Here is a 114,200-nt window from a genome sequence, read left to right as displayed (position 1 = left end):
CGGCAGGGGCTCGGGAGGCGTTCGGTGGTCCGACCAGTTCCAGGGGTCATCCCCTTTCTCGCCGCGAGGTCTGCGTTTCCAGCCCCCCCCCCCCCAGCCCCGTCCTCCATCGGAGACAGCGGGGCCTTGATGTGCCCAACTCAAGGGCAGGATAGCCGATGACACCAAAGCACGGTCCCCACGACTCTTTCACCACCGTGTCTGCTCGCACGGGAAAGCCGCCGCCTCGGCTCCGTCACCTTGACACCCGGTGTGTCAGCGTGTTCCCTTTCATAAAGAGTTTTTCAGTGGAAGATGTTTTTTATTTTTATTTCTTTCTTTTCTGAGGCTTATGGGGTTCCTGGGCCAGGGGTCAGAGCTGAGCCGCAGTTGCGACCTCCGCCACGGCAGCAGCAACGCCCCATCCTTAACAGCCGGTGCCACGGCCAGGGATCCAGTGTGCACCCCGTGCTCCAGGGATGCCTGCCCACCCCCTTGTGCCACAGCAGCACCTCTGGAAGATGCTGTATTATTTTTGTCTTTTTAGGGTGACAACCATGGCATATGGAGGTTCCCAGGCTGGGGGTCCAATCAGAGCTGTAGCCTCTGGCCTCCACCACAGCTCACAGCAACGCAGGATCCTTAACCCACTGAGCAAGGCCAGGGATCAAACCTGCGTCCTCATGGATGCAGGTCGGATTTGTTTCCGCTGCTCCACCAGGGGAACTCCCAGCAGATGCTTTTAAAGGGTAACTCTCCATCGCCCTTGGGTTTGGCCCCTTGTGGAAAGTGGTGGCCTGGTCGTTGGCCCCCAGAGTGTGACTCTGGTTCTGACTAGGGCCTGGTGCTTTTTAGAGCAGTCCTGTCGCTCAGAACCTCCTTGTGGGCTGGACGGTAGAGTACACACTTCATCATCCTTTGATTCTGGGGCCCCTGAAGCTCGGAGTCAGTTACACGCCCGTGGACTCGGCACCATTTCCCCAGAGCCATGAGGAGCCGGGCGGAAAACACCTCAGGGCACGTTTCGTGGAAAACGAAGATGTTATTGCCCGCTGGCGCCAGCCAGGCTTTACAGGCTACCTGGTGCCGATGGCCGGGTCTGGGCCACTGAAGCCCAGGTCTGTCCCGGGCGGGGTGCCGCTCTCCCAGGCGGGGTCAGGGGTCGGGCCTCAGCAGCCCTGGCAGTCTCCTCGCTTGTCATGACACGCAGCGGAGAAGCAGGCCCTGCCGCACGGGGTCCCCGTGTCTGCCCTCCGGGCTGCGGCAAAACCAGCTAGCCTTCGAGGCTGGCTGTGACCGTGTGTTGCCACAGCCTCCACGATGAACCGGGAGCCGGAGCAGCGCTGATGGTTGTGCGGCCACCACGTCCCTTTCCGACTCTGTCTCCAGGACGCTGCTGTGCTCAGGATCTTCCCGACACACGGGAGGCATCCGGCGAGGTGGCCCCGCGTCAACAAGGGGCCAGCCATCCCCTGGCCCTCTGCTTGCTGGGGCCTCGTCAGGACACAAGGCCAGGAAATCCGAGCTGGACGACAGGAAGGCCGGGGTCCTCCCTGCGGACCAGCCGGACGTCTGGCTCGCCCAGCAGAAGCGTCCTCCCAGTGCACCTGCTCCCCGCGGAGGTGGGGTTTACAAGTTTCCCAGGTCGCACCTGTTCATGCGGAGCAATGAAGTGAAGACAGAGCGGAAAATGCTAATAAGCTTCCGAGACTCAGAAGCGAGAAGAGCCCTCCGCCGGTCGACCCTTGGCCCTCGCGTTGGGGGGGAAGGGGCGGCTCGGTGAAGAGCTCTCGGCTCCGTGGGAGAGTTCCATCAGTGGAAAGCATCTCCTGGGGTTCCCTGGTGGTGCAGTGGGTTAAAGATCCGGAATTGTCACTGCTGTGATGGGGGTTTGGCTCCTAGGCACCGGAACTTCCTCAGCCAAAAACAAACAAACAAACAAAAAAACCCAAAGCGGTGCGAAGACTGGGGTCCCCGCTGTGCGAAGAGCCTGGAAGCAAACCCAGCACGTCAGGTGGTAGTTTCCTCGGCCCCCGTCTTCGCCGAGCCTCGCTGTCTCCGACCGTCTGGGCCTGAGGGTTTTGCAGCGTGCGAGTGCCATTTGGGTCCCTGGGTTTCCTGCTGGACGCACTGCCCTTTGCGTCTTTGGGGACCAGCCGTCCTGGGCTGACTGGAGACGCACAGCCTGGCCCCTGCAGAGGAAGACAACACAGGGACGGGTCCCTCCTCCGTCCCGCCTGGGAGCTTGGCCGGTCTCCCTCAGCACCGTGCGTCCTGGCCACGTGATGCCAGAACACGCCCTCGTGCAACGGATTTATTCTGTGATTTCGTAAAACATGCAGTGACTGTCCACACTCATCTGTGTGAACAGAGTCTCCTGTCCTCGGATTTCTTCGCAGGACCAGGCAGATGTGTGGAGAGAAATGCTCAACCCCAGCTCCCGAATAAAGATGCTTTGAAACTGGGGGGTGGATGACGTTTGTTTTGCACGGGACAATTTTTCACTGTGTCCACTGCGCTGGCCTCTCTGGGAGGGACTGCGAACCGGCCGCGGCGCTGTCCTCCCAGACCAGGCACCGGGCGCTTGGATGGCATGTGCTGCAAGACTGGCCCAAAGATGGATTGTTCCAGGAAACTGCTTGTTGCTTGTTTCGGCGAAGCAAGGACCCGGGGCCCTTGTGACACCAGCAGGCGGGCCCGTGTGACGGATGGAGGAGTCTGGGCCCGTGGGAGCTCTGACGGCCTCTCTTCCCGCGGAATCGGAGCCATTGCTGGGCGCTCCGAGATGCCCAGAACACAGTGTCGCCCGACTCGGGTCCCTGTGTCTGACCAGCAGCTCTGTCCCTGGCAGGAGGGTGAGCTGAGTGGAGGCGGTGATTCCCAATAGCTACTGGTGGCTCTGGGCAGAGGGACAAACTGTCCACACGATTTTCAGGTGCCTAGATGTGGGCTCCGCCAAGGGCCACATGTCTGACGGGGGGACCCCAGGGCCCTCAGCCCTGCCAGAGCCCGGACCTGGTGTCCTGGGTGCTTAATCCTCAGGCTTACCATCCAGACCAACGCACAGAGGTGGGGGGAGGTGCTGAGGTTTCACACAGGCGAGTGGGAACGTGGAATTCAAGCCTCGATGTACAGTGACACTTGCCCGCGTGTGCAGGTGACAAATTCGTAGCATCCGTGACCATCGCCGCAGCCAGCATAGGCCGTTGAATGGCAAGGGTGTCCAGCCCCTTCAAGGGGGACGGGGCTGTCTTTTCAAGAAATAGTGCTGGGAAAACAAACCCGGCTAGTATCCATGAGGACGCAGGTTCGATCCCTGGCCTTGCTCAGTGTGTTGAGGATCCAGCATTGCCATGAGCTGTGGTGCGGGTGGCAGATGCGGCTCAGATCCCACGTTGCTGTGGCTGTGGTGTAGGCCGGCAGCTGCTGCTCTAATTCGACCCTGAGCCTGGAAACGTCCATATGCCACAGGGGCAGCCCCCCCCCCCCAAAAAAAAATAAAAGGGAAAGGAAGGAAGGAAAGAAAGAAAAAAAGGTGCCAGGAAAACCAGATGCCCGCACGTAAGAGAATGGAGTTGACCCTTACCTCACACCATGTACCAAATTAACTCAAAATGGGCCCAGGGCCTAAATGTGAAACCCAGACAATAAAGCTCTTAGAAGAAAATATGAAGCACAAACCATAGCTTTGGACTTGGCAATGATTTCTTGGACATGACGCCAAAGGCGTAGGCAAAAGAAAAAAAAAAAAACCAGACCAGACTGTACTTCATGGAAATCTAAGCATTTTGTGTGTGTGCGTCAGACACTATCACCAGCGTGAAAACTGCAACCAGCAGGACAGGAGAAACACTTGCCAGTCACACATCTGAAAACAGGTGAGCATCTGGAATACATAGAGAACTCCTAAAACTCAACAGCAGCAACAACAAAAAACCCAACCTGATTTAAAAAAAAAATAGGCAAAAGCCTTGGGGTTCCCATCGTGGCGCAATAGAAATGAATCCGACTAGGAACCATGAGGTTGTGGGTTCAGTCCCTGGCCTTGCTCCGTGGGTTAAGGATCCAGTGTGGCCATGAGCTGTGGTGTAGGTCGCAGATGCAGCTAGGATCTGGTGTTGGTGTGGCTGTGGTGTAAGCCGGCCGCTGTAGCTCTGATTCAACCCCTAGGCTGGGAACCTCCATAGTCCCTGGGTGTGGCCCTAAAAAGAAAAAGAAAAGAAATGGCAAAAGACTTGAATGAATGTTCTTCCGAAGAAGACGTACGAATGGCTAACAAGTACCTGAAAACATGCTCAACACCACTCATCGTCAGAGGAGTGGCAGTCGAAGCCACAACAAGGTAGCCCCTCACATGCATTAGGATGGTTGCGGTTTTATAAATCTAAATAAAATCGGTTTTGGCAAAGGTGTGCAGAAGCGGGAACCCTTGTGCGCTGTTGGTAGGAATATGATGATACGTCCACAGTGGCAAACAGTGTGGTGGTTCCTCAAAAATTGAAAACAGAAGTACCATATGATCCGGCAATTCCGTTTCTGAGTATTTACCCCAAAGAACTGAAAGCAGGTCTTGAAGAAATATCTGTTTGGTCCCGCTCACAGCAGCGTTATTCACCGCGGCTGAGTCGTGGAAACGAACCAAGCATCCTCGCACTGATGAATAAATGGATAAGCAAGATGTGGTCCGTCCACGCAACAGAAGATCCCTGAGCCTTAAAAAGGAGAATTCTGACACAGGCCACAGCATGGAGGAAACCTGAGGACGTTGTGCCGAGTGGAAAAGCCAGCGCGAAAGAGACACATAGGAGCTACCGAGCGAAGTCAGACTCACAGAGGCGGAAGGTAAAGGGTGCTGGGGCTGGGGGAGGAGGGGAGCGGGGAGTCGGGGTCTAACGGAGACGGAAACGAAGCGTCTGAAGATGGATGCTGGTGGCGCTGGCATAAGCCCGTGAAGGTATTTGTACCGCCAGTGAACTCGGCCCGTACAGATGATTAAGAAGGCAAAATTTCTGTTCTGCGTTGTGTCACCACACCTAAAAACAGACGAAGAAAAGCATCGGTGGTTGCCAGGGCTTAAGGAAGAGGAAGGGATGGCTAGACAGAGTACGGAGGATTTTCGGGGGAGTGCGATGACTCTGGATGATGCTACGAAGCTAGGAGCATGTGCTGGTGAGCATCTCTGAAGCTGTGTGTGCACAAGACGAAGCGGGAACCCTGATCGAATCTCTGGACACCTGATGACATTATGTGTCCATGTATGAGCCTGGCTTGTAGAAAATGCACTGCTCTGGTGGGGGGTGTGGATGGTGGGGTGTGGGTGGTGGGGGTGGATTGGGGGGGGGGATGGGGGGGGTGGTGGGTGGAGGGGGTGGGGTGGGGGGGGGGGGGAGGGGGGGGGGGTGGGGGGGGGGGTGGATTGGGGGTGTGGGGGTGGGGGGGGGGGGGGGGGGTGGGAGGGGGGGGGGATGTGGGGGGGGGGTGGGGGGTGGAGGTGGGGGGTGGGGTGGGGGTGGGGTGGGGGGGGTGGGTGGGGGGTGGGGTGGATGGGGGGGGTGGGAGGGGTGGGTGGTGGGGGGGGGGGTGGGGGGGGGGGGGTGGGGGGGGGGGGGGATGGGGGGGGTGGGGGTGGGGGTGATTGGGGGGGGGTGGGGTGGGGGGGGATGGTGGGGGGGTGGGGGGGTGGGGGGGGTGGGGGTGGGGTGGGGGGGTGGGTGGGGGGGGGTGGGGGGGGGGGGGGTGTGGAGGGCGGGGGGTGGAGGGGGGGTGTGGGGGTGGGGGTGGATGGGGGGGTGGGGGGGTGGGGGGTGGAGGGGGGGGGGGTGGTGGGGGTGGATGGGGGTGTGGATGGTGGGGGTGGGGGTGGTGGGGGGTGTGGATGGGTGGGGGCGGGGGATGGTGGGGGGTGGGATGGTGGGGGGGTGGTGGATGGTGGGGGTGTGGTGGTGGGGTTGCCATGTGGATGGTGGGGTGGGATGGTGGGGTTGGGTGTGGATGGTGGGGGGTGGATGGATGGGGTGTGGGTGGGGGGTGGGTGGTGGGGGGTGTGGATGGTGGGGTGTGGGTGGTGGGGGGGGTGGATGGTGGGGGTGGATGGTGGGGGGTGTGGATGGTGGGGGGTGGCTGGTGGGGGAAGCTGTTGGAGACGGTGTGTAAAAAGTCTGTACCTTCTGCTCAGTTTAAAATTCCTCTAAAAAAGAAAGTCTGTGATTAAAAAGGAAAAAGAAAACAAAACAAAAGCCACCTGCCAAGCTGTTCTCTCACGCGGGTGTGCAGTGTCGCATTCCCGACGCCAGACACTCCTCAGCACTTGGTTTCCTCGATTTTCTTTCTTTTTTTAAGCCCTTGCGGGCGGCGGGGTTTAACTGGCTTTTCCCTTAGGAGTCCTGGCGACCATCTCTCCTCTGGCGTCAGCCTGGTTCAGCCTCCTTGGGCAACGTTTGGGCACGTCTTTGGCCCAGGTCCCTGTCGGCCCCTCCTGTGCCCTCCGCCACCGCGCACCCTGCCTTTGGTCTGGGCGATGTGGTGAAGTTCAGGGGGCCGTGCTGGGTTTGCTTTTTTGGCCGAGGCTGCCAGGTGCTCGGATGCGTGCAGCCGGGTTCCCAGAGCCCAAGGCTGGGGTGGGCACATGGAGGTTCCCAGGCTAGGGGTCTAATTGGAGCTACAGCTGCCGGCCTGCACCACAGCCACAGCAACATTGGATCTGAGCCACTTCTGTGACCACAGCCCATGGCAACGCTGGGTCCTTAGCCCACTGAGTGAGGCCAGGGATCGACTCTGCAACGTCATGGTTCCTAGTCGGATTCGTTTCTGCTGTGCCGCGACAGGTGCTCCTTCACTGATTTCTTGCCTAGTTTCACAGGCCATGGGATGGCATTGTCTGCGGGGTTGTGACCGTGTCAGAGGCCACAAAATTGCATCACGTTGTACTAGAATTTTCTTTTCAGGCTGCGTCTGTGACATGTGGAAGTTCCCAGGTCAGGGACTGAACAGACACCACAGCAGTGACAATGACGGATCCTTAACCCATTGAGCCGCCAGGGAACTCCCATAAGCATTGCCTCAAGTTGGCTGTTCCCCCCGCCCACCTCTGGAACCCTTGAGATTCTCAAAAATTATCCAGGACCCCACGGAGCTTTTGTCTATATGGGTTTTTAATCTATGGACATTTACCATTATTACAAATTTAAAAATAAATATTAACTAATTTAAAAATAACGAAGGCATTTATTATCACAAATAAAATTTTAAAATGAAAAACAGTCATATTTTCCAAAACAAAGAAAAAAATTAGTGACTCTTTAGATCACAAAGCAAGGGGTATGGAACTCACCAGAAGAGGGTACAGGAGTTAAAATGAATGGGTTAGAGCCGCAGGTGTCAAGGTGGATAAATCTTAAAAACATTGAGTGAAAGAATACTTTTCACCTTTATACCTTTTATGAAAAGCTTAAAAACAAGTTTCCCATACACATAGAGAGAAAATCACCCAGCACACAGGAAAGTGGGCACACAGTTCAGGACGGCCCTGCCTTTGGCGCCGGGAGGCAGGCGGCGCTGGTGGGGTGGGGCTGGGGGCACCTAGCACGTGGGCCGCTTTTCCATTTCTCTGCAGGACCGGGTGTAAATGAAGCGGAAATAAAAGTAGTGGGAGGGCAGCGCCTTCCATTTATCTAGTCTGGCCTTCCTTCCATCCTGACTGCCCATCAGCCTCTGGAAACACTGCACCCGCAGACGAGGGGGAGGGGGCAGCCGTGCCAACGCTGCTGTCTGGGGTGCTGGGGGAGATGGGGGGGACTGTGCCATCACTGCTGTCGGGGTACGGGGGCGATGGGGGGCAGCCGGGTCGTCACTGTAATCGAGGAGGATGGGTGGAGGCCATGGAACGGGGTTCGGGGCTGTAGTTTGTCACCTTGCCCCCGGAATGTGAAACCCTCGCGCCCGGCCCCCGCGTCCTAGGCCATCCTCTCCCTTGAGCTAGCGACTTCTTCTCCTTCGTCTCGGGACCTGGTGTCTCGCACTGACTGCGAAACTGAGAGAGCCTCCAGCGTCCCGCAGGGGCTCGGCCCGGCGCGGCCCGGCGGTCCCGGGGCCAGCGCCCACCGCCCGGCCCGCGCCCGCCTCGCCGTTCCAGGCGCCGCCGCCAGGGGCCGCCGCCGCGCCCCTATGACACAGCAACAATAGGGGCCGCTCTGGCCCGCGCGCCGCCGGCCCGCGCTTCCGCCGGAAGGAGCCGCAGGCGGGGGGGCGGGCCTGGCCGGGCAATGGGCGGCCGCTCTGGCCAATCGCCCGCGGGCCAGTGCCCGCCCCTCTCCTGACGGAGCCCAATCGGCGGCGAGAGCGGCGGGGGGGCGGGGCGAGCGGGACTTCCGGCGGGGCCCGGCAGGCGCCGAGGAGGAAGAGCGATCCCGGACAGCGCCTCTCGGCCGACTCTCGGCGCGGACCAGGTACAGGGGGCGCCGGGGGCGGGGACGGTTACGGGGGCGGCAGGGGGCGGGGTCTGCGCCGTCGGCGGCTGCGGGCGGGCGCCCGGGGGGCGGAGGCCTGAGGGGCAAGGGGCCGGCGCGGGCTGGGGTTCTGGGGCCCGGCTCCCGGGCCAGCCCAGCCGCCGCCCCGCCCGCCGCGCAGCGCAGCCGAGGGCGTCGGGCGGCGGGGTCTGCGGGCGGGGATGGCCAGGTCACCCCGCAGAGGATGCAGCGCCGCCGCGGGGCTTGCTGCGCTTCTCCCGGGTGCTCGGGTTTTTTCTAAGGCAGCGAGCCTGCCCGTATCGGGCAGAAACTCGGTTTTAGGCCACAGTCTTGTCTCCTATCCAGTGTGTTAGCGGTTGTCTGCCCAGCTCACGGTTTTAAACCCTTCGGAGCTGCAGATTTAAAAAGTACGGAGAGTGGTGGTGACGAGGGTCCGCAGCGGTGATGCAGTTCAGGTGCGGGGGTAAATTTCCTTCTCTTAGAAACACGAGAAGCAGCAGGGAACCTGGCTCCCTGGGCTCAGGTACTGCGGGCCCAGGTCCACCCGGGAGGAGTTTGGCAGCAGGTGCTGGGGCGGCTTGGGCCTGCCCCCTGCTCCCAGCACGGTGGCAGCCCGCGGTTCAGAGAGAGGGGCTTTCACTCCGCCGCCAGCGAACATTTGAGGAGGAAGTTAGGGTTTCCGTGGCAGTGACTGGGTCTGCTTGATGGTCCGGTTTCAGGATGACGACTTCAGGCGCTCTGTTTCCAAGCCTGGTGCCAGGCTCCCGCGGGTCCTCCAACAAGTATTTGGTGGAGTTTCGGGCAGGAAAGATGTCATTAAAAGGAACTACTGTCACCCCAGATAAACGGAAAGGCCTCGTGTACATTCAGCAGACAGATGACTCCCTCATTCACTTTTGTTGGAAGGACAGGACATCTGGGAACGTGGAAGACGTAAGTGTCTGGTGGCCTCCATCTCATCTCGACCCCCGCCTGGTTGTCAGCGCAGGGCGATTTTCACAGAAGGACCGGTGCCCCGGGGGCACAGCGGCCGTTTCCGTTTTGGAAGGTCTTGGGAGGCCCGGAGCCCCTGGCCTGGTGCCCTTATCAGATATTTTCTTTTGCTTGTGGGTCGTTCTAGCCTCGGGGGTTCTATAGATTCTCCCGTTGCCTGTGTGTCCTTTAAACTTGAAGATTAATTAGGTGCTTTGAATTGGAGAAACTGTATAAAAGTCCTGAACTTATCGCATCCTCGACAGCGTTCTCGAGCGGTCATTTTATTTGGTGTTCTTTGTTCTTCAGACCAAGTCATTTCTCGTTAGGTTCGAGAGCCGGTCAGAGTCGCCTTTTGACTCATCTTGGAACGTTGCTTCCCCAAGTGTCTTTATTGAAAATCCGTCGAGAGTCAGAAGCCCCCCTTCTCTGTTCAGTACCAAGCCCCTCCTGGCCCTCGTGCCCCCCGTGTGGTGCCTCTGCCCCCCCCAGAGACCCCCGCTGGTCTCCGTGTCCTCTCCCCACGCCCCCACACCTAACACGGGACCCAGCGTGTTCTCCCGGAGGTTCCGGGGCTCAGCGGTGCTGTGCCCGTGGAGCCGACTGTCCTCCCTGCTGCTCTCTGTAGGACCTGATCATCTTTCCTGATGACTGCGAGTTCAAGCGTGTGCCGCAGTGCCCCAGCGGCAGGGTCTACGTCCTCAAGTTTAAGGCCGGCTCCAAGCGGCTCTTCTTTTGGATGCAGGTACATGGGCTTTGTCAGCATTTATCTTTTCTTCTCCTGTCAGGAAATTAGGTTAGAAAGTTGCTCCCTGGGTGGTAGAATTCGCTGACGGAAGCTGCTTGCCCTGGAACCTAAGGAGTCCAGGGTATGACCTGGGCGCAGGGGCCTGGGGGCGGGCTTTCCCAGGGTCTGGACCTGTAGCTGAGTCTCGGGTGCCCGCTGCGTGCGGCATTCCCTGGCTGACCAGCCAGAGTCTGCCTGTGGTCTGCTCCTCCTCCAGCGCTCCCGCCCCCGGGGCCCCTAGGGGTCCTCTTGCCCAGGGGACGTGGCCGTGCTCCTGCAGTAGGTGAGCCTGTGTGCTTGCAGTTTGGACAGATCCCCCCCCCCCCGCCCCCGCCATGCCCCCGGCACTCTGTGCAACAGGGCAGGACGGTCGTGTCACAGCAGCTCATCTCTGCTGAGTAGTGTGACAGTGGCCGTGGACAGGTCAGCAAACAGGTGTAGCCACATTCCAGTAAAACTTTATTTGTAAACAGGCTTGTGGTGTGTCAGCCACTGGTGTAGAGCTTGTTTCTCCATAGTTTTGACACCACGTGGTGCCTTTTCTGTTCCCTCCGCCCCGAGCTTGGGGACTGTGTCTTGTCCCCCCTCCCCGCGTCACCCTGCAGGCCCACAGCACATGCTCAGTGACTCCTGGACAAGAGGCGAAGGTGTTTGGTCCTGCATTTCTGGGGGTGCCCGCAGGGCAGCGCTGCCTCACCCCCAACACCTGGTGCTCATGTCAGCGCCCTGCTGACGGGGGGGGGGGCGCTGGTCCGTGGGCGGTGCTCCGATGAAAGGGTCAGTGGGGGTGTCACACGTGTGGCCTTGGCCTGCCGTGTGAAGGGCTTGTCCCGGAGGGTCACGAGGCGGTGCCTTTGCGCCCCCAGTGCTCCTGGCACGTCAGGGTCCCCGTCTGTGAAACGGGTGGCGGTGGACAGGTGACTCCGCCTGTCCGGGCCTCGGGTGCCTCGCCTCTAAGGCGGCCCATGGTGGGCGGGCGGGCCGCTCAGCCGCGCGGGTGCCGCGTCCTCCCCGCAGGAGCCCAAGACGGACCAGGACGAGGAGCACTGCCGGAAGGTCAACGAGTACCTCAACAACCCGCCCATGCCCGGCGCCCTGGGGGCCAGCGGCAGCGGAGGCCACGAGCTGTCGGCGCTGGGCGGTAACCGTCCCCTTCCCGGGTGTGCCGGGAGGTCGCAGTGGGTTTCAGGTGACGTGGCCGCTGAGTGGGGGCCCGCTTGTTGCTAAGCGGATGCAGAGGGTTGCTCGTTAGAAGCCCCCTCCCCCATTCCGGGGTCACCCCCACCGGCGCCCGATGAGACGGTGCCGCCCCGCCTGGCGGGGACACTGGGGGAGGCCGGCCGCGCGGTTCCGGGCAGCGGGAGGCCCGGCCGTGGCCGTCCCGGGCTGACCGCCTTGTCTTGCAGGCGAGGGCGGCCTGCAGAGCCTGCTGGGGAACATGAGCCACAGCCAGCTCATGCAGCTCATCGGACCCGCCGGCCTCGGAGGACTGGGTAACGAGCCCCGGCCCCGGGCCCTCCCCCGTGTCCCTGCGCTCCGAGGGGCTCCGAGCCCTCTGTTCTGCGGGCCGGCTTCCCCGGGGAAGGGCCTGCTTCGCCTGAGGCGGGAGCTGGGAGCCCTGGGCTGGGGGGGGGGGGGGGGAAGGCGAGGCCCCGGGGGGGGGGATCCTGGTCCCTGGGTGGCCCTGGCGCTGCCGCCCCGTCAGGCTGGCGTGGCGCTCAGGAAACGCTTGTCACTTTGTCCTGGGCCTGGGCTCCACGTCACGAGGACCCAGTGCCCTGGTAGCAGGGGGGTGGAGAAGCGTCCGGCTTGGCGGGACGAGCTCCCCCTTGCCCCGCCGGGGTCACCACCTCCCCCGCCTGTCCCTGGGCTTTGGTGCGGGCGTTCCTGCTCCTTTGGCAGGGAGGGTGGGCTGTCTGGCCGGGTGACAGCTGAGCCCTGTCTCCTTGCTCCTCGCAGGGGGGCTGGGGGCCCTGACTGGGCCGGGCCTGGCCAGCTTACTGGGCAGCGGCGGGCCTCCGGCAAGCAGCTCCTCATCCAGGTGAGCTTTCCCCCCGGGAGGACGGAACAGGTCCCGGGGAGGGGCCTTCTGCGCTTCAGACACCCGGGTCCCCGCAGCACGAGGACGCCTGTGGTGGGAGCCCCGTGTCGGGGCGCTTCGGCCCCGCGGGCCGTCGCTCCAGCGCCAGCCTCGCTCTTCGCAGCTCTCGGAGCCAGTCGGCGGCGGTCACCCCATCCTCCACCACCTCGTCCACCCGCGCCACCCCAGCCCCTGCTGCCCCCGCAGCTGCCTCAGCGACCAGCCCGAGCCCCGCGCCCAGTTCAGGGAATGGAACCAGCACGGCCGCCAGCCCGACGCAGCCCATCCAGCTGAGCGACCTGCAGAGCATCCTCGCCACGATGAACGTGCCGGCCGGGCCCGGAGGCGGCCAGCAAGGTAACCGCGCTCCCGGCCCAGGCTGGGCGGCGGGTGCCCGCCGCTGGCTCTCTCGGGCGGAGGGGGGGGCCGAGCGTGTCCCCGGGCCCAGCTGCCTCCCCTGTCGCCGCGCCCGGCAGCTCCCTGGCCTGGAGCCCGCGGCTGGCCTCGCGCCGCCGACGGCCCCGTGCTCGCCGTGCCCTAGTTGACCTGGCCAGCGTGCTGACGCCCGAGATCATGGCCCCCATCCTCGCCAACGCGGACGTCCAGGAACGCCTGCTGCCCTACCTGCCCTCCGGGGAGTCGCTGCCGCAGACGGCGGAGGAGATTCAGAACACGCTGACCTCGCCCCAGTTCCAGCAGGTATGGCGCCCCCCGCCCCCCCCCCCCAGATCCGTGCTCAGCGGGAACTCAGGCACCTGGCTCTCCCTTGCAGGCCCTGGGCATGTTCAGCGCGGCTTTGGCCTCGGGGCAGCTGGGCCCCCTCATGTGCCAGTTCGGGCTGCCCGCAGAGGCCGTGGAGGCCGCCAACAAGGGCGGTGAGTAACCCACCCCTCCGCCTGGCGCCGCTGTCGTTGGGAGGCCTCCCCCGCGTGCAGCCTGGGGCTCTGTCCCCTCTGGGCAGCAGTGCCAGACTGGGGTCCAGAAAGGTCACCTCGTGCTTTTCACTGCGTTCTAGACGTGGAAGCCTTCGCCAAAGCCATGCAGAGCAGCGCCAGCCCCGAGCAGCAGGAGGGGGACGGCAAGGACAAGAAGGACGAGGAGGAAGACATGAGCCTCGACTGAGGCGCCCGCGTCGGGGGAAGGGGGTGTCACCCCGCTCGTGCGGCCCCGGGAGCGGCGTTTGCCCTCCTCGCCCCCCACACCTCTGTCCCCACTTGCTAAGCAGTAAAGGTCTTTTCTTTTATCTGCCAACTCTGGTTTCTGTGCGTGCCCGGCTGCAGGGGGGGGGCCCGTCGTCGTAGGGCGGCACCCGGCTCTGCCCGCGCTGCCAGCCCCGACCGCTCGTCTCACACTCGAGGTCGACACTCAGTCCCCACGGAAGTGCCTTTAATTAATTTCTAAGACGCGGGGGCCAGTGACTGGCAGACCCCCGGCACGGTTCCAGCCCACAGCAGGGAAAGGCGGGACGACGAAGGCAGAAATCCCGCTCACAGTATTGGACCCTTTCATTGAGAAAGTCGGGAGGTGGCTTGAGTTCTGTCTGAAATGAGATGCCCCCCCCCACCCATGGAACCCGGGGCCAAGAGACACATCTCGTCTAAGAGAACAGGCTGAGGGGGTGCTGTCGGCAGGGTGTGTGGAGGGGCTGGGACCCCAGGGGCAGAACCCCGCAATTCTGGGTGTCCTAAAGATCCCTGCCCCGCGTGGTGGCTGGGGCTGGGGACCCAGAGGGGCAGCTGTGTTACGTGGCTGGACAGCCACCAGCCCCCACCGCCCCCTGCACGCCCGCAGTGGGAGGCAGGGCGACCGGGGCCTGGTTCACCCGCAGGTTGCGCATGCAGCCGCCGTAGGCTGGGGGCCGGGCCCGTGCATCCGTGGGTTCTGCGGTGTGGGGGAGATGGGTTGGAGCAGAGGCTGGCGTCCTGTCACAGCAGCCTGCTCCCAGGGGGCAGCTCCCCCCGCCCCCCAGGCCGAGGCCCCACTCACCAGGCAGGCCGCCCAGATGCAGAGGCACCAGGGTGTTGGCCGAGGCTGCCGGCGCGGGGCCCAGGGTGTGGTTGCTCTGCAGGTCCACCTCCAGCCGGAGCAGGCTCCCGCCTTTGGTCACTGGGGACACAGCTTCCTTGTGGCCAGCCGGGAGGCACCTTGCCAGCCACGAGTGGGGCTCTGTGCCCTGTTGAGTCCCCTGCCTGGGGGTCTGCAGCTGCGCCCAGCCCAGTGCCACCCAGGCCCTGCTCTACAGTGGGGAGGGGGGCTCAGGTGTGTCCTGGCTGGGGAGGGGAGAGGGCCCAGCTCACCTGCCAGTCGGTGCCACCGCCCGTCACACAGCGCCTTGGGGCGTGTCACCAGCACAGAGAACTCGCCTGCGCCGTCGTCCGCCCGCAGCAGGACCTGGGAGGGGGCGGGGGGGTCAGGAGGGCCCTGCCAGCCCAAGTCCCACCCTGAGGCTGCAGCCCACGCAGCCTACTCACCTGCTTCTTCGACACCTGCAGCTGCAGGTAGGGGGGCACCTGGCCCCGGCCCAGGTGGAAGACGAGGCCGGTGGCTGTCTGGGGCCGCACCTCCAGCTCCAGGCCCACATCAGGCAGCGTGGCCCCCAGAGTGTCTGCAGGGAGGGGCCGTGAAGGCGCAGGGCCTCGGCCCCAGGGCCCTCCCTCGCTCGGTTCACTCCCACCCCACCCCGGCCCGGCCCGGGCAGGACTGGGGGGCACCAGCGCTGGACACACCTAGAGTGATGACGCCGCCGCTGCCTGCAAAGAAGAGGCCCTTCTGCAGAGGGCCCGGGAAGCAGGGCGTGACCCCCACCATCTGCGTGGGGGCCCCCAGGAGCTGCCCATCCAACCTGAGTCTCTTCACACAACCGTTGAACCCTGAGCTGCCGGCGGCCTGTGGGGGCAGAGGGGTGGGTGGGGGTCAGGTCCCCGGGGACTGGGAGGCTGGGCGGCGTCCAGCTGGGCAGGGGCGGCAGGCCGGGAGGTGGTTCTCACTGGGAGCTTGGGGCTGCGGCCGCGGGCAGGGAGGCCCCCCACAAAGAGAGTGAAGGGCTGGGGGCCCCCCGTCCCCTGGAGCAGCGGGCCCGGCCCCTCCTGGCTCTGGGCCCAAACTCTGTCCGTCACCAGCTGGATGCGCGTCTTCTCCCAGCGCACAGACACCTGGCGGAGGGAAGGGGCCGGTCAGCAGCGGAGCTCCCGGGCGCCCCCCCCCCCCACGTCCCCTCTCCTCACCCCTCACCGTGTGCCACCGGCCAGCCCGTGCACGCTGGCGGCTCTGGACGCGGAGCTGGGGCCCAGGGCCTTCCGTCTGAGCGACGAAGCGTCCGTGGCTCAGGAAGAGGGCTAGGGAGGGGCTGCTGGCCGTCAGGGGGATGGCGAGGAGCAGGAGGCCGCGGGGGGCGAGCGGGCGGACGAGCATGGACAGCTGGGACCTGGAAGCCAGGCAGGGTGCTCAGCCTGGGGCGGCCCCTCGCCACCCGCCTTCCCACCCAGCCAGCCTTACCAGTCCCCAGGGGGCGCCGGGACGCCTGCAAACTCCAGGTGGCTGGACAGGGGGCCCCCAAACCGGTAGGCGTCTCGGCTGGTCCTGAGGGACTGGAGCGGTGAGCAGGCAGGGTCCTGGGCGGGGTGCCGGCTGCTGCGGCGGGAGGCCTGCGGGATCGGATGGGCACGCGGGGATGCCTGGGGGCCGCTCCCCACCCGCCCCCAGCTCTGCCACACACTGCGCTCGCGGCCCACCTTCCGCGAGACCATGGCCCGCAGCCCTTGCGGGGCCGGCTCCGCAGTCTGGGGCCAAGGGGCCGGGGCGCAGCCTGAGCTCACGTTGATGCCACCCAGGTTCTGCTGCAGGTCAAACACGCGCTGCGGCCCCAGGAGCCTGTGAGGGCAGGGGGCGGAGGTCAGCGGCTGGAGGCGGCTCAGCGGTGGTCTGCAGCCTCCCCTGACACCCGCCCAGCTCACCGCAGCATGAAAACATTGCTGATGCAGCCACTGAAGTTACCGATGGAGTCGGAGCTGGAATCGGGCAAGCCTCCCAGGAGGAGCCGAGAGGGGCCCTGGGGCTGGGGCTGCGGCCAGGGCCCCCCATGTGGCTCCATCTGCTGCAGCTGGTCGTCCACATAGAGCCAGACCCTGGGGGAGACAGCGTTCCCTGCCCTGTCCCCCACCTGCAGCACGTGCTCCCTGAGGCCCCCAGCTCTGCTGCCGCCCCCTCCCTGGAGAGGGACCCAGCCGGGCTTACCCTGTGGAGTTGCTGTAGAAAGTGACATAATGGGGGGAGCCGTCGGCAAAGCCCCCGCGTGTTTTCACCTCAGTCTTCAAGAGCCGGAGTGTCACGTGGCCCTCCTGCAGGGCCACCTCGCACGTCCCATCCTGGGGGTAGTGGCCGGGTCAGTGGCCCGGCCTGGGGCCCAGGCACCTCCCCAGAACCCCAAGGCCCGGCCTGGGGCCCAGACACCTCCCCAGAACCCCAAGGCCCGCGCCGCGGGCCACACACCGGAGACTTGCGGTGGTACAGCAGCCCGCTGTCCCGGCTGCTGCGGAAGCCCAAGCCCAAGTAGATGTCGCCTGTGAGAGGCACGGCGTCGCTGGGGAGCGCCAGCGGCAGGAAGCCGTGGCCGTGGAAGGTCATGGCCCGTCCCACCTGCGGGCAGGGAGGGAGACAGTGAGGGCGGCTGGGAGGCCGGGGAGGGCGTGGGGCCGGAGGGCGGCGGGGCTCACCAGCAGGTCCGCTGTGCAGCCGGCGCTGACGCCGGTCGTGTTCAGCCTCTTGAGGTCCACGTACTTGCCCAGAGCTTTGATGCCCTTGACGCAGCCGCGGATCGAGCCTCCGGAGGGGAAGAGCTGCCGCAGGCTGGGGACGGCGCCGGTGGCTGAGCATCAGGGGCGCCCCCTCCCAGCCCGCACCCCCCTGCCCCCCGGGCGGGTGCTCACCTCGGAGGTAGCTGGTCGGGGGGGACACCGCCCAGGTAGTAGGCATCGGCCAGCTCGAGCGCGTTCTCCTGCTCCACGCTGAACACCGTGGCCCTTTCCACGCGCACCAGCACGCGCTTCCGGTTGCCCCCCAGCAGGAACACCTGGATCTGGGAGGCCCCCGCATGCGGGGCTTCAGGAGGAGCGTGCTCCCTCCCGGCAGCCCTCCCCGCCCCGGCGCCTCCGCCCCGGCCTTACCGCCTTGCTGCTGGCGGTCAGAGGCTGGGAGGGCTGCAGCGGGTCAGCCTCCCTCAGGCCGGCGCCGAAGTCGTAGAGAAGCACGAGGACGCCTTCCCGCACGGCCAGGCACAGGTACTGGTCCTGGGGGGAGTGGGGCAGGGTCAACGTGGGGCGGGCGGGCCGGCGGGCGGGCGGCGGGGTCGGTGGGCGGGCAGTGCCCGTGCCTGGTGCCGCAGGAAGAAGATGATTCCGCTGTAGGACACCAGCCGCAGCTCCTGGTCGAAGCGCTTGGTGTGCAGCATCTGAGCCTCCACGCTGATGCGGGCGAAGCCAGAGCCGTCCAGGTAGGAGCCATCGGTGAGCCATGGGTCCCCGGTGGACTTGGAGCTACGGGTCAGAGGGTGCGGGTCAGCCGAGGGCAGGCGAGGCGGGAGGAGGTCGGCTCCGGGCGCACGTACCGCGCGCAAGGTTTGTCCACGGCCGTGTCCAGCTGGAAGGTCTTCTCGAAGTTGTACACACTGACCACCTCCTCGTTGAGCGTGTCCAGCTCGACGCAGCCGCGGTAGCCGGGGAAGCGCAGGGGCTCGGGCGGCTGTGGGCGCAGCGCACGGTCAGGGGGCCTCCCCGCCCAAGGACAGGCCCGAGGGGGACCTGGCACGGCCGCGGGACGGGCCGAAGCCAGACCCGGGCAGGGCCAGCGGGAGGGGCTGCCGCGCCAGGCTCACCGTGAAGCCGCGCGGGTAGCCCCCCACGTAGAAGACGAAGTCGTCAGGCTGCAGGCTGAGCAGCCCTTCGGCCCCAGGGGCCACCGTGTCCCCCTTGGTCTCCTGGACCATCTGATTCTCCACTGTGACAGACATGTGGCCAAACTGGAGGACCCTGAGGACAGAGGGGACAGGGTGAGGCGCGGCTGGATGGCCCCGCCAGCGGGGGGGTGGGGGGCCGGGCAGCCTCCGCGGGGGCGGGCCGGGTCTCCCACCGGTCGATTCTGACAGCGGCAAACTGCTCCCCGATGTCCTCGTCGATGCTGAGAGTGGCGGGGCCCGCGCCCCCGAGGCGGTACACCCAGTGCACTTTCTGGTCACGCAGAGCCACGCCCATGTAGTCGCCGGCAGCCTGTGCGGCGGGAGAGCCAGTGAGGCGGCGACCCAGCGCGGCCCACCCACTCCATCCCGGCGCACGGCTCCACCCCGGCCGCCAGGCCCGCCTGGTACCTGACGGCTGCCCATGTAGAGCACAAACTGGTCCCCTGCGACCTGGCCGGGCGCCGGCTCCGGGCGCTGCAGGTAGAACTTGAGGGAGGTGTAGGCGGCGAGGTCGGCGAGGTCCTGCGGGGCGCGCAGCTGCACCCCCGAGCGCCCATTGAACTTCATGGCTACCTTGACCTGCGGGGAGGGTTCGGCCCATCAGCATCCCATCAGCATCCCACCCGCCAGGCTCCCAGATGCGCGCCTTGCCTGACACACGTGCCCACCTTACTGGCGGCGCCTCGGGCTTGAGCAATGAGCTCCCGCACGCGGCCAATGCTGGCGGACAGGGCCAGGCTGGCATTGTGCGCCCCACGGTCCTGCAGGAGGCTCAGCTTGGCCAGCAGCTGCGGCAGCGTCTTCTCCAGGGTGGACACTGTGGGAAAGGGAGTGGGGGGGTGCTGAGAGCCTGGCACCCCCCCCGCCACCTGCCCACCAGCAGAGCCACCGCGCCCCAGGGCCCACCTGAGCGGCCTGCGTCCAGCACCGCCTGGCCCAGGTCCTGGCCCTGCAGGCCCGCGTACTGGCCCTGCCACTGCTCCACGTTCTTCTGCATGTCTTGGAGCCGGGACTGCACTCGGGCGGCCGTGTCCTGGGCTTCGGCGACCACGGCTTTGGCGTGCGCGATCTTCTTGCTTGTCTCGTCTGCAGTGGGCAGGGTGCAGGCTCCGTGCAGGCAAGCGAGAACCACCCTGGCCTCCCCCCACCTGAGGAGACCCCCCCAGACCTGCAACAGGGACAGCGACCCCCCCCCCCCCGCCTCCAGCTGCCGTGAGAACCCGCCTCTGCAGTGCACGGGGCTGGCTGCGGGGAAGCCTGGGGGAGCAGTGCCCCTTCAGCTCTGGGGACGAGCAGTGACGGGAGGGCAGGGAGGAGGCCCTACCTGTGTCCAGAGCCAGCATGGCCTGCACCTCCTGGACTCGGGCCGCCAGCTGTTCTTTCCTGGCCCGCGCGTCACGCAGTGGGGCTCCGGTGCCCTGGAGGGTGGCCTGCGCTGTGGGGGGGGGGGGGGCAGCCTCAGCCGCAGGGAGCCCCGCCCCAGGGCACAGGTGCGGCCACTTCAGCCCTCCTAACTGGGGTACTTGGATGCCCCCCATAGATGGGTCCTGGCTCAGGGCCTCCTGCTCCCAGCATGGTTGTCACCGCTTTATGGGGGAAACCACGGAGGCTCAGAAGGGCCAAGCCGCTGCTCACAACCACCAGCACCTGAGGTGCCAGCCACAGAGGGAACGTCCCGCCCCGACCCCCACCGGCGCCCCCCCCTGCACAGCCCGTCCCCACGGCCTGGGGGCCTATCACAAAACCACGGTGGAGGTGGGCCAGGCAGGACTCCTAGGGCGAAAAAACTCCCAGGGGCCGCCGCCACCCTCACGCAGACCCCTATACAGAGTGGCCCAAGGGCGAAGGTCCCCGGAGACCCGGACTCCCAGGCGGGCCTGCACCCACCGAGGCCCAGCCTCCGCTGCTCCCCAAGGACGGCCTCTTCCAGGGCACTGCTGTTGGCCAAGAGCTGCCGGGCTTGGGGCGCCAGGCCCCGCTGCACCACCATCTGTGGACACGGGGACATGGCACAGTTGACACCTGTCCGGCAGGGAGTGGGTTTCCTTTGGAGGCTGCGGGGAGGGGCAGGGCCTCACCGCCCACGTGTGGCTCGCCTGCTGCCGCGCCTGCCTGGCGGCGCCCTCGGCAGCCTGCACGGCTTGCAGGATGCTGCTGTAGGCGTTGGCGGCCTCGATGGCCCGCTGGATGAAGCGATCTTGGTTGACGCCGCGGATGATGCTGTGAGAGGGGGTGGGGGGACCCAAGGGTGTGACGGGGGCTCGGCTGCTGGGCGGGCCCCCCGCCGGCCCCAGGGCCCCGCTCTGGTGCAGGCCCTCCTGCTGCCTGCTGTGCTTCTCCTGCCGACTTGGGCCCCAGCTCCGCCAGCCCCTGCAGGACAACGGCCTCTCCTCCTAGGAGGCCTCCGGAGCATCGGGGTCTCCTCCAAGTCCTGGCTGCCCCCCGGGTACCCTCTCCGGGCCCCACACCTGGAGAGGTTGAGCGCCAGCTGGTCCAGCTGCCACGCGTGGGCCTCGGCGGCCTCCACCAGGTCCACTTCGCTGCTCGCCGGGGAGAAGGCCCGCATCTTCTCCAGCAGCGGCGTCCGGGCCCCATCTAGGCTGGCGGCGAGGTGCTCGTACTCCTGGGGGTGTGGACTGAGGTGGGACCCTCGTCCCCACCCTCTACCTGCCCCCCACCTGGGACCCGCACCAGGTTCTGCATGCAAATGGCTCCAGCCCTGGGGGGCGTGGCGCTCACCTCCTTGGCCCGGTCCATGCCCAGCAGAAGCTCCGAGAGCAGGGCCAGGGTGTCTCTGGCGGCCTGCAGAGTAGCCCCTAGAGTGGCGTTGTCTCTGGAGAGCTCCTGCTTCCGTTGCTGGAGTCGATGGGGAGTGGGAGGAGGTGACAGGACAAAGGGTGAGGTGGGGGCGACAGGATGGTGGACAGCATGAGAGTCAAAGGAAAGATGGTAGTGGGAAGAGGGGGGGAGAGGGGAAAGGGGGGTAGAGGTAAGAAGAGGGGAGGGGGGGGAGGGGGAGGGGGACGAGAGGGGAGGGGGGAAGAGAGGGGAGGGGAGGAGAGGGGGGGAGAGGAGGAGGGGGGGGAGAGGAGAAGGGAGAGGGAGGGAGAAGGGGAGGGGAGGGGAGAGGGGGAGGAGGGGAAGAGGGGAGAGGGGGAGGGGAGGGGAGAGAAGGGGGAGGGGGGAAGAGGGGGGAGGGGAGAAGGGGGAGGGGGGAAAGAGGAGGGGAGAGGAGGGGGGAAGAGGGAGGGAGAGGAGGGGGGAAGAGGGAGGGAGGAGGGACGGGGAGGGGGAGGGAGGAGGAGGGGAGGGGGAGGGGGGGGAAAGAGGGGAGGAGAGGGGGAGGGGAGATAGGGGGAGGGGGGAAAGAGGATGGGGAGCGGAGGGGGGGAAAGGGGAGATGGGGAGGGGGGGAGGGGAGAAGGAGGAGAGGGAGGGGGGAGGGGAAGGGGGGAGAGGAGGAGGGGGGCGAGAAGGGGGAGGGGGAGGAGGGGCAGAGGAGAAGGGGGAGGGGGGGAGGAGGGAAAGGGAGAGGGGGAGGGGGGAGAGGGGGGAGGGGAGGGGAGAGAAGGGGAGGGGGGAAATGGGAAGAGGGGAGAGGGGGGAGGGGAGAAGGAGGAGGGGGGAAAGAGGAGGGGAGAGGAGGGGGGAATGAGGGAGGGAGGCGGACGGGGGAGGGGAGGGAGGAGGAGGGAAGGGGGAGGGGAGAAGGGGGAGGGGGGAAAGAGGAGGGGAGAGGAGGGGGGAAGAGGGGGGAGAGGGGGAGGGGAGAGGAGGGGGGGAGAGGGGGAGGGGAGAGGAGGAGGGGAGAGGGGGAGGGGAGGGGGAGGGGAAGGGAGAGGGGGAGGAGAGAAGGGGAGGGAGGGGGAGACGGGGGTGGGGAGGGGAGGAGGGGGCAGGGCCAAGCTCTCTACCAGGGCCTCCTCCAGGCGCTCCTGGTTGCGGCTGTTGAGCTCCTCGGCCTCCCGCGTGGTGCCCACCGCCCGGTTCAGAGCCTCCCGCAGGTCCATGAGGCCAGCCTCGTGCCGTGCCAGCTCGTCTCGGGTACGAGCTACCAGCCCCTGGTTCCTCTCCCAGCGGCTGGTGAGCTGCTCCTGCACACGGGCCAGCACTGGCCAAGACCCAGTAGAGGAATGGTCATTTGGGCAGTGACCCCGGTGCCTGCTCAGCCCCCGCCTGCCCTCCCAAGGTGACACGAGGCTGTCTGAGTGGACGGCAGCTCCGCAGCCCCAGCCGAGTCCTCACCCGCCCCCTGCTCGGGCGACACCACTCACGTCTCTGGGCCTCCCCCAGTTCGGCCTCGGCGGCTGCCCGTGGGAGCCCCAGGTCACGGGCCCGCATCTCCTGGAGCAGCCGTTCCACCTCGGCCAGTGTCCGGCGCAGCTGCTCGCCTGACGGGACTGAGGCATTGGTCGGGGACAGGCGGCCCGTCTGGGACTCCAGCTCTGTGGGGTCCGGGGAGGGGGCGGTCAGGGCCCAGGGCTGGCCTGGGGCGTGGCCAGATCTCGGCTCACTAGCGTCCAAGCCAGGAAACCCCAGCCAGGCATCTGCAGACAACCCGCACAGAACCCCGCAGCTCAAGGGCCTCTCGCCCCCCACCCCCACCTCCCACAGCCCCGCCCCGACGCCCCGACGCCCATCTGCTCAGCCAGCTTCGCAGCCTCCTCGCCCCACCGCCCCCTCCCCCCAGCCTAGGCTCAGCTGAAGGGTCACCTCTTTTGGACCGTGAGCTCCCGCTGACTTTTTGGGGACACGGTTCAGGCTGTAACTAAGCCTTCACCCACAGGCCTTCCCGGGGAGGCGGGGTGCCTGCGGGCGGAGGGGACTGGCCCATCTCGCGGGGTCCACCTGCCCTCTCCTCTCGCTCTGGCCACAAGAACCCTCTTGCACCTCCCGGCTCAGACCTGCTGCTCGCACGGCCGAGGTAGCACCTCCGTCTAAACACCCACACCCTGCCCCGCGCTTCAAGGCTGAGCCCCACAGGCCTGGCCCCTGCTCGACCACAAACAGTATCCTGCTCAACCCGGCCACCCCAGCCCAGAGGGCCAGCCCCTACCGCTCAAGGTGCGGTCCACCGCCTGGATGGCTGCCAGCAGCGTCCGCGCCCTGCCCAGAGCAGCCTCGGTGCTGTCCAGCAGCTGGCTGGCCTGGGTTCGGGCCCTTGTGGCCTGCGGAAGAAGGACCCGTCAGGCCTCAGTGCCCAGCGGCTGGGGGGAGGCTGGGGCCCTGGGGAGGGTCCTCTCGGGGAGGAATCTGTTGAGAGGGAGGGGTTCCGGGGCAGGGGCAGGGGGTCCCCAGGGGCCTGCCTGGCCATCTAGCCGCTGTGTGTCCTGCCCGAGGCTCTGGGTTTGCTGTTCCAGTGCATCCACCTGCTGCGCCGTCTCGTGGCGGGGGCCCGGGGGGCTCTGGAGCTGTCTCTGGGGGGAGAGGAAGGGAGGTAAGAGCCCGTGACCCAGGAGGGGGGAGGCAGGGGGACTGGGCCGGGCCGGCGGCACCTGCAGGTGGGCGATGGAGGCGTCCAGGCTGTGCAGCCGGGCCCAGGCGGCGGAGCTGGCGTTGACCCCACGCAGCTGCTCCCGGATGGCGGGCAGGAGGGCTCCGGCCCGCTCCAGGTCGTCCAGGAGAAGGACCACACAGTGGTCACACACTGCGGGCAGGGCCAGGTCAGCACAGGGTGAAGGCTGGTGTGGGGCCAGGGGCGGGGGTGCGGGGCAGAGGGGTGGTGTGGGGATGGGGCACCGGGGGTCAGAGGGCTGGAACGGGGGCATGGAGCTGGACTGAAGGCGACAAGGTACTCGGTGCCCAGAGGTCAGCCTGGGGGCGCGGGGTCAACACAAGGGCAGGTGTGGGGTCTCTCGGGAACCTGAGAGGGAGAGCTGGGCCTCCAGGATCCCCTGGAAATGAGATTAGGGTGGGGGCACCCGGTGGGCAAAAGCCGAGACCGCCGCCCGCCAGTGGAACCGGGTGTGCTGGAGGCAGGGGCAGACACACCTTCGCAGTGCACGCCGCCGTGGCCCCCAGGCCCTCCGGGCACAGGCACCTGGTGCTGGTGGCTGCAGGTGTCACAGCGCTCCCCACTGAGCCCAGGGGGGCAGGTGCAGCGGCCCGTGTGCAGGTCACAGTGGCCCCCCCGGCACTGGCAGCCTGGCGTGGGAGAGGTGGGGTGAGTGGCTGGCCCGGAGCCCTGGGGTACTCGCCGCCCCACCACCCACACTCACGCCTGCAGCCCTGCTCGGGGAGACCCCAATGGCCAGGGGCACACTCGCGGCACTGGAGCCCCCCAGCGCCTGGCCGGCAGGGGCACTGCCCACTCTGGGGGTGGCACTCGGAGTCCTCGGAGGCTGGTCCACAGGCACAAGGGCGGCAGCCCTCACAGCCCTCGAAGCCAAAGTGTCCTTCCTGCGGCAAAGAGTGGGGTCACGGCTCTGCCCAGCCCCGAAGCCCCGCCCCCAGCAAGGGCCCGCCCCTCCTTCCCTGGGCCCCGCCCCCTCCTAGGCCGCGCTACCTGACAGCGGTCACAGCGCGGTCCGGTCACACCCGCCTTGCATAGGCAATGCCCACTGTGGGGGTCACAGGCCTCCGTCCCGCACGGGGAACAGTCACACCCTGCAAGGGGGGGACCGTGACGCTACCCTAACCCCTTGGAAGCCCTCCCTGAACTCCACAGGGGTCTCCACGCCCCAAATGAAGCTCCCAGACCTGCCCTTGCCCCTGCCTCCCCCGCTCCACCCGGGTCCAGACCAGAGCCCTGGGGGCCTGGCTGGGGCCACCCTGTCCCTGCTTGAGCCAGCAGGGGACACGGCCTGCTCTGGGGAACACCCAGCCCCCCAGCCCCGCCCTGCCCGCCTACGGGTGCAGTTGCCAGGCAGCAGGGCGTTGCCGTAGAAGCCGGGGGCGCAACTCTCGCAGCGGGGCCCGGTGGTGTGGCGCAGGCAGCCCCGGCAGGCGCCCGTCAGGGGGTCGCAGTCGCTGAAGAGCATGTTGGGGTCGCCGTTGCCGCTGCAGTCACAGGGTTGGCACGAGCTGCCCAGCACCAGGGGGTTCCCAAAGAAGCCCGGCGCACACCTGGAGGAGGGCAGGGTCAGTGGCCCGGGCTGCACGCGGACCTGCCGCTCAGGCCCCCTCCCGCCCCGCTCACCGCTCGCAGGAGGTCCCCGCATAGCCAGGCTTGCAGAGGCACTGAGTGCGGCCACCTCGCAGGACGCAGCCCACGGCGAAACTGCAAAGACGGAGGTGGCTGTCACACACCTGTGCTCCAGGGGAGCACGTGTGTCCTCGGGTGGGGCCAGGCGTCAGGGCTCAGGGACCTTCACTTCCTGAGCCCACCCCACCACCCCAGCCTCCACAGAGGGCAGTGCTGATACAGCCAGGGAGGGCACGGTGGCATTTCACTGGGGTCCCTAAGGACCTCTGGCCACCAGCCAAAGGTGGGAACCTGGGAGCGGGGGCTGGCCCAGCTTACTTGTTGGAAGGCACTGCCAGGGGGCAGGGGCAGCTGACGCAGGGGGCTGCGGGGTCCTCGGTGCCACTGCGCACGGAGCCGGCCTGGCAGCGCTCGCAGTGGTCACCCTCAGTGTTGTGCTGGCAGCCCTGGGGCAGAGGAGAAGGTCAGCACCACGGAGGACACTCGCTTCCCACCAGCAGCACTGCGTCGGCTCCCCCCCAGCCCTGCCCAGGGCACCTCCCCTCCTGGGACCTCAGCGAGGTCATTCACTACCAACCCAGAGGCTGTGCCCCCCCCCCCCCGACCCCCGGCAGGGCCCCACTCACCACGCAGACGCCTGAGCCAGGGAGGCAGCGGTCGGAGTGGCCGTGGCACTGACAGGGGACGCAGCGGCCCAGGAAGAGACCTTTGATGTCACGGTAACGGCCAGGGGCACATTCCTGGGCGGGAACCAGTCATGAGGCCCAGAGGCAGAGCCAGCCCACAGGTCCCCAGGCCCAGAGGTCAGCCCCTTGAGGGTCCTGACCCTGACCAGCCCAAGGCACCGGGTCCGCACCCAATGCCACACGGATGGCCTGGCTCAGGTGACCGCGCCCTTCCCACAGGGCCAGCCAGCTTCTCTTCTCCTCCAAACACCTCTTCCCAACGGGCGGAGGGGCGCCCGGCGGGTGGGGGGAGGTGGCTGGGGGATGCTCTCGGGTGAACAGCAGGCGGGGGACAGATGAAGAGCAGCCGAGGGCACAGAGGATGGGGCGGGGGGGCTACAGGCCAGCGGACAGCCAGCCGAGCTGCCACCGGAGATCGGGCTGAGGGAGGGTGATGCCCAGCAGGTAGGAGGGTGGGCGGGATGCGATGGGCGTGGGGGGCCGGCGGGGATGCTCCGGGTGGGACAGACGTGGGTGTGTGGGGCAGACGTGCGTGCATGGGGCAGACTGACCCCTGGGGGCCCCTGGCAGCCGGGCGCCCACCCCCGCGCCTCACCTGGCACGAGTCCCCACGGTAACTGGCAGGACACATGCACAGCTCCACGTTGCTGGCCGGAGGCCCCCCGCCCACCTCGCTGGCCACCTCCAGTGCCACCCTGCGCAGGGAGACGGCCGAGGAGGTCTGCGAGAAGAGGGCGCGGACGTGCAGCTGCTCCAGGCCCGCCAAGACCATCATGAGCTCCTCGCGGGACACGGGGTTGTGCGTCTCCACATGCCTGAAGTTCCCCTGTGCGGCCAGGACAGAGCCTCAGGGGGGGCCACCCACCACGTGTGCAGCAGGAGCCCAGAGCAGACCCTCCCGTGGCGGCTGGGGCGCGCAGATCACACGCGGGGAAGGGGCTTCTGGGCAGCGTGGGGAGCGGTTTCCCATCTGAGAGAGAAACAGCTCAGACACAAATGGACTAACTAGAAATGAAAAACCCGGTGATCCGTCAACTCGAGGATTTTGTTGTGGGTTTTTTTTTTTCTGGTTTTCTTTTTTTTGGTCTTTCTAGGGCTGCAGGTGTGGCACGTGGAAGTTCCCAGACTAGGAGTCAAATCAGAGCTTCAGCCACCGGCCTCCACCAGAGCCACAGCCACGCGGGATCCGCGCTGCGCCTGCGACCTACACCACAGCTCAGGGCAGCGCCCGATCCTTGACCCCCTTGAGCGAGGCCAGAGGTCAAACCCACATCCTCGTGGTTACTAGTTGGATTCCTTATTGTGCAGCCACAACGAGAACTCAATTCGAGTATTTTAAATGCACAACGTGCCGTGTGTCAGAATACAGCTTGAGAGAGAAACAGCTGCTACCCCGCAGTCAGGACGCGGGCAAGTGTCACGTACAACACGGAACTCAGAAAAGAGGCAGGCAGAAGCCGCCAGCAGGCAGTTGCAGAGGGACCCACAGGGCGGAGTGTCAGCGGAGCTCAACCATCAGGGCTCGGGGCTCACGAGCCAGCTCGAGGCCCAGGAGCGTCACCCCGACACGGAACCAGAAAAGAGGTGCGGCGACGAGTGTCCCCGCCTCGTGCCCCTGGTCCTCGGCCTCCATCCCCGGAGCCGGCACGCGGCCTCGGGGGCCAGGAGGGACCACTCACCTCCACCAGCTGCAGCGCCCCTCGGTGAACGTGCCCGGGTGCTGGGTACGCGGGCTCCAGGAACGTGATGCTCATCTGGTTGCCCTGGGGAAGCAGGTGGGCGGATGAGGGCCAGGAGCCTGGCTGCCCGCTGCCCCCGCTGCCCCCCCCCCCCCCCGCCAAGCCCGCCCCGTCGGCCACCTTCAGCACCACGTCCGGCCTGCTCTCCACGGGGATGAACACGTCCCCCCGCTGCGTCTCTGAGTGCAGTTCGTAGCGGAGGGTCCCCCCGTAGGACGACACCTAGAGGCCAGTCAGAGGAATGAGGCCTGGCCAGACCCGTCGAGGGGCCGGAGCAGACGCCGGGTGGGTCCAGGCACCCCTGGGGCTGGGGGCTGGACACCCACACGGAGCCCACCCCTCCCCGGACACCAGCCTCCTCCCTGCCGCCCCCAGGCCTCCTGGGGGGGCCTAGTCAACCTCGAGGTGCCTGCCCAGGGGCCGCTCGGCCTGCTGCTCACCCTGTCCCCCAGGTAGGAGGGCGGGGCCTGCCAGTACAGCTCGGGGAAGGCCTCGGGCACGGGCCGCAGGTCCGCGCGAAGCAGCGCCGCCTCTGCCTGCAGCTCGTGGGGCACCACCTGGCGGTCACTGCTCAGCAGCGTCCAGCCCTCCATGTCCACAAACTGCAGGGCACACAGGTGGGTCACACAGGGGGACACCCTCACGGGTCACAAGCCCCCACTGGCTGGGGGCTGATGTGCCCCCCCCCATCCCAGCCTGTCCTGCCCACACACCTCCCGGCGGGTATAGGTGGAGCTCTGGCAGCGATCCGTGGCCCCGAAGCAGAAGCAGCGGGTGCAGCCTTTGGGGTTGGCGGCGTCCAGGGAGAAGGTCCCAAGGCGGCACTGGTCACATCTTGGGCCTTGCACGTTCTCCTGGGGGCAGGAGGGCAAGGCAGTCAGCGTGTGCCGGGGGGCCTGGTCTGTGTTGGCCGTCACCCCACAAATGGCCTGACCGTCCCCAAAGGCTCTCAGAAGCCCCACGCTCCCCAAAAGGATGAACCACCTCTGCAAAGGTGAGTCGAGACGGGGGTAGGGGAGGCAGGCCTGGCCCACTGACCGCCCTCACCTTGCAGTAGCACTGGCCCGTGAGGGGGTCACATATCCCAGGCGCAGAGCCAGCCTCGTGGCAGTCACAGGAGCGGCAGCTGGGGTAGCCATGGAACCCGGGGGCACAGGTGTCGCAGCGGCGTCCGGCCACATTGGGTCTGCACCTGTCGCAGGGTTCAGAAGCTGGCTGGGCTCTCAGCCAAGTGAGAGACCCAATGTGCCCCCCACCCAGGTGGCGCCAGCCCCTCTCCGCCCAGAACTGCAGGAGAGGGCATTGCTGAGCCCAGGGAGTGCCAACGGGCATGTGGGCTCCGCACGTGCTGGCAGGTGGAAACGCATCCTGACCAGGACCCCGAGGCCAAAGGGGCTCCCAGCCCTGTTCTCACCTGCACTGGCCACTGTCCACGTCACAGGTGGGGTCCGTGAGCTCCTGGACACCGGGTCCCGAGCAGTTACACTCCTCACAGCCGACTAAGGGGTGGCAGCCGAAGGTCTGGGGCTGGCAGACGATGCAGTCGGGCGGGATGGTGCGTGGGGGGCAGACGCACTGGCCCGTGAGCTCGTCACAGAGACGGCCGCTGCACTCACAGGCTTAGGGAGGAGGAACAGGCCCCAGTCAGGGGACCTCACGGAGCCACCGGGATACTGCCCTTGGGGGTGAGGGCTGCGACACCCACCCCACCCCCGGCTTGACCACCCAGTTCTAGGCCCTCAGCTCCGGGCAGGGCCTCTGTGTGGGGTCAGTGGGCCAGAACTGCTGTGCTGAAGCGTCTCCAAAACCTTCTGGACAAGCCTGCAAGGCCTGAGGTCTCAGAGACAGAGGTGGCAAGGCTGGGCCTCCAGGCCCCCAGACACGCTGACCACTCCTTCCTGGGGAGCCATGCGGGATCAGGCCCCCATGGGTGCTTCTGTGGACTGGGGTACTCACGCCTGCAGCTGGGGAAGCCCCAGTAGCCAGTGGCGCAGCGGGAGCAGTCACGGCCGATGACATGGGCACGGCAGGGACACTGACCCCCAAAGGGCTGACACGTGGGGCCCGTGGAGCCCACTTCATGGCAGCCACATGGCCGAGCCCCATTGTTGTAGAAGAGAGACAGGGAGGTGGCGGCGTTGCGGCAGAACAAGGACGAGCTGGTGGGGCTGGGGTGAGGGGCAGGTGTGAGTTGACCCGCCCCGCCCAGCCCCCCCCCCCAACCCCGCCAGCCCCAAGCCCGGCCTGCCCCCAGCCCCCCAGCCCGCCAGCCCCGAGCCTGGCCCACCTGATGTGGTAACCGTGGCTGGCGCACTGGCTGATGAAGTCGTAGGATTTGTCCAGAGGCTCCTCCTGGAGGAAGCTGGCGCTGAAGGCATCCTCGGGAACCACCAGCACGTAGTCCTAGAGTGTCAGGGCCCGGTCACCTTCCCTCGGGCCCAGCCAAGAGCCCGGGGTGAAGGTGCCAGGACCTGCTGACAGGGGCCTGTCCCCAGGGCCTTCCTGCGACTGGCCAGGGGCCAGCCGAGCAGCTAAGACGGCGGGGCAGCACCACAGCCTGGTCTGGGCCCCAGCAGGTACAGCGTCAGGGACCCAGAGGGAAGGCTGGCCCCTGCGACCCAGTGGAACCTGGGGAGCATGAGGGGGTGGCCTGGCCCCCTGGGGCCCTCCCTTTCCGCCGATGCCTCTCTCCATCCTTCTGGACCCCGCCTCCTCCAGGAAGGCCACTCTGACCAGCAGGGCCCCAAGAGCTGATGGGCAACATCTTGGCTCCTGGTGCCCGTCAGAAGCCTCATGTGATGGGCCTGGGGGGGGGGACCCCAGAGGCTGCTGCTCCCGGTCCCGGCACAGGGCTGGGCCACAGCAAGCTGGGCACACGCTCTGGCGGTGACTGGGGGTGGGGTGCAGGCAACTGGGCCCCGAGCAGGTGCAGGACGCCCCCACACAGGGACACCAGTCTCGGGACTCACCAGCCAGAGCCAGCGGCCCTCAGGCACACGCACGGTCACGGTGAGCTCGCTGTCCGTCACGTCCAGGACCGTCCGGCCCTCACACACCACCAGGGTGCGGCAGCCATAGCCGTGTGGGCAGAAGCTGGCGTTGGCGTGGCCTGGAGACGGGGAGAGGCAGGTCAGTACCCCCCCACAGGCCCCACTGTCCCACGGCCTCCAGGGACGAGGCTGGGAGGCCGAGGCCAGGGAGCAGGGGGTGCCTGCGGGCAGCACCGGCCCCCGAGGAGCCCGCCCCCATGAAGACGACGACGTGGGCTGTGTGACCGGCCCGTGGCCCCTCCCGCTACATCCACCAGCCGTGGTCACACATGACGGCCCACAGGGCATGGCTCCCTGGGCTCGGCGGAGCAGAGTGAGACAGACAAGTGGGGACACGGGTGCCGCAGTGAGCCCTCGATCACCGAGCGGGGGACGGGGCGTCTGGGTCTCGACACACGCGAGGAGCGGGGTCTGCGGACCCGAGGCGCCTCCTGAACCGCGGGCAGGACGGGGCACGGCCGGCACTCGCAGCCAGCCAACGGGCACAGGGCTGCGGCCGGGAGTCGTGCAGCCACGTCGCGCGTGGTCTCACACGGGGGGGGGGCCGCGTGGATGAGACCCCCAGGGCTGCGGCCCGGGGCCTGGCCCTCCCGCGCCGCTGCAGCTGCTCACCCTGCCAGACGCGGCCCCCGCTGATGAGCACGTCCACGGTGAAGGCGGGGTGCGCCGGCTGGTAGCCGTGCAGCAGGAAGGCGTAGCGGCCCAGCGCGGGCACGTGGGTGGCGAAGACCACGGCGCCCTGCGGGAGGGGCTGCGGTGAGCGGGCGGGGCTGCGGGGACGCTGGGGGCCGGGGGCAGAGCCAGCCCCGCCCCGTGCCCCTGGGCCCTCACCTGGGGCTGGCGCAGCAGGGTGGGCTCGGCCTCGGGGTCCACGGCGGTGGGGGGCCGAGGCTGGGGCCCGGAGGGGGGTGCGCCGGGGGTGACCTCCTGTGCCTGGGTCAGCGGGACGCCCGGCGGCAGCGGCAGCACCTGGCAGTCCCTGAGCACGACGGGCTGGGGCGGCTTCGGGAAGCGGGAGGGCAGGCAGGCGGTGCTGGGGGGTGGGGGGGCGCAGGGGTGAGTCCCCGGGTTCCCGGTGGGGCCTTGGCAGCCGCTCTGGGCCCTCCCAGCCTCGCTACCTGCTGGGGCCGAAGGTGCCGTGGGTGCTGATGCAGTGGACGCGGGGCTCCAGGAACTCCGTGCTGAACGTCTCCACGGGCACGAGGGTGACGCTGTGCTGCAGGCAGGGGACAGGTGTGCATGCAGAGGGCAGGCCGAGCCCGTCCACACCCGCACCCAGCCTGGTCCTGCGCTTCGCACCACACCCCCAACTCCCACTCCACCCGCCTCCTCCGGCTGCACACACCTGGCCCGTGCCTGTGGTTTTGAGGTCCTAGAGCACCTGCCGGCTCCCCCAGGCTCCTCCTCCCACCGTGCACCCACCACCCTCTGTGGTTACAGGGGTGGGACCGGCCCAGGCAGGAGCTCAGCAGGCATCTCCGCCCTGAGCCGGCTGACACTGTGCAGGAACACGTGTGACAAACTTGGTCACACGCCACCACGGCACGTCCTAAAAACCCTACAGTGAACACAGTACCACGTGGCCACGGGGACAGCACCATCCACCCCCGAAATGGCATCGGCAAAAGCAGCAGAAAGAACACCTGTGTGACCCTGGCTACAGAAAGTTCCAGAACAGGCAAACTAGGCGGAGCTGCCCACATCCGGAGAGGGCTGCCCTGGGGGCCCGAGGGGCGTCTGGGGTGGAGCCATGTCACTGCCTGACCCGGCTCCAGGCAGGTGGGAGGAACGCGCCGGGCTGTGCACTGTGGGTACAGCTCCGTGGAAAGTTAAAAAAAACCCAACACGACCTAGTCCCCAACTTCAGTGCTGCGTGCACCTGAGGGGGTCTGACACCGAGAAACCAGGGGAAAGCAACGTAATTCGCGTTACGGTGTCACTCAGCGACCTGGAGGAAACGGGCTGGAAAGTGGAACGAGGAGACGTGACAGATGGGACAGAGGATCACGTTTTTTGTCGCAATTCAGTATTTTTTTTTTTTTTTTTGGCTTCACTCATGGCATGTGGAAATTCCCAGCCCAGGGATTGAACCTGTGCCCCAGAAAGCAGCAACCGAGCTGCTACGATGACAACGCCTGATCCTTAACTGGCTGTGCCATTCAATGTTTGATGCTTTTTATAAAAACGCAGGCACGGGAGTTCCCGTCATGGCAGCAGAAACCAATCTGACCAGCACGTGAGGACACAGGTTCGATCCCTGGCCTCGCTCAGTGGGTTAAGGATCCTGTGTTGCCATGAGCTGTGGAATAGTTTGCAGATGCGGCTCCGACCCAGTGTTGCTGTGGCTGTGGCATAAGCCAGAAGCTACGGCTCCGATTTGACCCCTAGCCTGGGAACATCCATACGCTGCAGGCGTGGCCCTAAGAAGCCAAAAAAAAAAAAAAAATGCAGGCATACGTTACTCTGATGGAAGTTTTAAAGGCCTAGGAGACACAACGTGGAGAGGCTGTATAATCCTCTGATGAGAACAAACATCACCTGTCACACCCCTTTACCACCTATGCCGGGTTCTGGGCATCGGAACCAGGTTAACACTGCAAAGGGTTCAGTGATTACAAAACAGGTCTGCATGCGTTTAGTCTTGGGATTTAATCTTCAACCCTGTGAGGCTGACACAGAAGCGAGTTCATGACGCCAGTGAATTCCAAGCTACAGGACCCACAGGAGGGGCCCTGCTCGCACGGTGTTGTTTTTGTAAATTATACCAACAAGCGGCCTTTCACTAAGATGGCTATTTCTTTGTACTTTGACTTCAACGCGTCAGAGTTCCCCTGACGTGGCGTGGGCATTACTTATACGTGTGCATTTTACACCCCCAGGGCAAAGCCCCTGCAGGTGAGGGGGTGCTGGAAGAGCCCCATCCCGGCCGCCCTAACCTCCCACCCGGGAGCGCATCACATGCTCTGTGACTGTCTAAAGACGCTGCAAAGACCTGAGCCCCGGGGCGAGTCCTGCCCAGCCGGCCCCCTCCTGTGCAGGTGAGGGGCGGGGCCTCACCAGGAAGAAGCGGGCCTGCTCAGCCATGAGCCGGACGCTGGCCTCTGTGTCCAGGAGGAAGACCGCCAGGTGGCGCTGGTCGTCCATGGCAGCGCCCCGGCACAGGGTGCTGGGGACGGGACGGGTGGTCAGCAGGCAGCCCTGGGACCCGGAGCCCTCCCACCCCGCCTCCAGACTTGAAGCCTCCGCCCACACACACCTGTACGGGCAGGGGTGGAGGGTGAGGGACCCCCGCTGGAGGGCCTGCTGGGGGCCGTGCACGGCCACGTCCACCTCCTGGCGGCCGTCCTCGTTGATGTACTCCACCACCAGGGCGTAGCGGCCTGGCTGCGGCACCGCCACCTGAAGCTGGACATCCACCTGGGGGGACAGGGCGATGTGAGGCCCGGCCCCGGCCCCCACCTGGAGAACCGGGTGCTCCTGGACACGGTCCTTGCACCCTCTGCCCGCACAGCCTCTCCCCCGGGCTCAGGGCCTGTGCACCTCGCCAGCCTGCTGCTCAGGGTGCTTTTCTTGCAGCCACGCAGCCTCCCCTGCCCACCTGTGGCCTCATCACCACAGAGCGCCCGGTACCCAAAGTGAACCAGGGACCCGATACCTCCTCCCAGCCAGCTGGAGGGCTGGGCCACTGGGACCCCATTTACAGACGAGGCCCTCGAGCTGGCCTTGAGCACTCGCTCCAGTGACCATGTTCTGCCCATGTCACACCTCCCCAGGTCCCGACCCTGCCCGCCCCCACGGGGTCCCTGGGACACGCACGTCTGTGCCCTGGCAAGCGACCAGCGGCGGATGCGAGGGCCCGAGCTGCTCCGTGGGGCAGGGCCGGGGGAGGCTGTTATCATGGCGACACAGGGCCTCGGGCCCAGCGGCTGAGGGGAAGCCGTCCAAGGGCAGGTGGGTGTAGAGGAGGCAGCTGGGTGGGGGCGCACAGACCGTGGTTGGCAGGCGGCCGGAGCACCATGAGGGTCAGACCGGCCCCCACCCCTGCCCCCAGCCCTCACTTCTCCCCGGAGCGCTGGGCAGTGGGCCGGAACGTGCAGGGCTCGGTCACCCGCAGCTGCAGGAGGGCCGCCTCGTAGTAGGCGCTGGGCAGCAGGACCACGTAGTCCTGGTGGGTGGGGTGGGGCGGAGTGGGGGTTAGGCGTCCCAGCCCCAGCCCCAGCCCCGGCTCCAGCCCCGGGCCTGCCCCATCCCGCTCAACCCCATCTCACCAGGAGCACCCCTTCGGCTTCCACCAGCAGGGCCCAGCTGCCAGGGTTCAGCACAAAAGGCTCCCCGAAGCCCCTCTGGGGCACGGTGACGAAGGCGGGCTCCGTGCTGGGTGGGAAGGCCACAGGCTGGCTCTGCTCTGTGCCTGGGGGCAGGGACAGTGACCTCCTGGACATGGGCACGCCACCCCAGGCTACGCCTCCCCCAGGGCCCCCCCCTCCATGCATGGGGGCGAGGCAGGGGCTGAGTGATGGAGGTGGGGTGGGAAAGGGCATGAGGGGGATGGGGAGCCGTGGGCAGGGGGCTGTGGAGAGGGGTGGAGAGGGGTAGCCCCCCCCCCCCGCCAAAACCCGCACTCACAGTTGGTGCAGGTGGCAAACTTGCCCTGGTCTCGCACGGAGACCCGCCCGCTTACGCTCGTGGGCCCGCGGTTCACGTATCGGAAGACAAGTCGGAAGAGGTCAGGGGAGGTCACATTCAGCCGTGCCACGATCCTGGGCTGGGGTGGGGGTGGGCGTGGAAGGTCGGGGTTGCCCCTCCCTGGCCGTCTCCAGTCTAGCCCCGTGACCTGGGGGCCTGCCTGCCACCCACCCTGCCTGCCACGCCGGGAACTCTGAGCCGGGCCCGGGGTCGGGGAGCACCGCACCCACCTGGATGGGTGCCATCTGCGCATAGCCCCTCCAGCTGAAGCCCTCGAACTCCAGGGGATTGAAGCCGAAGCGCACGGCGTGGCCCTCGGGCGTTGCCGCCTCCTCCAGCTCCAGGCGCAGGTGGTGCAGGTCGGGGAGGTAGTGGCCCCGAGCCGGCCTGGCCACGGCAAGGGCAGTCAGAGTGGCCGTGACACGGTCTGGGCAGGGCAGTCCCCAGGGAGAAGTCCAGGGACAACTGCCGCCCCCCCCCGCCGCCCAGCCAGGGTGGGGGCACGCACTCGCTGCAGGTGGGGCCCTGGGTGTTGGGGCGGCACAGGCAGGCGCCAGTCCTCAGCTCACAGCCCTGGCCCAGGGCACCACCCACGTCGCACCGGCAGCCTGGCACAGGACAGAGCAGGGTCAGTGCAGCCCAGCCCCTGCCCCACCCGGCCTGGGTGCTCCTCCCACCGCCCCCGGCTCAGGGCTCTGCTCCATGCACCCTCCATCCAGAGCAGCACAGACTGAGAAGCCAACTTCACCTGCGGCTGGGGGTGCCTGGGGCTCTGGGGCAAGGGCACTGGGATTGATTAGTGATGCCTGCCAGGGACACGGATGGGGGAAGGAGCACAAACTGGCTCCTCTCTCCTATGGCTCCCCTGTGCCGGGTCCTTGCCCCATCCGACTCTCTCTGGGCCTTGGCCTCCCCCAGGACATGGTCCAAGGGCCAAGTGGGCACTGACCACGACAGCCAAAGTAGTCAGCCTGGTCCAGCCCGAAGAAACCCTCCTTGCAAGCAGAGCAGGTCTGGCCGCACACATGGGGCTTGCAGAAGCACTGGCCGTTGCCCTGGGGGCCGAGAAAGAAGGTGGGACCAGATAGGGGAGGGTCCCTGCACGCTGCTCCCATGCCCCCCCCACCTTTGCCCTCAGACTCACCGGCTGGCACTCAGCAGCTCCGCCCAGGGTGCCCCTGGGGTCACAGCTGCAGCCTGGGGGAGGGGCAGAGCAGGCCTGAGAGCCAGGGAGGGGCAGGACGGCCCGGACTCCCCCTGACTACAGACTCTATGGGGCCAACCTTCACCTGCCCACCACCCGGGATCTCCCCCAGCACCCCAATACCAACGCAGAGAAGACTCACGGGTGCAGCCCTCGGGGTTGCTGGGACTCAGCCCCCAGAAGCCGGCTTTGCAGCGATCGCAGCTCGGCCCTTCCACGTGAGCCCGGCACAAACAGGGGGCCTGTGCCCAGGAGGGGATGACAGGGAGGGTCAGAGTGGGTCCTTTTTTTTTTTTGCTATTTCTTGGGCCGCTCTCGCGGCATATGGAGGTTCCCAGGCTAGGGGTTGAATCGGAGCTGTAGCCACCGGCCTACGCCAGAGCCACAGCAACGCGGGATCCGAGCCGTGTCTGCGACCTACACCACAGCTCACGGCAACGCCGGATCATTAACCCACTGAGCAAGGGCAGGGACCGAACCCGCAACCTCATGGTTCCCAGTCGGATTCGTTAACCACTGCGCCACGACGGGAACTCCCCAGAGTGGGTCCTTGTTCTCCTACCCACAAGTCCTCAGCCCTGGAGCCCTGTCCCTTCTCTGGCATGACCCTGCAGTGGGGACAGAGGACCAGCCGGGGGAACGAGTGGGCCCTGAGATTGCTGTGGCAACCGAGCAGTAGGAGACGTGGTGGCCTCGGACCCAGAGGGCTGCCCTGGGCTCACCTCAGGAAGGACGCGATCGGCCGGGATCAGGCCGGCGGGGTGGCAGGAGCCAGCTGCAGAGAGATGACCAGGCCCCAGTCACTAGGTGGTCACTGACCCGGACGGCCAAGGGCTTCCCTAGGCCCTGCCAGGAGCCGAGGCTCCCTGGGAGGCAGCACACACACGTCCCACACATGCGAACAGGCGTGAAACTACGTGTGCCTCCCTGCCCTGGTCCCCGGGGCCGAGGGCGTGTGCCGCCGCACCATCCAGTACAAGGCTATGAACGTGCCACGAGCACACACAACGCAGACACGCGTGTGAACAGTCATGTGTGCACACGCGTGCACAAGGCCCACGAACACAAGAGCCACGGGTAGAGGCGCACGGACACTCACGGGAACGTAGGGTGTGATCCCCGTGCACACACGCGCGTGAGCACACAGCACAGGGACGATCACAGGGCCATGCAGCACAGGGCACACGCACGGCGCCGGCCTCACCTTCGCAGTGGGGGAAGTTGTAGGCGCCGGGCTCACACGAGTCACACCGCAGCCCCGTCACTCGGGGGCGGCAGCTGCACTGACCGCTCCGGGGGTCGCAGGCTGAGTGCAGGGAGCCTTCGGCGGAGCAGTGGCAGGCTGGGGGCGGGGACAGGGTATGGGCACGAGCACGTGGTGGGGTCGCCGCCCTCCTGCCCCCACAAGGCACTCACGGGCACAGTCGGGGAAGCCGTGGAAACCGGGGCTGCACTCCTGGCAGGTGGCACCTGCATAGCCGGGGCGGCAGCGGCACAGCCCACCAGCGCCACAGAGCTGGTCCAGGGCGCCCCGGGGGTCACAGGTGCAGGCTGCAAAGGACTCGGGGTCAGGCACCTGAGGGTGTGGCCCCCCGCCCGGCGCGGACCCCACCCCAGCCCACTGCTCACCATGGCAGTCAGGGTAGCCGTGATGGCCCTGGCGGCAGCGGTCACATCGGGGCCCGTCAAACTCAGGCCGGCAGGGGCAGCGGCCAGCCTCGTCACAGCCCTCAGGCAGCGTCCCTGCGGGGCTGCAGCCACACACTGCGGGGGCCAAGAAGCACACGGGGTCCCTGAGCCGGGCAGGCCACGGCCGGGGTCCCACGCCCACCCTGCCCACCGGGGAGGCCTCGCTCACGCTGGCAGAGGGGGAAGTGGAAGTAGCCAGGAGCGCAGCGGTCACACGCGGTCCCCTCGAAGCCCTCTCGGCACGTGCACTGGCCCGAGTCTCGGTCACAGGTTCCGTCCACCACTCCGGGGCTGGAACACTGGCACGCTGCGGGGAGGGGCTGCGGTCAGAGCGGCCGGGACCCTCGCGGGGACGGGCGGGGGTGGGACCAGGCGGGACTCACGCTGGCAGCCGGGGCCGTAGAAGCCGGGGGCGCAGAGCTCGCAGTGGGTGCCCTGGAAGTTGGGTTTGCACACGCAGCGTCCCGCCCGCGGGTCCTTCCGGCAGGCGTTGCCCTGGGTCCCGGCTGCGCTGCAGTCACAGTCTGGGGGGTGGGGGTGGGGGTCTCAGAGGCCCTGCGGACCCCAGCCTTCCCCACGGAGACCTGCCCTCCCCCAGCTCCCGTCCGTACACTCATGAAGAATGAAAAAGAATCTAAAAATCCCAACAGGAGTTCCCATCGCGGCTGAGCGGTTCATGAACCCGACTAGCATTCATGAGGACGCGGGTTCGATCCCTGGTCTCGCTCAGTGGGTTACGGATCCGGTGTTGCCGTGAGCTGTGGCATAGGTTGCAGATGCGGCTTGGGTCCGGCGTGGCTGTGGCTGTGCCTGTGGCGTAGGCCGGCAGCTACAGCTCCGATTCAACCCCTAGCCTGGGAACCTCCATGTGCTGCGGATGTGGCCCTGAAAAGCCAAAAAAAAAAAAAGAAAAAAAAAAATCCCAAGACAGGAAAGCCGGTGTTGAGGACAACGGTGGCTCACGAGAGGCCAGGACCACGGGGAGCCGTCTGCAGTGGGGCTCCGCGTCAGTGGCCGGTGCTGACTCGACCAGAGAAAATGCAGAAACACGTGCCAAGGGGAAGAGAAGACCGCACTCGGTCTAAGCAGCTCTGGGCTGGCGAGGGAGACAGCGCGAAGCGTCTGGGCGGATGCGCGGAGGATACCTCGCTGCAGTTTCCGCGGCTGAGCGGCAGGAAGCGCTGGGCACGCTGCACAGCGTTAGGGGGACCCCGGGCCAGAGCGGGCGCCAGGACGAGAGCCTGCAGGCGCTCCGAGAAGGCCGCGCACACACCAGCACGCTCTGCTGGGCCACCCGGCACCGTGAGCACAGGAAAAACTTGAGCAGAAGGAAGAGCTGATGCCATCAGGGCAGGGGCGACCCCAAACCGCCAACAGCCCGGCCCTCGGCCAGGCCACGGCTCCGCTCGAGGGACAGACCCAAAGGGGGCGGCTTGACCCTCGAAGGAGAACCCAGTCACATCCTCCTGAGAGAATATGCACCTTGAACCAACCACTCGGGCAGAAAGGAAGGGACGGACGAGGGAGCGTGGCTGAGGACCCGGGCTCGGTGGAGACGAGGCGGCGGCTGCGTGCTGAGAAGACGAGCCGGCCGTCAAGAGACGCAGCGAGTTCAAAGCCCTGAGAGCAGGATAAGTACGGCCTCGACGGCCAAAAGCTAAAACCAAGAAGCGGCGAGGAGGACCCGGCAAAAGCATGGTCAGAAAGACTGAACACACTGTTCCCGGAAGGCGCCCCAAATCAAGAACAGAGCGGATGCAAACGGCGTCATCAGCACGTGTCATCTCGCGGCTGTTCACGTATAAAAAGCCACGCCCGACAGAGCGCACACGCTCCCGTCAAACATTCTTGGGGCAAAAGCCAAAACGGGGACCTCTTCTAGGTGAGAAAGAAAAATCTCAAGCCCCAAAGACAAAAAACAGACGTCATCAGGCTGCCGAATCTGACCACAAGGCAGCAACACCAGGACTGAACCACCACAAAGAGACAGAGAGGCAGTCTAGTCGCCTGGCACGACAAACGCTGTCCTCAGCCACCTGGGCCGAAAGGAAAGGGAGACCTGACACGAGAGACTCAGAAAGGACGAGCAGGGACAACGTGGCCCGCCGCCCCGTGGGACACGCCTGGGCAAAGCCACAACCTGAAGCCACTTCATCGCTTCAACCCGGCGCTTCTCAACCTTGGCCCCAGGGACATTCTGGGTGGCAGGACTCTTCCCTGTGGGGGGGTGGGGGCTGTCCTGGGCGCTGTAGGCCCCGACCCCACCCCCACCCCAGCTATAGCCACCAAAGATGTTTCCAGACATTTTCCTGTGGATTAAAATCACCCCAGGTTGAGAAACCACGCTTTAAACCTCTTATTGGAGTTCCTGTCGTGGCATGGAGATGAATCCGACGAGGAACCATGAGGTTGTGGGTTCGATCCCTGGGCTCGCTCGGCAGGTTAAGGATCTGGCGTTGCTGCGAGCTGTGGTGTAGGTCGCAGAGGTGGCTTGGATCCTGGATTGCTGTGGCTGTGGTGTAGGCCGGCGGCTGTAGCTCTGATTAGACCCCTGGCCTGGGAACCTCCATACGCCACGGGCGCAGCCCTAAAAAAGCAAAACCAAAAAAACAAACAAACAAGAAAACCTTTTCATTGATAATCAAGAGAGACTAAAATTAATTCAAAAAGTTATAGAAATGGTAATAAATGAAAAGGAAACTGAAAAAGACAAACTATACAATTTACTTATATACAGAATCTTAAAAAAAATACCTATCCACAACTGAGCTCCTGGATATAAAAAACAGATCAGCAGCGGCCAGCAGCAGGGATTAGGGGCTGGGCAAGATATGCAGAGGGTATCAAAAGGTACCAACTTCCAAGCATAAAATAAATAAGTCATGGGGTTGTAAGGAGCAGCGCGGTGACAACAGTTCATAATAACATATGCGACATGACTGCAAGGTGCCAAGGGAGCAGACCCCGAAAGGTCTCGTCGTGAGAAAAAATTACAACTTTGGGGCAGACGTTAACTAGACTTGCTGTGGTGATCATTTCACGATATACAGAAATCCCGAAATCACTGTGTCACACACCTGAAACTAACACAACGGTGCGTGACAACTGCAGCTTGATGGAAGAACAAGGGAAAGGAGGAAAGATTTTTTTGTTCCAAATTTTCTATATTAGGAAGTAAAATCTCTCTCCCAAACTAAGCAGAGAAAAACTCCAGCAGATCTTATCAACATAACCTTAAGCTGCACTTTAAAACCCCCCCAAAACTCAACAAGATTCTGTTAGCTCTAATGAAGGTAGGAAAGGAAAGAAAGAAGAGAAAAACAGACACGAAGAATAAAAGGGAATTTAAAAATCAAGCACAGAACGCTGCGCCTGTTTCTTTTTCTTTGGCTGTACCCATGGTATGTGGAAGTTCTGGGGCCAGGGATCGAACCTGTGCCACAGCAGAGACCCAAGGCACGGCAGTGACAACACGGGATCCTCAACCCACTGAGCCACCAGGGAATTTCTGTGCGTGGCTTTTCGCCGATACACTTGAAAACTCAAATGGCATACACAATTTGCTAAGAAGATATAAAGAACCAAGACTAACTTAAGGTGCGAGAGAAAATTAACACAAAAAAATAAATGAAAGAAAGGACTTCCCGTTGTGGCTCAGCGGTTCATGAACCTGACTGGTTTCCATAAGGACTTGGGTTCAACCCCTGGCCTCGCTCAGTGGGTTAAGGATCTGGCGTTGCCGTGAGCTGTGGTGTGGCTCGCAGGAGTAGCCTGGATCTGGCATTGCTGTGATCGTGGCGTAGGCCGGCAGCCGCAGCTCCGATTCGACTCCTGGCCTGGGAACTTTCATGTGCTTCGGGTGCAGCCCTGAAAAAGACCCCCCCCCACAACGTGACATGCTGCAGTTACCAAGGCCAGTGAGGACACCAGGGGCTGGCAAGCTTCTTTCCAAGGCTCCTTGGCCTGGTTTGTAAGTGAGGTTTTATTGGTCCACAGCTGTGCCCATCCACCTGCACGAGGTCCACAGCCACTTTCAAGCTGCCACGTACAAAAGCAGAGCTGAAGCTTTGCAACAGGGACCGCGAGGCCCTCTGTGTCTAAAAAGTTACCCTTCGGCCCTTCTCTCAAAAGGGCTGCCGACTCCCGCTTTACCCCATCGATGAAAAACTAAACATATCCGTGTGAAAAAGAAAACTGCCAAACGACCAAAAGATACGAGAATGGTCGGAAAGATGCCCCCGTCAGAGACCAGGAAAAATAAGGCCCAGAGAGTCACAAGAAAAAAAGTGGAGTTCCCACTGTGGCGCGATGGGATGGGCAGCATCTCCGCAGCGCCAGGACGCAGTTCCATCCCCGGCCCAGCTCAGTGGGTTAAAGGATCCGGCGTTGCCGCAGCTGCGGCGTAGGTGGCAGCTGCGGCTCCGGTCTGATCCCTGGCCTGGCAACCTCATGTGCTGCGAGGCGGCCAAAAAAGACAAAAAGCAGAGACAAAAACTAACAGTGGGGGCAATCACCCCTTGGAAGGAAAACATGACTCCTGAGGAACAAACAGGGAAAGAGCTCGAACCAGCAAACAAGTGGTCCACAAGCTCCGGGACTGGCAACTGACACGGGAAGGCAACAGTCAAGAAACACCACAGGCCCAGGTCCTGCTGCCCGGCACAGGAACTCGGCCCAGGGTCGATACACCATCGTGGAAAAGAATATTTTAAGAAGAATGTACGGGAGTTCTCGTGTGGCGCAGTGGATCAAGGACCCGGCATGGTCGCTGCAGCAGCGCCGGTCCCCGCGGCAGTGCGGTTGCATCCCTGGCCGGGGTACCGCCACATGCTGCTGCGGGGGTGGCCAAAAAAAAGGGTATGTGTATGTACAACGGAATCCACTTTGCTGTACAGCAGAAATGAATAGAACACTGTAAAGCAAGGATATTCCACTTTTTAAAAAAGACAGAAACACAAGAAAGAGGCAACCTTGCAAACCAGGCAAAGCGACACAGCTAAAGACAACGAAAAACCAAAGGGCATCTAATCAAAGACACCACCAGCTGCAGGACACACTGGATCTGGTGCCGCCAGGAAAGGAAAACCAGGACCAGGCCGCGGTCGCCAAGCTGCCGGCCGAGAGGCACATCCCGTTCCCAGGAAGACGGCAAAGGGGACGCAGAGTGACGAGAATGTTTCTGGGGCAGAGCCGACCACAAGGTGCAGTGACAGAAACGACACGACTGACACACGTGACGCTGCCAACTCCGCGCCACCCCAGCAGACGGCCTGACGCTCGGAGATGGGTCTGGCAACCTGCCGCCCCAAATGTCCCCAAACACGCGTGTCTGGTGCCCCAGAGCCTTCTTCTAGGAAAGCGTCCCACACAAACAGTTAAGAATCCATGGAAAGCTTGAGCTTCAAGGATGTTTACTAGAACGTTCTTTAAAAACATCTGGAAAGAACCTAACTCGCCAAGAACTGGGGGTTTTGGTCACATAAAAGCTGCACGTGCCCGCGGAACGCAGAGCGCGGGACGAGGTGTTTACAGGCCGGTGTGGGCGGGAGGCGCGCGGGCGGTGGGCTTTACAGACACGGCCCGCACAGGGAGGGGGCGATTCTGGATCACTCTCTCCCCAGCATTCTGCCTCCCTGTCCGTTTGAAGGCTTTCTAGCAGGAATAGGTATTATTTGCACAGAAACAACAGAACCCCAGACGAAGGTGAGCAAAACGGCCCTCTCCCCTCTGGGCCTGGGTGTGGCCGCCCCTGCCCGACGGCTCCAGTGCGACCGGGAGCAGGACGGGGCCCTCAGAGACACTTACTCACAATCTGTCCGGCTGGCAGCACCTGCTCCCCAGTGTCGTTGGAAAAGGAGGACACCGCTGAGGAGGAGACAGCACCCGTCAGCCCGGTGGGCTTGGCACCCAGCCGGGGGGGGTCTCTCTGCACCACCGGAGGGCAGGCAGGACGAAAGGGTGTCCCCTGCCCCCCCCCCCCACCACCACACCCCGGGTCCGAGCCAGCAGCGGAGATGCTCGGGGGCTCAGGGCCCGGCCCCCTCCCCGCCCCAACTCCCGCCTCGCGCTCACGGTGGCAGTGCGGGAAGCCCGTGAAGCCATCGGCGCAGGCGTCGCATCGCGCCCCGGTGAAGTTGGGGCGGCAGTAGCAGCGGCCTGTCAGATCCTCGCACGTCCCATCTGTGAAGTCTGACTCACAGTTGCAGCCTGCGGGCGTCGGGGGTGGGAAGTCAGGTGACCCTGGGGCTCTGGGGCCTGGGGGGGGGGGCAGTGTCTGCCTCCCCAGCCTGGGAGATGGGGTGAGAGCCGGGGCCGGGCCTCCCAGAGAGCTGCCCGGGCCCCAGGCCGCCCCGACCCGCAGACCCTGCTCCCGGACACCCAGGATGTCTTTCCCAGGCTGCCCCAGACACAGCCTGACCCCACTCACGGAGGCAGGCGTGGGGCGAGTCCAGGGGGTGGTCCGGGGAGCGGTAGAAGCCGGGCAGACACTGCTCACAGTTGATGCCAGTGGTGTGATGCTGGGGGGACGCAGGGCTGTGAGTTCAGGCGCAGCCCCACCCCCAGCCCGGGCCCCATCCCCCCAGGCCCCCATCCCTGGTGCGGGCGCCGCGGCCCCAGCCCCACCCACCTGGCAGTCGATGCACACGCCCCCACCCTGGTAGACGTGGTCCTGGTTCTGGCTGGCATTGCGCCGGTCCACCTCGGGGTCGTAGTAGCAGTCGCGGGCATGGCCGTGGCAGTTGCAGGCTGGAGGGTGGGGGCGGGGGTGGGGGGCTCAGCCGACAGGGAGCCTCGGTGACCCCACCTGACCGGGCCCCCTGGGGACATCCCACAAACCCAGATAATGGAATGTGCCAGGTTGCCAGAGTGTGCCAACGGCAGGTGTGCGAGCCTGTGTAAGGGTGTGTGTACGTATGTGTGTGAACGTACCTGAGTGTGGTATGGGCTGACAGACTCCACCTGCAGGAGCGTGGGCACGTCCTGAGGAAGCAGGGGTGCTGTGCAAACGTGTCTGAGTCTGTTGAGTGTGTGCATGTTTGTGAGCATGGAGGGCACGTGGGAGCCCTGAGCCAGGGTACGTGCACACGGGGGCACTCACACTGGCACTCGTTGGCACTGTCCATGGTTGCTGGCCTCCATGGCTGCTGGTTGAAGCCGGGACAGCAGTGGTCACAGGAGCCCCCGCATGTGTTGTGCTGGCAGGCGCACTGCAGCCTGTGGGGACACATGGGCATAGGAAGGGCTCAGACCCCCTGAGGGTCCAGAGGCATGTGAGAAAGGCAGGGACCATGTAGGGCCCTCAAGGAGGGTGGGAACGGCAGGGAAGTTTTAGTGGGTGGGGGCTGAGCGGTCAGGCAGGTGGACCTGCCTGCGGGTCAGGCTGGAGCCCTGGGCCCTCTCGAATCAAGCCATGCCCTCCCCCACCATGGCCTGGACCCAAGGCCAAGTCTATGGTTTTCCGGGGCCAGCTCTGAGTCCAGACTCACACGGCAGGCAGCCCTGAGCTCAGCCAGACCCCCCCATGTAGCCAGGGCACCTCCCCAGGGGCAAGTGGCCAAAAACTGCTTCCTCTTCCAGCCGGGGGGTGGACGAGTCAGAGGCTGGGATCCTGCCTGCGTCCTGGAGAGCAGCTCCTGCTGGCTCAGCGGGCAGGGGGACAGCTGGCCCCAGCTGAGGACTGACGCTGAGCCACCTCCACACAGAGCCCCGCTCCCCGCACACAGCTCCACACTCAGCCAAGGGGGCAGGCGTCATAGCTGCACCCTGGGCAGGGGCACAGCTGCGGTGCCAGGCATCCCCATGCAGACCCCCCAGGAGCCAGGCCACAAAGAGACCCAGAGACTCGAATCACGCTCTAGCTACTTCCCCACGAGGGGGCTGCAGGGCCTGGGAGCCAGTGTCCAGGCAGGAAGCACGAATGCCCTCGGCAGCGAGGTCGTCGAGAGAAGCCCCAGGGATCCGTACCCAGGGCCCTGCGGCTGTTTGATTTTCCAAGAATCCACAGTCAGGGCACCACTAAACCAAGTTAACACAGAAAGCAGGGTGTTTGGCAAAAGCCCTCGAGAAACCACGCTGGATTCTTCCCAATTTAGGGTGCACAGCCTCTCACTCACAGAGGAAGCCCGGCTGGAGACCCGACAGAGAAGCAAACCAGCAGGATGGCTGACGCGACCAGCAGCAGCTCTCCACCCAGGAACGTCATGAGAGGGAGCAGTCGCGTGCAAACCATAAAAAGAGGAGCTCCCGCCGTGGCGCAGGGGTTAACGAATCCGACGAGGAACCAAGAGGTTGTGGGCCTCACTCCGTGGGTTAAGGATCCAGCACTGCCGTGAGGTGTGGTGTAGGTCGCAGACACGGCTCGGATCTGGCATTGCTGTGGCTATGGTGTAGGCTGGCGGCTACAGCTCCGATTAGACCCCTGGCCTGGGAACCTCCATATGCCACAGGTGTGGCCCTAGAAAACATTAAAAAAAAAAAAAGACAAAAAAGATAGATATAAAGGAAACTTAAAAAAGTGCAAACCATAAAAAGAGAGTGTTTAAAGATTACAACCAAAAGAGGAAGATGGGATGAAAACTGTGGTGCTATGAAAACGTGACCAAAGATGTGACCAAAGAACCAATCACAGCCTCTCTACGTAAACGATAAAACTCTTGACGTTAAAGACTCGGAAGTTCCTGCTGCGGCGCAGTGGAAGCAAACCCAACTAGCATCCATGAGGATGTGGGTTTGATCCCTGGCCTCACTCAGTGGGTCAGTGCTCTGGCGTTGCTGTGGCTGTAGCTCCGATTCAACCCCTAGCCTGGGAACGTCCATATGCTGCAGGTGCGGCTCTAAGAAGCAAAAAAAGACAAAAGAAAAAAAAACCCCAAAAAACACCAATCTGACTGCAGCAGCATGGGTGGCTGAGGAGGCACAGGTTCAATTTCCAACCCAGGGCAGTGGGTTAAGGGATCCAGGGTTGCTGCAGCTGCAGCCTGAATTCAATCTCTGGCCAGGGAACTTCCACATGCTAGGGGTGTAGCCTTAATTAAAAAAAAAAAAAAAAAAAAAGATTCAGAGGAAGAGTTCCCCACTGGCCTAGCAGTTAAAGGACCCAGTGTTGTCACTACTGTGGCTCGGGTTCGATCCCTGGCCCAGGAACTTCCGTGTGGAGAGAAAAAAAAAAATTAAGATTCAAAGTGTGGATGAGATGGCAGGTCAGACCCGGCTGAAGAGAGGCTCAGGGAACTGAAGAGGCCGTGCAGAGGGCAGCGAGGCGGGAGTACAAGGAGCCAACACGTCCCTGCCGACGTCACAGGCGTTTGAGGAAAGAGACGGAGGCGGCAGAGCTGACAGTCCCAGAGGGCCAGGGGCCAGGACAGTCTTGAATGAACAAAGACACATACTTTCAAAAAGCTCGACTCCCGCGCCACAGAAAATACATTCATCCTCAACACAGCAAGGTGAATCCACGCGGGGGGCACTGCACAGCCCCCGGGAGGACACTGGGGGCTGAGGGAGGGCAGAGCGCGATGCCTCTGCTGGGGGCGGGGACGGGGCCTGGGGTGAGTGCTCTGGGGCCCCGGGTCCCCAGGGAGGCCGCTGGTGAGGTCCGGACTTGGTGCAGTCGGCCCACCTGCTGAAGAGCGAGGGCTCCCGCCGCCATCCACAGACCCAGAAGAGAAACGCGAGGGCGGCCAACTGGCAGCTCAGTGTCTGTGTCGGCCCCAAACCCACGTGTGAACCGCCCCCCCATGCGACAGTGCCTGCGAGCGAGGTGATTAGGTCGTAAGGGTGAAGCCCTGTTCACGGGACGAGCGTCCTCATAAGACCCCCGAGAGCTCCCTCCCCTTCCCCACTGACACAGTGAGAAGACCTACCCACTAGGCCCTCAGCAGCCTCCAGAACTCACTTCTGGGGTTTAGAAGCCACCCGACCTGTGGCAGCGCGAGCGGCCCAAGACACCAACAGAAACAAAGCAGGTGACTTCCAAATCAAGGGACGGGGCAAAGGGAGCGAGGGGCTGAGCACAGACCGGGCGGGCAGCCAGCCTGCAGAATGACGGCGCCGGGATGGAGGTGGGAGAGGGGATGCAGCTGCAGGCAATGGTGACGGAGGCCGAGGGGCAAGGACACGCCAGCTGGCAGGAATGGGGTGGGTGCGGGGAGAAAACACAGGCTGACATCCCAGGACACTGGGGTGTGAGGCTCTGGGGACACACCCCCGCCCCGGGCACCCTGCTTGGAGAGCTGAGCAGCAGCGTCCTCGCCCAGGTGCCTGAGTCACGGTGGATGCCAAAGCGCGGCTGGCAGGCAAGGGCAGGCCCTCCTCTCCTCGAGGCCAATTTGGCCGCCCGGCAGGCGCCTTCCCAACCATCACCTGTTCCCACTTGGCATGTAACTTCCCAGAGCAATTCGCTGCGCCCAAGCTCAGCGCCTGCAGCTGCAGGCAGGAACCCACGCCCCGGGCTGCGCTCTGGCTGGATGGGCCGAGGGTGTTCCCAGGGCCTCCCTGAGCTCTCCAGCAAGTAGGACCCCACCCCTCCCACCTTCACACCTCTCAGCCACACCTAAAGAAGCCCGGGGTTCACCCCTTGGCAGGGTTCGGACTGTGAGAACCGGGGTGAGCTTCTGCACCGCCTGGGCCTCAGGGCCTCTCCCATCAATTGCGGTTGGGCACAGCAAGGAAACTCCAGAAGGAGGGGCTGCATGATCTCCCCGGCAGGGAAGCAGCAGGAGAAGCCCGCCAGCTCCCTGTTGGGGCCGCGCAGGGTGGGGGCTCCAGGAGCCAGGTCGCCTGAGCCCCACTCAGGGAGCTCCTGCGAGGCTGCACAGGGCACCGCACCTCCACCTTAGTGTGCACGCGGGGGAATGAGACTGCGGGTGAGGCGCCAGTGCAGGTCACGAGGGCCGGTGGCATGGTGGGCAACGGAACCAGGCCTCCTCCTCCTCAGGGTGGGCGGGGGCCCTCAGGTCTCACCTGAAGGGGTCTGTGGGGTCCTTGGCGTCACAGACATCCGCGTGCCCATGGCAGACGCAGCGGCCGCCGACGCTGATGTCCTTGATGCTGTAATAGTACTGCACGCCGCGCGTGCGCGCTAAGCCCGAGGCGCCCACACCGGCCCCACGTGGCCCCGCCCCACGCGGCCCCGCCCCGACGCGGCCCCGCCCACGTGGTCCCTGCAGCCCCGCCCCCACCCGCCCCTGCAGCTCCCTCCCCACGGACCCCTCCCGCTCACCCGGCGGGTGACCGTGGGGTCCCGCAGCGCCTTGCCCATGAGATGGCCCAGGAGCGTGTTGGTGCGCAGGAAGCGCAGGCGGATGTTGGTGGCTTTGGTGAAGTCACGCAGCAGCGGCGAGTAGGAGAAGTTCATGGCCCCTGGGCGCCCATTCACCAGGGACACCACGATCTGCGGAGGACGCCGAGGGTCAGGCGGGGGTGGGGCCGCCGGCTGCGACCCTGCCCGCGCCGCCCCCCGCCGCCGCCCCACCTCGCCGTTCTCCAGGGGCACAATCCGCGAGTACTCGGTGCTGCAGATGACATCGTCGTCCCGGGAGATGCGCTCCAGCGTCCGCGGTCCGAACCGCTCCAGGCAGTCCCTCTTGGAGGCTGGGGGATGCGGCCGAGGGGTGAGGTCGAGGGCCCAGGGCTCGGGAGAGTCCCCAGAGCGGCCCTACGGCCGCCGCCCCCTGCCTGCCCAGAGCCTCACGGCCTCAGCTCTTTCTGAGCCGCCAGGATCGACCTGGAGGCAGGGTTCGGCTGAGCGTGGCGCTCTGGAGGACACCAGGGCCTCCTGCAGGACACGGGTGCCGAGGGCACCTGCGCGGCCTGGGCTGCCCTGCCCATGCCTCCTGATTCTGCACTTCCCCAGGCTTCCTGAACTGACACCTCGGGGTCTCTGCTGTGCCTGTCCCCTCTCTGCAGCCCTCCCCTCCTGACTGTCCTTCATAGCACTGCCCACCCTCGCGCTGGGCCCCGGAGTTTGTGTCCCAGGCCCGCCTGATCCAAGCTTCCCCATCGACATGATGGGTCAGGGCTGCCCCGGGAGCAGGGGTGCAGAGCTCCTGTGCTCTTCTGACCGGGTAGCTGAGCCACCTTTGCCGGCTCAGGAGCTGCCAGGGCATCAGGCCAGTCCACAGCCAGCCGGGAGACGGCACCAGAGACTCGGGGCACAGCCAGCCCCTCCAGCCTGACCCACAAAGAAGCCAGGCGTGAGGGCGGGGCTGGTGTCCACAGATCCTGAGAGACCACGGCAATGGCAGCCCACCCCAGGGGCACCCTGGCCAGCCCCCCGCTCCGGGAGACTCACAGGCGAAGTACTGCCATGGCTGGTAGGTGAGGCCGAAGTCCGTGGAGCGCTCCAGCACCCAGAGGTCCGGCCGAGGGGAGTTGGCAAACTTGATGAGCACATAGGCCACGTGGAAAACCTGGGGGCAGGGAGTGTGTGGTCACCCCGAGACCCCTTCCCTGCCGCTCGGGGCCCCGTGCCCGCCCACCCCCGTGAGGCGGGGCTTGAGGCGGACACATCTGTGGGTGTGGCCCCAAAGGCCAGCAGCAGCCAGAGCACACACCGAGCAGCACCCCCCTGCTTGCGGGCCGGCCCGCGGCCCCGGAGCCTGCACCGGGGGGCAGAGATGACCCTAGAACCCAGCATTTCTAGAGGGCTTCCCTCTTGGGCCTGGGGTGGTTTAGGGCCCAGCCCAGCCCCAGGAGCTCAGAGAGCCACGCTGTCCTTCAAGCCGGGGCTGCACGCAGGCCTGACGGGGACTGGAGTCAGACAGAGCCCACTCGGACACCCTGACCACCGGGCCCAGGCGGTGACGCTGGGCCAGGCAAAGACAGGAACTCACCCCACCGTCCCCGGAGCTCTGGTGGCTGGCCTGGGAAGAGCCAGCGCCCCAAGGCCCCCCGAGCCTGGCCTCCTGGCACAGCCGGCCAATAAGCCCCTGTCCCAGCCCCACCCTGGTCACCCTCCGTCGTCATCTGAGCCAACTCAGCCCTGCCCTTTCACCCACTGACCGGCCTGTACCCAAAAGCCCCCGGAGCAGGCAGCACGGAGCACCCAGGGCCCGGCCCCAACCTGCCACTGTCAGGAGGCCCCAAGAGGGGAGACAGACTGGAAAACGTGGCCTTTGCAAAGCTGGGCTGGGGAGACCCTGCCCACTCGGGAGTCAGAGGCTGGAGCTTTGCTGGGCACCAGGCACCCAAGGGCAGCACCTGGCCAAGGGCGGGGGAGGCTGCTCTTCCAGAGGCACCCAGAACCCCCCAGGTGGCCCAGGCCCACCTCTGTTGCTCCCTCCCTGGTCTCTGCCTGACCTCACCCCCGAGAGGGGTCCCTCCCCCACTGCTCTGGTCCTCCTGGTCGGGGGTCAGCATTCCTGGGCGTCCCAGGTCCTGAGGGCACCATGGGGCCCCTCCTTGGCTGACTGCCCCCGGTCTTGGGCTCCCAGCGCCTGACTCTCCAGCACAGCCCCCACAGGGCACTTCAGACACCTCCTCGGAGAAGCCCTCCCAACTGCAGCCCATCCACACTGACCCGAGGGCCCCAGCACCCGAGGCCTGGGGGGTGGCTAATTGAGAGGCCGCTGCCCCCTGGAGGCTGAAGGGCCCCTCCAGGTTGGGGAGCTGGGCTCTCACTGCCAAGGGCACCCCCTCATAGACACAGAGACATAGCATGAGGTGGAGGGTCCCCATGTCAGCACCTGGAGCAGGTGGCCCTGGGTCCCAGCCTCCAGGAAAGGGTTCTGGGGCCACTGAGAACAGCCCGTGGACTCAGGCAGTGCCTGGCCTGTGGCCTCAATGATCAGGCCACCAAGACCCCCGACAGGGCGGGCACCCAAGCACAGTGCATGTCGGCTGTTCCCCCGCAGACATACCTTTGGGGGTGGCACCCGGTGCCCACCCCCGCCTCAGCCTGCCCTGCATGGTGGCACGGGGGAGGACTGTGGCTTCAGACCTCGCCACTCTCAGGGCCAGTCAACCCCCCACCCCGCCTTGGCCCCAAAGCAGAACAGGGCCGCTGTCCAGGCTGGTCTCTGCGCCAGGCCTGGGCTCCAGGGAGACCCGGGCAGGGCTGGCAGGGGCCCCGAGCACCCAGTCTGCACACGGGGAGAGTGGAGGCCTCAGATGGGGACAGACACAGCCAGTGAGCATGCATCGTGTGGAGGGCGCCTGCCCCCAGGGGGCCCCCAGCCCACCCCGCCCCCCCAGGGACCTGCTGGCCAGGGCCCCGAGCCTAGGCCCACATGGGGCAGAGATGGGGTCCCCTCCAAGGAGTCACCCCTCTACCCCTTGTCAGCCTGCAGCCACAGCATGTCCCCCAGAACAGCAGAGGGACTGTGGACCCCTCCTGGCCCAAGCACTGGGGAGGCCAGGCTGCTGTGAATCCAGCCGTGGGGGCAGGGGCGTAAGGTCCCAGGACCCTGAGAGGCAGCCAGTCTGAGTCCTGCTTTCCTGGAAGGCCTGGCATTGGCAGGAAGGGGCCCAAATCAAGCCAAGAGTGGCCTTTTCCCGGGTGGGGCGGCGCAGGCCTATTCATCCCCAGACAGGCTTTGAGGTCATCTTTCACTCGGCCCTGCCCGGTCAGGGGAGGGAGCCCTCAGGCCTCGGGGGGGATGGACCCTACACCCGGCAGGCACCCTGGCCGACCCTCAGGCATTCCAGGAAGCCCTGGGGACCTCGGCTGGCCCCTGTGCCAGGAGGGGTCTTGGTGCAGGAGGGGGCGTGGCGGGTAGGGGGCACTGGACAGCGACATGGACTGCTCTGGGGGCAGCAGCACGGCCCCCACGGAGATTAGACACTCTGGCCAGGCCCCCCAGGGCCCACCCCCGCCTTTCCCTGAGTGAGGCCACCAGGCTGCACCCTCTGCTGGCCAGCCTGTCCCTCCCCCAGGTCGGCAGGCCGGTCGCATTTTTCCCAGCTGAGCGCACTTGCACAAATATTGACTTGAAGACACCAATCAGGCAGAACAGGGGCAGCGTGGAAACTTCCGCCCCCAGGCCCGGCACGCTGGCTGTGCTTCCAGAAAGACCCCTGCCTTCTGCCCGTGTGTCCACCCGGTCATCTGGCTGTCACACAGGGGCCCCGGCCTGGGCTGCAGAGATGGGAAGCATGCGATCGGCTCTCCCCACCTGTCCCCAGCCTGGGCCCGGCTCCCAGGGCCACACAGCCACGCTGGGCATGGCCTGGGAGCCTGTGCCGACCCCCGGCCTCCCTGGACATGGCTCTGCCCACACCATCCCCAGGCCCCCACCCGCTCAGCTCTGCTCTGCTCAGCTGCCAACTCTGGCCGCCCTTCCCTGCTGCTAGAGTTCTCTGCAAAAGGAAAAAAAAAAAAAAAAGAGTCATTTAAAGCAAAAGCCAAACAAAAGCCTCCTGAGTTATTTTTAAAAATCTGGCTATTTTGGGGCAGGCACGTCTCCAGGACAGCAGCCGGACCCGCCTCTCGGCCATGGCCACACCCAAAGGCCCCCACACCCAGCCTGAACTCCGAAGGCCTGCCCTGGTGACCGTTGCCTGGTGGTGGTGGGGGCAATGAGGCCTGGCGAACATGAGACCGGGGCTGGGGACCCAGGCTTTGGTGGCTATATGGCCCTGGGTGGGTACAGGGCAGTGGGACAAACACAGCTGAGGTCAAAGGCCAGGGGTCAGGGCACAGGGCTTTTCACCATGGTGTGAAGGCTCTGAAAGCCCTGAAAGGGAAGATGCCACCTGTCCCCGGAGGTGGACCGGCCAGAGCACACGCTCCGTGTCCAGAGGGGAGGGTGGGGAGAGGAGGGAGCAGGGGCTGTAGCCGGAACCAGGAAACACAGGGAGGGCAGGAGAGGAGCCCGGGGCTCAGACCCCACCAGGGTCTCTGGAGCCCCAGGGATGGAGGTGCAGAGGTGACAGCGGGCCAGCAGCCTCCTGGGCTCAGACACCCGCGTCCCAAGAAAGGGCTAAGGCTGGAACTCCTGTGAGCCCAAGGCTGCCCCTCTGCCCCGGCCCATCTCGGGGTGGGGGCACCCAGGCCTTGCGCCCTGTCCGGGGAAGGAGGGGGCCCCCCGCCCCCCTGCTGGGCCCGGCAGCATGACTCACCAGGCAGCCTGTGACTCAGCCATGGCCCCCGCAGGAAACAGGGCCCCGGGCCAGGCCAGGGTCCCAGGCCATGGCTGGGGGGGGGGGGCGGAAGCCCCTCCCAGGCCAGGCATCTGGCCAGCTCTCTGATCGGCACCCCAGGGTGAGCCCCGGGGCACCCTGACCGCTGGGCCAGCATTCGAGGCCCCTTGCACTGAATCCACCTGCGTCTTCCCCTCAATCCCCCGGCCAGGACCCCCCCAGTTTGCTGTCTCCCCAGTGCTCCTGCCCAGGACAGAGACCCCATCTGGAAACCTCGGTAAAGATAAGCCACAGCAGGGGCAAAGGCCCGGCGGGCGTGTCTCCTCAGGCCCCCAGCTGGGTAAATAAGAATGGCCATCCCCATGCCTGGAGCCCAAAACAGGCCACATGTGGACACAGCTCCAGGAATGGAAAAGCCCCTGCTGGGAAGAAAAATAGAACATGGAAACACAGAGAGGGCAGGCAGAGGCCCCGGGAACCCTGACTGTGCACGGCAGGGTGGGCAGCACTCGCGGGTGCGGCGCAGAGCCAGGTGGGCACTTTCAGGGAATGGGTAGGGGGGGAAGGGCTCTGACGGCTGTGCAGGAGCTCGCCAGCTGGAGTGAAGAGCAAATGCCCCGTGTGGCCCGGCACTTCAACGGAGCTGCGCCTGAGGGGGTTCAGAGACCCCCCCCCAGCACCCAAGGTCTGTCTTGGAGGCCCCTTCAGGCCCCCAGCTGGGTAAACAAGAATGGCTCCCAGCTGAGGCCCAGAGCCCCCTGCCCGCAGCCCAGGCCCCGCTCAGGCCAGATGGTCAACCCCGGCCCCAGGAAGCGGAGTTTATCCCAAGGGGATCCCGACACCCAAACAGTTTAGTCTCCTGTGAGCGGTATCACTAGAGGCCAACGCCACTGCACTTGTTTAAAAACAGCCCGCAGACAGGAGCCCTGGGGCCCCCAGAGCCTGGGGGAGGCCAGTGCGAGGTGGCGGGGCACCCGTGTGTGCCCAGAGCGAGCAGAGCCGAGTGTGCCAGAACGGCCAGGTGGGCGAGGCGGCAGCGGCACGTGCAGGGCCGTGGGTGAGCAGACCCCACCCTGCCGCGGGCGGCCTCAGGACCCCGTGTCCTCTGAGCAAAGGGACCAGCAAAGGCAGGAGCTCGAGGTTCTCAGGCAGGGAGGCGGGCTGTGCAGGGCTGCCACCCTGCCTCACGCTGTCCTCCCCAGGGAACCAGCCCCCGCACCTGTCCAGGCCGCTGGGCTCTGTGACCGGAGCCTGGCCAGCCTCAGCCGTACTTCCTGTCCCTTCCCTCCAACAAGCCCGCTGACCCTCCTGGGGCCCTGGCCACCTGCCCAGCTGGGCCTGGACAGCCAGGCCAGTGGCCATGACCTCATAACCCGGCAGGCCAGCGGGCATGCCGGGACCAGGAGGCCTGTCCAGGGAGCCCCGAGCTGGCCCGTCTGGGGCGGGGGGGCACTGGGGTGGGCAGCTGCGCGGGGAGCCCAGCTACGAAGCAGCCCGGGTGTCCAGGGCCCTGGCCCAAGTGCAGAGGGGGACCAAGGCCCAGGCCCTCCTCCCCAGCGGCGCTACAGGGGTCTCGCCCTCGGATGGTGGGGTCTGCTTCAGAGCTTTGCTGCTTGACCCACCAGCTGGTGGGGGCCCAGCGGGCGCCCTCCCCGCCTCCCTGCTGTCCCCTGGGGGCCGGGGCAGAGTCCCCTGGCCCTGCCATTTCTAGTCCCCCAACCGACACTTTTGGCCTCACATGCAACCCCCGCAGCCTACACCCCACCTTTACCTCCGCTGCGCACCCCCCACCCTCCCCCGCCCCTCCCCCTCTCCAGGCTACTCCCCCGAGAGCCAGGGCTGGGCCGCCGGCCCCACCCAGGGCCCAGGAGGGAATCGCAGCTGCATCTGGGGAACGAGGGCACAGCCTGCAGGTTGGGGCGGGGGCTGCGGGGAGAGCCCATCCCCAAGGCCAGGCCACCGGGGGTGCCTGGAGAGGGTGGGGGACTCGCCCTGCCCAGCTCCTTGAGACCACCTGGGCACAGGGCTGGGTGAGGCTCCTCCGGCAGGGAGCAGGAAAGAGCGTGCAGGTGGGGGTGGGGGGAACCCTGCTGGGGACCCAGAAACTGTCCCCTTAGTCCCCAGCTATGGGGGGGGGCTGCCCACTCTAGAGGACCCCAGCTGAGGCGAGCACCCCACAGGGGTCAGTCCTACACCTTGTTCTCGCGGGTCTGAGGGCTCCTGGCCGAGGCCCACGTGGCGTGTGGGACAGGGAGCAAAGGGCGGGGCGTCTCCATATCCCCCCCGTTCCCCGCCGGCCAGGACTCAGCTCCTGGGTCTCAGTTTCTCTATCTGCAAAACGGGAGGAAGAGGGTGCGACGGTGCCCACTCCACCCTGGGCAAGGGAGGTCAGAGGGGATGAGGGTGAGCCGAGGACAGCGGGACAGGCGGGCTCCACCCCTGGGCAGGAGAAGGGCTGCAGGCCAGGAAGTCCTGATGCCCACGGCCGGCTGCACCCCCCTTTCCTGGGGCATCCGCTCCAGGTCCCAGAACAAAGGCCACTGGCAGCCACCGCAGGGGGAATGCCCAGCCCCACTGCCCTCTCGGCCCCAGGACCTGCGCCTCAAAGGACCCCCGCCCCCAGGGCCGGGCTAGCTGCGCCAGGCCCCTCCCACCCGCACCAGGGAGTGTGCCCAGAGGGCCCCGCCCTGGGGACACCCTCCGCCTGACTGGGACCCCAGCCGTTCCCATCCCCTGACCTGGGGGAACTTGAGGTCTGCACAGAGCCCAGAGTCACTGTGAAGGTCGGCGGGACGCATCTCAGGCCCACTCCTCCACGAGGCCCCCCCAGCACTCTAGCCGTGTCACCTCCATCCTCCAGAGTCCCCACTTCCGACCCCATGTGGGGCTCCCTTGGCAATGCAGGTCCAGGCCTCTGTCCCCTACCCCCTCAAGCAGGGCACCCCAAAAGGACCCAGTCACTGTGCAGCGGCCGGGGGAGGACGGGGCGCTGAGCCGCTCTCGGAAGGGGCCCGCGGTGAAGGCGGGCACTTCCTGTGGAATTCCACAGGGGCTCAGAAACAGGCAGGGAAGCGGGTGCCCTCGCGCAAGGAGCTGGGACCCGTGTTCTTCTGCCCGAGCCAGCTCCACGGCGCTCAGGTGGGCTGCCCCCTCGCCCCCCTCCCGTGGGCGGCTGGGAACTGGGTGGGTGGGTGGCTGGCCGGGTAGGGTGGGGAGCCGGAGCCTGGGTAGCTGGGTAGCGGTGGGCAGGCCACAAAGGAAGGAAGGGTGGGGAAGGGAGAAAGAGAATGGCCAGCTTACGGGCTGGTCCATCTCCCCACAAACAGCGCTGGGGATGGCCCCGTCCCCTTTTGTGTCACATCTCAGTTGGGGAAACTGAGGCTTGGAGCGGCAGGATGCACACACAGCCCAGGCCCAGCCGCCGGCCCACTTCACACGTGTGGACGCCGAGGCTGGGAGGTGGGGCCACAGCCCAGGGCCGCCGAGTTCCCCCGCCGCCAGCCCCACCCAGCCCAGGCCACCCCGGGGCTGTCATGGAGACCTGGCCATCATGCACCCAGCGAGGGCCCTTGCCCCACCCTCGTCTGGCCAGGCTTGTCCCCAGAGGTGGCGCGAGAAGAGCCCAGCAGCTCGGCAGCCCCGTGGCCACACCCGGGCAGAGGGCACACAGGGTTGTCCCTGAGGTGGCGCCCAGGCTCCAGGGACAGGAGAGCACAGACGTGGGACAAGCCCTGTGAGCCGAAGGGAAGGAGACCCAGGCCCACCCGGATGTGGGCCAGGCGGCCCCGCCAGCCCCGGGCCCTAACAGCTAACCCATGCCCCCCCGGAAGTCCCAGGTCTCTCACTGGGACTTGAACCCACTCCCCACCCCCCCGCCCAGCTGCCCTCCAGGGTCAGGAAGCACCCAAGACTGTCCCTGCACCTCCCCGCGGGGCCTGCCCCTCCGGCCACCTCTCCTCAGACAGCAGGACAGAGGCTCAGCGAGGGGGAGAGACCCCACCAGGTCGCACGCCAGCATAGTGGCAAGGCCTGCCTGGACCTGCCGTCCAGCGCCCCCGCCGGGCCCCCGGGAACAGGGATGGGGTGGGCAGGATGGACCTCGCAGCCGACTCCCAGGCCCCCCGCCCCGCCCCACCCAGGGAGGCGATGGGCCTGCGGGCCCATTTCACAGGCCGGGAGACCAAGGCCTGGGACATCACCTCACCTGGGGCGTGAGACAGCCCGTGGGCGTCCAGCCCGCTCCTGCCTGCGCACACCCAACCCCTCGGTGGCCTCCCCGGTGCAGCACAGGTATCCCAGGAATGTCCACTTCCGCGGCCTCCCCCGCATTCCCGGGCCCCTCCCCTCCCGCCCGCAGAGGATTCCTGAGCAAACACCAGGGCGCCTGGCCAGGGGCCCCAGGGGCTCGCGGCATGTGGTCCCCCCTCGTGCGGTGTCCTCCTGGCTCGGCGCCCTCGCCCTCGCTCTCCCTGTGACCTCTCCTGGCCCCCCATGCAGCCCCCCGTCCCCGCGCACACCAAGGACGTTGAGAAACAAACACGAGGCGCTCATTGCCGCGCCTTCCGCCCCAGCCTCTGCTCCCAGCCTCCGGGCCGCCGGCTGGAGACCTCAGCTTCCAGTCCGGGCCCCGGGGGGAGGGGGGGGCCTTCTTCCAGGCACAGGGGGGTCGGGCTGCGGCAGGCACAAAAGGGACTCTACCTGGCCCAAGTCCAGCGTGACGTTGACCTCATTGTATTCCAGGCCACGGGACAGCGGTGGGCTCTGCCACCAGCGCTCCGTGCCGTCGATGGCGTTGCTCGCAGGGTGTGCCCTGTTGCTGTTTGCTGCAGTGCAGATGTCGCAGTACTGGCCCTGTGGGGGGAGGGAGAGGCAGTCAGATGGCGGGGAAGGGCTGGGAACCCTACCCCTGCCCCGTCACCTCCCGCCCCCGCTGGCCCCACCTCCCATCCAGGACCCTGGCCCACCATTCACTCATTCTCAGGGCGGGTGAGTGCCTACAGCAGCCTCAACCCGGCCGCACCCGTTAAGGAGGAAAGGAGGCGGGGAGGCAGAGGGGCACCCACTTTGGGCGGGAGAAGCACGAGGGGCCTCTCTGAGGAGTGGCATCTGAGGCCTCCCCAGTAAGGCGTGGGCTGGTTCCCCAGGCAGAGGGGCTGCCTGTGCAAAGGCCCTGGGGCAGGAGGAGCCGAGGGGTAAACAGCGAGAAGGCCAGGAGCTGAGGGGGCAGGGCACACGTTACTCCCCCACCCCCACGGCCGCTGCAGGGGCTTCAGAGGGCTCGGGGAAGGATGGAGCCAGGCAGGACCCGAGGAGTGAGGTGGGGCTATAGACAGAAGACTCCTCCCGCCTCCACCAGCCTATCCCCCACACCTCCCTGCCAGGCTCGCCCAGAGCCAGCTGGATTAAGATCTCCTGAGAGATGGAATTAAGCCATTCCGGCAGCCTGTGGGGACAGGCCCCAGAGTAAGCACGTGTGGGCAGCCGGCAGACGAGGCCTGGATCTCCTGGCTCTGCCGCTTCTGAGTCTGGGACATGGCCAAGTCACGGCAGCCGCTGAGTCTCAGTGTCCCCATCTGCAGAGTGGGGGCAATGCTGCCACCTGCTTTGTGGGGCTTGGCCGCTGCTTCTGTCACGGTCCAGCCACCTGCCAGGGGCCTCTCCTCTGAGGAGACAGAGGAGGCTCCCAGCATCTCCTAGCCTGCTGTCCTCCTGAGGAAGGAGCAGGTGCTGGAAGCGGGGGGCGGCGGGGGGACAGAGCTGGGCCCTGGCTGCTGGCTCGGTGGAGGTCCAACCCCCCACCCAGAGGAAACCAGACCTGCCCTCCCTTGGCACACAGAGGCGCACAAAGGCCCTCGGAGACCTGGCATTGACTGAGGCCAAGAGAGGCCGTGTCTGGGACATGGGGCTCCAGCCTCCCAGGGGGCCAGACCTCTCCTAGGAGCTGGAGGTGGGAGCGTGGGAACTGCCCTGCCCCCCACCCCCAGGAGGGCAGCTCAGAGCCCCAGGCTTCCCCACACCAGGATGTGCCCCCCTCCCTGGCTCCTCTGCGCAGGTTTCCGCAGGGCACCTGGATGGCGAGGCCAGGAGGCGGCTGCCCAGGCACCACGCTGCCCATCCAGCTGCCAGGACCCCTGGTGCTGGCGGCTCTGGGTGACCCCAGTGCGGACCCTGCTCCTGCCTGGGGCCCTGGCACCCTGGCCTCTTGCCTTCCATCTCAGTTCAGATGTCACTTTCCCAGCAAGCACCCCCCAGCTCTAGACCACCCAAGAAGCTGACCTGACAACCCCCCTGTGTTTATTCCACAAGCCGGGGAATCGGCTCCATTTACCGCCTCCCTGGGGGGGGTGCACCTGCCTAATTCTTAACTGTGTCTTTGAGGCCACCCTCCAGAGCCATCATACTGAGGGGCTACCGCAAGGACACCCAGAAAAGGACACCATCTGTACAGGCCATGCCACCAAGGTCAAATGGCGACCCCCAAACTGGAACCGGGGTTCTGGCACGCAGACCTGTGGGAGCTCCCAGGGAGGGCAGAGGTGGGGTCCGAGAGGCGCACGGGAAGCATGGCCACATGGGGGTGGGCCACCTGGGGCTGGAGGCTTCTCGGAGGAGGTGGGGAGGGCCACCTGGTTGGGGTGGGGGCCTTCCAAAGGCCGCCTGGGTCAAGGGTCAAAGGCGCCAAAGGTCAACGCCCCGCGTGGCCTCAGCAGGGCCCCTCGGTGACGTGGGCCCTGCCGCCCTCTCTGCCTGGCTTGGGCTCCGCTCTCGCAGTGGACAGGGCGGGAAACCCGACTCCTTCCGCCCTGGGCTGCAGAGGGTCCTGCTGGGAACAGAGCCAGGAAACAAGGAGGGGTGATAAGGACTTCCCCTCCCAGTGAGTCACCACGCTGGCAGCCGAGCCCCCGATTGCCCCGAGGGCTGCAGCCTGCTCAGAATTCCCCTGATGCCCACCTGAAGTCGCAGGGCCAGATTCCCAAGCAGCCCTCTGCCCACCCCAGCTGCCCACAGGACCACCTGGCCCAGAGGCCCAGCAGGGCTCACTCCAGACCCCGGCTGGCACACCCCCCAGCCAAACCCCAAGGGACCCCTGGGAGCTGCTGGCCTGCAGCCTTGGGCCTCCGCCCCATCCTCCCTGGCCTACTCATCCTGCTGTCACAAGACTGGGTCTTGGGACGGGAAGCTGTGCCCGGCCACTCGGCCCCAGACAGAGCCCTATCACCAACCCCGGGGGCGGCCAGGGCGGTGTGCAGACTGGCTGCCCCCAGAGGAGACGGCAGAGGCTCCAGTGGGTACAGCAACTCGCCCGAGGTCACCGGACTGTTCAGGTCATGTCTGTTGGCCATCAGTCTTTCTGGCTGGTCCTTCTGCCACATGGGCAGCCCCAGCACAGGGTGCTAAGGGCCGAGGGTGCAGACTTTCAAAGGGACGTTTTGCCTCTGACTTGCTAGTCTGTGCGCTGGGGGGTCGGGGCAGGGCTGACGTTCTCACTCAGGGCTCCCGCAACGCCATGGCCACAGCCACTTGCCAAGAGGTCCCTGTGTGGCAGAGGGCTCCCCAGGCTCCTCAGGTCAAGAGCTCGGAACTTCAGGGGAGGCGGGCATGGCGTTGTGCCCATGTTACAGATGAGGAGCCCAAGGCTCAGGAAGGGAAGCCACACAGCGAAGGAGAGGGGCTCTGATCCCGGGCCACCAGCTCCTGCACTGCTCCTTTAAGCACCACGAGGGGGCAAGGACCGGCCCCTCCCTCCGGGATCCACGCAGCTGCCCCTACTCAAGAGCCTGGGCGGGCAGCACAGGGGGGGCAATGAGGCAGTGACCTGGAGCCGGAGCCTGGAGCCTGGGCTGCTGAGCAGCAGAATCCCAGCTGAGCATCCTGGGCTGGGAAGTGGGGGTTGGGGGGCTCAGCCAGAACCCCCCCCCAGCCCCTCCCCCTGGCCTGGCCCAGGTGCACTGAGGGCTGCTGCTGGGGGACCCAGGTCCCCCTCTGACCCCAGCCAGATCCTGGCCTGGCTTTAGGGCTTCCCAGGCTTCTGTTTCTCCATCTGAAGGGTGGGCTTGAGACCTGCTGCTCAGCTGTGCAGGGCTTTGAGGAGAGTCCAGGTGTGTCCAGGAGCCCAAGGGAGGGAACACTGCTGTCCCAGATGGCTCTGCAGCACCAGCCTCTCCGCCTCCCCCCAGGGCCCAGGGAAGGAGGCAGGCCAGGCAGAGGCCGAGGGCAGGGAAGGGGCCCCAGCTGAGGCGGCCCCATTCATCACCCAGCCCATCACTCCACTCACCAACTCCCTCCTCCCTCCCCCAGCCTCTCCCACCAGGAAGGTGGCGGCAGGGCAGGTCCCTGGAGGCTGAGGCTCAGGTTACAACAGCCCTGGGGCCCCCAGACTCTCCCTAAGCTTTGGCAGGAGTGGGAAGAAGGGCCTAGCATGGGCTAAGCAGAGCTCCTGGATACCCTGGATGTCCCCACGGCTGAGCTGCGGGGCAGCGGAGAGGCTGCCCGTGATTCCCCAGGTCAAAATCCGTTTGTCCCCCTCCCACCTTGAGGGTCCCACCCACTGGCTAAACCTCCACCAAGCACAGCTTCCAGCCTCCACTTCGGGAGGGAGTCTCCTAAATCAGCGCCCTGGCCCCTCCCGCCCCCATCCCCGTCCCAGCCGGTCGCCAGCAGGTTCCAGCCTGTCCCGGGGGAAGGCGGAGCGGGTCCGCCCCCTCCCCACAGGCAGCCGGCCGCGGAGGCCAAGTCCCGCCCTCGCCGGGATCCCGGGACTTGGGGCCGCCAGGGACCAGGCACCCTCCCCGCCCCGCCCCCCCACCGGCCCGCCGCCGCCGCCGCCGCCGCCGAACTCGCCCGGGGCCGCCGCGTTGCGCCCGCCGGGAGCGACGCGCACTTCCTTGGTTGAGCCAGAACGGCTGAGCTGGGGTCCCTTCGGTCCCACGAAATGCGGAACCCGCGGCGGGGCGCGACGCGGGCGCTGCGGTCGGCGTCCGGGCTCTCCGCGGCGCGTGGGGCCCCCCGACGAGTCGGGCTGGAGTTCGCAGCGCGAGCCCGACGCGTCCCCCGCGCCGGCGTCCCCGCCCGCCCGCCCGCGCCCCTGCCCCCGGCCCGCGCTCACCTGGATGGTCTGGTTGGGGTCCCCGCCGGCCACGGGGCCGCCCACCAACTTGCAGTAGAGGTCCTCGGTGGGGCGCGGGGCGCCGCGCGCCGGGGCCTCCTCGCCGCAGGTGGCCGAGGCGGCGATGCGGGCGCCCTCGGCCAGGTTGAAGTAGGGCGGGTGCAGGCTGAAGCCGCCGCCCTGCGCCGCCCGCGCCCGCGCCGCGCCCAGCAGCGCCAGCCCTGCCAGCAGCAGCAGCGGCGGCGGCGGCGCGGGGCTCCGGGGGCCGCGGGGCCGCGCGCCCAGCTTCGCCATCTTCCAACTCCAGGGACGGCGGGCGCGGCGGGAGCCCGGCGGGTCTGCGCGCGGCGGCCGGCCCGGCTCGGCTCGCTCCGCCCGCGGACGTCAGGCCCCGCCCCGGGCCGCCCGGGCGCCCGAGCCCCGCGCCCCGGGGAGGGGGCGGGGGAGGCCAGGGGGGAGGGGCGGCCGGCGGCCTTAACCCTTGGGACCCCGGCGCGGCCGGCCGCCCGGAAGGGACACCTGCTGGCCTCGGGCCAGGCCGTGGGAACGGGACCCGGCGGCGGCCCCCAGGGCGTGGTCCTGGCTGCGGGCGGCTCCTCGCGCCCTCTGGTCCCGGGCCCCCGGCGCGACCGCCCGCTCTCCGCGGTCTCGAGGCTCCGCTCTTTGTTTTCCGAACTTCGGGCACCTCGGCGGCCGAGCGCCCCCGGCGGCCCCGGCCCAGGCGCCGCGGGCAGGAGTCGGAGACGCTCGCCCAGAGTCCAGCGCGGGGTCCAGCCCTGGCGTCGGCCGCATCTACGGCCCAGCCGTCCCCACCCGCAACCCCAGAACCGGGCCAGAGTCCCGAGCGATCTCAGATCCTGGAGACCTGGGTCCCCGGGACGAAGGGGGTGAACTCCGAGCGCAGCCTCGCTGCCCCCTCTCCCCTCGCAGATTTCGCGTTTTCTCTCCTCAGACTGGCCCCCGCTTCCGCCCCATCCGGCAGGTGTGCGCGAAGATGCGCTCTGCCAGTGCTGGAGGGTGGGAGCCCTGCAGGAGATCCCATCTGCGGAGGGACAGGGATTGGGGTCTCCACGCTTCCCTGAGGAGGCCAGGTCAGATTCAACCCCACCTGGCTCCCCCCTACCCAGGGTTCGGCGTATAAGTACTCTGAAATAGGGAAATGGGTCAGGAGGGATCAGACCTGTGGGGGCCCCCTGCAGCGGAAGGGAGGATGCTCAGAGCCCCATGGGTGCGAAGGAGGACAATTATTAAGTACCTATGGTTTGCAGGGCGGTTGGGGGGTGGCAGATGCGAGCCCACCCTGGTGCCTGGGGTGCCCTGCTTTGGGGCACTGGACTCCACCATCTCTGTTTGCCAGTCAAACCCTCCCACTCAGGACAGGAGCTCAAGGACACTGGGGAGATGGGACTGGACCTAGAGGCCTGAGGCCCAGCTGTTTCTGCGTCTGGGTGACTTCGGCCACTGGGTCTCCTCCCCTCCGGCTCCTGGCCCACGCTGTCTTCAAGGGAAGCCCTGATGGGGTGGGGCGGGTGCAGCTGCTGGGCTGGCGGCTGCCCCCATTCTGTGAGCCAGGCCAGCCGGGTGTCTGTCCCACGTGGGACCCCCTGGACAGTCCTGGAGCCGAGTAAGTGCCTGGAGTGGCAGCCAGCTGGTCCCGGCAGTGGGGGTCCTGCTCCAGCAGCTGTTCCCAGAAGGTTGCAGCACAGGCCACAGCTTCCTGTCTGTCCCTGGCCTCCTGCAGATCCTGAATCTCAAGGGGCTGGAGGGCCGCTTCTCTCGGGAGCTGAGAAATAAGCAATGGGTGCCCCTCCCTCCCCTCTCCCTCCACCTGGAGGCGGGCAAGAAGAGGTGGCTCCCCAAGACAGGGAAGCTCCTGAGTGGGGGAGGGACTGGCAGGGGGGACAGGCGGGGGATGGGGGTGGGGGGGGGACAGGGGGACACCAGCAGGAATGTGCAGACAGGTCAGCTCTCCAGCTAATTTATGATCCCTTGGGAGGGACAGACCAGACACAGAGCTGCTGGGTCCCCAGACGGGGGATTTGACCTGCGGGCCCTCGGCCCTTCGTACTGCCCGGAGGTCCCCTGCAAACACACCATGGCAGGGCCCTCTGGCCCTGGCACCCCCTTGATAGCTGGGAACCCTCCCACCCTCCACCCCCAGGTCAAGGGAGGGGCCAGCGGGCTGAGGTGAGAGTGGGAACCCTCTGGGCCTCCACCGTCCAGGACACAGAGCAGGCGGGAGGGAAGGCGGCGGCCGAGAATGCGCTGAGTCAACCCAGCAGGAGGGTTAATCCCGGGCTAGCTTCTCCCCGGCTGACAGCTGCCCCAGAGCAACTGGTGGCCCAGGCCTGGGGTGGGGGGGGCGTGGGAGGAGTGGGCAGAGGAGGAGAATGTGGCGAAAGGGGCTGGGTGAAGTCCCCGCTCTCTGCCCCCGCCCTGTGCCAGCTGCTGTGCCCCAGCTGGGCAGGAGGGAGGAGGGCTACCCAGTGGCCTCATGGGAGGGAGCCCATCTCTGCCCACCTTCACCCCTGCTGCCCATGTCCCATGTCCAGCCACTCCTTTCCAAACGGCCCAGGGCGTGTTTGCTCCGACTCCTGGGCACCCAGCCGCCCATTCTGCTTATGAACCGGGACACTGGGAACAAACGTCCAGGGTCAGTCAAGAGCACAGGGGGAGGGAGTCGGTCTGTCCTTCACTCCCCCCCCCACGTGTATTGGGCACCTTTGGGGGACATTCGGGTCCCTGATGTAGTGCCCGCTTCCCAGCGCTGCCCCACAGGAGAGAGGTGCCCGGCCCTGGGAGCCGGGAGGTGGTTAGAGGGCCGTAGAGGTGGCCTGTTCTCTGTCCTATTAGGCTCTGGCCATCCCCCACGGCCTGACCCCAGGCTCAGAGCCCTTCCCCACACAGCCCCAGGGCAGCAGGAGCCCCAGGACCTGAGGGAAGTCAGCAGGTGGCAGCCTCAGTGGGGAGCAGATGCTCCAGGCCCCTGGTGGGCATCCAGCCAATTCCCTCTCAGCCCCCAGGATGTGGCCTCTGCCGTGGGGTCTGGACCAGGGAGCCTGCCCTCAGGACAGCAACCCTCACCTGAGCTGCCCCCTGCCGGCTCCGACGGTATCCCCAGGGGTGCCCCATCTGCGGGACAGCTGTGGAGACCAGCAGGCCAGGCCATGAGGGACACACCTGCCCCAGCGGCCCCAGGAGCAGCCGCGTGGGGCGCCCCTTACTCTGTGCTCTCTCTGTAGCATCCGTGCGTCAGAATGGGTCATGGATACTGGACTGCCTGTCCCGGAGCCCAGCTCTCAGGCCGGCTGGGTGCTGCACCCTTGGGAGAAGCCCACAGTTGAAGTGGGTGTGAGCAGTGCTGCATGAGGCGGAGGAGGCCCGCGCCTCGGCCTGCGTGCAAGGGAGGCCGCACACTTTCAGCTGCTCTTTGCTGGGAGTGTTTGAGCAGGATGAGGTTTCAGAGAAGCCAGGCTGTGGTTTGGAATATGTGGGGTGGCTTTCCCTCCCCCAGGGCTGCTCCCATGGCCTTCCAGGCCCGACGGGCGAGAACGTGGGCCGTCCATCGGACAGAGGGGCGGGGCGCAGGCGCAGGGCTGATGCTGGTGGCCGCTGCGTCAGCCTTGGTCCAGCCCAGTGCGTGGGGCAGGATGCAGACCAGCTGGGTGCTCTGAGCTCTCACAGCTGAGAGGAGGCCTCCTGAGGTGGTAGACCCAGCAGGTCTGGCCCCGGAGCTCCCAGGCTCTCAGCCCTTGCTCAGCCCGGAGCCCTCCCCTGGCCTTGGGCTCGCATGGTCCACTGTGCGGCCGGCCCAGCGCTGGGAGCCGAGGGGCTGGAGGCCAGCGGGCACCAGAAGGGTAGGGCCAGGCTGGAGTCCCAGCATTTCCAGCACAGGGAGCATCTGGGTCAGGCTGCTGGACCACCTCTGGGCACTTCCTGGCCTCCAGGGTATGTGGCCCTGGGAACCCTCGGGGATGCCAGGCGTTGGGTTAGTCCCAACCAGCAACAGATGGTTTTGAGCCACATCCTGCCAGCCAAGTCCCCTCCTCGGGGAGCCCTCTGACCCGGAGCTCCGGAGGGTCTGCCTCTGTCTGCTCTGTGCCCGGCTATTAGGGCACAGGCCCCAGGGTGCCCATCGCAGGCCTGCCCCTCACAGGCATCCTATGGGGACACTGCATATTGGGGGCATGGACCTGAGCTGCCAGGCCCCCAGGTCCTGGGCTCTCCGCAGAGGTTCCCCTTCAAAGCTCTTTCCTCCTGCTCAGCTTGCCTCCCTCCCAACTGGTGTTGACCGGCAGGCCTATAAGAAGCACACGAAGCTAGGATGCTCGGAAACGGGGGCTCAGCGACTCTCCTACGGGGCGGGCGGCATGCTTTCAACGAACACGGAACGCAGAGCCTGGACTGGGCAGGAGTCCAGAGTCTGGGGTCCAGCTTGAATGCCCCCTCCAGCAGCCTCCTCATCGCCAGCTGAGTGTTGGGGATCCCCTCCCCCGCTGATATGGGGGTGCCAGACCAGGTCAGCTTGAGGGCTGGGACCCTTGCAATGACAGCTATGGGTGCTGTACCTGCTGGGCCCTGGGCCCCGGGCCCCGGGCTGGCACACACGCCTCAGCCCGTCTCCTCCCAGGCCAAACAGGGCTTCTGCCTGTCTGAGGATAAAATCCAGACCCCTGACTGCAGCGCCAAGCCCCGGGGTGGTGTGGGGGGGGGCCCTCTCTGGTCAGTTGGCACACCCTCCAGGCGCTGCCTCCTCCTCTGTCGCGTGGAGACCTCCTTTGGCCTTGTCACCTTCCCTCAGGAGGGGACAGAGCCCCTCTGTCCCCTGGCCTGACCATCTGGGCCTCTAGGCACCACCCCAGAGAGCCAGCGGTGGTGCACCTGCCCTGATTTCTTCCATGGGTTCGTGTTGTGAATGAAAGCCCGCCTGCGTCCCTCTTGTCCACCCTGCCGAACCCTCACCCCCAGGCCTGGCGAGGAGGCGCCCAGAGTGCTCCCTGCATGAAGGAACAGACACCCTCTGTGGACCGGCCGCAGGGGCAGGTCCGTCCAGGTTGTGGAGCAGTTTAGAGGAAGCCTCCAGCTCCCAGGAGAAGCCTGGCTGCTGGGCCCCGGGGCCCCCTCCCAGCCCAGGGTCTGTGAGCAGGAAGAAGGGGCAGCGCGGGCTGGGGAGGGGGCTGCAGAGAGAGGCCGTGGCCTGTGCGGGGCCCAGGCATCAGCTTCCTGGCAGAGAGTCACCTTCCTCCCTGGCTCATTAGACACCTGCCCTGCACCCCGCCCTTAGCTTGGGGACAAATCTCAGACCCCATCCTTGAGGTACAAGGCAGGGGGCCTTGGGAGCCCCTGGGGAGGGGTCTGGAACCTCGGGGGCAATCCAGCCATCTCCAGAGAGCAAGGGGGGGGGGTGGTTCAGTAACGGGGCTGCTCTTAGGACCCCAGATCCAGGCACCGCCTGGCACCTTGCGGGGTGGGAGGGGCGGGGGGGTCCAGGCCTCGGATCCCAGGTCTGTGGGGAGCACGTGGGGTGACCCAACAGCCAAATTTACACCAGTCTCTGCCTTCCCTGCACAGGATTGGAGGCCGGGGCGGGGTGGGGGGGCTGACGTCTCCGTGGCGTCATTTTTTATCCTATTGGCCTTCGGCCTCCATGGTCACCACCTCCCCGCTCTGCACTCCAGACGAGCGAGCTGCCCTGGGGAATACACGCCAGCACAGAGAGAGGGGTGGCACCCTGGGGCCTGGGTAGCCCCTGCCATCGCTCCCAGGTCAGGCCCCAGCAGGCCCCTCCCCCGCCCCCCCTCCCTGGGGGCCTGGCCAAGCTCTGGTTCCCATGGGGGGGCGGGGCGGGGTGAGGGCTCTGCAGCTTCTCCAGGAGGTGCCCACAGACGGCCTTATATGGCCAGGAGGCCTCGCTGCCCAGGAGGAATCTGATCCCCCGCAGGAAGGCCAGGGACCCAGAGCTGCGCCTGGGGCAGGGCCGGAGCCTCTGGAAGCCAGAGGAGCCCGAGCCCCTCGCCAACTCTGGGACAGCTGGTTGGGGGCCCGGTGGTGAACCCTGGGTGTCAGCCACCCTGGCAAGAGCAGCCAGACTGGGGGTCAGGCTGCCCCTTCCAACCCCACGCAGACCACACCAGGTATGCCCACTCCCGGCCTGCCATGGCCTGGGTCCAGCAGCCCCTGCTCTGGCCTTGACCAGCCAGGTCACGGGCCCTCAGCAGGTTGCCTCCCCCAACCCCCCGGGGCTGGCCCAGCCTGGCATCGGCCCCTCCCTCGGAGCTGCGCTAGGGGCCCTGAGCCACGCCTGGGCACCGCCTGGGCCTCACCCTCGCAGCCTCCATCTCTCCCTCCATCACCTGGCCTCTGTGTGCCCACTCTCCCTCTCTGGGCTTCTCACTCTCTCACTCCCCCAGCCCCGCCCCGCCACGTCTCTGTGTCTCCTGCTGTCTCTGGCTCTCCCCACACACCTGCTGCCCTAGTTTGCCTGGGACGCGCTCTCCCCACCTCTGCCCCCCTTGCCCCTCCAGGCCTTTGCACAAGCCACACCTTTGACCAGGAATGTCCCCCCACCCTCCGGACCCGGCCCACCCTACAGACCAGCTCCACGGCCCCCGAGGCCCCCCGTCTGGTGTGCATTCTCCCCTCATTCGACAGCTCTGTGACATTCACCACATTTATTTCACTTCTTCTTATGACCTGATTATTTATTTTGCGTCCTGAGCCCGGCTGAGCAGGTGCTGGGCCATTGTGGCTGGAGGCCGGGACCCCTGTGCCCGTGGCCTTTGCAGTGGCCTGGAGCCCCAGGTGGGGGCAGGCAGGCCCATGGAAGGGGGCCAAGCACCCAGACCCTCGTGGGTATTGCTCCCTCGTGGGTCTGAGGGCCACAGCACAGAGTAAATAATACCTGCAGTGAAGGTGTGGGAGTCGGGGCCCTTTGCTGCCGGTGGGGACACAGCCAGTGTCCCATGGGTCCCACACTCTCACTCCCAAATCCCACCCGTGAACGTTCGTGGCAGCCCTTTCCCTGCCAGCCTGGAAAAGCCCAGGTGCCCATCAGCAGCTGAGCGGGCGAGCGGGTATGAGGTGGTCCAGGCACGCGGCCAAGTGTTTGCTGAAGAAAGGCTCGACGCCCACACGGCCGCTGCACGCGAGCTGGGAGGCAGGCTCCTGGGAGAGGCTGCCTGGTCTGGAGCTGGGGGTGCACCTGGGTCACCGGCCTCTCCCAGGGGTGGAGGGGGCAGCTCGGCTGGGCTGGTTCGGGCACCGCTTACCTGGGAGTGGGTGCCTGTCAGGTGGAGGGGGAGGAGGCAGAGTCACCTCTGGGTGCCAAGGACCCCCCAGCCACATACACACACATGTAAACACACACACACATACACACATGCACACCTACACAATTACACATATACCTATGCACACAAACACACCTTCACACACACACTATACACATGCATACATATGTACACACATTCACACACACACACACACACACACACGCGCGCGCGCATGCACACACACGCACATACACATATCCACAGGTGCATGCACACGTGTAGGGCGGGCCTGTGTTTAGGGCCGTGGCGAGGACACGCAACCCTCGACAGGGAACTGACCCAGCCTGGAACGCGGACCCCCGTGGGCCTCCCACCCCGTCCTCACTGAGCGCCCACGGGGCCCCCAGTCACACGCAGGCTCGTGCCTCGGAGGCCTGATGGGGAAAGTCACCCTAGGACCAGGCCTCCCCCGTCCCCTTGACAGGTGACCTGACAGGGGCTCCCCCAGGGCCCCCCGGGCTTCCAATGCCAATGCCACCTCTCGTAGCCCCAGTGTCATAAAAGGAGGGCTTGCGAGTTCAGAAGGCAGGCAGGGGCATGGAGGTGGCGCCCGGCTGGGCCACTGCCCCCCGCCCCCGCGCCCCTCCCCAGTCCCTCTGTCACAGAGGTGGGGGTGGGGGTGGGCTCAGCTCCAGGCCTCCGTTTGCCTCAAGTTTCAACATTTACAAAACTTTTGTCCCGAGGCTGCTCTGGGGAGAGATTTCCTAGAGGAATGTAAACACAAGATGGGGAGGCTCCTGCCAGACCCTGGGCTGGGGGGCTCGCGGGAGCCTGGCCTCCCTCTCCCAGGGGACCTGGGGGTCCGAGCCCGGCCCTCCCAGGAGCAGCGGTGAGGGTGGAGGCGGGCAGCGGAGCCCCTCCCTGGGGGCCAGGTCTTTGTGGCCCCCGTGCTCCCGGTCCGCTGGGGACTTGCCGTGTGGCCTCAGGTCAGAAGTGCTACCTCCCTGGCCCGGGAGCAACGGGGCTGACCGTGCCTCCTGCCTCGACTTTGGCCCCAACGCCCCAGCGCCCAGTGTTCTTAGGGAGTGGCTGTTTCCGGGGCCCTGGCTCCTGCTTGGACGCTCACAGAAGCCCACCTGTCAGAGGGGAGATGGAGGGTCAGAGCGGCCCTGTGGCCTCTGCCTGTCCCCAGCACTGCGACTCCGAGGCACGGCGATGGGCCGCTGCTCAGGGCTCGGGGCTCTGACCTGATCTGCCAGGTGCCCACTCCCCGCCACGAAGGCTTGTCCTGGCTGGACAAGTGCCCACGGCCTGGCTATTGAGGGCTGACCCTGGGTGCCCTCGGCAAGGCCCTGTGGCACCAGCCCCAGAGCCGAGCAGGACAAGGCCCATCAGGAGGTTATCTGGGTCCCGCAGGAAGCTGGCTCAGGCTGCCCTCAGGGCCTCCTGGAATCGCCACCAGGAATTCCCTGAGACCCCAGCCCCTGCCCACCCAGGGGGAGGAACATGCCAAAGCCAGGAGCCGGGAGGAGGGTGTGAGGGGGCCTCGGCCTTCTGGAATCCTCCAGGCCTGGCAGTGGATCCTGCTGCCCCTCCCTGCCCCCACACAGAGAGGGCGCCTGGTCTGTCTCTCAGGCTGCAGGCGCACTGCGGTGACCAGTGTGAAAGGGCTGGTCCCTGCAGGCCACATCCCCTCCCCGGAGAGGCCTTCCCTGACCCCCCCAGCCTCTTCAGGGGCCACTGCCCTTTGAAGCCTCCCTGCAGGGCCGTCCTGGGTGCTGCGGGACAGGGCGGTATCCCAGCCTCCATCCACTAGTGGCCAGTGGCGCCTGTCCACCCCTGCTGTGACAGCCAGCACTGCCTGCCGTGTGTCGTGGGGGGGTCTGGGAGGAGACTCCCGCCCCGGGCCTTCCCTAGACGACCTGCTTTGTCCTCTTCCCCAGCCATGAGCTCCCCTGGGGACAGGGGCCTCGTCCTGCACCCTGCAGGGCCCGGGACAGCCACCACGTGGGGTCACAGCAGGTGGGGGCGATGGCACATCCTGGGGTCTCAGGGTCCCAGCACAGCTGCAGAGCTGGGCAGGGAGGGGGAAGCTGCCCAGGGCTCTGAGGAGCCGGCCGGCCAGGCTGAGCAGGACAAGCCCGGGCCAGACCAGCTCACCTGGGGCAGGAATGTGGATCCCGGCACCTTCCTCCCCCGCTTTCCAGGGCACACAAACCTCCGCCTGCGGGCACGTTCCCGCAGCTGCCGACAGCTCTGCTGGCTGGTGCTCAGGGGCCGGGCAAGCCTGAGAGCGGCCTGTGCTGCCCATGGGCCTGGGCACCTTCCTCTCTGATCCACCCCTGGCCCCCAGCTGGGCGTCCCCAGGGCACAGACAGAAGAGAGGGGTGGGACCTCCCAACCCGCCCGGCTTCTGACTGCATCGCTGCCTGACTCGTTGCCTGAACTCCCATCCTAGCCTTTCTAGGGCTCCGCCTGGGGCTTTGGCGGCGACCTCTCCTCCAGCACAAGGCCCCACCCCGCTGCACTGCACCTTAGCCCTCCCTGCCGCAGACCCCGGCTCCCTGGCTCTGGGGGAGCCACTTCCTCCCCCAGGGCCTCGGTTTCCTGTTCTGTGAAGTGGACTCACAACTGCCCTTCCTCACGGGGTTGCCCTGGGGCCACACCGTGGGGGCCCGACCAAAGGCTCGGTTCACAGGCAAGAGGAGTGAGGCTGCGAAGGACACGGGGTGGGAATGCATGGCTCCCTGACCTTGGCCGCGTGCAGCTGCCCCTGGATGCGCGGTCCTGCGTGGGGCAGCTGGGCTAACCCACACGTGTCCCGAGGCAGGAAGAGCCGGTCCGAGTTTACCTCCCAGACAGACAGACAGACCATTGGACCACTTCCCCTGGAGACACTGGTGACAAAGGGGCAGGCGGATGACTCGTCGTTCCCTCCAGGTGCACAGGCCCAGGGTGCCCTGTCCGGTTGAACCCTCGCCTCCACCCACGGAAGAAGGGAGAACAGCTTCACCCCTCTTTGTGTTTCGGCCCTCGAGGCATTTGGCCATTCCTTGGCCAGGGATCAAACCTGCGTCACAGCAGTGATGCTGGATCCCTAGCCCTCTGTGCCACAAGGGAACTCCCAGCTTCAGCCTTCTGATAGGGAACCTGAGACTCAGAAAGAGAGAGGGATAGGGCTGGGGTCCGAGGTCAGCTTGGACACCAACCGTGGCGTCTGCCCCTGGCAGGCCCAGCCCCAGGGGAAAGGTGGGCCTGGCAGCCTCCTTCCTTTGAACCTGAAACTCCACCCAGTTTGACTGGGACTTCCTGGCCGCTGGCCAGCCGGGTGAGCCCACTGGGTGGCCACGGGGATGAGCCAGCTGTGTGCCTGGGACGCTGTGTGCCTGGGACGGAAGGGCCTCCTTTCCTGTCCCTTGGCTCTGTCCTCACAGCCAGGCCCCGAGGGAGGGGTGGGGCCAGAAGACGGGCCGTGCCTGGCTATGTGACCTCATCGTCCTCTCCCGGGCGTCAGCTGGCGTCCAGGGGCCCGGCTCGGCCCCCAGCCCCGCCTCCAGAGTGCCTTCACCTGCATCTGGGCACTGGGCCTGCGAGAGCCTCCGAGGGGGCGGGTGGGGAGGGGCACGGGCCCACCCAGTCCCCGGCCCTGACCCTGACCCAAGGCGGCGTGGTCAGCACTACACCCCGGCTGCCTGGGTGAACATGGGATGCTTAGGGTTTGTGTTCCTTGCCACGTGTAGGTTAGATCACAAGAAAAAATCGAATGCAGAAAGATAAGTAACCAGACAAAGTGAAACAAAGTAAGACGGAACAGAGCTGACGCTGGCCGCCACGCTCAGGCTGCCTCCGGCTGCCCGCCGGTGGGGACCCACATGTGCCGCATCTGCTGTGACCTCCCTGGAGCCTCGCTGAGACTGGAGGGCTGGTGACTGCCCGTGTCCCTCCGAGACTGGAGGACCGTCTGGAATCACCAGGGAGGTGGGGGCACCAGGCCGTGCCGGTGGCTCACTGAGGCCTGCATGCTCCATGCCCCTGGGGCCCCTCCGAGGCTGGGCCTTCTCCCGAGAGCAGAGGGCAGCCAGGAGGGGCCCGTGGCCAGAGCTCCTGGCCAGCTCTGCACGGGGACAAGCCTGTCCCTTGGCCCTGACCTGCAGCTCACCCTGGGCCTGCACTCAGGCCAGGAAGGAGGGTTTCCTGGTTTCAGGGCTGGTCCCCTTCCACACACAATGGGTTTGGGGCTGACCTGGCCTGGCCCAGCCAGAAACGGCTGCTGGGGGTGGGGGGAGGTTCCCGGGTGGCCGTTGTCACCACACATCCGGGGGCCCCAGGCACCTGACTGCAAGGTGGGCCTGCAGCCTCCACCTGCACCTGGGCCCCCGGCCTCCAGCCCCCCGCCTGGGCAGCCTGAACAAGGACCAGGGAGAGACTCAGCTTCCAGAGTCTTCTGCAGCTGTGTGACCTGTGTCATGACCTCATACTGAGCACATGGTGGTGGTGACAGTGATGGGATGACGGTGGTGGCGGTGCGTGCTGGCACACCGAGGGCCTCCCAAATTCCATGTGGGTTCTGAGCCCCGTGCACACATGCGCCATTACCACCTCCCCGCTTTATCAGCCGGGAGGGGGCAATGACGCAGCGTGTCACACGGCTAAGAGGCACAGGGCGTGCAAACCCAGCCTGCAGCCCTGGTGCGATGCTGGGAGTCACGTGGTCCAGGGCCCCCGGGGGCAGGAACAGCCGTGTCCTGCGAATACAGGGGCCCTCGCGGGTCCTCATGGGACCACCCTGCGGAACTGCGGCTGCCCCGGACCCTGGCGGCTGGCCAGGATCAGCAAGGGTGCCTCGGAGTGCCAGGCTCGCTCAGCGCCCCCAGCTTCGGCCCTGTCCCCACCTGGAGACCCCACAGGAAGCTCGGGCAACAATGCACTCCTTGGGTGCATGTGGGCCGGGCCTGAGGGAGGCAGCCTGCAGGACAGTGGGCAGGGCTGTGCGGGGCCGGGAGCAGCACGGGAGCAGCTCTGGACGCCCCGCAGTGGCTGCCGGGGAGAGTACATGGGCCCGGGACGTCCGGCTCGGCTCCACCCGCGCAGCTGCCCCACTTCAGGGGGCCCCTCCCTCCTGTTGGCGGGCCTGGGACTTTGGACAACAGGGCTTCTTAGAGAGGGGCTCATCCAGATGTCATGGTCTGGAGAGAGGGGTCACAGAGCTTCCTTTTGAAGACCTGGCCTCTGGGACCCTGTCCCAGGGAACCGGGGACTGTGATGTCTTCTATGTGCGCGCGAGTGGTTTTTTGTTTCCTGGTGGCCTAGCAGGTTAAGGACCTGGCATTGCCACTGTTGTGGCGCGGGCTGATCCCTGGCCTGGGAACTCTGGCACACTGGCGGCTTGGCCAGAAATTTTTTTCCTTTTTTTTTTGAGAGTCAAGTTTTATTTGGGGTGAAATTAGGACTTAAGCCCAGGCAACAGCACCTCAGGTAGCCCCGAGAAACTGCTCTCCCAATTTTTTTTTTTTTTATGTGATAAAATATATCTAAAACTTTCGCCTTTGACCACTCTCAGGCGTGTGGCTCACGGGTATTAAACACACGCATGCTGCTGTGCAGCCACTGCCACCACCATCTCTAGAAACGTCTCGTCTTGCGAAGACGGAGCTCCAGGCCATGAAACACTAACTCCCTCCCCGCCCCTGCCCCCCGCAGCCCCCGTCCTACTCTCTGCCTGAACCTGAACCGGGCTGCTTTAGGTCCCTCCTCGTGGTGGAATTACACGGCCCGTTTCACTCACAACGTCCTCAAGCTTCACCCCATGCAGGTGTTCCAGCCTCCTTCCTCCCGCAGCTTCCTGCTGTGCCCAGAGCACGCGTCTGGCTCACCCGCTCACCCACCCAGAGACGCCTGGGTTGCTCCTACGTCTTGGTGATTGTAAGGCTGTGATCACGGGTGTGCCAGGATCTCTTCATGACACTGCTTTCACTTCTTCTGGGAAAATGGTCCAGAAGCGGAACTGCGGGACCATATGCAAGTTCTATCTTTATATTTATTTACTTTTTTCTCTTTTTAGGGCCACACTCACGGCATGTGAAGGTTCCCAGGCTAGCGGTCAAATTGGAGCTGCAGCTGCCGGCCTACACCAGAGCCACGGCCATGTGGGGTCCGAGCCCTGTCTGCGAACTCTACCACAGCTCACGGCAACGCCGGATCCTTCACCCACTGAGCGAGGCCAGGGATCGAACCTGCATCCTCATGGATGCTAGTTGGGTTCGTTTCCTTCGAACCACGACTGGAACTCCAGGGGGGGTTCTGTTTAATTTTTTGAGGATCCATGCTGTTTCCCACAGCGGCTGTTCTGGCTCACATTCCAACCCACAAGGGTTCCAGTACCTCCACACCCTCGCCCACACCTACTCTTTCTAAATCACGCGGAGGCCTTCCTGAAGGGCGGGAGCCGCGTCCTGCAGCTGCGTCTGCAGCGCCCCGACCCTCGGGTGTTGAGCATCTTCCCCGTGCAAGTTGGCCGCTGGCACATCTCCTCTGGGGAAATGTCTCTTGGGGTCCTTTGCCCATTTTTAATTCAGGTCTTCGTTCCCTCTATACTCTGAACATTAACCCCTTATCGGATGTAAGTACCTTCTCCCATTCTTTGGGTTGCCTTTTTTTTGGGCTGTCCTGCGGCACATGCAACCCAGGCCAGGGATCAGTTCTGAGCTGCAGTTGCTGCCCAAGCCTAACCTGCTGTGGCAGGCTGGGGATGGAACCTGCGCCCCAGCGCTCCCAGCGCTCCCAGGACGCCATCAATCCTGCTGTGCCAGTGGGACTTTGCCTCTTCACTCTGTTCATGGTGTCTTTGATGCACACATTTTTCAAACTTTGTCTTTTTTGTTGTTGCTGATTCTGTCTTTCATCTCATGTGCAAGAAAGCATCGCCAAGGCAAAAGCTGTGCCCTAAATTTTCCTCTAAGAGTTTCATTTTTACATTTGTGTCCTTGATTCATTTTGTGTTGATTTTTGCACGTGGCGCAAAGGAAGGGGCCTGTTTCATCCTTTTGCATGTGGTAGCCAGTCTTTCCAGCACACTTGCTGAGAACACCACCCTCTTTTTTTTTTGGCTTTTTGTCTTTTCAGGGCCACACTCGCAGCATATGGAGGTTCCCAGGCTAGGGGTCTACTTGGAGCTGGAGCTGCTGCCCTGAGCCACAGCCACACAGGATGCCAGCCTCATCTGCAACCTACACCACAGCTCACGGCAACGCTGGATCCTTAACCCACTGAGCGAGGCCAGGGATAGAACCGGCCACCTCCCGGTTCCTAGTCGGATTCATTTCCGCTGTGCCACGACAGGAACTCCCCTTTCTCTCTTAAATGGTCCTGGCACTCTCATCAGAAATCACTTGACTGTATACATGAGGATTTATTTCTGGGCTAAGACTCTGGCAGGCCTCTCTCTGCCACTCTCCTGCTACTCTGTCTCCTGCCTTCCAGTTAGAGATAAATCTTTTTTAAAATTTATTTTTAGAAAATGGTATGGCTGCACGCTGCAGCATGTGGAAGTTCCTGGGCTAGGGATTGAAATCTATGCCACAGCTGCGGCAAGGCCGGATCCTTTAACCCACTGCAATAGACTGGGGATCGACCTGAGCCACTGCAGTCGACTCCTAACCCACTGTGCCAAAGCAGGAACTCCTACAGAATCTCTTGAAGACCAGGCCTAGCTGGGCTGAGCCACACACTGATATGGACAGGTAGGCCATCTGTGCAGACCCCTGCCACAAACATAAACATGTAATACCTGTGCACGTGCTGGGGGGCCTGGACAAAGCACACCCCTCTCTCTCTCTCTCTCTCTCTCGGGGCTGGCACAGACACTGAGTGACCCTTCTACAAGGTGCTGGCCTCAGTGACCTCACGCCTGATACCCAGCCGCTGGAGTCCCATGGAAGCAACAGCAGACACGCTGCCCACCCAAACACAGGTATGAAGGAACTTGTGGCCTCAGTCCCCGCCAGGCCCAGAGCTCCATGGAAGTTGGCCGTGATTCAGACAAGGCCCCGTGGGGCCAGGCTGATAGGGATCGTGTGCACATTCACTGGCTTCGTACACCTACTATGTGCAGTCCCGCTCGGTGAGCAGAGCCCGCCCTGGGAGAGCCCCCACCTGGGCGAGCCGAGACTCAGGTGCGGAAGTGATGGGGGAGACCAGACTTGGAGGATGGGAGGGTGGCAGCAGCGGGAGACAAGGCGTATGTGGCCTGGGGTCCACCCGGGAGGGGCCTTCCGTTTCATCGGAGATGAAGTCCCAAAGGGACAGACTGCCCCGCACACTCCCAGGAATGTGGGCAGGGGGCTCTGGGACATTAATTCTGAACTCTAGGAGTTTCCTGTTTTCTTCACTAACAAATTCCTGGCAGCAGGAATGGGCCTCTCCGTCAGTACCGCTCCATGGAGGTGTAGCGGGGGTGATGCGGTGGGGGAAAGAGTCCTGGGGAGGGGCCCGATGGTGCAGGGCAAGGGCTGTGGGGGTTCTGCCACTGGGCTTGGCCAAGCGCCTTCGCAGCTTGGTCTCGGTTTCCCGAGGGGTTGGCTTCTAATCCGAGGGTGTCCCCCGCCGCAGCCCCGCCGCTCCTCCCGGCCTCCCTCAGGACCGCAGGGGCTCGCCCCACCCTTTGCTCTTATAACCCACGACGCCCCTCCTGCGTCCATCTCCACGCTGCCTGGCTAGTTTCCCGGGGTGAATCCCCCGGCGCGGTCTACACCTCTCACGTTCAGATGAGCGCGGTCCGTCCCAGCACTCCCGCGCCGGCCGCCAGCCCCGCACGCCAACCAGCCGGGCGGCGCAGCCGAGACGGCCAGGAGCCGCAGGGGGCCGAGACCGCAGCACAGACGCCCGGAGGCTCCCGCCCACCGGAAGCGGAAGTGCGTCGGCCCGGTCCGCACCGCTCTCCGCGCAGACTCGAGGCAGCGCGGGGGACCCGGAAGTACTCGCGAGGCCCCGCCCCCGCCCGCCAGTAGTGCTGCCGGGGGAGCCGGCCCTTCCTTTCTGAGCTCGCGCTCATCGTGGTGACACAAGGTGGGCCGCGCGGCTGGGCTCGGGGCCTGGGCAGGGGGACCGCGCGGGGATCGGGGTTCGAGTCGGGCCGGGGGCACGGCGGGGGGGGGGGTCGGGGCCTGGCCCGGGGGACCGCGCGGCGACCGGAGTCGGGCCTGGGAAGGGGCATGGCGCGGGGATCGGGTGGGTGGGAAGGGGCGCGCGGCCCTTTCCTTACGGCACCGCTTGGGGTCCCGCAGGCGTGCCTTCAACATGCAGAACGACGCGGGCGAGTTCGTGGACCTGTACGTGCCTCGAAAATGGTGAGCGCTCCCCACCGCCCCGTAATCCCCCCAACCGCTCCCAGCGAGCCGCTCCCCGCTCACTGCCCTCCCGCCCCCCGCCCTCCCGCCCCCCGCAGCTCCGCCAGCAACCGCATCATCGGCGCCAAGGACCACGCGTCCATCCAGATGAACGTGGCCGAGGTGAGTCGGGTGGGAGGATCTCTGCGCCGGGGAGGGCGCAAGGTCTACCGGACGGGTCTGCGTGTTGACGTCTGAACCCCGGGCTTGGACCTAAAGGCGTTCGGGTGCACCTCTTCGTGACCCCCCTTCCTGACTTATAGGTTGACAAGGTGACAGGCAGGTTCAACGGCCAGTTTAAAACCTACGCCATCTGTGGTGCCATTCGCAGGATGGTGAGTGTCCCCTGGTCTCTTTCACTGGCCTTTTGAGCAGGAAAATGGTCTCTCCCTGCGTTTCCTCAGGTCTGAGCAGATGTGTTGGCAGAACAGGCCAGAGCCTGTTGGACTGGACTGTGCTGCTGCCAGCCCCTTCCCGGGGGGAGGTGGAAGAGGGGTGCTTGGGGTCCCAAGAAAGGGCCATCCTGATAAGAGACACAGATGGGCCTTGACCTTGGAGCTTCCCAGGTGCCTCAGATCCCCAGGGCCTCTCCTGCACTGCCAGGTGTCTGCCCACTGCTGCTGTGCCTCCTGTGGTCCGGCTGGGCCGGGGTGTGGCTGGACCTCTGGGCAGTGGTCTCAGGGTGCTTTTCTTGCCAGGGAGAGTCAGACGACTCCATTCTCCGGCTGGCCAAGGCCGACGGCATCGTCTCAAAGTAAGAGGGTCAGAGTGTGGGCAGAGGGCTGGGGGGGGGTGCGCTTCTTCAGAAGCCAGATTTTCATATATCTTTCTTCCTTTTCTAGGAATTTCTGACTGGCGAGGCTCACACATGTGGAATGTTTGTCATAAATAAATAGTTCAAATCCGTCTGTTGTTTCACTGTCTGCTTGGGAGGGATGGTGGTCTCTCCTCTGGGCTCTGAGGGTCGGGGCTGGGGTATCTGCTGTGAGTCGAAGGGGCCTGTCACCTGAAAGGCGGCCTGTGAGGCATACTGCAAAACCAGATTTTACTTAAAAGCACAAATACATGACTTTGCTAACAGATCCATGACACATGACATTTAGGTCAGATGACCACTAAGCACACATTTAAATCCACGACACCTGCCCAGTGCTGAGGGGGTGGCACAAGGCCCTTGGACTCATGTCTGGGCAGGTTCTGGGGGGGGGGGGGAACGACAGTTTAGGCTGAAGTTAAATGCCTTAAATACTGGCTTCACTGGAGTACCACACAGTGGCAGCTCCTGACATCATTAAAAAGGGTGCAGCACACAAAGGGGAAGGTTACAGATGGGTTTGGTGAACGAGAAAACCTCCACTACGTGGACACGCAAACTTAAATTACTCCAGCCATCCTAATGTCTGTATAGAAACCCCCAAGACGTGTCCCTTGAGGCTAATTGTAAACCAGCAACGTACAGTTTTGGAAGTCGGTCCCTTGCAGCACGGGTTCGTGTCCTTGAGACCTGTGATGGCAGGACAGGTCACCAGAAGAGTTGCCTGGGGCCTAGCAGCTTCATCCTTCAAACCCCCCTGGTGCACATCGGGTCCGGGGCGGTCTTGGGCAGGAGGACGGGGAAGAGGCACTCGGTAAACCCACGTGGGCTCTGTCTCTGGCCTGCTGTCCCCCTCAGCCCAACTGAGTGACTGGACACAGCAGGCAGGTGGGAGCAGGCCTGCAGGTGGCCGTCCCACACCTCTGCTGGGGTCTCAGCAGCTGCTGGTGGTTGAGTGCTGGCAACTCCTTTCTGCAAAAGCACCAGTCCACATGGGCAGAATGCAGGGTGGGGCTGTCCCAGAGCCCCTCCAGTGACAGCTTTCTAGGACAGCAGTAGGACAGCAGCTTCATGGCCCAGCCAACACAGTCATTTTTTGTGAGCAGCTGACTCTCAAGGGAGAAACTCCTCCTTGGTCTTCAGTGTTTGGGGGGGCAGCAAAGCGCACGCAAGAGCTGGCGACCGTGGTGTGGAGAAGCCACTTCGTGCCCGTGGGGAAGAGGCCCGGGCAGAAGCCCTTTCAGGGAGGCAGGGCCGGGAAGTGACCCTCCTGCTTGAGGGTCAAGTGTGATTCAAGTCACAACTTCAGGTCTCTTTAACACGCTTTTGTTCCCTCAGGAAAAAAAGACCTACAGAAGCAAGTCCTACGTGACAATAAATAATGGGTTTTCTCTGCAGTATTGCTCAGGAAGACCAAGAGCCAGCAACTCAGCCCTCCTGCAGGTCCCAAGTGTCATGGGCCAGTGGGGAGTTCCTGGTGAGACGCGTCCCTGCGTGTGGGGTGGGCTAGTGCCCGTGCCAGAGGCCTGCTGGGGTGTGTGACAGTCGGGGCATCAGGGCTTCACAGTGACACGATCCTCGCAAGAACAGAGGCCCGAGAGTAAAAGCGAGATCAAGACCAGCCAGGAGTCCACTCGCCGGGGCCCAGGCGGATGCCAGAGCCCTGCCGGCGGAGGCGGGCGGTCAGGGTGGGGTGGAGGTGGGGCCGGCAACCCCCGAGGGGCTGCTGGGGCCAGTACAGTTCCCACTTCTGAAAACCTGAGAGAGCCAAGATGAATGCTTTGTCAGGGTCACTCCAGCAATTCAGGGCATCCAGTGAGCTCTGGAAACCCAGGTCTCCGCAGATGCTCGTGCAGTGACTGCGGTGGTTTGCAGAGGGCTGGCTCCCGCAAAGGAGAAAGGCGCTGAAGAGGCAGGATTCACCCCCGCGCAGCGCACATCCACGTGCTGGTGCCAGACCCGTCTCAGGCACAGGGAAAGAAGAAGCAGTAACAAACCCCGCACTGGTTCACGGAAGAACGCCAGGGGGCTCAGGAATACCGTGGCGGTGGGGAGTGTGCTTTGGCGTGGAAGCAGGCCCGCTCCGAGGAAGCCAAGGTGGAGGAGGCGGCACCGCCTGCGGGGTGCGCCCGGCAGCGCCCGCAAACGCCCGCGGCGGCCGGCTAGAACTGCTGCGTGAGGCGCCTGTAATGAGGTAAGACCTGGCTCTCGGGAAGGTAGAGAGCAAGTTCCAAGGCGACGAGCACCGTGAACTCAAACCCAATCAGATCCCGTCTGTTGAATCTAAACCTTTCTTCTAACTTCTGCGCAGAGGAAGAGAGAGGGGTTGAGTGGGCGGGGCCGGGGCGGAGCCAGCGCGGGGCGGGGCCGGGGCGGGGCGGAGCCAGCGCGGGGCGGGGCCGGCGGGCTGGGCGGGGCCGGGCGGACTCACGTCAATGAGCTGCTTCACGTCGCTCTTGCGCAGGTCGCTGCTGATCTTGGCGGCCAGCAGCACGCAGGCGCCTGCGCACAGCTTGCGGTTCTGCTTGTTGAGCTTGCCCTGCAGGACGAGCTTCTCGAAGTATACGTAGGCCATGGACACGGTCACGGGCTCCAGCCCACACTCCTCAGACAGGTTCCGCATCTCCCGTTTTAAACTGTGGGTTTACATGGGAGCCAAGGGCTGTGGGGCCAGGAAGTGGCGCTCCCTGATGTGCCTTTGGGCCCCTGGAAAAGTGACATTTCCTGCCGGAGGGCACGACCCCGTGTTCAGGCCCAGAGCTTGGCAGGCAGGCAGCAGCCTGGTCTTGGCCTCTGAGGCACTCCTCCACCTGTTCTCAAGAGGACCCCACCGAGGACTGAGTCCCTGTGCTCCTGGGGCAGCAGGGGTGGGGCTGGTGTGGGGAGGGAGCAGCAGTGCAAAGGCCCAGAGGTGTGGCGCTGATGGTGGTCTGGAGCACTTGCTGTGGGGCTGGTCACGGTGCCCGCCTCGCGGGTGAGGGGGAACTCCTGGGGAGGGCTGGCAGAAGCACCAAGGGGGCCTGACCTCCGGGAGGCAGGACGGAGCTGCTGCTACTGGCCTGGCTGGCTGGCAAGGGTGGGCTTAGGAGGGGTGCACTGAGCTTATGAAGCTCAGGAATCTACCGGAAACGGGAGAGCAGAGCCAACCAGGCCTGGCACAGGTTATGCATCAGAAGTGTTTTTTTGGGGGGGGGGTGTCTTTTTGTCTTTTCTGGGGCCACACCCACGGCATATGGAGGTTCCCAGGCTAGGGGTCGAATCAGAGCTGCAGCTGCTGGCCACGGCCACAGCCACACCAGATCCGAGCTGCATCTGCGACCTACACCACAGCTCATGGCAACACTGGATCCTTAACCCACTGAGTGAGACCAGGGATCGAACCCTCAACCTCCTGATTTCTAGTCGAATTCCCTAGTCACTGCACTGAGCCATGATGGGAACTCCCAGACGTGGGTGCGAGGAAGGCCTCGTCTCAGCAGCGGGCTCGGGGACGCCCGCCTCGGCCCCCCTTACCTCCTGATTTTGCTCAGCGTCAGCTTGACGTGTGGGAACTTCTCCCGGAAGGTCTCGTTCATATCCTTCTTGAGGTCGGAGGGCTTCACGTACTCGATCACCGTGGTCTGCAACAGGGGAGGCCGTCCCCACGCAGCCCCGGGGCGCCTGCACGCCGCGCCCTGACGCCGCGGTGAGGCTGACCCCCGGGCAGGGCGCGTGGCCCACCGCAGCTGCCCGCCCGACCCCGAGGGCGGCCCCATGTACCATGTAGGACGCGAAGATGAGGACACGCTTGTGCTTGCCGCAGGGCCACTGAGGGTCGTCCAGGAGGTTCGGGTTGTACTCCAGGGGATCCCCCATGTCGGCCCCTGCAAGCAGAGCATGGCTCTGAGCCACCGTGAGCCTAGAGCGCCGCTCAACGGCTTGTGCCGACCCAGGCCTCAGCCAGAGCCCGTCCAGCGCCAGGGCGTCACTGTGGACAAGGGGAGTGAAGTGCCAGGGTCCTGGGGGCTCCTGGTGAGGTCCCCTCCCCGAGACCCGGGTGGGAGGCAGGACGTTGGCAGATGCACAGGTGTGTGCTGTGTGGGGAGCCCCCTCCTGAGAGGCTGCGGCTGACCCCACTCCCCAAGCCTGGGCTGAGGCCCAGGGGCTTGGAGGTGACATGGTCTGCGGGCCACATGGTGGCCCTGGCTGCCTGCTCTGCACGCGGCCAGGGCCCTTAGGTTACCTAGCTCTGTGCCGGCAGGCGCCGCCCTGGGGGGGCCAGGTTTGCATCTGGACGCCAGCAGGGTGCGGGGGATGCTGGGCCGGGGCTGAGGCGGTGGAACGTGGCTGTCTGGCTTGAGTGTGACCAGGGCGTTGGTGGGGTACAGGAACCTGGCATAAGACACGACCTGGAAAGGCAGTGGCAGCGGCAGCGGCCTCAGCCTTGCGACCCCGTCTAAGACCAGAGGTCACGGCAGCTCTGCCCGCTCCTTCCTGTGGCAGGAGGGTCCCACACAGATGCTCCCGCACTCGCGGACAAGGAAGGGACCACTGCAGCTCCCACCACCCAGGGCTCATGCTGCTCACTCCCGGGAAGCTTCTAGAACACCCCCAGCCCCGTCGCTCATCCGGGGTCTGCAGCCTGGAGCTCCTCCCTTCCTCCAGCCCCTGGCCTCCCACACCCTCACCGCTGGCGGTGCTCTCGTCACCTGGCCGCCGCGGGGCCACCGGCCTGTTTGTAGGGGCCAGGTGGCTTCCTCCCACGGGTACGTGCATCTTAGGAGGCTAAGTGAAACACAACGTGGGGCGCGCCCCCCGACACTCGTGAGCCCTGCCTGCACGTGGTGGCGACTCTTGCCTTTCCATCGGCCCCCAGCTCGACGCCCTCCAACTGAAAGACCATCTCCGAAGACACGGAGACGCCACCCGACGGATGCCTCTGCTTCTGGCTGTCCACCCTCAGGTCACTGCAACACACAGGACGGGTCACGGGGACGCACGCGGCGCCCTCCCGGAGGAGCGGCCCAGACACCTGGGTTCAGCGGCCTGATCAATGAGCGGTGCCTCCCAGAGAACCAGGAGCCGGACGCGCTGCAGGGCTCCCGAGAAGCTCCGGTGGAAGCTGCCCACGGGCCCCTGCCCCCCAGCCAGCGGGGCCCACGCTCACCTGACACGCAGGCCTTCTCCGTAGGGCAGGACCGAGAAGGCCGCGCACAGGGACCGCTTGGCGCAGATCAGCACGATCCTGCGGGGAGGGCGGGGGTCAGCCCGGGGCGGCAGGCCTTTGCAGGGAGGCTCCTTCCCGCCTAGACCCGGGCGTCCGCGGGCTAAGCAGCCCAGTGGCCAGGGGAGCGTTTTGCTGGTTCCCTCCAGGGGCTGCCTGAGGGCGCCCTGTCTTGCCCCCTTGGCGAGCCAGCCCTTCCGCGCAGTGCACGCTGGCGGCAGGTAGGTGGAGGCAGGAGGCCAGGCTTCGGAGGACACAAGAGGCAGAGGCGCTGGCCCCGAGGGCCGTTCTCTTCAGGGGACTGTCCTCAGGGGGTCCCAGGAGCAGGAGCCTGACAGCCTCCGAAGGCACCCACCCTGTGTCCTGAATCGAACTGGCCCGAGTGGGGCCCCGCGTGGGGCCCGGCCAGAAGCACGGCCTTTCGCTCCCTGGGCTCGGCTCCGGCCGGCCCGCTCCTCAGCGCCAGGCTGAGCCTGTGGTGCTGGGGACCGTGCTGGGCCACTGTGGGCTCCTCGACCTGGCGTGGCCTCCAGCAGGAAGGGGGATGGGTGGGGGGGCCCTCTGGGTCAGGGCGCCGGCTCAGGGTCAGCAGGGTGGGGCGTGAGGGACAAGCGACAGGAACTGCCCCCACCTGGACTACAGACCCAGGGCCTCCGAGGGCTGTGGGCACTGCTGCTACCTTGCTCCCCAGCTCAGGCGAGCCAGATGCCCTCCGTGCTTCCCGCATACAGCCACCCTCTCTCTCTTGGACACATCCTGCCGCTCTGCCTGCCACTGTCGCCAGTGCTCCAGCACGTCAGCACGTGGACCCGAGGCTGGGGTGTGCGGCGGCCCCGGCAGCTGGTGACTCCAGAGGGAGGCGTGTGGGATGGGCAGGGACGTGGGACGGGCTCTGGGTACGCCCTCGTGCCCTGGAGGGCAGGACCCTGGGCATGGCCCGGGCCCCAGGCCTCGGCGCCGCCGGCGGGTACCTGCTGTTCCTGGTGTCGTACTGCCGCATGTTCTTGATGAAGTGGGTCTTCTTCAGGCCCTTGTGTCGCGGGGAGCCCGAGATGGGCTTGGTTCTGCAGGTGAAAAGCAGGTCAGCCTTCCCTCCCGCGACCTGCTCTGGCCCCAGGCCTTGGGGTGGGTGGCGGCCGGGCGCCTAACCTTTGAACTGAGGCACATCCCACGGCGTCTTCCAGAAACTCGAGGGAGCAGCGCTGGGAGGCAACTCGCCTTCTGTCAGGAGGACACAGCAGGGCTCAGGACACAGCCCGGAGGCTGCCTTGCGGGCCCCCTCCCCCAGGCCCCACCTGCTTCTCAGGCACCAGGCTCCTCCCTCGGGAAGAGTGGCCCGGCCATGGGCCAGAAGCCTCCTGTGGGGAAGGCCTGAGTGTTGAGCAGGGCCACCCAAGGACAGAGTTTGCCATTAGAATCTGAGGGGGATGGGGCGCTGGGCGGGGTGGCGGCCAGCTGCCTCTGGTAGCTCAGCCCTTGCAGGCCCGGGACCCGTGGGCACGACCCGCTTGCCCACAGCAGGCTGCAGGCAGAGAGGTGCTTTGGGGAGGCCCCTCAGGTTTGAGGGGCTGGCAGAAGCCCGGGGAGGCAGTGTGGGGGGCTAGATGGGGCCCAGAGCGGCTCTGCAGGGCTGGATGTCAGAGCAGCACACGTCTTGCCAACCCTCTGGCTTACTCCGGTGCCACAGCCGTGAAGCCCCTGCTTAGAGCCATTGCCAGAGCTGACAACCGGCCTCTGTCCCCGGCCCGGGAGCCCTCAGAGTGCAGCCCAGGCCTCTCGTTCTCGGCCAGGCTGCCCTCATTGCCCCTGCTCCCTGCACGAGCCTCAGGGCCCTCGCAAGGGCTGTTCCCTCGGTCTGGAACCTTCTTGCTCCAGCTCTTCCCGTGGCTACATCCTTGACCCCAGGCTCAGCTCAGCTGTGGCACCACCTGCCACCCCAGGACGGCGGCAGGGAGGCATATACCTGGGCTGCCCAGGGCGGGGGGGACGCAGGGAGCGTCCTGAGCTCACCTGGCTCAGTGGCCCTCGCCTCCCGCACCCCCACCCCCGCCAGAGGCATCAAAGGAGCCAATGGGTGCGGCAGACCCAGCCTTGCACAGCCCCTGGCCAGCACCGTCCAGGCCCGGTGGCTGGGATCCTCTCGGAGCAAAGCCCTGCGCGGCGACAAGGAGGAAAGAAGGCTGTGGGACCTGCACCGAGGAGCATCTGAGCACCGGTGTGTGGCCGCGTGGTCAGGCGCGCCCAGAGCTGGGGGGACGGCCGCAGCGACTCCTCAGGAGGGGCACATGCAGCTGAGGTCAGGCCTGAGGCTGAAGCCCAGAGACCCAGCCACGCCAGGTGGTCAGGAAGGAGCGCATACCGGTGACCATGGAAGGGGACTAGAGATCAGCTGCCAATGACAGCTGGGCTCCCACCAGCCCTCTGGGGGATGAGGCGCTGGGGCTGCCCCAGAGACAAACCGGGATGTTTGGCCTTAGCAGCACCCGGTGCGCACTGGGGAGCCAGAAGGTGCCCCCACCCCAGGCACTGGCACTGGCAGGCTGCACCCTCGGGCCAGGATCACAAATCTTGCCACCAAGGCCACCGCTGTGGTCTCGGCCAACATGCATGTCTCACCAGCAGGGACGGCTTAGGTCAAAGCCACAGAGGGGGGCCCCGTGCCCACTGCCTCATGAGGGACGGCTCCTGGCACGCGGGGCTCCGCGCTTAGGAGGCAAAGCAAGGCGGGTCCTGTCTTGAAATGGTCAACAGCAGCCATTTCAATAAGGCATGAGCTGGCCTGGGCCCCCGTGGAGGGGACACAGAGGAGGGCTCATCACCGAGGCTATGTCCAGAAGCTAAGGCCTGTCCAGGCGCCACCTTCCCCGCTGCATCTGTGGACCACCCCCCACTCCCAGCAGGCCCCCTGGGCGTGGTTAGGCCCCCTGGGGGTTGGTTAGCCCAGATCACTAAGAGCCAGCGTGTCCTCAAGGAGCTAGGGAGAGGGACAGGCACCATCACGCTGGGGCTGACCTGCCAGCAAGGGCGCTGGAGCTGCCGCCGCACACCAGTGCTCAACTGCGTTCGGTGGCACAGGGGGCTCGGCACCTGCCCAAGATCAGAGCCAGCTGTCACCTTGACGTGAGGGCCCTGCTCTACTTAAGTCTTTAAAATGACAAAGGCAACAGAAACTGGTTGAAAAGAAACTAGAACTGAAGAGAGAAACCCAGTAAAACGCAGGGTGCCCCATGGTGGCCCTGAAGCCAGAGGGGGCTGTGCGCCCGCCTGCCCCACATGGTGGAGGAGGGGCCCGGCCTGGCCAGGAGGCAAGTGGGGGGGATGCGAACGTGCAGGCCGAATCGGTGGGGAGACCCAGGCGGGAGGAGCGGCCAGGACGGCAGCGGGGAGGGTGCCAGGCAGGCCCCCAGCATCCTAGGCGGCCGGGGAAGGGGCAGGCGAGGAGGGACCCACAGCGGGCGATGCCCTGAGAGGGCGCCCTGCTGAGCTGGGCCTGCAGGACCGAGCCGGGCAGCCAAGCTGGTCTGCGGGGACGCGCCGTCCCTGGCGGGGTGTGTGTGTCCTGCCCCGCGGGGCCGGGCTCGGCGCCCGGGGGGGATCCCGCGTGGCCTCCTCAGGTAATTTCCCCGGTGAGCACGGCCGGGGCCTCATCGGCAGAGCTGAGGACCGCCCGGCGGGGCCCCGGGAGCTGGGGAGCCAGCCCTGCGGCGCGGCTCGCTCCCTGTGGGTCTCGGCTCAGCGCCGGAGGAGGCCCCTCGGCTCGCAGAGCTCGGCTTTCGCGGGTCTCCGTCTTGAGGGCTTCCTCTCTCTCTCCGCCTCTGTGACACGGCAGGCACACACGCTCCATGCTCACGACCCGCAGCTTGGAGGGGACACGGAGGCACAGAGCTGGCGGGAGCCGCACGGCCCTCCCGACCCCGGGTGAGCTGCTCTGCTCAGGGCTCCGCTCCTGAACTCGGCGTGTTCTGCGTGGTGCGGTTTGGGTCCAAAGGCTGGGCCAAGGCGGACGATGGCGGCCTGGAGTCTGAGCCCAGAGGGGTGGCCGAGTGAGGGGCCGCTGCTCTCGGCCCCTGCCCTCCACAGTCCCGGGGCCAGGTCTGAGCAGGAGGGAGCCCTGCGGGCCCAGCCCCGGCCACGCGGCCCGCCTCCCGCTCCCCGAGCCTCAGGCTGCTTCCGAGCACAGTGGTGATCGGGTGACTGGGACGTCCCCGGGTGACAGTTCACGCGTGGGAGAGAAGGGGTCTGCACAGTCCCAGGAACACCACCGCGCTCAGGTGCTGAGGGGACCCCGCTGGGCCCCGCGCCTCTCAGGGAGCAAGGGAAACGGGGGGCCGTGCAGCCCCACGGGAGGCACGGAGCCCGGGTGGACAGGAGGCCTCCCAGGGGCCAAACCGGGCGGAGCCGGTCGCCCTTTGGGAGTCCTGAGGCGGGACCCCCGTGGCCCCCAGCAGGATGGCACCCTGCGTGCCCGGCTCGGCCATTCTGGAAACTCCTGGAATCCGAATGCTGAGCATGGGCCGCCCCAGGTCCCACAGGCTGGAAGGGACCTTTCCAGCAGCTCTGTCTGAAGCAGCCCGGCCGTCAGCAGGAGGCCGCCTTCACGTGCCCGGACGCGGACCCCACTGGGAGCAGGCCCCCCGGGGTGCTGGGTGTGGGGAGGGGCGGTGCCAGGTGCCTGCGCCACCCCCCCGCCCCCGCTGTGCATACAAGGGCCTCACGCAAACTGCCACCAACAAAGCCCGGGCTTTCCGCTGCCTCGGCCGTCCAGCCAGACACGAGGCCCAGGGAGCCAGGGGCCCGTCTCTGCTAAGCCGCGCCCACGTCACACGTCACACGAGCCCAGCTGCGTCCTCTGCGACTGGCCCAAGGCCCCCTGCATTTGCCTCTTTAGGGATGAGGGGTCGGGGCAGGGGGAGGCTGTCAAGAGGGCACAGCGACCACTGCGTCGATCTCGGGCTTGCCCGCCCCCCGCTCACGCTTAGGGTGGCCCCTCTGCACACCTGCCTTGCCCCGAGACGCGCTCACAGACAGGGGCCCGCGGCTGCTTTGCCCACCTTGTTTCTGGTGCCAGATAAACGTCCTTCACTTTGTAACGGAAAAGCACACCCAGCCAGAGAAGGACTGCGGTCAGGTCTGGGGACCACCTAGAGCCGGCCGGGGGCCCAGCGAAGGGGCTGCCGTCAGGGGGTCAGACCATCCGAGAACCGGCCGAGCCACTGCTGTGACCGCTTTCTCACGTCGGGCAGCGGACAGGTGCCAGCATGACACTGAACCCTGCTCTGCCTGGAGAGGGTGGGCGGCGGTCTTGCCGGCCAGCTGGCCCCCTACTCTATCTGGCCTGAGCTCGGGCCGGCGCATTGCAGGCCCTCGTGCGTGCTTGTTGAATGAGTGGTCCTTAGCAGAAAAAAGCCACGCCAGGGTGGGACCCCCCCCACCCCCGCCTCAGGTGCACTGAGCAGGGAGCACCCCCCTGGGCCACCTGGACATAATGCCTGGCCCTGGCCACTCTGCCAACCCCGCTGAGCCCCTGCCAGGCATCTGACCTCACAACAGCCCTCTGGCAGGCAGGTAGTGCCTAACGCAAGCCCATTTCACAAAGGAGCAAACAGAGGCTCAGAGACCAGCGCCACCTGCTCCAAGTCACAGAGCCCCTGAGCAGTGGGGCTGGGATTCCAGGCAGCTCTGCTCCCAGGGCCTGGGCCCCACCGCCGCACTCATAACACAGACTCTGGGGAGAGACCCTTGCATCTTGTTCCCCAAATAACCGACCCTCGAAGTTCACAGCCTGTAGCTGGCAGCCCCCTTTGCCAGGCCAGCCACCCTTCCTCTGGGCCTGGGGAGCAGTGCAAGACGGGCAGTGCCTGCCCTGGGGGTCGTCAGCTGTTAGGGCCCGAGAAGGGGCCGACTGCGCGAAGGGCCTGGAAGACATCTGAACGGGACCTGAAGGCCAAGTAGCAGGGAGGGCAGGCGTGGAGGGACGAGGGGACCGTGGAGGGCGCAGCGGGTGTGTCACGTCCCAGCCGTCCCCATGTCCTTCAGAGCTCAGGCCTCTGCACACACGGCCTTCACAAACGGCAAGAGCATCACCAGGCAGCGCTGCCAGCAGGGCCCTGGTCCCAGGCGCTGGGTTGCAACGCCCACCTCCCACAGGAATGGGCCTGGCCCACGACACAGGCGCCTGCACTGCTTGCTGAACCACGCGCACATCCGTGCATGTGAGGCCTCACACGGCGGAGGGTGTCACCGCTCTGCCCTGGAGCGTCGCAGTGACCCCAGGGAGACTGGGTGTGGCGAGGGACTGTCCTTGGGCCGATGGCCGCCAGGGGGCATGACCACTGCCAGGAACAGGCTGCCAAGGACCAGCTGGACGGCCTTCCACTGAGAAGCATCAGTTCCCCATCAGAGACGCAGTTCCATCTCCCCAGGGAGGTGGGGGCGAGGTGTCAGGCAAACTGCTCCCTCTGTCCCACCGGGGCCCTAAGCCCCTCCGGAGCCTTGGCTGGCCTGTCGGCGGATAGGGTCAGGCCACAGGCATCCTCTGCCTCCCCTTGTCCACCTATGGGGTGGACGGTGGCCTCAGGGCCATGGAGACCTCTGTAAGGGCAAGAAGTGTGGCCAGAAGCGCTGTGTCCTGGACTCCATCCCGACCACGAGTCCCTGGGAAGACCCCACATCACCTTGACCTGCCTGAGGACCAGGGGTGCGAGGCAACCACATGGTGACCTCCAGGTAAGAAGAGCCACCTCTGGACGGACACCAGGGAACCACGGTGGCTTCCCGGTCTCACCCACCCACACGGGGCACCAGCTGCAGGACTCTGCACAGCTCCAGCGCCTGCCCCGGAGCGAGCCTGCTCAGCAGTTCTGCCCCCAGACCAAAGGCCAACAGTGGCCCTTGAGAAGGGAAGGTGATGAGCAGCCAGTCCTGGGCCCAGGCCGGTGCAGGGGTCTGGAGGAAGGGTGCGAGGAGAGGGGTCACCCGGGGGCCAGTGCGCAAGGGTGTCGGGAGCTGCAGCTTTGTGGGGGGGCTGTGGGAGAAGGGTCTCTGGGAGAAGAAGCGGGGTATCCAGCAGCCAGGCGCTATGTGGGCACAAGGCAGGCCAGCCAGGCAGAGCTCAGGGGTGGGGCACAAGGGGAGTCACTGCAACCTGGGAGTCTACAGGCTCAGGGGTGCTGAGCAGAGCCGGGACAATGGAGGCGGGGGCGTGGGGGGGCTCTGGGGACCCCCAGCTGTGCTGTGGGGGGCAGGGAGGCCTGGCCTGGCGCGGGAGACTCCGATGCTAGATGTCACAATATGGGGAGGGTCCCTGGCCCACGTGGAGGCGGCCGCCCAGTGTAGAGAATGCGGGGAACACACAGGGGAGGGTTTTGAGCCCCTGTGTCCACAGGGCTGAGAACAGAGGGGTGGGGAGGGGGCGTGTCCAGGGCTGACAGGCTCTGTGTCTGCGGTCTGAGAACAGGGGGGCCTGACGAGATTGAGAGGGCCCTGACCCCACATTCGGGGTGGGGGTGGAATTCAGGGACCATGACCCTTAAGCCCAGGGACAGGGCCCCAGGAACCCCTAACATCCAAGGGGTGACAGAGGGCCAGGGGACATCTTAGGCTGGCCGGGCCCAGGCAAGACTCCCTTCCAGGGCTGGCAAGGCCCAGGAGATCCCTACCTGTTGCGCCCTGACCGGGCCCAGGACCCCCCACCCATGTGTCGGGGGTCACATGGCCGAGGGGCACCTCCGCATCTCCAAGTCCTACGCTGACCGGCCGCTCTGACCCCATGTCATCAGCAGATCCGGATCCTCTGAGGGTCGCCTCAACCCCACGTTAGGAGCTGGGCCAGCCTGGGCCACCTCGCCACCCTGCCCCCTGTGCTGGAGGCCCCCAGGTCACCCTGACCCTCGGTCCTGGGCTGTGAGGTTCCCCGGGCCACCTTCACCTCTGCGCTGACCCAGCTCTAGGCCACTCTGCCGCCCTCAGGTGACCCCAACCCTGAGCCCGGGTGACTCTGACAAGAGCCCCCGACCCCTGCGCTGACCTTGCCCGGGGCCACCCCGCCGCCCCCAGGCCCCAGGAGACCCGGGTGGCACTTACCTCTGGCGCTGCCCGTCCAGGCCCAGGCCCAGGCCCAGGCCCAAGCCGGTGGGCGCGGGCGCGGGGCTGAGCAGACCCTGGGGCGCCGAGGCTCTGCCGGGAGGACCAGGCAGCGGCAGGCCGGCGGGGGGCGCGGGCAGCGGGGGAGGCGGTGGCGGCGGCGGCGGCGGCGCAGGCGGCTCGCGGGCCTCGGCGGGCGGCGGCGGGGGCTTCTCGCCGCCGGGGCCCAGGCTTGGGGGCCGCCCGTCCAGTGAGATGTTGTTGAGGAAGAAGAGCGCGGCCTGGCGACGCCGGGAGTCCCCACGCCGCCGCAGTGCCTGCGGCGGGGCCCTGGCGGCGGGGCCGGAGGACGAGCCCGCGGCTCCACCCGCCGCGGCCGCGGCCATCCTCCGACTGAGCCCGCCGGCCGGCCGCGCGCGCCGCGGCCGGCCGCGCACGCGCACGCCGCCCATTGGCCGGGGCGCACCCGCATGCAAATACATCGGCATCGCGCCCTCCCATTGGCCAGAGCGGCGCGGGCGGCTGGGGCGGGGGGTGGGCTCCCCCGGGTCTCGGAGGATCCGATGAAGCTCCTGGGAGCCGGGAGCGGAACGTCTGCCCGCCGACCGGTCCCCCGAGGCCTGGCTCGGAGCCCCGCAGCGGCGGAGCGGCACGTTCGCCTCCCCGCCTCGGCAGCCAAGGCGTCGGGGTGGCAGTGCCCGGTTCCCCTTGCCGGGTTGTGACGTTAGCGGCCTCCCTCGAGCCTCGTCTTTAGGCTCCAACGGACTTTGCCTCTCCGGGTGTATCTTTGCGGGGGCGGGGGCTGGGTTGCAGGGGCTGGAGGTGTGCCACCCTCCGTCTGGGGTCTAGGTCGCCCCTCGAGGAGCCCCAGGAATGGCCCGCGGTGCCACCGGGCCCCCCTCATTGACGGAAGACGAGACCGCGGGTCTGAGGGGAGAAGGCACCTGCCTGGGTGGCAGGCGGGCGGGCGGGGCCAGGGCGGGGCCTTCAGCCCCAGGCAGAATCCTGCACCTCCCACGGCAGCAAGGCGACCTTGAGTGTGGGGAGGAGGGCCGGCCTGTTTCCTCCTCGGTACCCAGGACCCCTGACTTCAGAGCCTGTGGCTTCCTGCTTCAGGTGTTGCCTTCTGGAACCTCCAGGAACTCCCTTGTGTCTTGGGGGGTGGGGGGAGGGAAGCAGGGTCCTGCAGCCACCTCTGTGCCACTGGCTTGCTCTGTCCAGCTTTCTGCCTGTGGGCTTACTTTTCCTTCAGGTAGGCACAGTGATTCCGACTGCAGGATGCTGTGGGGGTTGACAGGGGCGCCTGGAGATGGGGTACTTGGTGGGATTTGCCCAGCCTCTCCGTGGATGCTCCTGCATGGAACTGCAGGCAGCACTCACACTTCCCTCTTCTGAGCAGGTGCTGGGAGTGGGGGCGGAGCTCCTGTTTGCAGGAGGAGGCTGGAGTCAACATCCATTAGGGCTCCAGGGCCTGGCTCTGCTGGCCAGCTCTTACTAGCAGGAGCACCTGGCAGGTGGGGGCTGACCCACTGGTAGCTCTTAGTTAACTTGATGCCAAATGAGGAAAACATAGGGGACATGGACCGTGTTACTGCCCCTCAGCTCCGAAACCATGCCGTCTGCTCGGGATCTGTCCCCTGCCAGCTGCACTGTGTTGGGGTGCTGCAGGGACGGGGGTGGGGGAGGAACCGGATCGTCCAGGTTCTGGCGCCCTCTCTCTCCCCAGGCTCCCGGAGATGGGTGCCCACGGGCCAAACCTGGTCTACTAGTTGGATGTGAATGGAGCACACAGGTTTTGTTTTATTGCAGAGAAATCAAAGCAGCCTTTCACAGCTCTTAACAGTGGGACACGGCGTATACGTGCGCCTGTGCTCACAGGGGCAGGGCGCCTGGATGTCTCTCTTGGGAATTTAGTCCCTCTGGCCTCTCAGACAGGCAGACAGGCCACAGTGAGCAAGGTGGCGGCCGTGCCCCCACTACTCAGACCTGTGCCCCCAGTTTGCCCCAGGCCTCACCCAGCCTAGGCATTGACCTGTGTCCTGCCTTGGCCTTGGAAGGGCCAGTTCTCAAACCTCACGTGCAGGGGCACTGCCTGGGGAGCTTCTTAAAACTCAGATTCCCAGGCCCCTGCGGTTCCTGGTTCAGTGAGTCTGGGGTTGGACCCAGGAACCTATTGAAGCGACCTCCCCCCCATGGAGGCGCTCTGAGACCGCCTCCTACAGTGACAATGGCAGAATATCTCCCAGTGCTGAGAGTGGAAGCCTGGCTGAGCTGCCCTGTGGCCGTGCAGGTGGCTGACAGGTCAGCGTGGGCGTGGAGCCAGGACTCAGAGGTGTCGGTGAGGAGGGGGCTGTTCTGTTCCTGCAGCCCTCCCCAGAGGGTATCCTGGTCACTGCAGTGCTCTGCGAGCGGGCTGGTTTGGATCCTGCCCTTCAGAAAGGCAGTGACCCCCGCCCCCCGTCCCTGGACGCACTCAAGAGCCTCATGAGTCACCTGCCCTGGCAGGTGCATGCTCAGCTGACCCCCGACCTTGCCAGCTGCACACGCCATCCTTCTTCAGACTTCAGGTCTCCGTGCCCTGGGACCCCTCTCTGCCAGGGTGCTGCACTGCCGCCTGTTGGGCTTCCTGCACCCTCACCGCCCAGCACCTGTTTGTGGGACTCCACAAGGGGGCGCCCCAGACCGCCGCTCTGAGCTCCACCCCTTGAGGATTGGGCAGCTAGGCGCTCAGCCCCAGGCCCAGGGGTGCTGTGGAATCTGGGTGGGTCAGAGGAGGGGCTGCTGCCCAGGAAGGGCTGCCTGTGCCCAGCAGGGGTGGGGGTGGGGCTGGGCTGGAGGCGGAGCCATCTGGGCCTCTCTGGCTCCTACTTCCCCCGAGGGAGCAGATATTGGGAAGAGGGTTGCGGGCGCAGGTCTCAGATGGAGGGGGTCCAAAGGCCAGCCGTCTTGGCTTCCCAGTCTCTGGATGTGGGCTGGGACCCAGTCCTCTCTGCTCTGCTGGGCTCGTGGTGTGGGCTGTCTTGGCTGCGGGCGGTCAGGTAGGGACACTATGGGGAGGGCTGTGGTGCCCCTGGGTCTCTTCCCAGCTGCTGGCTGAGGGGCTGGCTCCCCAGACTCCTTCTTCCTCAGGACGGCTTCTTGGAGGCTGTGGGAAGTGGGCCGAGGTCAGGCCAGGAGGCATGGCAGTGGCCTTGCATGTCTCTCTTGCAGTGACGCTGGGCTCTCGCCCAGGGCCTCGTGGCAGTTTCTGGGAACTCAAAAGCCCACCCTGGCAGATCTGACTTGTTCCTGACGGAGAGGGACCCTGGAGCAGGGGCCCTGAGCGGATGTGAGCTAGGGAATTGGGGGGAAGGGTGGACCTTTCCCCAGGCGCGTCGTCCTGGAATCGGCTTGGCCCCAGTGCCTCCTTGCAGAGGGTCTGGGACATTCTGGATAAACCCAGCTCACAGGAAACGCCCTCAGAGTCCCTAAGACGTTGGTTTGCTGCCTCCACGGGCCTGCCCTCTGGGGCTACAGGGGAGGCGCATCTGGTCCTTGAGACTCTTGCAGGTGGGACCCGCCAAGATGTTGGGCTTCAGGTGCATCTCTGATGCAGAACCAGCTCTGGGTCAGACGGGCCAGGCTGGAATCCTGACCCCACGAACCAGCTCCATGACCTTGGGCAAGTTACTGCACCTCTGAGCCTCAGTTTCCCCGTCAACAAGACAAAGATCCTTCCCCACTGGGCCGGGTCATGAGGCCCAAAGGCACTCAGGACAGGATGCCACTGAACCTCTCCACGGGCACAAGATTCAAGGACGCCGCCCCTGGCGCTGAGCCACGTGCCGCAAGCTGGCAAGGGCTGTGTCCTCACTGATCACCCTGTGAGTTCTAGGGCTGCCTGCTGGGGAGCCCCGGCTGGGCGGGCAGGTGGGGGGGGGGGTGGCTCGGCTCAGGGTGGAGGCTGGGGGCTGGCGGGGCACACCGCTGCCGCTGTGCCCACCAGGACAGCTTCCAGAGGTGCCTAGGAGGAAGTGCCACGAGATTACACGGGCGTGCCGGCCTCTACCGCTGGCCCTGCAAACAAGGCCGCGGTCACCTTCCTGGCAACAATGGCGCTTTGTGGCGGCCACAGCCCAGCTGCAAGGCCGGCCTGCTTGGAAAAACACCAGGGCCGCATCCCGTATTAGCTCGGTTGTTCAAAGGCCCTCGCGGGCGCCTGGAGGCCCAGCCCAACTCCCACTGTGACCACAGCAGGGCAGGGGGGTGGGCGTCTTGAGACCCTCGGCCGGGGTGGGGACGGGGCACGGGTGCCACCCTCGGCAAACAGGTGAGCAGCTCCCCACCCCCAGAGGGAGCAAACCGACCCACCCCCAGAGGGTGCTGCTCGTCTTTGGAGGGTTCTGGAATCCCTACCTCCTTCCAGGTGGGACTGGGAGGGGGACAGGGGTCCAAGGCCATCAGGCCTGGGGGCTGCTCGCAGCCCAGGATGCCCCCTCTGCCCTGTGATTACGAAACCTGTGATTTATCCTGCTGGACCTCCTGCTAGCTCGGCTACTGCCCCCTTTCCGGAGGGCACTGATGCTCGGGCAGGAGGGACTGGCCCTGGGAGGAGGAGGCGAGTCAGGGTTCACCCCGGCCTGACCCGGCCCTCTCCCTCCTGGGCCGCTCTGGGAGAGGCCCGAGGGCTGGCTTCTGGGCTCCAAGCAGCCAGAAAAGGGGGCGGGGGCGCTGGTGCTGCGGCTGCGCCCCCCTCACCGCCCCCCCCCCCGTACCTTTGCTCCATGGGTCGGGGTCCGAGGCCCTCTTCCTCTTCTGCTGCAGGCCCCGTCCACGCTCCTTGGCGCAGAAGCAGCTGGGCCCCTCCCCCGGGGCGCTCCGCGAGGCCCCCGCCTCCACGTCCAGGCCCACCTGAGGGGTGTGGGGTGTGGTCATGGTGAGGACCCGCCCCCAAGCCCGGGCGCCCCGGTGCTGGCAGCCCCACCCTCGGCGGGGGGCCGGCACCCACCTCACTGTCGGAGGCGTCCGACGCGTCCAGCTCATCCGACTCCAGCTGCCGCACGTCGGCTTTGAGCTCTGCAGGGCGCAGGGCGTGGGTCAGGCCAGGCCGGGGGCCTGGGAGTCCAGGGAAAGCACGGGCCCCGCTGACCTGCCAGACTGGGGCCGGGGGTGACCAACTCTGCAGATGATGAACCTGAGGCCCTGAGGGGCTGAGGAACCTGCCCTAGAGTCAGATCCAGGCCCAGTGTCCCCAGCACCCGTGCGATGTCGCCACCAGCTGGGGTGTCCCCCGGCTCGGTCCTGGGTGACAGATGCGCGACCTGCTCCAAGGCCCTCATTGCTAGAACGCTCCCCCTCCACCCCCTGTGGTCAGAAACGTGCCCTCCCCGGGCCCCCGACGCCTTTCTGGGTCTGTAGGAGGCAGAGGGGGTCCCAGACCCAGGGTTGGGTGGACCAGGCCCAGGGGGCTGAGCTGGGTCCCACAGTAGGGCCTCCGGCTGATGCCGCCACTCGCCTCTCTCCTCGCCGTGGTTCCTCTCCCCGTGTCCCCCCGACTCATCCGCACCTGGGCAGCCATCTCCCTCTGGCCTCTGCGAGCGGGGGGGCGGTTTGGGGCGCCCTCTGTCCTCATCTGTGCCACTGGGAGAGGGCAGGCTGGGGTGGGGCCCTGGGAGACAACGTGGGGGATCCTGGGGGGAGGCAGAGAGTGACCTGAGTTCACGTGAGGCCACCTCCTTGCCCCCAGACCAGCCTCGGGGCAGCCCTGGACCCTGTTGGGGGCTGCAGCGGGGGCTCGGCATGTGCGTGTAGGGTGCACCAGGCTGGGCGCACTGGGAGCTGGCTGGGTGGGGCTGACAGCACCCTGGGGCAGCCGGATGCTCTGGGTGGAGGCCAGGAACAGGGCTGGGGCCCTCACCGCCGGCGTTGGAGGCCCTTCCGACTCCGGCCCTCTGGCCCCCTTGGTGCCATTGCTGAGTCCTTGGGCTCCAGGCTGACCAGGTGCCTCTGCTCCCTGGGGCGGCTTGGGGCTGGGAGTGTGGGCAATCGGGGGGCTGAGGGACCCCAACAGGCTGGCAGGCTTGGGGGTGCTGTCCCGGCCCCGGCCCCGCTCTGAGAGGTCCAGGGGCTTGTCTGGGGCACTGTCTTGTGTGGCTGTGGCCTCCTTCCCACTGGGGCTGCCCGGGGCTGTGGGCTGTGGGTGCCGCCCTCTGGGCAATGCTGTCCTGGCCGCCTCGCCCTCGGGTCCCTCGGAGTTGAAGCTGGCGGGCGGAGAGGGTGGCGGCTCCCCCGGCACTGGCTGGCCCCTCATCCTGGGCCCACGCATCCGCCCCCGTGCCCGCAGCTGCTGGGCCAGGAGCAGGTGCAGCGCCCCCTCCAGCTGCGAATCCCGCACGCCTGCCAGGGTGCCCGGCAGGCCCAGCAGGTCTGCTGGCTCCTCCCAGGCCTCGGCCTCCCCAGTCTTCAGGCCCTGGGGCTGGGGGCCACTGGGGGCTGCGGCAGGGGCCCGGGGACTGCAGTAGGGGCTCCGAAGGTGCAGGGCCAGGTGGCGGTTCAGGAGGCAGAGGCGCTCAGCCGGGAGGGGATGCTTCAGGGACTCACAGGTCTTGGCCGCGGGCTGTGAGGGCTGCAGGAAGCTGCGGGCAAGGAGAAGCCGGTGACCAAGGCCCTCAGGTGGCCCTCATTTCACAGGGAGGTGAGGGGAGCTGCCCTCCGAGGCCTGGGGTGTGGGAGTGGGAGTCACACGGTGGGGAGAGGATGGGGGGGCAGCTCCTGGAGCTTGGCGATCGTGGCCTGGGGCTCTGAGAGGGGACCAACCCTCCAAGGCCGCTCCGGGGCATCAGCTGCCTGTCCGATCAGCTGGAGCGCCCATCCCACCCGCGCACCCCTCGCCCCTCTCAGACACCGAGAGCGGTCTCGGTCCACGTGAGAGGCTTTGCGTGGCCCTTCTGAGGGGGGTTGCAGGGCTCGGGCCCCCTCCTATCCCCACGACCCCCACTGGGCCCCGGCTGTTCAGAAGGTGGCCGTGCAGAAGGTACCTGGGGAAGCCAAGCCCGGAAGAGCAGGAGCTCCCGGAGGGACGGGGTGGGGGGACTCCCCGGGCTGCTGGCCCCTTCTGGAAAGGTGGGACCAGGATAGAGACTGGGCGCCCCACGCAGGCGGCACCTGGTGGTGGCGGTGGGTGGGGCCTCACCTGTCCAGAGGGAGGCTGTGCCCGCAAGGTGGGCTGGGTGGGCTGCTCCTGGGGGGCGGCAGAGGGGGCGTCCCATTGGCCGAGCCTCGGTTGGCGGAGCAGGCCCGGGACCCCGGCCGCAACACGGCGATGGTCCCGTGCAGCTGGTTGGAGATGTGTTGGGGGCTCTGCACGGGGTGGACAGGTCAGCCTCGGTGGGGGTCGGCGTGGACCTCTGCCCTTTCTCTGTGTGACCCCTGCACCTCCACCCAGGCCCCATGGGGCTCAGGGGCCCTGCTGGGAGGGGGCACAGGCAGGTGCCCCGTAGGATGGTTGGGGTGCCTGGCACAGAGCAGGGCCACCAGTCTCCCGTCTCGGGCTGCCTGTGAAAGGGGAGTGCGCCTGGGTCCCCTGCCCTCACCATGTCCGGGGCCCGGGGCTCGGGCAGGTTGGCCCCCGGGGAGATTTTGGCCACGGGAGACGTCCTGTACCCCACCGGCCTTTCTGTGGGGGAAGAAGCAGAGGCGGGACGGTTGGGGGGCGCTCAGAGGGGCAGCTCAGCCCCGGCCCAAGGGCTCCTGGCCCTGGGGGGCCCAGCCTGCTGGCCTCCCCCGCCCCCACCTCACCGTCTCCCTGGGGCCCGCCCGCACCTGGGTGGTTGTCCTCTCTCTCCTCGTGGCCTCCCAGCGGCTTCTCCGTGGTGGCCTTCTGGGCGCCCAGGGAGGGGGGCAGCCGGGGCGATGGGGGGTCTGAGGAGCCCTCCCTGAGCGGGGGCTTGGGCCTGTCTCCAGAGGGAAGGCAAAGATGGGTGCTGAGGGAGGCCAGCGCCCTGGGACCCCCAGAAAGACTAGGGCACCTGCCCTCCTGGGGACCAAGCCGCCCGTGTGGGACACTCCGGTGACCAGGAAAGACAGTGGGGACTAAGCTGCACCCTCCTGGGGCCTTTCAAACACCGATATCCCGGTGGAACCCAAGCGGCAGAGCCGCCGTGGGGGCTGGGGGGCTCCCTTCCCAAGGCACCCATTACTCGGTCCTGGGCTTGTGGACCAGGGCAGGTCACGAGTCTGTCGTGGGGTGATGGCAGGTGGGAGCCGCTCTGCTCCACCGGCTCTTGGGGGTACGTGGATTGGGCCTGTTGGACCCAATGCCTCCCCCTTGCCCACCCCCACTCACCCTGGACCCCGAAGCCGCTTCACCTCCTCCTTCAAAGTGTCGTTCTCCTCCTGCAGCCGGGTCAGCTCATTGGCTGCAGGAGACACGGATTAGGGGCGTGGGGTGGGGGGGAAGAAGGGCAGGGTGGGGTCTGCACAGCCCCCAGGAGCCCCCCTCTCCTGCCCCCAGTGGGGATTCCAGCCCTTGGCCCAGGGCCTGGGCTACAGCAGGTGCCCCCGAGTTGCTTGCTGCCCGCGTGGGTGGGGGGGGCGCAGAGGAATACCACCAGCCTGGAGGGGCCTCCCCACCCCCAGGACCGAGCTTGTCCCTGGGACCCCCCCCCAAGGGAAAGGGCTGGTCCTCGTGGGCAGGACCCCGGGACCCTCCTCATCACAGGCAGCGGAGGGCAGGAATGCCCCAGCCCGGGGGACTGGGGAGTGGGGGGGCTGTTGGGGCCAGAGGGGGGCACGGGGCGCAGGGCTCACTGAGGAGGAAGACGTGCTGCAGGTTCTGGAGGAGGGTGCTCTCGAACTCCTGCTGCTTCTTCCTGGCCAGCTCCTGGGTGACCATGCAGCGGTCACACAGGCCAGCCCGCAGCCTGCGGGGCGAGGCGGGCAAGAGGGCCATGGAGGGCCGGGGGCCTCATCACCTGGGACCTCATTGCCCACGCTCAGCATGTGCTGTGGGAGCCCCGCCTGGTGGGTTAAGCGTTTCGTGTGCGTGGGGTTTGGGAAGGAACCTTGAAAGTACAAGGTTCTTAAGGCTCTGAGAAGTCCTGCAGAGGGGAGACCTCCCTGGCTGATTTACTCCAGTTCCCCAAACTCATTCTTCACAGACCCCTTCTCGCCCTCCCTCCACCTGCCGCCCCCACCATCGTGGGGTGGCCATCAGGTGCGCCCCCACCTGTTCTCCAGCGCACGCAGGTTCTCCTTCAGAGCCTTCTGCTGCTCCCGGAGCTGATGGTTCTTGGCACACAGCTCCTCCACCCTCTGGGCGTCCCTGTGGGGGGGGATGAGCCGAGGGGGGGAGGTTCTTCTCTGCCAGGGAGCCCCTGCTGCCCCCCCGCCTGCCTCCGCCCATGGCCACTGGCTTAGGTCCCGGTCTGGGGGGCGTCCTTGAGGAGTGGACCTCACGTGGGCCATGCCTGACCCAGCGTGCCCAAGTGCGGGCGTTCAAGGCCACCTTGGTGACGCTGGCTTGTCCACGTGCCACTCACAGCGCCACAGGACTACTACGCAGGCTTCTGTGAAATGGGGATACGGGGAGCACGCCCCCAGGTCTCCAGGACTCACCGGGGCTGCTATTGATAGTTACTGGGACCGGGTGGGGGTGGGGCTGGCCTGCGTGGACGCGGCGTGCCCAGCCCCTGGAGGTCCCTGTTCCCTCGGGTGGGCTCCACCAGCACCCTGACACACAACCTTGGACGGGCGACTCCCCTGGGGCCCCCTCGCATTGCAGGGTGATGGTGGCACTCGTCCCCGGGGCTGCGGGGCGCGGCCGGCTGCCGCCCTTCTCGTCTGTTTCCCACCGGGCCAGGGCCTGACCTCACTCACCGGCACCTCTCTGAGTTCAGTTCCAGAAGCTTGTTCTGCAGGCCTGGAGGAGCGAGGAAAGGGGCAGAGGGTCGGGCCCAGCTGTGCTGCCACCCCTGCCACCCCCGTGGCAGAGCCAGGGCCCCTCCTGTCCCTGGGTGTCTGGCGGGGCCCTCTCCAGACGCCCACTGCCTGCCTGGGTGCCCTCCTTGGCTTCCTGAGGCTGCCCCCCACCCCAGGGCTCCCAGTCCATACCCTCTGCCTGCCCCCCACCTCGCCTCTGCCTCACGGTTGCCTGGGGACAGGCCCCTCCCCTCCCGGCGGCTCTGGCTCTGGTGGGAGGGACCCTGATGCTGGGAGTGACTACCCCCTTGGCCAAGTCCCTGGAGAGTTCTGGGGGACACTGCCAGTGTGGAAATTAAATGGGCTCTTGATGGAGACCCCAGCAGACGCCCTACCCCCCACCTGCCTGGGGTCCAGCCTGGGCCCTAGGCTAACCCATGCTTCCCCATCCCTCTGGGTCTCTGAGGAGGTGACCCAGGCCCTTTGGGGAGGAGCCGGCCCAGGCCTGCTGCGGGGGGGGGGGGGGGTGGGGGGGGGGGCGGTGCGGGGTGGTCTTTGGGGGAAGCAGGGATTTCAGTTCCAGTTCTTGGAAGGCTCCAGACAGGCCCCTGGAGCCTTGAGACCCCATCCCAAAAAGTAGGCGACCTCTCGGGGGACACTGGGGCGCCCCACCCTGGGTGAGAGAGCCCCACCCTGGCCAGAGCTTCTGGCTGTCTGCAGCCAAGTCGGCTTTTAATGTGCGCTCTGATGCGAGCTGATCATTCGGGCACTGCCCCTCCAGGGCCGCGCTTGGGCTGCTGCTCCGAGGCCCGTCGCCGGCACTTTGCAGCTCCGGGCTCTGAGTCAGGACTCTGCTTCTGCGCCTGGAGGGCGAGGTGCCCAGGATCGGAGGCGGCCTGGGGAGCCCCGGCTTGGCTTTGGCCCTTGGACCGAGGTCCAGGTGAGGGGCGGCCCTCCCCAAGGCGCTCACCCATGACCTCGTTCTCGTGGATGTCTTTCAGCCTGTTGAGTGACTCCACGAAGCTCTCCATGGCTCCCCACAGCGCTGGCCCAGGCCCCTCTGTGCTCCAGGTGCAGGGACAGGCCCCCGGCCTCGACCGCCCCTTGGGTTCCAGCCTGTGGGGTAGGAAGTGGGGTCAGGGCCACGGGGCTCAGCGAGGGCCTGTGGGCTGCAGGTCTGGCAGCGGCCTGGAGAGGAGGCGGGTGCCCGTCCCCGTGGGTGTGGGACCCCTGTCTTGTGGGCCACCCCACGGCTCCCACTGGGTCATGTCCCCACGGGAGGGGGACATTTGGGGATGGGACATCGCCCCTTAACCTCAACTCCCTAATCTGCTTCTCCCAGCAAAGCAGGGGTCTGAAGGCACAGGCTCAGGCGCGCTGCGGGGCCTCGATGGTGCCCGTGGGCCTGCTGCTCAGGCAGACCGGAGACCAGCTCACCGCCAGCGGGAGTGAGCAGGGTGCATGCACCCAGTGGGGAGACCACTCAGCGGGGGTACAGGTGCCCGCCGTGGCATGGGTGACCCCGGGGGGCCATGGTGGGCAGGGGTTCTTTGGGGGCCAGCTACCCATTTCCCCTGCAGGACCTGGCAACCCTGCATCGGCGGGAAAGCCCCTGGCCGCCCCTCATGGCCTGAGCCCCTTTCCTGCTTGGGCTTCACATCCGCGAAGCCTTTACCGAGGATGAAGTGTGGGGTGAGAGCCCACGCTGGGAGCTGGACAGATTTTGCCTGTTGCAAGCGCTGGCCCCGCTGAGCTGTCCTTTCCTCCCTGTGGCCGTGGCCACAGTGCCCGCCTAGTGGGCATGGGGCGAGCATCCTGCAAATGAGCAGCTGGCCTCCTGGAACTCTTGGCTCCTCCCAGCATCCCGCGCTGAACTGTCAGCAGCAGCTATGCCCGGAACCTCACCATTCCCTGCTTCACGGTGCCCGCCTGGGCCCAACCACCGCGGGACCCCTGGTGTGTTGCCTGGGCCAGCTCACTGGCCTCCTTGCCTCTGTCCCGCCCCCGAGGCTGCACAGGCCCTGGAAAGTGTGGTCAGAGTCCCCCTGGGCCCCCTACAACGCACTGAAGAAGGGGCGTGGTCTTGCTTGCCTTTAAAATTGGCCCGGCCACAGCCCCCAAACTCCTGCTGGTGAATGTCTGGTGGTGGCTCCCTGACACCCAGTGCCATTACAGGGTGACACTGCCCAACGGGGGCCAGACCCAAAAGCCAGCCCACTGTGGGATGTACGCACACAGAGCACAGGAGGGGCTCTTGGAAGTTGGGGTGGTGGGTGTCTGGGGTGACGGGGCTGGGGCATCACTAACTGAGGGAGCAGACCCTCCCTGTGACCTCAAGAGGAGCCAGGGGCCGGGGCCAGCTCCCCAGGGAGGCTTGACAGTGGAGTCTGGCTCCTAGCAGGGTCCTTGAACCCCAGCTCAAGTGTCAGAGCCCTGGGGAAGCCTGGACTTCGGGATGCAAGGCTGGGCCCGGCAGGAGGACAGAGAGCAGTTCTAGTCCTGTGTCCCGCAGTGGCCACGGAAGCTGCCTGGTCAGGACCAGCTGGGGTGTGCTGGAGGGCGGAGCGGTGGGGAGGCGGGTCTCCCCAAAGTCCAAACTCGTTTCAGACTTGCCTGGCCTCTGGGGCCCTCCTGAGCGATGGCCGGCAGAGTGGGGGTGCATACTTGCTGGCTCTGTTGGGTGGGTGAGGGCTCTGGGGGAGAGGGGAGCCTGGGAGGGTCCCCCACTCTGGGCCTGGAGCCAGAGCTCACCCGCTGAGGGATGTCCTTGCGGGCTAGGGGACAAGAGGCCGATTCCAGAGGCCGGGGGAAGGCCGGGGCTCGAGGGGGTATAAATGAGCATCCTGGCCCCACTTCTGGAGCCTGTCTAACCCTGACCTCACCGCAGGGAGCCCACTCACCAGATGGGGAAACCGAGGCCCAAGGAGGTCAGGTCACGCTCCCCGGCTGCCCAGTGGGAAGTGGGTGGTGGGGCTTGAACCCACTTGGGATTGAGGATGCCGTGCCCTTAACTGGCGTGGACCAGGGACGCGCCCGAGTGGCCCTGCTGGGCAGTGGGGCTCCTGGGCGCTGCGGTGGTCGGGGCTCTGAGCTCGGGCTTGGGCAGGCGGGGCCTGTGGGCCGGGGAGGGGCTGAGCCGCTGTGCCTGAAATTCCACCCGGACCCGCCCGACAGGCAGCCCTTTCCCAGCAGCCGCCTGCGCCTGCGCCTGCGCCTGGGCTGGGCCGACCAGCAAGGAGCAGCCTCGGGGCGCCTGCAGTGCCCCTGGGCCAGGAGAGAGAGAGGCTGGGCGGGCTCTGGGTCCGAGTGAGAGGCCGGCATTTTTCCGATGACATCACTGCGTGTGGAGGCTGGGCTGGCGAAGGCCCAGGCCGTCTTCCCCTGCCCCCAGACTGGGCTCCTCGTCGTTCCCCAAATGGCCCAAACCATCTGAGGGCCCCCCCGGCCGCATCTCTCAGGGTCTCTGAAGGGTCCTGCGTGCTGGGCAGGGGGATGCTCAGACATGGCCCTGTAGGAGGTGCTGGGAGCAGCACTGGAAGGCGCACATCCTGCCAGGAGCCCTTGCTTCCTAGGGACCAGCCCTCTCCAGCCCAGGTCACAGTACCATGGGGCCGCTGTGACCTCTCTGCTGGGCTGGCAGGCGACAGAAATGCATTTGGCGGAGGCAAGATAGCCCCCCCGCCCAGTTCCAGCCTCCACCCTTGGAGCGTGGGGAGGGTCCGGGGAAGCGGGAGGAGGTGGAGGGAGGCGGGTCCCTGCCCGAGGTGAGGTCTGCCAGCCCTGGGCTTTGGGCAAGAGCTCAGTGGCTGTGGGTGGGAAGAACCCGGGCTGGGCTGTGGAAGTGCAACCAGTCTCCCGCCAGGGGCTTGGCGGGCCAGCCCCTCGGTAGCCCCGCTCTGTTTGCCAGGCGTGGGGGGCTGGGATCTGGGAACCCAAGGCAGGTGAGCTCCCCCTCAGGCCTGGGGGCTTCTGGACACAGACGCCAGGGTCTGGGGTGGGAGCCGTGGAGGTGCTATAATGAGGGGGCGACGCCCTCGGGGGGCGGGGGTCTGTGCGCAGGAGAGGGTGGCCTACATGGCCCACCGGGGTGAGGGTAGTGGGGGAGCGGAGGCCCGAGCTCTGCTCCTAAGGCCCCCAGGGGTGCCCCTGCCCCTCCATGCTCAGGCTGGAAGGTCCGTGCTGGGGTCAAGGACCCGGAAGGAGCAGGTGGGGGGAAGGGCAGGTGGGTCAGCCGGTGGCCCTGCCCACATGCCACTCACACTGGGCAGAGTCAGCCCAGGCAAAGGCTGTCCAAGCCACCAGCCCTGGTGTGTCCCCGTCCTGCCTTTCCCCTGTGTCACTCGGGGAGGCCTTCCCATCTCCGGGCCTCCTTCCTCACCTGGGGGTACTTCCAGCCCCATGTCAGTTGGTCCTGAGGCTCTTTGCAAGTAATGCGTGTCCAGGTGACACCTGCCCGGACAATGCCTGTCCTAGGGTCCACTGAGTCGTGGTGGCTGTGCCTGGGGAAGGTGCCACCTGGCCCCCATGCATGGAGGGGGCCACTGAACCCCTAGCTGTGGCCCTGGGCCAAGCGTGGCCTGGCTGAACAGAGAAGCCCATGAGGGTGAGGGTTCTTGCCCTGCTCCCAGGCCGGGTGCCCCTGGGCTCCTTCCCTGTGGGGGTTCAGCTCCAGCAGCCCCTGGGGGGCGGGAGTGCTGAGCCCCCGATTCTGCTCTTTCTCCCCACATAACATGCCAACGATAGTGGCAGTAACCGCGGTCTCCCGATTGTCTGCCCGCGTGATTGGAGCCCACGCGGTCTTTGCGGAGGTGCCCACTGTCCCACTCTCTAGATTCAGCCACTGAGGCCCGAAGCAGTGGCTCCGGTGTCTCTGCGCGGCCTCTGGGGGGCCCCCCCCGGTGATGGACGAAGCCCCTCCATGGCAACTCCAGCCATGGCTGTGCCTCGGTGGCCTGGGCCACAGCGTGGAGGGTGGCTTGCCCCAGCCCAGCTCTGGAGGCTGGAGGGCATCTGTGCCCCTTTGGCCTGTTGGGATGGCTCGATGTGGCGGGCGCCCAGTGACCCATCAAACACAGAGGTGGTCACTAGCCCACGAAGCCCCACATCCAGGTGCCCAGCAGAGGCTCCCTGTGCAGTGCTTTTACGGGGCACACAGCTGCCCACCGAATGGCCAGGGCGGCCCCCACTTCACACATGTGGAACCTGAGGTTCAAAGCAGTGTCACCGTCCAGTCATCAGTGCAGCCTCCTATGACCTCCTGGGCTGGTTCAGGTGGCAGGTTGAGTCCAGAGAGGGGCCACTCCAGGGCCCCTCTGACACGCCCGACACAGAGACCCGTGGCACTCGTGCACATGTGCGTGTGACATCCACACCTCCACCATACACGAGTGCACGCCCAACACAGACGCTGTGCACGTGGGTGCCACCCTCGGCCACCTCCCCCGCCACGCACATAGCACTGCATGGGCGCCGGGAGAGCTGTGCACGCGTGTGCACGCCTGCACATGTGCACACACGCAGAGGAACCAGGCAGGTGTGCGCGTTCTTGCTCAGTGAGGCTGAGGTGTCGCTTCGTGGCTCAGATAACAGCGGGCCCTGCAACCTGACTCCTTAGGGATGGGCAGCCCTGGGGGCCCGCTGTGCCCGAGCTGGCTGCCTTCCTGAGGCCTGGCTGGGGACACTGAGCAGGACCTGAGTCCCCGAGGAGCCATCCGTACTGCTTCCCAGGGGGCACTGAGCTGGGGGCAGCCGAGGGTCCCATGACACCCAGCCCCGAGCCGAGGCTGGCGGCACGGTGCTCTGCCCCTCTCCCCCCGGGGTGCACCCGCTCTGCACCGTGAGGGTCTAGCAGTGGGCAGGTCCAGGATGAAGACCTGGCCATTGGTCCATTCTTGGTGCCCCCAGACCCTCCGCAGACAATGGGGACTCCCTGGCACATCTGTGCCAGGTCCAGCCTTGGCTCCCCCAACCCCTCTGCCCAGGAAGCTCACTGAGGCCCGCATTCCCACTGGGCCTCCTGGGCCTGGTGCCCCCAGCAGGTGGCCGGCCCCACCTCCTACTCAGTGAGCAGCCCGGGCCTCCACCTCGGGGAAGACCGCCCCTATGGCGACCCCAGACCACGTGCCCCCTTCCCCTGCCCCCGACGGCAGACAGGGTCCCATCCGGGGGTCCCCTGGGTACTCACCCGGCCCCTCGTCCGCATCGACGTCCGTGGCCCTCCCCTTGGTTCCGATTTGGAGCCTCCCGCCTGCGAGATAGAAGCCAGCGCTGTGAACTTGCTTGGGAACAAGACATAATTTTGGCCAAACCTGCTAGACTGGTTTTCAGTTCCCGGGGCCAGGAGCAGAAAGGAGGCAGAGACTGCTCGAAGCTGCCCAACGGGTTCTGCCATCCCCGAAAGTGGCAGAACGGGTCGGTCTGAGCGCTCATAGAGGTTGGATTGTTTCTCTGTAATTACCGCGTGGCCTGCGCCTCTGGCCAGCCGGCTCACGGGGAGACCCTGGACTTGAGGGGCGGGTGGGGCCGCAGGGGCACACCAGCGGGAGCAGGTGCATCGGTCCCGGTTGTCACCTTGGGGCGGGGGCGGGGGGCAGCTGGGGCCCCTGGCCCCGAGGGCCCCCTCCTGCCTCTCCCCCTGGCTTCCCGAGGGCTGGCCTTTCCAGCCTCAGTTTCCTTGTCGGCACAGTGGGGACGCCGAGGGCAGGCCTGTCCCTATCGGAGCTCAGCAGACAGAAACCCAGAAGGGAGGTTGGCAGTGGCCCTGTCGGGAGGCCCCCCACCCAGCGCTACCCCCCCATCCCAGCCCATGGAGAGCAGGCGGGGGGCCAGGTGGCCAGGTGGGTGCGCATCTCTGGGAATCAGGGTGGGCTGGGGTGCCCTGTGGGGCTGGGCCCAGGGGCCGCGGCCCAGGGTGCAGGAGGAGGCGGTCATTGTGGTTTTCCGTGTTTGTTCTCCGCTTGGCGACACGGTGGCAGCACTCATGCAGAAAAGAGCTGGCTTCCGAGGGCCGCAGCCGCCCCACACACCGCCCCCTGCCCCCTGCCGCCTGCCCCCAGGCCTCCCCGGAAGCTCCCTCTCCCAGCCCCCAACCCTGTGCCCCCCTCCCTGACCCTGGCAAGCCCCCCTCGCGTCGCCATCGCTGGTTTGTGCAGGAGCTCCCCCGAGGGTGCCCAAGTGAACCCCAGGCGGTGCCCAGGTCTCCACGGAGGAGGACCGGGCTCTGGGCCAGCAGCCCTGGCGAAGTCCTGGGATGCACTTCCTGCTGAGGCCCCTGCCGGCCCTGGGCTCCCAGGGGCGGAGCTGTCAGCCGGGCACCCCCAGGCTCCAGCCAGGCCCTGGAACTTTGCAGTGCCTGCGTGCCCTGGCTGAGGGGGTGGACGTGGGAATGTGGGCACAGCCTGGCCTGTGGGGACCGTGTGTTCCTGCATGTGCTCACCCCTCGGCTTGTGTGTTCGTGGGTTTGGTATGTTCTCGTCGTGTGGCTGGTGGGTGTCAAGGTCACGAGTGTGTGCCGCGTGGCTTTGCGTGTGTGGGTCTGCGTGTCCCTGCGGAGGGCGGACCCTCGCATCGGCCAGCGGCAGCCTAGCTGCCCTGCTCCCCTCCCCTCCCCTCCCCAGCCAGCTCTGAGCCCTGACTCTGCTCCTTGAGAGCTGGAGCACCTGGGGCCAGTTACCCAACCTCTCTGAGCCAGGGTCTTGGCCGCAAATTTGGCTTCACCTGCTGGGCCAGGGTCCCCCCCCCCCCAGGTGTTCATGGTGCTGGCCAGCGGATGGGCCAGGACACAAGCTCTGGGTTTCCTCAAGGTCAGCTCACTGCCACCCCACAACCCAGGGTCTGAGGTGCTCCCAGCACCACGTTCAGTCGGGTGAGTGGATGGACAGCCCGAGGGCGTCCACACCACTGGTCGGGAGGAGAGACTTCTGACACCGTGATACGGTCAATGTCAGGCGTCCCCCTGGGGGTGTCGCCGACCCCACTGATGAGAGCCCAGGAAGGAGCCTCTGGTCCGTGATAGCCAGAGGCTGCCAGGGTCCAGGGGGGCCAGGGTCAGGGACACGCAGCAGGAAATTCCTGGGAGGATGGAAAGGTCTAGATTCTGATTGTGGTGGTTGCTATTACAGGGGAGGGCTAGGTGGACAAAATTCATCAACTTACACTTAAAAAACGTGAATTGTGTTGTATGCAAATTACACCCCAATCAAGTTTTTGAAAAAAAAAAAAAGCTCTATTTATTAGTGTAGTTTTAGGTTCAAGAAGAAGGGACACTGATGTCCCGTATACCCTCTCTGCCCACCCACCCACAGCGCCCCCGTCACGCACGTCCCCTCCAGGTGGGGCCTCTGTTGTGACGGCTGAACCTGCACCGGCACGCCATTGTCCCCAGGGCCCCCAGTCTCCCTGAGGGCTCGCTCGTGTGCTGGACCTGCTGTGGGTGTGGACGCGGTGCAGGGGTGCGTGTCCACGTGGCAGTGTCACCGTGTGGTCTCCCCGCCCCGGGGTCCTCTGCGCTCTTCCTGTTCACCCCCGCTTCCTCGCCGCTGCAACCCCTGAGCTTTTTCCTGTCTCCATGGTTTTGCCTTTTCCAGAACTCGACTGGGGTTGAAGTCACCAGTTCTGTCCCCTGTCTGGATTGTCTTCTTTCACGTAGTGAAAGGCACTTACGTGTCCATGATGTCTTTTCACGGCCGGGAAGCTCACTCCTTTCCAGTGCTGTTCCTCTGACGGTCGTTCGGCTCTCCCGCTCTGGAGGGACCGCAGTGCATTTATGCATCCCCCACTGAAGGGCATCCTGGTTGCTTCCAAGTGTTGGCAGCTGTGACGACAGCGGCTCGAAGCACCCGCGTGTGGGTCCTGCATGGACATAGTTTTCAGTACCTTTGGGTAAATATGAAGGAGCGTGATGGACGGACTGGATGAGAAGAATAAAGCTGATTTTTAAGAAGCCGAGGGAGTTCCTGTCGTGGCGCAGTGGTTAACGAATCCGACTAGGAACCATGAGGTTGCCGGTTTGATCCCTGGCCTTGTTCAGTGGGTTAAGGATCTGGTGTGGCCGTGAGCCGTGATGTAGGTTGCAGGTGTGGCTCGGATCCTGGTGTAGGCTGGTGGTTACAGCTTCGATTCCATCCCTAGCCTGGGAACCACCATATGCTGTGGGAGCGGCCCTAGAAAAGGCAAAAAGACAAAAAAAAAAAAATAAAAGAAGAAGCCAAAATGCTCCTTAGGGCTGGGAGCTGGGCGTGTCCATGCTCTGCCTGCAGCGCTGGCCCCTGACTCCTGCCCTGGCTGCCAGTCGGCCCCAGCCCTGGCCTGCTCTGGCCCCACACAGCCCCTCTGTGCATGGGGGCCTGCTCTGGGGCAGGACACAGGTGCTGGCCTGATGTTCCCGGGGTGCCTTGATTTCTTTCAGGCTTTGTCTGGGATCTGGTGTGGCCCCCGGGCTGTGGCGAGGCCACGGCTCCCACCCCGTCTTGGGAGGCCGGTGGCTGGACCTGACACCTGATCCCGTCACCTGCTCTGGACCACCTGTTTGCCGGGTGGCTGCGAGCCCAGGAGGAATAAGTGTCTTCCTGCTTTGCCGCAGCTCTCAACAGCTGTCCTTGGATGCGGACCAGCGGCCAAGGGTGCTCCTGCCTCAGCCCCTCCGCCCTGGCCCCACACCGCGGAAACTGAGCCCAGGCCCGTGAGGGGTGCTCTGGGCATCACCCAGTCAAGCATTTGAGCCGGGATTTTTCTGGGAGCTCACCTTCGCCTCCTGGCCCCACACAGCCCCTCTGTGCATGGGGGCGGTGGGGGGCGGGGGGTGCCAGGCGGGGGAGCCTGGGGGGAGGGGGCCTTCCCTGGAGGAGGTCCTGGAGGAGGCAGGCCCTCCCCCCTGGCGGGGTCCCAGGCTGCGCTTGTCTTATCCGAACACCCTTAGGAGTTTCTCAAACTCTT

The 114,200-nt window shown here is 65.8% G+C and overlaps 5 protein-coding genes and 1 long non-coding RNA gene across 11 annotated transcripts; 3 read left to right on the top strand and 3 right to left on the bottom strand.

The window, feature by feature from the left end:
• Positions 1–8,331: 8,331 nt before the first annotated feature.
• On the top strand, positions 8,332–13,526 carry ADRM1 (ADRM1 26S proteasome ubiquitin receptor). 2 transcript variants are annotated; one of them, XM_047770705.1, is made up of 11 exons: positions 8,334–8,423; positions 8,790–8,899; positions 9,164–9,377; positions 10,045–10,161; positions 11,221–11,344; positions 11,610–11,696; positions 12,163–12,244; positions 12,408–12,640; positions 12,825–12,982; positions 13,056–13,158; positions 13,299–13,526. In XM_047770705.1, exons 2-11 carry the CDS (start codon positions 8,889–8,891, stop codon positions 13,403–13,405), a joined length of 1,236 nt encoding a protein of 411 aa, XP_047626661.1. In that variant the 5' UTR covers positions 8,334–8,423; positions 8,790–8,888; the 3' UTR covers positions 13,406–13,526. The 2 variants fall into 2 exon arrangements, with proteins under 2 accessions (XP_047626662.1, XP_047626661.1); XM_047770706.1 differs by lacking the exon at positions 8,790–8,899 and having other exon boundaries at positions 8,332–8,423.
• Positions 13,527–13,652: 126 nt separating this feature from the next.
• LAMA5 (laminin subunit alpha 5) lies at positions 13,653–63,938 on the bottom strand. 2 transcript variants are annotated; one of them, XM_047770703.1, is made up of 80 exons: positions 63,618–63,937; positions 59,210–59,362; positions 50,724–50,841; positions 49,905–50,023; positions 49,653–49,823; positions 49,394–49,491; positions 45,531–45,646; positions 45,060–45,178; positions 44,859–44,949; positions 44,504–44,638; positions 44,237–44,296; positions 38,815–38,955; positions 38,601–38,738; positions 38,372–38,506; positions 38,159–38,293; positions 37,947–38,084; positions 37,465–37,517; positions 36,885–36,984; positions 36,683–36,735; positions 36,488–36,593; positions 36,047–36,146; positions 35,769–35,925; positions 35,479–35,617; positions 35,121–35,263; positions 34,911–35,017; positions 34,669–34,822; positions 34,109–34,269; positions 33,910–34,018; positions 31,971–32,068; positions 31,684–31,885; positions 31,465–31,591; positions 30,772–30,911; positions 30,090–30,205; positions 29,759–29,970; positions 29,217–29,421; positions 28,850–28,994; positions 28,516–28,656; positions 28,243–28,404; positions 27,923–28,024; positions 27,743–27,826; positions 26,659–26,889; positions 26,004–26,117; positions 25,696–25,823; positions 25,372–25,452; positions 25,084–25,298; positions 24,739–24,839; positions 24,452–24,632; positions 24,225–24,377; positions 23,729–23,880; positions 23,540–23,650; positions 23,290–23,401; positions 22,508–22,678; positions 22,148–22,344; positions 20,973–21,089; positions 20,702–20,856; positions 20,312–20,453; positions 20,121–20,223; positions 19,558–19,668; positions 19,140–19,319; positions 18,902–19,050; positions 18,642–18,812; positions 18,407–18,543; positions 18,153–18,306; positions 17,886–18,019; positions 17,652–17,814; positions 17,446–17,568; positions 17,209–17,357; positions 16,996–17,128; positions 16,772–16,918; positions 16,517–16,647; positions 16,237–16,407; positions 16,015–16,153; positions 15,779–15,927; positions 15,515–15,707; positions 15,271–15,435; positions 15,010–15,169; positions 14,755–14,888; positions 14,581–14,674; positions 14,270–14,389; positions 13,653–14,164 (listed from the first exon to the last, which is right to left on the bottom strand). In XM_047770703.1, the coding sequence occupies exons 1-80, from the start codon at positions 63,909–63,911 to the stop codon at positions 14,025–14,027; spliced, it is 11,088 nt and encodes a 3,695-aa protein (XP_047626659.1). In that variant the 5' UTR covers positions 63,912–63,937; the 3' UTR covers positions 13,653–14,024. The 2 variants fall into 2 exon arrangements, 1 of the variants encoding a protein (XP_047626659.1); XR_007133781.1 differs by lacking the exons at positions 13,653–14,164; positions 14,270–14,389 and having other exon boundaries at positions 15,508–15,707; positions 63,618–63,938.
• A 15,924-nt stretch (positions 63,939–79,862) lies between these two features.
• RPS21 (ribosomal protein S21) lies at positions 79,863–81,177 on the top strand. The gene is made up of 6 exons (XM_047770702.1): positions 79,863–79,951; positions 80,170–80,232; positions 80,331–80,394; positions 80,535–80,606; positions 80,970–81,025; positions 81,114–81,177. Exons 2-6 carry the CDS (start codon positions 80,183–80,185, stop codon positions 81,121–81,123), a joined length of 252 nt encoding a protein of 83 aa, XP_047626658.1. The 5' UTR covers positions 79,863–79,951; positions 80,170–80,182; the 3' UTR covers positions 81,124–81,177.
• Positions 81,178–81,292: 115 nt separating this feature from the next.
• Positions 81,293–94,756, bottom strand: CABLES2 (Cdk5 and Abl enzyme substrate 2). Its single transcript, XM_047770701.1, has 10 exons — positions 94,371–94,756; positions 87,438–87,509; positions 87,260–87,352; positions 86,232–86,309; positions 85,923–86,031; positions 85,308–85,473; positions 84,845–84,948; positions 84,599–84,705; positions 83,517–83,721; positions 81,293–83,388 (listed from the first exon to the last, which is right to left on the bottom strand). Exons 1-10 carry the CDS (start codon positions 94,754–94,756, stop codon positions 83,248–83,250), a joined length of 1,461 nt encoding a protein of 486 aa, XP_047626657.1. The 3' UTR covers positions 81,293–83,247.
• A 1,388-nt stretch (positions 94,757–96,144) lies between these two features.
• RBBP8NL (RBBP8 N-terminal like) lies at positions 96,145–110,643 on the bottom strand. 4 transcript variants are annotated; one of them, XM_047770699.1, is made up of 14 exons: positions 110,452–110,638; positions 105,238–105,383; positions 104,226–104,268; positions 103,576–103,671; positions 103,158–103,270; positions 102,694–102,766; positions 102,171–102,301; positions 101,942–102,024; positions 101,542–101,708; positions 100,267–100,984; positions 99,865–100,039; positions 99,358–99,425; positions 99,125–99,260; positions 97,359–97,515 (listed from the first exon to the last, which is right to left on the bottom strand). In XM_047770699.1, exons 1-14 carry the CDS (start codon positions 110,559–110,561, stop codon positions 97,496–97,498), a joined length of 2,079 nt encoding a protein of 692 aa, XP_047626655.1. In that variant the 5' UTR covers positions 110,562–110,638; the 3' UTR covers positions 97,359–97,495. The 4 variants fall into 4 exon arrangements, with proteins under 4 accessions (XP_047626653.1, XP_047626654.1, XP_047626655.1 ...); XM_047770700.1 differs by having other exon boundaries at positions 99,916–100,039; positions 110,452–110,637; XM_047770697.1 differs by having other exon boundaries at positions 96,145–97,515; positions 99,865–100,984; positions 110,452–110,643.
• A 238-nt stretch (positions 110,644–110,881) lies between these two features.
• LOC125122021 (uncharacterized) lies at positions 110,882–113,210 on the top strand. The gene is made up of 2 exons (XR_007133677.1): positions 110,882–112,131; positions 112,853–113,210. It is a non-coding gene; the product is annotated as an uncharacterized LOC125122021 (long non-coding RNA).
• Positions 113,211–114,200: the final 990 nt, after the last annotated feature.

The sequence above is a fragment of the Phacochoerus africanus genome, chromosome 3 (assembly GCF_016906955.1).
Source record: "Phacochoerus africanus isolate WHEZ1 chromosome 3, ROS_Pafr_v1, whole genome shotgun sequence".
Lineage (NCBI taxonomy): Eukaryota > Metazoa > Chordata > Mammalia > Artiodactyla > Suidae > Phacochoerus > Phacochoerus africanus.
This window is presented reverse-complemented; position numbering and strand designations above follow the sequence as displayed.

Coding starts and splice junctions, on each gene's coding strand:
- ADRM1 (XM_047770705.1), top strand. Junction 10,162..11,220: donor GGCTCTTCTTTTGGATGCAG/GTACATGGGCTT, acceptor TCCTCCCCGCAG/GAGCCCAAGACGGACCAGGA. Junction 12,245..12,407: donor GCAAGCAGCTCCTCATCCAG/GTGAGCTTTCCC, acceptor CGCTCTTCGCAG/CTCTCGGAGCCAGTCGGCGG.
- RBBP8NL (XM_047770697.1), bottom strand. CDS start 110,561: ATGTCTTGTTCCCAAGCAAGTTCACAGCGCTGGCTTCTATCTCGCAGG. Junction 105,384..110,451: donor CGATGCGGACGAGGGGCCGG/GTGAGTACCCAG, acceptor CCTACCCCACAG/GCTGGAACCCAAGGGGCGGT. Junction 100,985..101,541: donor CACAGCCTCCCTCTGGACAG/GTGAGGCCCCAC, acceptor CCTTGCCCGCAG/CTTCCTGCAGCCCTCACAGC.
- CABLES2 (XM_047770701.1), bottom strand. CDS start 94,756: ATGGCCGCGGCCGCGGCGGGTGGAGCCGCGGGCTCGTCCTCCGGCCCC. Junction 87,510..94,370: donor CTGGACGGGCAGCGCCAGAG/GTAAGTGCCACC, acceptor TCCTCCTGACAG/AAGGCGAGTTGCCTCCCAGC. Junction 84,706..84,844: donor TCATCTTCGCGTCCTACATG/GTACATGGGGCC, acceptor CCCCTGTTGCAG/ACCACGGTGATCGAGTACGT.
- RPS21 (XM_047770702.1), top strand. CDS start 80,183: ATGCAGAACGACGCGGGCGAGTTCGTGGACCTGTACGTGCCTCGAAAA. Junction 80,395..80,534: donor TCCAGATGAACGTGGCCGAG/GTGAGTCGGGTG, acceptor CCTGACTTATAG/GTTGACAAGGTGACAGGCAG. Junction 80,607..80,969: donor GTGGTGCCATTCGCAGGATG/GTGAGTGTCCCC, acceptor TTTTCTTGCCAG/GGAGAGTCAGACGACTCCAT.
- LAMA5 (XM_047770703.1), bottom strand. CDS start 63,911: ATGGCGAAGCTGGGCGCGCGGCCCCGCGGCCCCCGGAGCCCCGCGCCG. Junction 35,018..35,120: donor AAGCCGAAGGGGTGCTCCTG/GTGAGATGGGGT, acceptor CCCACCCACCAG/GACTACGTGGTCCTGCTGCC. Junction 20,454..20,701: donor CTGGCGCTCAACCTCTCCAG/GTGTGGGGCCCG, acceptor CCCCTCTCACAG/CATCATCCGCGGCGTCAACC.